At 38.6% G+C, this 144,179-nt stretch overlaps 1 protein-coding gene and 1 long non-coding RNA gene across 4 annotated transcripts; one reads left to right on the top strand and one right to left on the bottom strand.

Annotated features, from left to right (window-relative positions):
* Positions 1 to 30,758: 30,758 nt before the first annotated feature.
* pax3b (paired box 3b) lies at positions 30,759 to 133,024 on the bottom strand. 3 transcript variants are annotated; one of them, XM_072255490.1, is made up of 10 exons: positions 132,937 to 133,024; positions 131,895 to 132,127; positions 130,297 to 130,426; positions 129,613 to 129,747; positions 109,637 to 109,645; positions 88,011 to 88,210; positions 67,285 to 67,450; positions 63,048 to 63,262; positions 32,404 to 32,650; positions 30,759 to 30,793 (listed from the first exon to the last, which is right to left on the bottom strand). In XM_072255490.1, exons 1-10 carry the CDS (start codon positions 133,022 to 133,024, stop codon positions 30,759 to 30,761), a joined length of 1,458 nt encoding a protein of 485 aa, XP_072111591.1. The 3 variants fall into 3 exon arrangements, with proteins under 3 accessions (XP_072111591.1, XP_072111589.1, XP_072111590.1); XM_072255488.1 differs by lacking the exon at positions 109,637 to 109,645 and having other exon boundaries at positions 88,011 to 88,231; XM_072255489.1 differs by lacking the exon at positions 109,637 to 109,645.
* On the top strand, positions 85,710 to 102,913 carry LOC140196381 (uncharacterized). Its single transcript, XR_011885693.1, has 3 exons — positions 85,710 to 85,797; positions 89,072 to 89,202; positions 102,848 to 102,913. It is a non-coding gene; the product is annotated as an uncharacterized lncRNA (long non-coding RNA).
* Positions 133,025 to 144,179: the final 11,155 nt, after the last annotated feature.

Genomic DNA, 144,179 nt, shown 5'->3' with positions numbered 1-144,179 from the left:
TCCTTGTCTGCTTCCCTCTTTTCTTTCTCTCCAGGCTTCCTGTCCCATGATCCTCTCCCTTCTCCAGCCTGGTATCCATTTTGCCAATCAACTTTCCAGCTCTTAGATCCACCCCTCCCCTCCTATCTTCTCCTATCATTTTGGATCTCCCCCAGCCCCTCCCACTTTCAAATCTCTTACTATCTCTTCTTTCAGTTAGTCCTGACAAAGTGTCTTTGGCCCAAAACGTTGACTGTACTTCTTCTTATAGGTGCTACCTGGCCTGCTGCATTCACCAGCATTTTTTGTGTGTGTTGCCTGACCGATGTTGCAGGGTTTGTCAGCTATCTGAGCAACTTCTTGCCCTAAGTGAGATGTGTGTGTCACCCAGAAAGCCCAGCTAGAAATGGAATGGTATTGAGGAATACCAATGAACAAGTTATCACAAGAGAGGCAATCAAAGTCATGTTGTCATACAGTACTTCAGTGTTAAGAAGAAGGCTGGGATCCAAGAAAGGATGTTAAAACTATGACCTTGCTGGAGGCTTAACCATAGACAAGCAAAACTTTGATAGATGCAAAGATGAATGGGAGTGGAGATCATTATTGTTTATATTTTGCTCATGCCCAGAAGTCACACCCTTCCAATTAATAATATTATAACTATGTGAATTAGAAGTAAAACTTTGATTAAACAGTTCAGCGTGGCATCGTATTGACAATTGCCCTAAAGTCACATTTAAGCAAGGTTTTGGGCATACTTACCCTAACTAATCAGCATGGAAATTGAACCATTTGCAGAACTCCAAAATTCAGATCTTGCCACTACATGTATGACAAAATATTGGCCAGAATTTATCTTACCACAGCCGGCAATGTCGGTCATCACCACTCATCCTGAATATTGTACATACACAAAGGCACAATAAGACATTCCATAATAACTGAGCATCTTCATCAACAAAACATATTTAAAAATATATATTTATAAGCATATATTCAGGCATTACAACCATGCTCAATTTGATTAAAAATAGCTCTTGAAAACAAATGAAGTAAGGTGTTTTGTAAATACTGAAAAAATGCCAATCCAGTCCATCTAAGTTCAAAGCCAAAATATATGTAGAGTACATACTCCAATCATTGGATCCAAAACAGCTTGCTTGCTACAGGGGACTCAATTTCAGGGATGTTCACAAATAATCACCAGCTTCCACTTACACTATTCTGCATTAATACAACTTTATTCAGTAAGCTTTCATTGTTGACAGTGGATGTCTAGACACAACTGATATTCCAACCAAAATGAACCCTGAGGAAATGTATTGTTCCTTCCTGGTCCAAAATCAACCATGCTTATGCTATCTTGAATGGGAAATGTAGAATGTAATGCAGTGACCTCAGCGGTGCAATGCTAGAATATTTGAATCACGCACATACTGACTTTATAAAAGAAGTCGTCAAATAGGCTGGCCAAGTTGTCACTTAACTGACAGCTCATCTACTATCCTCCCCCACCCACGTTCTGGAATGACAGAGCCAAAAATAAAACAACCTTGCAGGCTCCGAGCTGATTCTGAGCGTCCACCAGGTTCAAAACTGACAAGGTAAGTGACTTATTCAGTATAAATAATTGTTTGTCCATTCACTCAGTAAACTCTTCCAGAATCAAATATCCCAGCAGTATTTACCTCCTCTCCCAATGTAGTAATTAAGTAAAGAACTCTCTAAAAAGAGAAAAAATGTAAGGGCAAAAGTCAGTATTAAAATCTTCAGGCCCTCTCCACTCAGGATTATTCTCTGCGGTAAATCTGTTATTTAAACCATATCTGAAGCTCCTCAAAGGCATTTTGTGCATGAATCTTTTTTTTTTACAATTGGTTGATGATTCCTAAGCCCTGAACCAAACAGAAAGCCTGTTTTCAATTAAATCATTATTTAATCTATGTATATACATAATATATTAAAAAGGCAACAAACTTAGCTAAGTCAAAACAGAAGCTAGATGAGTCGTGGGAAGGCATTGCTGAGTTCTTCACATGGGGTTGGTGAGACCTGTGAAGAAACAGCTGCAGTAGGTTATATGAAATCGAAGATGCACCATCATCTACTAATTTCTGAAGGATATTTTGTCCAAATATTAAATGTAGGAATAAATTGTTTGGTGATATTGTATGTGAGGCAATTTCCATATGTTTCCCCTAGATCTCTTGATCAAATAACACAAGCATCAGCAATGAAATAATTACAGATCCATGAATTCTCGGTTAATTATGGCACTTTACCTGATATCATCAGGATGTTCATGTTTAGGATAATTTACGTGTTCAATTTTAGCTCAGCTAGCTGGGTGATGTCGCACCAACAACATTGCACTCAATGTCAGTAAAACCAAAGAACTGATTGTGGACTTCTGAAAGGGTAAAATGAGGAAACACACACCAGTCCTCATAGAGGGATCAGAAGTGGAGGGAGTGAGCAATTTCAAGTTCCTGGATGTCAATATCTCTGAGGACCTAACCTGGGCCCACCAAATCGATACAGCTACAAAGAAGGCACGACAGTGCTATATTTCATTAGGAGTTTGAGGAGAATTGGTATGTCACCAAGGACACTCACAAATTTCTACAGAAGTACCATGGAGAGCATTCTAACTGGCTGCATCACCATCTGGTATGGAGGGGCCGCTGCACAGGATCAAAATAAGCTTCAGAGGTGTAAACTTAGTCAGCTCCATCATGGATACTAGCCTCCGTAGTTTCCAAGACATCTTCAAGAAACAATGCTTCAAAAAGGCGGAATCCATCATTAGAGATCCACGTCACTCAGGTCATGCCTTGTTCTCATTGCTAACATCAGGAAGGAGGTACAGAAGCCTAAAGGCACACACTCAACAATTCAGGAACAGCTTCTTCCCCTCTGCTGTCCGATTTCTGAATTTATATTGAAACCATGAATTCTACCTCATTATTTTTTTTAATCTTTGTACTACTTATCTTCTTAATATATATATACTTACTGTAATTTATGCATTGTTTTGTACTGCTGCCGCAAAAAACAAATTTCACAACATATGCTGGTGATATTGGACCTGATTCTGATTAAAGGGACATGCAGTAAGTATATTTCATTTGATATGCCATGATACATACAGAAATGTAACAGAACCAAATGACTCCTCTGCTTCTATTCCTTATGTTCATTCAGAAAGGAAGTGCAATAAATACTGGAAATCTCCATCTGTGGAGAGAGTGGCTCATAATGCCCTGTTGCATAACATGCTAAGAGTGTTATGGCCAATTTTTGGTTATCCTGGTATTACGTGTAAACTGCAAATTTATTGTTGGTACAGAGATTTTAATGACATGATGGTTATATTTGCTCAGTCTACGTAATCATGAAACATCTATTCTGATCAATGCAGATACAGATAATGAATACTATTTGTTTTGTCTTACATCAATCAGTTTGGTCCAGTACCCTTTGGAAACGACGTTTTGATTTGCAATCATCTGAATTTATCTCATAGTTCTTCTTTCTCAATTAGCTCGAATTTCTCAAGCCTCCCCTTGTAGAGTGGTTTCTGATACTATGGTTCAAACTCAAGCCTCTTGTTGTATTCATTCCTGGGTTTAATTATTTCCTTAATTTTTGGCAACGCTGAAAAGTTTAGTATTAACATCTGCATTTTTTCAATCCAGTGTATATGTATAACAACACAGAAGAAAAGATCAAGCTCTGATTTGATGCTTTCCACAGTTCTTGCTACATCCCCACCATCTATGATCACACATACTGTGCATACTTCAATAAGAGCTGAAGGCCGTTAGTTCCCAGGAAGCTAACCTGATCAAGAGTCGACATCTTCTAAGGAGGTGAAAAGGACATGAAAGGAGAAGGGTTTGTTACAAGCTGTCAGAAAACAGAAGAATTTATATTAATCCAGAATTAGGACTTTTGCATTGTGCAACCTTGTTAATTTATTAGCTAGTTCAGCATAAATCTGATAGAATATGACTACAATTTCACTTTTTTAATAAAATGATGATTAAACTTCTGGTAATTAATCGTTCATCATATTATGTAAAACATTTAGTAATTCTGTTAGGTGAACCTGTTATTGGGACAACCCTCTGTGCAACGATCAACAATATAGCATAATCAAAAAATAAACAACTTCAGAAGCTAGATATCTGAAATAAAAAAAGGAGGTGCAGGAACACTCAACAGATCAGGGAGTATATGTGAACAATTAATATTTACAGTCGATGACCTTTCCTCAATTTGTGTTTCTCTGCTCACAATTGCTGCCTGACTTCTTTGTTGAGCATTTTTGATTACTGAACTTCCTTGTCCTGAGACGCACAATATTTCTTGTGCACAAGAGCAGAATGAAAACATTTCTGAAACAGGAGTGTGGTGAGTTTTATTTTAACAGTATATAAGTAAGCAGTTACCAATAATTTTAATCATGCTTGTGAAGATACAAAAATGTGCAATAATAATGAGTTTTTGTTCAGGTTGCTACCAAACAATGCTAATAATATTTTCTAATGGAGGGAATCATGCTTGCTATTTTTCTGTGTTTGGTATCTTAATATGCCTGGTACGCTTTACAGTCCTTGTAGTCCTGGCAATGCAGTTACAGGCATAACTAGAGGCTTATCAGCTTACATCCTGTTGATAGTATTTATTTCTATAGCAAAACAATCCTATTGGTTCCAAGCTTACACAAGGGACAAGGGTGAACCAAGCTGGTCTATAAAGTGGGCAGCACAAAGCTCTCAGCTGACAACAGAGCAATTTCTTGGTGGTAGACAGTAAGATAGATGCTGATTGGCTGATAATTATATTTCATAAATCTTAGAAATTAAAATTTAGTTAAACTTAAATCTGAGAACAGAGACTTGGAAGTGAAATCCAATTGTCAGTAGCAGGAGAACTATGTAAGATGCATAGAAAAGCAAAGACAATCCAGAGCTCTGAGTAATGGCTGAGGTGACACAAATGTTCAAGATAAGCTCAATTAAGTTTTAGGAATCACAAACACAAGAAAATCTGCAGATGCTGAAAATCTAAGACAGTCCAGATGAAGGGTCTTGGCCCGAAACTTTGACTGTTTATTCACTTCCATAGGTGCTGCCCTACCTGCTGAGTTCCTCCACATTTTGTGTGTGTTGCCTTAGTTTTAAGAATGTCATGTATAAAAATAGATCAGAACTTTAAATCAACTGTGGTTGTATTTACAGGGCTTTTGCCTCTGAACTGGAAATTTATTGAAGCCCTACTTCAGAAACATGAATTCAGCAAGACGGAAACTGAAGTGGGTACAAATAAAATTTAAAAGTGAGGCCCAATATGTTCTCTCAAGTGATAATGGTGGATCTGTGGCTCTATTTAGAGTCTAGATTCTGGCATAATCAATTTTATCCAGACCAAAGTATATTTTGTAAATTATAATAGAAAATTTACAAACACTGTTGTTTGTGGGCACAAGTTGTTTGGTGTGTTTCTTACAGCGGCTCTATTACAGACAGATTTAATTGACTGGAAGGTGAAAAGCACAATATAAATGTAAGTCTTAATTTCTTTCAGAATAAAGTATTGTCATATATTGTCACACACTTAGCTGACATGGATGAAGTCACCTAATGACACCCAAAGCCAATATTTCTGAAGAGGCATTATCAACAAATATATTTTCTTCTTAATAAAATAATGTTTGCTGATGTCAGTAAGGAAAGTTATCTTTAAGCTTTAGGTAAACACTTTGATTGTAGACTCCTGCACTGCCCCACTCCCCCCGCAAACTTTATTTGCATACTTTTGAGATGAAAACTAGGCTGCCTGATAATCCATTCCTAGGCCAAATTTTGGGTGCCTGATAGCCATTGGTTCAATTGGACCTGTATCAGGTGGAGGATTGGAAAAGAATGGTCCATGAGTGGGGAGTGGGGAATAACTGCATAGTGATAGATGGCTGGAAGAATTAAAAAGGGGTGGGCATAATGGCTTTAAAACTGGGGAATTCATAGTGTCATGATAGCAAAAAACAAAGGTTAATGAAGAGATGATGTTCAAAGGAAGTACGATAATTAATAAACTGACCTACACTGCAGATGTCCCAGTTCTGTCCTGGGAACATTTGGTTGCCCTTGAAGCACCTGGTGATAGTTATTGGCTGGAACAAAGTGGCCGAAATTTCCTTACAGTGTTTCAAGAGTACCATTGGATGAGGAAAGTTACTTTCCAAAACATTCTTGATGTGGAAATCACATCACAATGTAGAGTGGACTATGTTCAGATGTGCCTGGTCAGATTTTCATAGGACTCCAAACAGCACAAATTATTATCGTGTTCAATCATGAGAAAAAATGATGATGCTGAAGGCAAGCTTTGTTCAATTATTTCCAGACAGCTGTTCCAACTTTGCACTGGCCTTAAGCTGGGGAGTATATTGAAATGAGGCCCAGAAATTAAAATGGCTCAGATCCCTCACACTTGCAATATTAACTCATTCTCAATGCTTGATTTGAGTAAAAATGTGATTTTCCTTTGGACAATGTATCAATTGGCTGCTTCTTTGAATAATATCTCATAGATGCAATATGTTTAGTTTTCCTATTCATCTGGAATATGTATCTCACTGGCAAGACCAATTTATATTGCCTATCATTAATTGCCATTCAGAAGGTGATGGAAAGTGGCCTTCTTAAAATGTTGCAACCCTTCTTGTAAGGATCATCCCACATTATTGTTGAAGAGAAAGTTCAAGGATTTAGACCCATCGATAGTTAAGAAATAATAACGTAATTCCCATTCCAGTCAGGACAGTGCTGAGCTGTGGTCCCAGTCAAAGTTGTGGCTCAGACTTGGTTGCTTTTTAGATTCACACAGATGGTTTTGGGCACAGAGAAGGGTGGTAGGGGTGTGGTTAGGATTTGGGGACAGGTATGACGGAGAGTTAAAGCCTAGGTTGGAATCTAGTCCTCTGCTCTGCATTCTGTATTTGAAGACCACAGCATGGATGTGCAACTAAAGACATCCATGGACACACGTTGGACCAGCAGGAGCTGTGAAAAAAAGGCCAGTGTGAATGAGAGCTGGTGGCCCACCCAGGTCAGTAGGTCCCTGGGTTGGAGATCCATGAGTTCACTGGAGGCTGAAGGCCTGGAGGCAGCCTGCTCTGGGGTTGGAGGACGGTCTGTGCACCTGAGTGAGAGGGTGAAAAGGAGCTGTTTTTGCTGTTGTTTTTGTTGTAGTTGTTGTTCTGTTATTGCTGTTCTTGCTTGTGTTGTTCTGCTGAACATTGTAGGCACGTAATGTTGCCACTGGAATAGGTGGCGATGCTTGCAGACTGTTCCCAGCGCATTCTTATGTTGTGTTCGTGTACTTGCAACACTGTGTGTCCGACAGAGTGATCAGCAGCACTGGGGCTCCACAGGGGACTGTCTTGTCTCCCTTTCTCTTCACCATTTACACCTCGGACTTCAACTGCTGTACAGAGTTTTGTCATCTTCAGAAGTTTTGGGCTGACTCTGCCATAGTTGGATGCATCAGCAAGGGAGATGAGGCTGAGTACAGGGCTACGGTAGGAAACGTTGACACATGGTGTGAGCAGAATTATCTGCAGCTTAATGTGAAAAAGACTAAGGAGCTGGTGGTAGACCTGAGGAGAGCTAAGGTACCAGTGACCCCTGTTTCTATCCAGGGGGTCAGTGTGGACATGGTGGAGGATTACAAATACCTGGGGATACGAATTGACAATAAACTGGACTGGTCAAAGAACACTGAGGCTGTCTACAAGAAGGGTCAGAGCCATCCCTATTTCCTGAGGAGACTGAGGTCCTCTAACATCTGCCAGACGATGCTGAGGATGTTCTACGAGTCTGTGATGGCCAGTGTGATCATGTTTGCTGTTATGTGCTGGGGCAGCAGGCTGAAGGTAGCAGACATCAATAGAATCAACAAACTTATTCGTAAAGCCAGTGATGTTGTGGGGATGGAACTGAACTCTCTGACAGTGGTGTCTGAAAAGAGGATGCTGTCCAAGTTGCATGACATCTTGGACAATGTCTCTCATCCACTACATAATGTACTGGTTGGGCACAGGAATACATTCAGCCAGAGACTCACTCCACTGAGATGCAACACAGAGCATCATAGGAAGTCATCCCTGCCTGTGGCCATCAAACTTTATAATTCCTCCCTTGGAGTGTCAGACATCCTGAGCCAATAGGCTGGTCCTGGACTTATTTCCTGGCATAATTTACATATTACTATTTAATTATTTATGGTTTTATTATTATAATTATTTATGGTGCAACAGTAACGAAAACCAATTTCCTCCGGGATCAATAAAGTATGACTATGACTATGACTAATACGAATAATGCACTTCACTGTATGCTTCAGTGTACATGTGATAAATAAATGAATCGAAATTCAGGGTAGTGTGACTAGGAGGGCAACCAACAGATAAATGTAAACATGTAGCTATTGTATACTGGTGGGGTAGCATTCAATGTTTATGATCGTGTTTAGCATGTGAGCAAAATGGTCAATCTTATCCTGAATGGTATTGAGCTGACTGAGTTTTGTTGACTTACTGGTAATGTTAGAGTGAAGAGCATCACATGCATGAGGTTACAGGTTGATGGTCAACAGTGTCCCATGATGCCCGCTTTTGGACATTGGTGTCTATTTTGGACTAAATCAAAATCATTCAGTACCTATCCCATTCCAGCATGATTGTACTACCATGCAGCACAATGGAGGATGTCCTTGGACTTTCTCTACAAAGTCACTCCTACTGATACTGTCAAGGACAGGGCCAAGTGGCAGAAGTGATGGAAATCAGGCTCATCATTTTCTTCACGAATCCATCTAATCTGCTCTCATCTGAATGAATTGACAAACAGTTAAGCATCTTGTCATCAGTCATTTCTTCTGTTGGCCTGGTTGTGTGAGGTTATAGCAAAGCAGGTTGATTGGGAGAGCAGTCTGTTGTATAAATCTAGACTCCTATCTTCCAATATGCTTGAAAGAAGTCCTCTGTTACTGTGGTGACCAAATGGGGTCAAATGAATCAAACTTTTCAAGTTCGAAAGATCGTCCGATCTGTTTTGCATTGCGAGTTTGAATATTTAATTAGAAAAAAATGAATATTAAAAAGTACTGACTCTCATTGGTAACAACGTTGCAACTCTCCAGAGAAATGTTTGTTTATATGATATGATGCCAGGTCTTTTTCATTTCTAAGTTATGACTTCAACTAGTGATTACAGTATTTAAATATTTCAAAGATTGTGAAATTTAGTTTGTCGCTTTAAAGGATTAATACAAAAGATCTCGGTTATTCCCATAGGAAGGGAATATGCTAGAGAATTGGCAAGTTTAAGATGAACGTGTGACAGCTCCAGTTAGACTGCCAAATGGAAAGGATGAAATATAATTTATTCAGAAAACAAAAAAATCTGTGCACAACTGTACAGTGCTTATAAACCCAGAACAAAATACAGAACTTTAATTCTTCTAGCTCAGCCATATATCCTATTACCCTCTTCTTGCAATTTGATTTGAATACATTTTTCTTTTTCCGTGACAGAATTCTACAAGACCGTCTCCTGGGGCATGCTTTTCAAGGCTGAAAGACCCATGTTTTTCTCATCTTTCCCCAAATCACCGATCACTTACATTGCCTTCAATTCGGGAGTGCCTCCCTTGCTTTACAGTGGCCAGAACTAGACATAACACAAGAGTAATTGTATGACCAGAGCCCCGTTGTTCATGAATTCATTAATTTCTAAAGCTTAAGTATTTTTTTGCCTATAGTTCAAATTACTTTATCAATTGCTTCTCTACATTAATTGGCACATTGAACACTAAAGACTAATTAAACTCTTGCCTTTCAAATTCATTTTAAGCCATTTCAGGATCATACTCGGGCTCCATGGCTTATCTACTTACTTAGCATTTGCCTGCATTAAATTTCTTCTGCAACCTTTCCTACCAGGTATATATGTAGTCCAATTTATTTTATAGTTTTTCAGCTATATCATTGATCATCCTGACAAATACAGCATCACTGTTTAGCTAAAATACCTTAGCTTTTGAATGAATATCACTGATAAAGAAAGGAATATTGAGTTCTGCTGGACCTACTGCTTACACCCAACCTACATCAACAGGACTACCCTTGTCCTTGTTATTCTGTAAATTTGGTCCAACTCATCCATCCTCAGGGGCCATCATGATCTTCTTAATATTTTGTGTTGAAACTAACTTTCATTTTGAGTTTTACTTATTGAAGATATAGATGTTAAGTTATTGGATTTTCCAAACCACTGAGTTGCCAATATTTTTCAGATGTCAAAGAGATTGATCACTTTGGAGCTTCCCCTTTGATACCCTGTGGAGTGATTTTTATTGTCATGTAAATATTCCCTCAAATTTATAGCTAACAATTAGTTCGAAATGATGAGACTGGGTCTATGCCATCTTTCATCTCCCTACCTGTCTATGAGGGCTGCCTTTGCCCAGACCATAAAATCACAGAACTAGATGGAAAAATGCCCCAACTTCATCAGATTATGGATAACGAGCAGTTCTTTGACTCTGTAGTCACTCAGGTGCCACGTTAGCTCCAATATCCTCAGGATTCTCATCTTTGGTGATTTCAATATTCATATTAATGATCTCTCCAATGTGAACACTATTGCAGCTGAATTCATGAACTTACTAGGCAGTCTAGATCTTACCCTGCATGTCGCCGACCTCACCGATCACTTATAAATACACTTCATTTAGTAATGACAAATGGGTTAAATATTATTAATGTCTCTTGGTCTGCGATCGCAAACTCTGATCATTTTTGTGTACTTTTTGGTGCACTCCTGCCTGGAACCAAGACCAGAAAAGAAATTACAGTTAAAAGGTTTCTCAATGCTGCAACACAACTTAAATTCTCTGAGCTGTCTAGTTTATCTGACCCATATGGCTTAGACTGCTCAGTAAATGAAATAGTTGATTCTTTCAACAATAACTTGGCAAAAATATTAAACACAGTGGCCCCACGTAGGATTAAAAAGAAACCACTGAGTAAAACATCACCATGGTTAAACAATGCTCTCCACGAACTGAAGAGATCATCCACACTAGCTGAATGAAAATGAAGGAGAACTAGACTAGAAGTCCACCGTAGCATAGCATTAAAAAAGAAGTATAACAGAGCTAAGGTGAGTGGGAAGACGGATGATTGGGAAATTTTTAAGGAGCAACAGAACTTAACTAAAAAGGCTATCCGGGGAGAAAAAATGAGGTATGAACGCAAGCTAGCTAGGAATATAAAGGAGGATAGCAAAAGTTTTTTTAGGTATGTGAAGAGAAGGAAGATAGTTAAGAACAATGTTGGACCCTTGAAGAATGAATTGGGAGAAATTGTTATGGGAAACAGAGAAATGGCAGACGAATTTAATAAGTACTTTGGATCTGTCTTCACTAGAGAATACACAAGCAATCTCCCAGATGTATGGATGGGCCAAGGACATAGGGTAACAGAGTATCTGAAACAGATTGACATTAGGAAGGAAACAGTGATGAGTAGACTGATGGGACTGAAGGCTAACAAATCCCCAGGTCCAGATGGTCTGCATCCTAGGGTACTAAAGGAGGTGGCTCTGGAAATTGCGGATGCATTGGTGATCATTTTCCAATGTTCCTTAGATTCAGGATCAGTTCCTGAGGATTGGCGAATGGCTAATGTTATCCCACTTTTAAAAAAAGGAGGGAGGGAGAAAACAGAGAACTATCGCCCTGTTAGCCTAACATCAGTAGTGGGGAAGATGCTAGAGTCCATTATTAAAGATGAAATAGCGGCATATTTTGATAGCAGTGATAGGATTCAGCCGAGCCAGCATGGATTTACCAAGGGCAAATCATGCTTGACTAATCTATTGGAGTTTTTCGAGGATGTAACCAGGAAGATAGACGCAGGAGATTCAGTGGATGTGGTGTACCTTGACTTTCAGAAGGCATTTGATAGGGTACCACATAGGAGATTGGTGAGTAAAATCAGAGCTCATGGCATTGGGGGGAGGATATTGACATGGATAGAAAACTGGTTGGCAGATAGAAAGCAAAGGGTAGCAGTGAATGGGTGTTTCTCAGAATGGCAGGTGGTGACTAGTGGGGTGCCACAGGGCTCGGTATTGGGACCACAGCTGTTTACGATTTACGTTAATGATTTAGAGGAAGGCATTGCGAATAACATCAGCAAGTTTGCTGATGATACTAAGCTGGGTGGCAGTGTGACATGTGATGAGGATGTTAGGAGAATTCAAGGTGACTTGGATAAGCTGGGTGAGTGGGCAGAAACGTGGCAGATGGCATTTAATGTGAATAAGTGTGAGGTTATTCACTTTGGGAGCAAGAACAGGGAGGCAGATTATTATCTGAAAGGTGTGGAGTTAGGTAAGGGAGAAATACAAAGAGATCTAGGAGTACTTGTTCATCGGTCTCTGAAGGTGAATGAGCAAGTGCAGCAGGCAGTGAAGAAGGCTAATGGAATGTTGGCCTTTATTACAAAGGGAATTGAGTACAAAAGCAAGGAAATACTTTTGCATTTGTACAGGGTCCTGGTGAGACCACACCTGGAGTATTGTGTGCAGTTTTGGTCTCCAGGGTTAAGGAAGGACATCCTAGCCATGGAGGAGGTGCAGCGTAGGTTCACTAGGTTAATTCCTGGGATGTCCGGACTGTCTTACGCAGAGAGGTTAGAGAGACTGGGCTTGTACACGCTGGAATTAAGGAGATTGAGGGGGGATCTGATTGAGACATATAAGATTATTAAGGAATTGGACAAGATAGAGGCAGGAAATATGTTCCAGATGCTGGGAGAGTCCAGTACCAGAGGGCATGGTTTAAGAATAAGGGGTAGGTCATTTAGGACAGAGTTGAGGAGGAACTTCTTCTCCCAGAGAGTTGTGGAGGTGTGGAACGCGCTGCCTCAGAAGGCAGTGGAGGCCAATTCTCTGGATGCTTTCAAGAAGGAGCTAGGTAGGTATCTTATGGATAGGGGAATCAAGGGTTATGGGGACAAGGCAGGAACCGGGTATTGATAGTAGATGATCAACCATGATCTCAGAATGGCGGTGCAGGCTCGATGGGCTGAATGGTCTACTTCTGCACCTATTGTCTATTGTCTATAATATTTTCAAGAAAAAACTAGCCCCCTTTAATGCTGCTATACACTTTGCAAGAACTATTTCCCAAGATTATTACAGAAAATAGTAGCAATTCAGGAATATTGTTCTCAACTATAAACCAACTGTTGAACCCTGGTGCAATCTATAATGTCCTCAGTCAAGCATCTGCCACAAAATGTGAGGAATTTGTAATATTTTTATCAATAAACTTGCTTCCATTAGGAAGAGCACAGCTACAGTTACAACCAACCTCTTAAACCATGTCCAAATTTACAAGTATTTCTGGTTCAAAACTCTATAAGATCGTATTAAAAAGTAAGCAGTCTACTTGTTGTTTAGACCCTGTCCCTACCACACTTTTTAAGGACTTTTCTAATAGTGTTTCTAATTCTGTTCAGAAAATTATTAACATATCCCTTGAAACTAGAGTTTTTCCAAACATCTTCAAAACAGCAGCTGTCAAACGCCTACTTAAGCCAAACCTTGATATTGATGTATCAGGTCACTTCAGGCCCATATCAAATCTTCTCTTCTTACGCATAATCCTTGAGAAAGTAATTTCCCACCAACTCAACAACTTTCTGAAGGAGAACAATATTCCAGAAAAGTTTCAGTCAGGTTTTAGAGCAAATCACAGCACAGAGATAGCTCTTACCAAAACTGTCTGCGACCTTAGGCTAAGCACTGATGCCAAAAAAGCCTCAGTTCTAATTGTGCTGCCTTCAACACTATTGACCAAAGCATTCTCCTAGATCGCCTTGACTCTCTGGTGGTGTCCTCAAATGGTTTCATTCATATGTAATGGTTTCTTTGTAATGTTTCACTGCTAAGGCTAATGTAATGGCTTCTGTGTAATGTTCACTGTTGAGGTAACAGTTTCTCTGTAGCAGCAATGTTTGGGTTATGGCTGGAGATAACAGGACTGTAGCATGCATGTTAGCCAATTGGAGATTGTTGCTTTGTCTTGTGTATCTGGAAGGATGTTGCTTTTGTGATCTTTTGTCGAGGAGAGAGGAAGAGGGAAGACCCGTGTGGTGGGAGCTGGTAGACCACTGGGCCGAGTGGACTGAGATCTGAGGGTCCAAAGGTCGGTGACACTCGGAGGAGATGATGGTGGAAGAATGACAACTGAGTGAGTTCCAACGTGACTTTGACTTGACTTGGACCCTTTTTTTTATTTTCATTACTAACCCTATATTCAGATTAACATTCCTAAAATTCAGTCATTTAATTGCATATGGTGTACTGTCTGATATTTTGCGTTGTGGGTTTGTAACTGGGGGTACATTACACAGTATCCACACAAACGCGATTACCCAGTTTGGTGGGGCTGAAGGCTGATTCCCCTAGATGAACGTGAGCTGGGTGAGCCTGAGGGTTACAATGGTGGGGGCTACATCCTGGATTGATTCCGTTGGATTCTATGTGATTACCCTGTTTAAATCAGTGCTGGTATGGATGCTGCTGGGGTACAGCAGTGGTGTGCCTCCTTGGGGTTACTGGTAATTAATGCATGCGTGTTGGGTGCGGTGGATATCCATACCCTGGATGAATTGTTAATTCAATTTTTGAGTATGGTTAAAGCTGTTGACAAAGTTGAAATCGTAGCGCGAAGGTTTGATAAAATGGCGGGCTCAGACTTTGTTTTAGTTCAGACTGGTGCTGACGTAACAGCGGTAGGACTGCCAGCGTCTGTCTGTGCCCCAGGTGAGGCGGGGCCATGGCCTGTCCATACTGTCAGGGAGGAGGAGAAGGGAGCCCAGCAGGCTGGGGCACAAGCTGAGTTGCCCGCAGTTGGGGACGGAGAGTTCAGAGACAGGGTTCTATCGTTTCTAAGGAGTGAGGGGAAAGAGTGGTCGGATTTGGAAAGTTTAAATAGTCCCCGACCCCAGTGAAGAATGAGGGTTCTGAGTTGGCATCTGCCCTTACCTCCCTGGCGGATGAGTGGCCCAGTACACAGGCAGAGGGTCCCCGCCGGAAGATAAGAATGTTCTCTGGAATAACGCACACCCCCGAGGAGGAAGAGGAGTATGAGACGTGGGTGGAGAAGATCTCTCAGTTGTTAGATGAGTGGCAGTGCTCGGATGACAAAAAGTGACAGAGATTGGTTGAAAGTTTGAAGGGGTTAGTGGCTGATGTAGAAAGAGGCGTGACAGTTAACCAACCCTCTGCTCCGCTTGCTGAGTATCTAGAAGCATTAGAGAGCACCTTTGCTGTGACAGGGAGCACACTGGAGCTCATGGGGGGGGGGGGGGGTTTCAAAACATGTGTCTGGAGAAGCGGGAGAAGCTTTCCATGTACATTTTTCAGCTAGAGAGACAATTAAATTGTTTGTGTCACCAGGGGTTCATTTAGGCGGCTGAGGTGGGTAAGTTAAGGATGGACCAGATAGCCAACGGTGCCCATTCCCAGTACATGATTGCTTTGGGTCTCTGACAATCCCGTAAAATGCGCCCCCCTCCCTCATTTGTTCAGCTGATCAGCGATGTGCGGGAGGAGCAGAACACGTTGGGGTCATGAGAGGACTCTGTCAGCAGGGTACAGTCCTCGGCAGTAGCCCCTTGTGGTGAGGTGACTGGGGCCAGCCCAACCCGAGAAATGGTACAGGAGATGGTGGCAGAGCTGAGAACTGAGATGTCCCAGGTGTTAACAGCGGGTGTGGACTCTCCTTATGATAGGACTGGTAGAGAGGGTCTCCCCTCAGGGGACGAACCGCGCAGAGGGCTGCGGGTGGCCAGGGTTCTGTGAGAAAAGGGTCAGCTGGTAGCGTGTGCTATAACTGTGGGGAAGAGGGACACTTCCGGTGGAAATGTGAGCAGCAGGAAGACCCTCGGAGAGCGAGCCCCCAGGTATCCGAGCAGGGAGAGGTGTCGAGAAACTTAGAGGAGACCCAGTGAGGGAACAGCCTGGTGTCTCTAGGGGAACACGTTCCCAGTGGTGTACCAAGGAACTCCCGAAATCAAAAGAACCTATTCCTGAAGGCTTAGTGGGACCATGCTCCAGTGTGTCGCTACAGATAGAGACCATAAGACCATAAGACCATAAGACAAAGGAACAGAAGTAGGCCATTCGGCCCATCGAGTCTGCTCCGCCATTTTATCATGAGCTGATCAATTTTCTCCGATTTAGTCCCACTCCCCCGCCTTCTCACCATAACCTTTGATGCCCTGGCTACTCAGATACCTATCAATCTCTGCCTTAAATACACCCAATGACTTGGCCTCCACTGCTGCCCGTGGCAACAAATTCCATAGATTCACCACACTCTGACTAAAAAAATTTCTTCCATTTCTGTTCTGAATGGGCGCCCTTCAATCCTTAAGTCATGCCCTCTCGTACTAGACTCCCCCATCATGGGAAACAACTTTGCCTCATCCACTCTGTCCATGCCTTTTAACATTCGAAGGGGATATACGCGAAAGCCATACTTGACACCGGGTCGCAGGTCATGTTGCTGTACCGTTCATTTTACAACCGGTATCTGAAGCATTTACCCTTGACACCATTCAGGGCACTGGAGATTTGGGGTACCAGTGCTGGTGATTATCCATACGACGCTTATTTGTCAGTGAAACTGGAGTTCTCGGAGGCCGATGTGGGAATGTCTGAGGTTCTTGATACAGTGGTGCTGGTTTGTCCGAACACTGTTGAGACGGGTGGTGTTTCAGTTCTGGTGGGGTCCAACACCCCTCTTGTGAGGAGGCTCATGAGAGTCATGGAGAAGACGGTGGAGGATATGAACTTGCTTGAGGTGTTCCCGATGCGGCCTTCTATATATTGGCGAGACCGGACACAGATTGGGAGACCGCTTTGCTGAACACCTACACTCTGTCCGCCAGAGAAAGCAGGATCTCCTAGTGGCCACACATTTTCGTTCCACATCCCATTCCCATTCTGATACGTCTATCCACGGCCTCCTCTACTGTAAAGACGAAGCCGCATTCAGTTTGAAGGAACAACACCTTATATTCCATCTGGGTAGCCTCCAACCTAATGGCATGAGCATTGACTTCGCCAACTTCCATTAATTCTCCACCTCCTCTTTGTACCCCATCCGTTATTTATTTATTTATTTGTTTGTTTGTTTGTTTATTTATTTATTATTATTAATTTTTTTCTCTCTCTCCTTTTTCTCCCTCTGCCCCTCTCACTATAACTCCTTGCCCGTCCTCTGGGCTTCCTCCTTCCCCTTTCTTTTTCCCTAGACCTCCTGTCCCATGATCCTTTCATATCCCTTTTGCCAATCAACTGTCCAGCTCTTGGCTCCATCCCTCCCCCCTCCTGTCTTCTCCTCCCCCTCCCACTTTCAAGTCTCTTACTATCTCATCTTTCAGTTAGTCCTGATGATGGGTCTCGGCCCGAAATGTCGACTGTACCTCTTCCTAAAGATGCTGCCTGGCCTGCTGTGTTTGCTAGCAATTTGTATGTGTGTTGCTTGAGGTGTTAGTGTATTTGGATGACCTCATAGTATTTGAATCCACCTTGGAAGAACATGAAACGAGGCTACTGAAGGTGCTCAGCCACCTGAAAGCTGAAGGGTTAAAACTTTCCCTGGACAAGTGCCAGTTCTGCAAAACGTCTGTTAGCTATGTCGGACACATAATCTCACGGAATGGAGTGACTATAGACCCAGCTAAGATAGAAGCGGTGACCATTTGACCAAAGCTCCAGACTGTGAGCGCTCTGTGCTCGTTCCTTGGGTTCTGTGATTATCGGAGATTCGTGAAGGGCTATGCCAAAGTGAGTCACCCCATGAATCAGCTTCTGTGTGGTTACCCTCCCTTGGGGAAGAAAGGGGGGGAAGAAAAAGGACAGGAGGGTCGAGGATATCTAAACCCAACAAAGGTGGGATGTAAAATGTGAGTAACACACATCAAAGTTGCTGGCGAACGCAGCAGGCCAGGCAGCATCTGTAGGAAGAGGTGCAGTCGACGTTTCAGGCCGAGACCCAGATGTGAGGAGGCTTTTCAGTCGCTGAAGGAGTTGCTGACCCAGGCACTGGTGCTGGCTTTTGCAGACCCCCGATTGCCGTATGTACTGCACACGGATGCCAGCTGAGAAGGTTTAGGGGGCGTCCTGTATCAGGATCAGGGCACCGGGTTGAGGCCTGTGGTGTTTGTCAGCCAGAGTTTGTCGCCCTCCGAGAAAAACTATCCCATGCACAAGTTGGAATTCCTGGCGTTGAAATGGGCGGTGGTGGATAAGCTGAGTGACTATCTCTATGGCGCCAAGTTTGAGGTGAGGATGGAAAACAACCCCTTAACTTATATCCTGACCTCGGCCAAACTGGATGCCATGGGCCATCGGTGTTGGCAGCGTTGTCTGCCTATGATTTCAGCCTGAAGTACCAGCCGGGGAGCTGGAATATTGATGCAGATGCTTTGTCCCGACAGGTGCATAAGGGACTGGACAGGGATGAGGAGTGGGAGAGCGTCCCTGTCCCTGGGTTGAAGGGCAAGTGTCAGTTTGCCATCACCGTGAAGGCAGAGGAAAAAGAGAGGCAGGATCGAGCAGTGGATTAATTGGGGGTTTCTGATAACGCTCTACCCCCAGCTTACTGTAACCTGACTGCTCTGAAGACAAATCAGCTGCCGGAATTGAGTTCTGGGGAAGTGGCAGCTGCTCAGCGAGATGATCTGGGCATTGGCACTATTTGGTCTGCGGCTGAAAAGAGAGACATGGCTCAGGCGGAGAAGACGAAACACGCTCTTGGTGCCTCCATTACTGAAAGAATGGCCTCGGTTGGAGTTGAAGAACCAGATCTTATACCAGGTCACGTCATCCCCGGACCGACCTCAGCGTTGCCAGCTGGTTCTGCCTGAGAAGTATCGGAAGATTGTGTTGAAGTCACTTCATGATGATTCTAGACATTTGGGGATGGAAAAGACCTATGGATTGCTCAGAGACCGGTTTTACTGGCCCCGAATAAAGTCAGAGGTTGAAGAATACTGCAAGTCGTGCATTCAATGCATACGGCGGAAGACACTGCCTACGAGGGCAGCTCCTTTGTCCCACTTGCAGAGTGCAGGGCCCCTGGACCTGGTGTGTATGGATTTCCTGTCCAGAGAACCCAAAGCCAGCAACATGGCGAATGTCTTAGTCATCACCGACCACTACACCTGATATGCTCAGGCTTTTCCTACCAAGGACCAGAGGGCGACTACAGTGGCAAAAGTATTATGGGAGAAGTATTTCATTTATTATGGTCTTCCCAGGTGGATACATAGTGACCAGGGACGGGACTTTGAGAGCAGACTCATCTATGAGTTACTGGGCATGCTAGGAATTGAGAAGTTGAGGACCACACCCTATCACCTGCAGGGAGATCTCCAGCCTGAGAGGTTTAATCAGACTTTGCTAGACATGCTTAGGACCCTGGAGATCAGCAAAAAGAGCATATGGAGTCAACATATTGGGCATCTGGTTCACTGTTACAACTGTACACGAAATGAAGCTACTGGGTACTCGCCATATTATCTGATGTTTGGACACGAGGTGAGGTTGCCCATTGACCTTTGTTTTGGACTAATGCGGGTGACTTACCACTGAAGCCTTATCTGAAGTATGTGTCTGATATGAGGAGAGAGCTGAAAAGGGCTTATGAATTGGCTGGGTTGCGGCCGCCAAGCAGAATTAAGGAAATAAGAGGAGGTATGATCAGAAAGTGAGGTTCTCCCAACTCCTGCCGGGAGACCAAGACCTCATAAGGAATTTGGGGCTACTTGGAAAGCAGCAGTTGGCTGACCGCTGGGCAGCCACACCCTATGTAGTGGACAGTCAGATGTCAAACCTCCTGATTTTCCAGGTGAAACCAGAGGAGGGGAAGGGGCCTGTCAAGATTCTCCATCAGAACCACCTGTTGCCCCTGGGACAAGAGGTGCAGGTAGACCTAGAGCCCAACTTGGAGCCTACACTGAGTAAGAGGACTCTGCGAAAATGCGGGGTGACTGCAGAGCCCACAGCGGGAGAGGCTGGGCTGGGCCCCGCCCATGAGAGGGATACTGATTCGGAGGATGATGATCTGGATATGTGGTACATGCTGCCTTTTGCTAACTCCCCATTGACTGAGGAAGAGACTCCTGGACTTTTCCCACCGAGTCAGGTGAAGTGGTGGGGGGGTGCTATCTGTGGGCAGCCTGGGTTACAGCAGGACGCTGAATGAGAGGAAGCGGGGCCTGGACACGGGACAGGGGGCTCCGAGTTGCAGGGGGGCATGAGCGGTAGATCGAGGGAGGACTTGGCAGGTAGACCCAAAGTATCCCCAGTAGTGTCTGAGCCTGAAGAGTTAGGTGAGGAGGTACAGAGGTCTCAGAGAAGTGCGAGACCACCGGATAGGTTGACCTATGTAGCGCCTGGGGAACGGAGCATGATATCTACTGTTTTGGGGAGCTATGTCACTGCCTTTTGCACCTGGATTGGGCTTTGTGTTTTGCAGGAAGGGGTGGCAAATTATCTAACGTCATGAGGACATGACTAAATTTGATGGGGGGAGAATGTAATGGCTTCTTTGTAATTTTTCACTGCTAAGGCTAATGTAATGACTTCTCTGTAATGTCCACTGCTGAGGTAACGGTTTCTCTGCAGCAGCAATGTTCAGGTTATGGCTGGAGATAACAGGACTGTAGTATGCATTGTTGCTTTGTCTTGTGTATCTGGAAGGATGTTGTTTTCATGGTCTTTTGTCGAGGAGAGTGGAAGAGGGAAGATGCATGTGGAGAGAGCTGGTAGACCACTGGACGGGGTGGACTAGGATCTGAAGGTCGGCGATATTCGGAGGAGACCGATGGTGGAAGAATGACTACTGAGTGAGCTCCAACGTGACTTTGATGACTTAGTCCCTTCTTTTTAAAAAATTTCATTACTAATCCTATACAGTATTCAGATTAAGATTCATAAAGGTCAATCATTTAATTGCATATGGTGTACTGTCTGATATTTTGTGTCGTGGGTTTGTAACTGGCGATACATGACACAACATCCACACAAACGTGATTACCCAGTTTGGCGGGGCCGAAGGTTGATTCCCTAGACAAACACAAGCTGGGCAAGCCTGAGGGTTACACATATATCTTATAGAGAAAATTTTTTGTCTGTCTTGGAGACCAGTTTTCTAAGAGACACAAAGTACTTTTTAGTGTTGCTCAGGAAAGCTGTCTTGGTCCCCTACTCTTCTTCTTATACATGCTTCCCTTAGGAGACATCATTAGAGAGCACAAACTTGATTTCTACAGTTATGTAGGTGCCACACAATTGTATATCTCACTTGAGCCAGATGATGATAATATCCTATCTTCTCTGACTTCTGGTATGGCTGCAATAAACAAATGGATGTGCAATAATTTCCTAAAACTAAATGGAGGTAAAACTGAAATACTTTTGGTTTGTCCCAAAACCAAAAGAGTTAACCTTACTGATAAACTTGGGAACTTGGCTCCCCTTGTAAAATCAGAAATAACTAGTCCGGGTATTATCCTTGATTCAGATTTGAATTTTAAATTCCTCATAAAGAAAGTGACTAGAGCAATTCTACACTTAAGAATCATAGCAAAGGTACGTTCATTTCTGTCACATAATGATGTTGAAAAACTAATTCACACTTTCATATCAATTAGACTACATTACTTCAATACACTTTTTACTGGCTTCCAAAGCAATCGATTAATAAACTTCAACTCATTCAGAACGCCCTTACTAAACTTTAACCAAAAGCAGGATGAGGGAACATATCACTCCCATACTAGCTATTCTGCATTGGCTTCCTGTATCCTTTAAAATCGAAGTTAAAATTCTCTTACTTGTTTTTAAAGCTCTTGGTCTCTGACCAGAGTGCTTCACAAAATCATTTTTGTTTTATAATCCTGCTCGAGCTCGCAGATCTTCTTCCTTTGGTCTCTCAAGTATAAACAGGTCAATTTCTTTTTAAATTTACCACTAAACTGTGGAATACCTAAAACTATAAGGCATGCAGACTCAGTTCATCCTTTTAAACGCCAGCTCAAAACCTATTTCTTTAACCCTGCTTTTAAAAGACATATTTTGTCTTTTATTTTTATGTTCATTCTTTACATTTTTAAGTTTTATTTTCATGTTTGCACTTTATCCCATTGTAAAGCATTTCGAACTACATCATTTGTATGAAATCTTCTCTATAAATAAAATCGTTATTATCAACTATTCCACATGAAGTTGAAGGAAAATTTATAGACTGTAATGGTTTTTGCTACTTTGTCACTCTAGTTTCTTGACAGAAAGGCTACAGTCAGTCTGTGATGACAGAATCATCTCGAGCTCCATCACGCTGAGCAGCAGTGACCCCTGGAGCTTTGTGCTCAGTCTATTGTTGATCACGCTGCTGATACATGACTGTATTGCTAGACTCAGTTCGAAAAGAAGCATCAGATTTGCTGATGACACAACAATGGCTGAGCTCATCATCAATGACAACAAGATGGCATACAGAGAGCAGGTAGAGCAGCGGTGAGAATGCTGCAAGGATAACAACTTGACTCCCAGCGTGGACAAGACGAAAGGGATGTGGACTTTAGGAAGGTGTAGGCTGACTGCTCCTCATTGCACGTACATGGCTCCTCCATGGAGAAAGTTAGGAGCACTAAGTTTCTGGGAGTGAACCTGGACCCTCAAAACTACCACTTAGTCAAGAAATCACAGCAAATCTCCACTTCCTGAGGATATTGAGGCAGGAGGCTCCACCCCCTCCCCATTCTAACCACTTTTTACAAGAGCACCATTGAGATTGTCCTTACTAGCTGCATTGCTGTCTTGTACAGGAATTACAAGGCATCTGACTGCAAGGCCCTACAAAGGGCTGTGAGAACTGCTGAGAGGATCACCAGAGTCTCTCTTCCACCCATAAAGAAACAATGGAGGAGAAAGAGAATTGTTTGGGGATGAGAGAAAATTAGCTGGTAGAGATGAATGCAGAAGGGGCAGATGGTCTGGTGATTAATTGGGTGGGGTTTGGTCAAAGCAATGATTAGTGGTAAGCCTAGCTGTAAAGAAAATCAGGAGAAGGGATCAATAAGAAAGGATATGCTAATTGCAGTTTTCACTCTTGGGAGGGAGAAACAGAGCAGTTAAATTGGTCAGGAAGAGAATGGGATGGTAAAAGCCCAAGGATATGAAGACCAAGAGTTAGCCAGGGAAAAGATTGGCTAGGGAAAAGGGAGCCCAAGGTCATCAGTAGTAGAAGCAGGAATTGGGGCCATTATCAGCTACAGTACATGAAGGAAAATCTGAGCAGCAGATGATATAGGCAAAGGGGTGTTGGTCTGATGGATGTTTGTGACCAGAGGTGTACCATGGCAATTAGTGCTGGGATCCTCCCCCTTTTCTTTCTTCCATGGCCTTCTGTCCTCCCCTATTAGATTCCCCCTATCTCTTACACTAATCAAATTTCCAGCTCTTTACTTCACCCCTCCCTCCTCCTGGTGTCACCCATCACCTTGGGGTTCTTCCTCTCCTCCCCCCACCTCTCTTACTCTGACTCCTCATCTTTGTTTCCAGTCCTGATGAAGGGAATCGGCCTGAAACATCGACTGAATTCCTTTCCACAGATGCTGCCTGGCCTGCTGAGTTCCTCCAGCATTCTATATGTGTTGCTTGGATTTCCAGCATCTGCAGATTTTCTCTTGTTTGTCACCAAAGTGTTGCCTGGATTGGAGTGTCTATCCATAAGGATAAATTGGACGGACTTAGGTTGTTTTCTCTGGAGTATCAGATGCTTGGGGGTGGTGGGGGCGGGGTGACCTGATGGAATTTTATAAAATGATGGAAGTATTTAAAGGGTAGATATCCATATTTTTTCCTTCGGGGAGAGATGTCACATTCTAGAGGTTTAAGGTGAGAGGAGGGAAGTTTAAGGAAAGGAAATTAGGGAGGCAAAAATGGGATTCGTATAGACAAGCATCTTGACTGTCATTGACTAATGGGACCAAAGGACCTGTTTCCTTGCTATAAAACTCTACGAATCCATGAGGTCCAAAAAGCAAGCTTTTTTTTTCTCAGAGAAGAGTAGAAGTCTAGAGTGCACTACCAGTGGAGGTGGTAGAAGTGGATACAATAGCAAAGTTAAGAGGCATTTAGACAGACCCATGAACAAGCAGAAATAGAGGGATACAGACTATTTCCTGGCAGATAGAATGAATGAATGAAGGAAATTTATTTCGGTCAGTACAAACATAACAAAAGCATCATTTTCAACGATGATTTCAGAGGACAAAATTATAACAAAAAAACATAGATATTCTTTGAAACAGACCGAAAGGGTGTAGGCTAAAGCTACAGCTTATTACACCTACTCCTCTGACTTATACAACAACATATCTGGTGTCAATCATCATATCAACACAAAAAATTTCACAATCTTTTAATACAAAATCCAGTTTCAAGTATCATTTATTTACATTACTCCCATTCATTTTAAATCATGAATTTTATATTTGTTCATTAAATTATTTTTAAATAATTTTTTAAACTTGTTAAGTGTGGTGCATTTTTTTAAATTCTCACTAAACTGTTCCATAGATTCACCACTCTGACTGAAATACAATGATTTATTTAAATTTTTTCTTATCCATTGTTTTGTACATGTTCCTCTCAAGTCATTATGACTTTCTCTCATTTTAAACAACCTTTGGATACTTTGTGGTAGCTGTCCATTTTTTACTTTATACATAATTTGTATTATTTTAAACTCTACGAAATCTCTGAATTTTGAAGTGTTTAGTTGAATAAATGGTGGATTGGTTGGCTCATAATAACTTGTCTTATTTACATTTGTATGACTTTCTTTCGGAGCAGAAAAAGAGTAGGATTAGTTAAGAGTAGCATCACGGTTGGTGCAAACGTGGGGAGCTGAAAAGCCTGTTCCTGTCCTGAGTGCTCCATGTTATAAAGCCTCAATTCTCCAACCACAGAAGAGAAAGGATTGCATTGATAAGATTGAAGCCTCAACACTCGTGTTCCACTTTCTGAGCCTGGAGGTCGTGTTCCACTTTCTGAGCCTGGAGGCCGTGTTCCTCAGAGGCCTGCATTGTGCCATAACAAAAGAAAACGTGCACTTGTCACTGAACAGGTCTGGCAGTCTCTCTGCTCTCACTGTCAGAGCCATGCAGAACCCAGAACAAAACAAAACTCTGGAATTGTGCTAGTACCCAGCACTGAATGATGTGGAGTTTAAGATTTATATCATTGTGATAGAATTTATAGGCCATTAGCTTTGCTTACCCTTCTGTTTTGAGCAACTTTAAAAAAAAACACTGTTTTCAGCTCCTCACTGAATGCCCACTTCCTATTGTACTATTGAAAGACAACTGCTGGAACACTGTTTGCCATCACAACGTTTCCTGGCTAGCTAAGCTTTGGTTTCTTTGATCATGCATTCAATGAGGCAGAGGAAATAGAATGCAGAAGGGTAAGGCTCGAGCCATCCTGGACATCAATTCCTGCAGCTATGTTCCAAAGAGATGGGTTGATGGAAGCTTCTCCCTTGAGTAGGGCAGGAGATCACCAGGATTTTGTACCAGCTGTCACCACTATGGAGAGCTGGATCTGTGGAAGAGTGAGAGGATGAGGTGCAGGACTGGCAGGGAGAGAAAAATAATCTTGTTGGATTAAGAGAGCTTGTGCCCCTTCTGTTCTTAATAAACTTAAGAAGAAATTTTGATGTAGCTGATAGTGATCTCTTTAAGGCCTGATGGTCAAGCCATTGTATACTGGGACTGATGGACAAGTCATGCATGGTGAAACTCATATCCTAAATCATTCCAAATTTCAGAGGGTAATGACAACCATTGAAGTTTGCTGTAATTATTCTGTGTATCTGACAGCAATATTGGATTTTTGTGCATGTTATGTGCATGTGAAATCTAGAAACTGATGCCAAATCAATTCACAATTAGGATTTTTCCAAAGTCAAATCTTCATGGAGTTTAGTGTGAAAGAGGAAACTTCTTTGGAAATTTTTGTTCCAGATCCGAAGAGGAAAAGGGGACATCTCATGTTGATGTGAATGGAATGGATTGGCTTCAAACATGCCGATTAATTTAAATAATAAGCTCTTAAATTTGGGCAGCATGGTAGCGTAGTGGTTAGCACAACACTTAACAGTACCAGTGACCCGGGTTCAATTCCCACCACTGTCTGTAAGGAGTTTTGTACATTCTCCTATTGATTGTGTGGGTTTCCTCCAGGTGCTCCAGTTTCCTCCCACAGTCCAAAGAAGTACCACTTGGTAGGTTAATTGGTCATTGTAAATTGTCCCATGATTAGGCTACGATTATATCAAGGGTCGCTGGGCGGCATGGCTTGAAGGGCCTATTCCACGCTGTATCTCAATAAATAAATCTTTAAGTCTCTAATAATGTGTTATTTTACATACCTTAGTATTTGAGAGTGTTAAGAAATGTTTGAAAGTATTTAAACTGATGAAAATAGTTGAAAGCATTTTACATATCTTTAGTTTTTTTTTCCCCTTCAGCATTTTATATTTGCTAGGTATTTTAATGGTTTTGAAAGATTTTAATGTACCCTGCAACATTCAAAGAGTTTTTAAAAATTTTAATAGTGTAAGATTCATGATCTTTGATCTTTGAGGTGGGTCCCCCTCACTAAATATGAGCAACCTGTACAGAAGTAGCCTGTTACACTGCCTATAAAGCTTGCATCCACAAAACTGGGACCTACCTGTGTGAGATGACTTTAGAGACACCAGTGAAATTTAGGATATTAATCTATAAAGGGAGCAAATCAATATTTTATTCAAAAGGAGAACACTAGAATGCCTTTGGAAAAAGGACAGATCTAACGATAGGTAACAGGTAAATCATGCAACACTTGCAAGTTATGACATAGCAACCTTGCTTGCATATAAACAAATAATGACCAACACCCTACCGGAAAGCATGTTTGTTTATGCAGGTAGGGCGGTATTTCTGGGCTTACATTTCCATAGGTGTACGTTTTCGCTCATGCGGCATATTCTTTCATATTGCCCCTACTTTCCCCAATTAACTAGTCTCTTTGATGTGGTAGGAACAGAGGCTAGATTGGGGAGATCCAAGCAAAGTATGGCTGAAAAAAATTTGGCATGTCTGTAAGGAGTTTTGTACATTCTCCTATTGATTGTGTGGGTTTCTATGACAAATTCCAGAACTTCAGAGGACAATGGGAACTGGAAATGGTGTTGCAATTATCAAGAATGGAGAAATTAAGAGTAGGAAGTACTCAGCAGGTCATGCAGCATCTTCAGGGTGAGAAACAGAGTTAAATCCCCTGTTAGTGTCATTGATCCTTATTTTTCTAGTTACTGGTCTCTAGCAAAAAATAGTTCAATTTCCTTTCCTTTTGAATAAAGAATAGAACGATAAAAGGCTAAATTTGAGATATTGTAAAGAATTCCAGATTCAGTCTGCAAGAGGCTGCAGTCAACTAAATTTATTTCCACTGTTATTTTGATCACTCATCTGTATGTGGACTTTTGCCCCCCTCCCCCCAATAGTTCCAGCCACCACAGATAGTAGATTACTATGTTCCAATATTTCTGGCAACCCAGTATTTTCTGTTTTTGTTTTAGATTTTGAGCATCTGCAGGGTTTTTTGGTTTTCGTATTTCTGTGTGCATTCTTTATGAAATACAGGTGTCTCACATTTTATTGTTCAATGTGGTCAGTAAGAGATTGCTTCCAAACATATCCTGGGTGTGGCTGCGTATCTACTGAGAGTTATTCTTCCATTCCCCTGCATCCTCCTCTTCCAATTGCCCCTCCTCATTCTCCCACCTCCTCATTCACATCCTCTGCCTCCTCCACTAAGGCACACCTATTTTAGATCTTCCGCAGAAGATTGAAGTCGGTAGCCAATTCAGCATGTTGGTCAATTATAGAAACCAATAAACACTTGCATAGTCACAATATCAAGAAAAAAAAATCCAGCAGGAATTAATATGTGAGGAATTAATGATCCCTTTTAAATAAGACTGTTGAGATCTAAGGTGGGTGGAAGGACAGAGAAGATCATCCTTCCTGCTGAATATGTTCAGTTGTGCATATTTAAAAGATGCTGTAAGCTGGAGAGATGGGCTTTAAACTAAATGTGCTGTTGAGTAATCAGTATTACATAAACTGATTTATGCTATAATTTGCTTTATCTACATATTTTCAGCTTGTACTTGCTGCCCGTGCACTATTGCCCTTATTAATGTGGCATTTTATGCAGCCTGCACTACAAGTTTGTGTGCACACTGCAAAAATTCTTTTGGACTAATCCCAATTTAACTTTTAGTGGTTAACTTTTAGTGAATGATTTCCTTATTCACATGGGGTCCAAATCCCTAGCAGAGGGAGTTATAAAGTTTAGGTTCTATATCATTGCTGCAATTAAAAGTGTTAAGTATAGTTTGAATATAGAGCCCCGTTACACATTCACGTTTGCTAATAAATAGTGACCAAACACTGACAACAGTGATCCTTATGTAATAGTGAAGGCACACTCTGAGATATTACAGAAATCTTCAGCTCTGGGCTATAGGAGTCAAGATTACCACCACAGACAACAACAATGTTTTAAGCTTGCAGCTTCTGCTCCAACAGAGGTCAGATTTTATTGCTGATTTCATACATCGCTGCTTTCTGAGGTTCAGGTAGGAAATTGTTAATTGGAAACCATATGTCATAAATGGAACTCGTATTCAGATAGTTGTTTTCCTTAAGTGTTTTATTTTTTATTATAAATAGTAAATATTCACTGTGTTTGTACAGGAAAGAGAATCTTTACATCAAGGCTGTATTTTTGCAGTCAAATGACAAACAGAAGGATGGATGGCAGACACTACAAAACATTCAGTTCCATTCAGTTTCATCACCTTTTAAAACCAGTATGTGACAGAAGAGGTCACATTATCTAATCTTTGTACTTAATGGCAGTAATTATCTAATTTTTTCTACATTCTAAGCAAAAATGTACACATCATGAGATACATGCTAATTTCTAAAATAGCTGAATATATAGGAATAAATAATGATCTCTCTAGGAAAGTCTATGTTGCAATGCAACAACTTAACAGGTTGATATAATGATCATAATTAAGTTTATGGACAAAGTCATGGGAAACGATTCTGCGAACTCCTACGGATATATATAAACATCCAGCTATCAAACTTGCTGTGTGATTCTGAAATCATACTTGTGAAAATATGACAATATCCCAATTGCAACTATGTTTTAGGCATTTAGTGGAAAGACAGTAACAATCCATTATAAACAATTTCTGAAATTCCAGCTACCTATCCATAGCTTTCCTGTAGACTTATTGAAACAAGAAATAGTTTTCAGTCTGTGATATAAACTTACACACATTTTCTGCATATCAGATTCTTTTGTGAAGAATTTTATGTACAATATCAATGGAATGTATATTGTTTAGATCTTGTATATTGTTAACAATGCCCAAAACACCTGTCAGTAAATATATAGCCAACCAATTATATTACAAGAATATCAAGAAAATATAGAATACAGTACAATACCTTCAAGAAATACCATGGTAGATATAGAAGTACATAATATTGCACATTGCAGTTTCATTACTAAAGCTGGAGTTGGTTTGTTGCTTTTGTGTTTTTTTTGCATTGAATGCATTTTGATAGTATACCTAATTATAGAACTTTAAACAGCTCCATTTACTTCTGACTAAAAGACATCATTCCACCCTATTACTTAGTCCTTTACTTGGGTAATTTTGACGCATTCATTAGCAGAATCAGAAACCAGAGTTCTTGTGATAAACATTTACATTTTTAAAATTGAAAATACAGTTTAAATAATTGATTCTACTTCTGATATCACAGCTGTAATTCTTAAATCTATTGACATAAGGAAACAACCCTCCAGTGATCATTGAAGCCTATTAATTTTGAGACCAAGCCATCAGGATGTCAAAATTTGTTGGGAACCAATGAGATTTCATTGACTACATGGATATCATTTGATGCTTTGGTAACTTGTAAATGAGGAGTAAAGCAACAAGTAGCTATCATGCAGAGTTATGGTACTATCAGCCAAGATCTGAAAGCCAAGTAAAACTTCAGAGAATACTCCACAGATCAATGGACAAGAAATTTTGAGATGATATTGTTTCTGTTTGTGAAGTCAGGCCATTTGAAGAGTAATTTAAGTTGTCAATACTCAGAGTGTTTCCAAATCAGTTTTTCATTGTATTCCTTCTGAAACTATATGTTGATAATTAATGCATGAGGAATTCCACAATTTGGGACATTTACTGAATGCTTGCTGCATATCTTTAATACGGATGACTATTTGGGATGAATTTTCTTTATCTTCTCTCAACAGAAGAGCCAAAACTAAGGTATCACTACTATTTAAATCAAAACATAGAATATGGGTCTCAACCAATGATCACAAGTGAAAACCATTATCGGAAAAAGACAAATGTTGGTTTGTTTCTGGGGAACAGATCCAACCGTTGTGGGCACCATGGTCCCATTATGTTTGTGTGTCCAGAACAAGGGTTGTTTCAACTTTTATGGACTTTTTCACTCATGCTATATCTGGCTTCAGATAATGAAAGGCACCTGTAATGGAAGTAAAAGAAACTTAGGAATGCTTCTTGTGACAACATCGTTGCAAGGGGCCACGTCAAATGCAGGTACAATGTTGTCAGGGCTAATCATGACCTGCCAAAACTACAAGGGTTACTTTGTTTATATTAGGACAAGTTTGACAGTACCACATGGATCCAAGAACATTGTCCAAGATGATGCCTGATTTGGCCTTTCTCAGAACATGTGTTTTTAATAGTGACATTCCAGTGGTGCTTTATTTTTTGACAGACCTTGGCCTTAGGTTCTACATAAATGGCAAGCATATATTAGGTCCTGGCAATTAATCACATCAAGATGCTGCTGACAGCACTGAAGATAATTATATAGAGTGCTTTAACTCAGCCCTTCAACTAACTTAGTCTGTTAGAAATAGGCAGAAGTTCTTAAGTGCATGGCAATGCCTTTTCAGGATATTTTGTACTGGTTATCTAATGATCTAACTCAATTTATTGACTTTCCAGTGATCTCTTAAGACAAAATCTCATCTTGTCAAAATTAAGTTTTGTTTCATTTGCGCTATCTCTCCGTTTATTCAATAGTAACACTAACTGCAGCCACGGATTGTTTAACTTTATACTTATAGACAAAGGGAGCCTGAAGTGGAAAGATTTACTAATTAACGTTAATATTTCAATTGCAGCACCTTTACGACTTTTAGAAGTACAAAAATAATAGTGTGTACTAAAAAGTTTGGCATTTCACTGAGTACATAGAATAATATGTTCACATCAAATTCTTCATGCATTCTCTTGATAGATTTGTAGATCTGTCTATTTTAAATCATTTAGCAATTGTTCAAATATCATAGAATTTGATCTAATGCTTTTAATCAGTGTAATAAAAGTGTAGGCATTTTAGAGAGATTTTAATTCCATGTTAGGAGAAACTTGTATCAAAGTTCTAATAGGGCAGCCTATAGACAACTAAACAGTTAGTGTTCTTTATTCATTAATTAAAACTACATCCCAGCTAATATAAGAAATAAAGTACCATCTGTCTGCTTGCTCGTAAAACAGATGATTACAGCCATGAGATTAAGTATTTTCATAATAATAGGTTTTTGGCAGTCTAACAGAACTTGAAGGGAAAAAATGCTGATTGTAGCCTCGCCAGACTGTGGTAACATCCAACATGGAGACTGCTATCCAAATAATAGGGCAAGACATTGCATTTTCAGATATCAGAAATGCACAGTACAGAAAAACGTCACTTCTTCTTTTGTTCCTCAAATGAAATATAACATTAATCCTGTAATATATTTACATTAGTAATAGGCCCTCTTCTGATTGTAGTTCTTCGGAAGCAAATGTTGACCAAATGTACATTTTCTTTTTATTACATTTTGCATGCCCTGCTTGTGCATTTGGCTGGAATGTTGCACTAAGTGCCAAACCAAACTAAAGGAGCAATATATTTTGTCATTATTTATTTTAAACAAGACTAATAAAGTTGTGATGAATTTCACATTCATAATCAGAGTTTGTATACTGAGTCACACATTTTGATACAGATTGATGAAGGATGGGGCGGATATGCATTTTTATAGCTAAACGTATTGCTGAGGTTGACATGGCACTTACTTTGCCCATATTGTCCATACTGGTATCCTGCCACTGGATCCATGCTGTAACCTGAGGAACTGTAAGTTGATGGACAGTATGACTGGGAGGTGGGCAAGGTGTCAAGAGGTTTCATTGGGTCTAGCCGCTGACTACAGCTGGCAGAAACAGAAGTAGATGGTTCCAGACCTCCAGTTAGTGGTGATAGGGCGTAGTCAGTTTGTGGCTGATGTGGAACACCACCGGGATTTGCCAAGAGTCCCATGACCTGCAGAGATGCAAAGTCACACCATTACTAATATACTAAGACCATTTTTTAATTTTGAATGCATTTTTAAGATATTGTTTGAATAGTGTTTTCAGAGGTCTTTGCATTGATCATAAGCATTGGGGTTGTGATCCCAAAAGAATGTGGTCTCACTAAGCACTCCTTGTGAATTGAACAAATAGAGCATAAATTTTAATTACCGAGCAAACTACAGTAACAAAAAGATATGTTTCTCCAATCTATGTTAAATTTTTGGTCAATGGGAGTGAAATGAATAGGAGGAAATAATTTCTAAAATGGACAAACTGAGAAGTAAACATCTCTGTGGTAACATGTATTTACATTAAGACTGCATACCTCTGAAATAAACCCCTAAGGAATGGAACAAATTCAGTTAATTTAAAACATAATGTTAATGAAATCTTGGTTAAGCAAGAAGTGAAAGAACAACTATTTTGGGACCAGGACAAAGTCAATACGCTGGTCCTGATTTACCCCCATTCTCCAACTTCAAATTAGCCTCTTAAACTTTATACTGTCTCTGTGTTACAAGCATGACTTCCCTTCCTTGCCGACCACAATCAAGGCCTCCACAGGAAGCCAATTCTCTGTGCATTTGACATTGGAACCAATGAAATCAAGTCCCAAGTTCTAGATGTAATTTCATCCTAGTTAGCTGCTTCCCACCATCATTGGGTGTCTACTCTCAGGTACCGGTGTTGAGTACAAAGATTTCCTGACAGAGGGAGCAGGTCCAGATGTAACTTGTTATCCTGCCATTTCAGCCCAGTCCTCTTCCTACCTGCTGAAGCTAACCTAGAGGGTTATTGCAGTCTTCAGAGCCTCTGATGCCTTTCAAGTGGCTTCCATGTTCTGGTGATGATGCAGTGATACTATATCAACATTGCCTGAGATCCTCCTGGTCACGTTTGGACCCCCATTTCCTTACATTGGTGCTGTCAGGAGTCCATCACTGGTAGACAATTACTCTGACCCATAAAAATGGGCCATGACTATGGGCTCAGAGCAGCAGGTGAAATTCGACCTCAATTCTACAGAGGGAGATTCAGGAAAATTAGCCCTGGAAGTGTTGCACACCTGCTGGGATGCCATGGCAGTCCTATGGCCAGTTAACTGAATGACAGGAGGTTAAAGTTCCTAAGATAAATACCTTTGGATCAAGAGGAGGGAGATGTTGGCCAGAAAGAACTACAGTCTACAAGTTATTGGATTTGAATAAATCAAGAACAGGGGGAGCAGACAAATCAATTGTCTTTGTTTCCACCCATTTTGTGAACCTTGAATAATCTAATCAGAGCAATTGAATGTGGACACAAGGAGCTTCAGGCAATGACCTGCTAAACCTGAGACCATTCTCAGATGTGTAGCTATTTATTATGCAAATTGCCAGACGTATCGAAGAAGCAATCTGTAATTTTGTTAAACTCAGTGTCTGGATCACCTAATTTGACCGGTTTGGACAGTCAGAATTGAAAGATGCAAATGCACAAGGCTGGGTGGAAGAAATATAGAACAATGTTAGTTGTAGCCCTGGACTACAGCCAGTAAGGAGGTGATTCAGGTAAGTCAGGACCTTGAGCCAATGGGATGCAGATTCATCAGCTCAGCGGATGAGGAACATTCTAAGAGCCAGGAGCTGCAAATATGTAATGGCGATAACTCTCCAGGGACCAACCATCACAGAAGTAGAGGACCCCACGGACACATGGCAATCGGAGCCACGAGGAACGCCTGGCCAGTGTAGACTGCTTTCCCGGGTAATCCCTTTTCTCTTCATTGACTCTTCATGGAAGGTCAGGGAATTCTAGTGGGTGTGCACACAAGTAGCTTGTGAACCCACATGCTTTTTAGTTGAAACAATAAAGGTTAGTTGTCAGTAAATACAGATTCTCTCTGTGCCTCTCTTATTATTATTACAAGGGGTGATTCTTGTAATAGCCCAGACTAAGATATGCATCAATATAAAAAGAATGAGTCTTGTTCATACATGAAATTCCTCATATCCTCATGTGGAACATGCATTAATATGGAAACAGTCACATTTGAGTGAGACAGGTATCCAAGTCACTGTGCCAGAAGCGGGCACAAACACAAGGAAAGAACAAGAACAAGCAAACTGCTCCACCAATCTTGTCCATTTGACTTCTCCACATCAGAACCCTTAAACTCATCCCCTAACCCATCCACCATCCTCAGGTGACTAAAGCTAAGACAGAGTCTCTACTTTAGCCAGATTAATGTTTCAATACAGAATATCTCAGATATAATTTAATAAAGGTTACCCAAAGATATTTTTGAATTGCAGTTAAGAACAATTTCTGTCATTTAATTTACTGTCTTTGGAATGTTCATATTTTGCTTGAATATTTTGAAGTTTTAATTTATTAACACCACTCTTTGTTTCAGATATACAACACCAAAAGGAAAATAGTGGCGCCTGTTATTGCAAATTTCACTCAGTTGGTTCTTGTAAGGTTATAATGCATTATTTTTACACAAATATGTGCAATATCATCTTCCTCAAGTACAAAAATCAGCAATCCAAAATAAATTTTGTCTCAAATTATAACCAGATATTGAATATAATAGTGAAGAGCAATTTCTTGTCAAAGGCAATTTACGTCTCTGGTCTAATTTTGAGATCAAGTAACAGTGAAAAGGTGAAATTCTCACAAAAATAGTTTTAAATGGTAATTCTTTTTTTGTTATTGAAGGGACAATGCGACTTTTTCTCAAGAGGAATTTGATACATACTCAACTTAATATTTCTATAACTTAAGGCGTCATGGTATTCTATCAATTGTATAAACCTGCCCAGAGGCAAACTCTTAATATGTTTGGAGGAATGCCAGAGAAAAGATTGAATATTTTAAAGTTTCCTGTTTCTCAGAAGATATCAATGTTTGATCCTAAATGTCCATCACTGTAATTTATTAAGAGATAATTATTTTCTGGCAGTTATAGTAAAGGAAAAACCTGCCAGGAAAATAGGTAAGGAAAATAGATTCTGATGAAATTTTGCAACACAGTCTCCATTTGTAAGTCTGTTATTTCGATTCCTATACTGTAAATAAACAACTTTGCCTCTTGAGCATTCAGATGGCATATTGTAAATCAACATATTCAATATTTTAATCATATGTCTGGTTTCTAATTTGAAGTAAGGCAAAAAAAATAATTTGCCCTTCTACCAACTACAGATCCAGTTACTCTAAATGACGCTCAGTCATCACGACAGACTCGGATCATTCTGTAAACCAAATGTGAAAAGGAATGCTGAAGAAAATTATATATTTACACAGTATTGATTAAACTTCAAAATTTTACAGTTCCTTCCAGGCACAGTTTTGATATAGGATTAACACTTAGTTTGTGGAGGATTAAACAGATAGCTTTGATGCTCAGAGTGAGATTGTGTATTTTAAGTGTCACACTTGAATTTCAGATTCCCAAATACATAGCAGTTAATAAGCAGTGATTTTATACGTAGAAATTTCATACCGGAATCAGAATTTTGTTCCTGAAGAGGGATCAAATTCCTTGAAATGATTTGTACTCTTAAATTGTAATGGTCCAGTCTTCACAGTAAAACACTGGGCTTCTCGGCATCAGAATTATATTCAGGAGTAGGCCACTCAGCCCTTAGACTTGCTTTGTCATTTAATACCATGGTAGGGTTCATGGTAGATTAAATTCCATATTCCTGTCCACTCATTGTAATCATTCATATCCTTCTTTACCAAATATTCATCTACATTTGCTTTAAAATATTCATCAACATTACATCCAATGCCCTTGGAGGAAGAAAATTTCAAAGGCTCGTGAGCTCCAAGGGAAGAACAAAAATGTGTTTTATTACTGTCTTAAATGAGAGACCACATAATTTTAAATAGTGACCACAGTTCTGAAGTCTGCCAGAAGAGGAAATATTCATTCCGCATCCACATTATCAAAACACCTTGAGATCTTGTAAGTTCCCTTTCATCCTCCTATGTTCCAGTGCATGCAGACTTATCCTGTTCAACCTTTTCTCATAAGTCAAGCAGCCCATTCCAGGTATTAGTCTAGTAAAGCAATTCTGAAATGCTTTCAACACATTAACATTTTTGCTTTGTGAACGAATTCAATTCTGCACACAGTTCTTCAGATCTAATCTTACCATTGCCCTATATAATAGGAAAAACCTCTGTACGTTTGTATTTAATTCCCCTAGAAATAAGCAATAACATTCTGTTAGCTTTCCTAATTACCAAGTGTACCTGCATATTAGTCTTTTGTGAATCAGGACAGTTTGATTCCTCAGCTGAACAGTGACAAACAACTCTAATGGCCTTGCTACAATGACCAAAAATGAAGCATGGACTACCCTCATTTCTGACGTCAGTGACAGTTGGGCATCAGTTCAGATCCCTGTCATCCAGCAAATGTGATCTCACTGAGCCACATGAACTGGCAGTCACATTTTAAAACTTTTACAAGTCATAAAAAAGCATGGTTTTTAATTAAACTTTTAAAGTTTTTACTGTGTACTAAGTAAAGTTAATTTGCATATGTTTATGGTATTGTATCATAGCAGTAGAGAAAATGTATGTCACATATGGAAGACATTCACACAATTATATCTGCATTGAAGAAGAGCTATCCAAGCTAATTTTATTTCCAATACTTGCAGGTCAGAACTTAAGTATACATTCAAGATTTGTTTAAATTTGATGTGTGCATCTGCCTGCTCAGGCACGAGTTGCAGACCCCTAACACTTCCTTCATGTAACTGTTTTCATTATCTCCCCTCCAAGCTTAAAACCACATATTTAAATCTATATCCGTTAGTCTGTCTAAATTAAAGTTAAGAGAAATAGGTCCTTTTAATTATTTTATCTGGGCCCTGCATAATGTTACATATCTTAATTAATTTTCCTCTCATCCTCCTCACTTCCAAAGAAAACAACCTAGCTTATTCAATTTTTCCACACAGCCAAAATTTTCCAGCCCTAACAAGACTTCCTCCACACCCCTATCAGTGCAATGGGATTCTCCCCATCTGTTAACCAAAATAATATGCAATATAGATTCAGTAGTCTAATTTGCATTGTATGTATTTAAACAATAATCTTCATGCTCTTATAAACAAATAATATTTATTTAGCTTATTAGTTTAAACTCAATTAGTTTTTGAAGCATTTCTGTGAAGATATGACAATCTACAGTCATAAAATCAATTTGTAAGGTATTGAGGTTTGCTAAGGAATAATTATGACTTAATACAGTCAATATGCAACAATCAACAGTATTTTAAAGCAAGTCTTATTTGTAAGTTTACGTCAATTAAACTGATTTCCTTTGACTCTGTTGAAAGCTGTAAACAACACAGGCTGTAGGGGAAGACTGAATCAATGGCTATCCTCATTGGATGTCTCTGCATCTATAATTTAATGCAGATATTGGTATTAATTTCACAAGATAATGAGAGCATTATTGCAGGAAAGTCTCAGTTGTTTTTCTTGATGCTTTATTGCCGAAACAAGTTCAGTGGATCAATGAGCCATTCTCAGACTTGAAGTATGGTCAGTAATATCTCATGTTTAATCATTGATTGCCCAGCGGCGTGACCCCAGCAGGGCAGTAGTGCAACATATTTTTTCTCTGTGTCACCAAACTAGTCAAAAAAGTGGGACAGTGCATGTTATGTGTCAGGTACCTGGAAGCCAACCAATCATTGATTATTAATGGAAAATTGATATATTTGGCTGTATCAGTAAGTATAGAATACAACACAGCAAATACATACAAACACATACAACAAAGAATAATTATTAAGGTTCACAGTCTAGGCTCATGTGCACAGAACATTAGATAAGGTACTTCAGAGTGACAACTACGCAATTCTAGTAAGATTTCAAAAAGAGAACAGAAAAAGTTAGAGTTGATGGAAAAATGCACTGAGAATTACTTTTGAACTGATTTTTTTATTTAATGTGTTGAACAATTTTAGAATCTTAGATTTTCAATTATGTACAAGATTCTAGTTTGAGGGAAATGAATTAAAGATTTATTTTGTATATTTATTCCCAGGTTTTCAAGCAGAACATTACCCAATCTGGTCTTCAAAATCATTAGGATTAAATCTGTTCTCAATACATGGTCCTGTCAGTGCAGTTTTATCACATTGCCCATCTACCAATGATAGCCATTACTGATAATAGTGATACAGAATTAATTAACAGCGTGCATTGATTTCCAATAGAAATTTTAGCATAAAAATTCAGAAAATCAATTTTTTAGAAAATTTGTGATAAATCCTTAAATGTCTATTGAGTAATGTTTTCTGCCCCAAGTGGTTTAATGCCGATAAGAATGCTCCAGGAATCAACCTGCAGTTGATTAACAGCAAAATAATTAGATTTTAGTAATTTCTGCATGGTTCTTTGAGAACAAGAAAAAGAAAGTATCCTGGGGCTATGGGGTGTCAGTTAAGGTATTTCAATGTGACCTTCTCACTTTAAAGCATGGAGTTACAGGAAGGGCAGAACTAGTCTGCACCAAATCATACTGCAAGAACTGAATGAAAGGAGGACTAGTCTAGAGTAACCAGCCCCAGCTTGCTGGTACCAGGATGTTCCCATCAGTAAAGAGATGATTCAATGAATGCCCATGTGTAAAAAATGAATTTAGTAGAGAATTGATTGTTTTCAGCTTTGATTCTTCCAGAGATCATAGTTTAGGCCATAAGCATTCAATTGACAGTGCAGTCTTTACTGCTTCTATCCAAGAAGGAAACTTCCCAACACTTTTGACCCCTGACCCTTCTTAGATGAAATTACTAAAAAAACACAATTTTATTTCATCGACTAATGTTCACTGGAAGGAAAAGTTAAAACAACAAAAACTCATTTATCTTGGTATTAACTAGCCAGACTAATTCATAAATTCATATTGAAATTTATGAGTGTGAACAAAATTAAAATCTACTGAATAGTCTAAACACGTGAATTGATTTTCAATTTAATAGCAATTAAACTGCATTTTTTAGTAAAACCAGATAATTTTTATGATATAATTCTGTCACATGCTGACTGAAATCACAGAAATCTACAATGCACATTGTGCCGTTATACTAAAGAGAAAAGAATGATCATTAATTTATAGATATTGTAACTTAAAGTGAATTGCAAAGATCTCTGACATAGAAAATAGGAACATGGCAATCTTCAAATGCAAGGAAAGTTCATAATTTGGGGGAAGGGATTTGATATAGAACTTCCATCCCCTCCACATAAATAAGATTTGGAATGCGATTGGACCATTGAACCATGCTTGTTTACAGTAATACTGATAGGAGAACACTTTTGCGTTCTCTGCTCTTTTAATGACTACTGTGTGCTGCCTGTACTGACTGCAATGTTCATTCACTTCACGCCACTAAAGAGAGCCCAATACCAATAGTTACTGGCACAAGTTCAACTCAGCGTGTATGATGTAAATCTAACCTTTACTTTTAATGGAGAGTTGCACTATAACTGAAGTAGATAATAGCAGACATGTAGGAAGCAAATTTGGCCCGAAAAATGGTAAAGAAGCTTACAGCAGGGGGAAAAACAGATCTTGTTTTGCAATTAGGGTCCTTGGTGGAGAAAGTAGAAAGTAGGACAGTTGTTCTGGATCTGCAAGGAATACTTTCAAATAGCTGCAGGCAGTGAAGGAAGTCGAAAGAAGAGACTAGTCAGCAACCGCCCTCCGGAGCTGTTGATGACTGGTGAAGTGGAGGTGGAGTGGGAGTCTTTCCTGAAGCTTAATGCATATCAGCCATGCAATATTAAGAAAAATTGTCGGCTGGAACTCTGAAAACCAAAGTGGCAATAGAAGGGTCAAATTACATTGCATACTGAATAGTATCATCTGTCTGCTCTGCACATGTCTGACAGACATTAGTTTTGTGAATGCCAGTGCCATCATCAATATGGTGTGCAAGGTGACTAGCACCAGTAACAGAGGTGTACATGAGCTCAGTGAATCCCAATCTATTCACTAAATGGAATGGATAACATTCTGAGTTTTATAAATTGTAATTTATGCCTTGCACATAGGCATGTTTATTATTTTGCAGCATTATTTCTAATCGATAATTGAGCAGAATAACATCACATCATGCAATAGCTCCCCCATTGCTATTTGAGATGAACCAATTTTTAAATCATTTAGTACAATATACAGTATGTGTATCATATAAGAATCAGCACCAGTGGAACTTGCATTGGATACAGGCACGAATGCTCCGCAAGCATATCAGTCAACAGATGGGCTTAACTCTGCCTATTTGGTTCCAATGGTGAAGTGGAGGTTAGACTACTGGACCATGAGATCATAAGCCACAGGAGCAGATAAAACCCAATTGGGCCATCAAGACTGCTTCATTACTTGATCATGGCTGATTTATTTTCCCTCTCAACCCCATTCTCATGCCTTCTTCCTATGACATTTGATGCCCATACTAATCAAGAAACTATCAACCTCCACTTTATATGTACTCAATAACTTGGCCTCCACTGCCATCTGTGGCAATGAATTCCACTGAATCACCCCTTTCTGTTTAAAGAAATACCTCCTCACCTCTGCTGTAAGCGGCCATCCTTCTATTCTGAAGCTGTGCCCTCCGGTTATAGAATATCCCACCACTGGAAAATCTTCCCTACATCCACTCTATCTCGGCCTTTCAACATTTGGTAGGATCCAATGAGACCTCCCTTCATTCTTCTAAACTCCAGCAAGTACAGGCCCAGAACCATCAAACACTTCTCACACATTAACCATTTCATTTCTGAGATAATTCTCATAAACCTCTGGACCCTCTCCAATCCCAACATATCCTTGCTTAGATATGGGGCCCAAAACTGTTCAGCTGTGGTTTGACCAATGCCTTATAAAGTCTTAACATTAATTTCTTGCTCTTATAACCTAGTCCTCTCAAAATGAATGCTCTCCAACACGAAGGCTTAAATTAATGTGAATTATGCATGAGATGCTCCAACTATAAATTAATTGGGAAAACTTGCATTTTAATATGTGTGATTTAACAAAGTCAACAAGCTTATAACTAAATAAAGCATTCTTTAACATAGAAACATCCAAGGTAATTCACCATTGCAACATCAGCTACAAATATTGATCATGAATTATAGATGTAGACATTCAGACATATGAACAAAACCTTACTTAAGATTTTTAAGAGACAAAAAGAATTAGGAATTCCAGAACTTTGGGTCTTGAGAATAGAAAGCAAGACCACCAGTGACAGAATGATTAAATTCAAAGATGATCAAGAGGCCGGAAGGAGTATAGATATCTAAGCAGCTGAAACAATTCAATGAGACTACAGAGAAAGGGAGCATTGGGAGCATGCAAAGATTTTAAAACAAGGATGAAAATATTAATTTTAAGATCATTTTTAAGCAGCAGCTAATTTAGATTATCAATCAGGTGTTTGATGAGTGAACAGGACACCTTCTAAGTTAGCACACTAGCGATAGAGTTTTTAGGTGTCCACAGACATGTGGAGCGAAGAAAATGGGAGGTCAGGCAGTGAGATAATATTTTTTAACTGCACATAATAGAAATCAGCCAGAAGACCACTTGACTGGTCAAAACTAGAGATAACAAAGGTATGGAATTAGATTTTAGTAATGGATGAAGTGAGGCACAGATTCAACAAATGCTCGGCTAACTTAGTAACAATGCTGATGTGAGCTCCATAGAGGATCAAGTAGTGGCATAGAATCATCGAGGAATGCAACATGGTGGTGCTCCTGCCCACTGTGTTCACACTTACTTACAGGCAACAATTGCTGGACTAATCCATTCCCCACCTTCCCAGCAATCCTCCTGTAGATTTCATCACTCATCCAACATTAGGGATGATGTTACAATGGTTAATAAAGCTACCAACCCACATCTTTTTGGGATGATGGAGGGAATTCGAGCATGCAGAGGAAACCTGTGCTGTCATAGAGAGATCTTGTAAACACAATACAGACGTCACCTGAAGTCAGGGTTGAAACAGGTTGCTGGAGATGTATGGAAGCAGCTCTATTACTTGTACCACTGTAATACCCTGTGAGCAAGCACTCTGATTCACAGTCACTGAGCTGCCAGGGACTAGTGAAGTCCATTAATGGGAAACAGGAACAGGAAAAGTCTTCCCTCTATTTACAAACAGTTGACGCAAATTTATACACATCCAGGAGTATACATGGACATTCTAGAAATTAGTTTAGTGAACCCTTGAGCATGTTCTACCATTCATTGATGACTGAATTTAGCATCCTCAGTTTTCCTCATATGTCTGGATCTCTTTAGCTATTAGAATTATCAGCAGTTCTTTCAAAACTATAGTTAATGGTTTAGCATTAAACTTCTGTGGCAGGGAATTGTACAGGTTCACCACTATTTGGATGAAGAAATTTCTTGTCATTTCAGACCTAACTGGCAAATCCGGAATCCTTACTCATGATCATTAGAAACACCTTCCTGAATTTCTTCTGTCCAGTTCCAACAGGATTTTACATTCCAATGAGATCCCTTTTCATTCTTCCAAGTTCTAGTGATATAAGGCTCTTAGGCCCTGAAGATTTATCTGTCTTGATGGATTTCATCAATTTCCATAGCACCATTTTTTTTACTAATATTTCAATTTCACTCAGTTCCTCCTTCATCAGACTGTTGGCTTACTGACATTTCTGCGAGGTTATTTGTGGAGCCAAGGACCAAAGTCCTTGTCCAATTCATTTGCCATTTCTTCACTCCTCATTATTAATTTATTTCTGAGGGTAAGATCTTCACTAATTTCCTTCTGTTCACATATCGGAAGAAGCTATTACCATTAGTTTTATATTATCTACATGCTTTTACTGGAAATCTATATCTCTCTTGTTAATTAACCCATTGGTTCTCCTTTTCTTAACCCCAGACTGTTCCCAGTCCTCATGTTTACTGCCTTTTCATTCCAATTATTTGTTGGATCTGATGCTGTTCATGAACTCCCTCATGAGCTATGGCTGAATGACCCTTGCTGTTTTATTTTTCTGCCAGTCAGGATTGTACAATTGGGGTGTTCATCCATGAACTCCGTGCCTTGCCCCATAAGTAACCTTTTACAACATATCTTTGCTAATTTTGTCCATTTCTATTAAATTTTCTTTTATTCACATTCAGGACATGACTCTCAAAGTCATTTACATCACTCTCCATCTGAAGGAAGAATTGCATCATACAATTGCTCCTCCTCAAGGGGCTTCAGGCAACAAGGCTGCAAACTAATCCTTTCTCATCGCACAATATCCACTCTAAGATGACCTGCTCACTAGCTGGCTCCTTGAAACATTGGTCCAGAGAGCTACTCCATGTAGATTCCTGTAATTCCACCTCCACAGTATTATTACTGATTTGGTTAGCCTGAAATATATGCAAAGTAACCTATCATTACAGCATTACCCTTGTCAAATGCCCCTTAAATTTCCTGTTTAATGCCACCTCCAATATCACCACTGCTATTTATATATAAGTATTCAACTCCCACCAGTGCTTTCTGTTCTTCTCTACTTCTTAGTTTTCTTCCATAGAGATCCCACATCATCTGGACCAATATACTTCCTCATCATTGTACTAATCTTCCAAATTTGAAATGCTGTCTCATCACCTCACCCTTTTTCATGTCCTTCCTAACTTTAAGATACCTTTGTATGTTTTGTTTACATTCTTGGTTTCCCTGTAGTCATGTCTTAGTATATCACAAACATGCACGTTGCTTTGCACAATTAATTCATCTATCCTTTGTCTTAATGCTCCATGCATAAGCTTTTAGACTTGTTTTTCACATTGTTTGCCTTTCTCCCTTGTTTTCTATGCCTTATACTTCTGTTTTTGTCCTTTCTGACTTTTTGTCACTTTTCTAGTTTTCTCTTTCTCTTTCTGCCCACAAAAGTTCCCATTCTCTTTTAATTTTAATTTTAATTTAAAATCTCCTTTATTACACCATTGGTGCCAGTCCTGCCCTGATACAGCCCTTTCAACTTATATTAACTTTTGGAGTCAATTTCAATATCCCTAGAATTTAAATTCCTCCCCTTTACACCAGGATTGGCCATTTAGTATTAAAATGACAAGAAATTTCTTCACCCAAAGAATCATGAACTTGTGCAATTCCCTACCATATAAAACTATTGAGGCCAAATCAGTAAGTATATTTTTGAAAGAACTAGTGATAGTTCTAATAGCTAAGGAGATCTAAAGATATGGGGTAAACTAAGGAACAGAGTACTGAATTCAGGAGTCATCAAGATGAATGGTAGAACTTGTTCAAAGGTTAGTTAAATTAGTTGCTGGAATAGATACTTCAAAGATAGGAATGTGGCCATATCTGATTTATCCTTCCAATTTTGCTGGTGTTAATCCTGAGATTCCTATTTTTGAGGTCATTTTTGTAATTCACTTCCTAAACCCCAATTTGTTAAACAAATCATTTGACCATTTAGAGATAATGAAAGATCTCAAAAGGTGGTGGTAAATTAGAATGTCATCAGAATTGTTTTGGAATTAATGCTGTTTTTTAGGTGAATGTTGCCGGAGTTAATGTTAACCTGAAAATTAGAAGGCGGGGAAAGAACCAAGGTTAAATCTTTCAGAACACAGAGGGTAATGATGCAGTTGCAGGAAGCAGAGGCATTGCTGGGAAACCTCTGACTGAATAATCCATAAAAATGGAGTGCAGCCCCACCCAGCTGGTCAATGATGATGGGGCCATGAATGCAATCGATCTTGTCAAAAGCCTTAGTCCGATCAAGGAGGACAAAGTGGAATGGGTTACCTGTGCTGGCGTGCCACCAAATGTCATTAATGACTTTAATCAACCTTGTTGCAGTACCTATTATAATTTTAAATGACAATAGATAGCATGATTTCTGCTAAGCATGTTTTCTGATGCACTTATATTGCCTCACATAACATGTATTTTACTTATGAAAATTTAGCTTTTGTTTTACTCATGTGAAAGTTTTCATTTGCTGCTTAATCATTCATCCCAATACTAGCAATAAATCTATAATAAAGCATACTACACTGTCTCCCAAAAATATTGAAGCGGATTTCCGAAGCAGGGTGGAAAATTGTCATTAGTTTATAGTATGCTTCGTGTTACCAACCTGGATGAATTTTTAAGCAAGTGTTTTTTTTCCCAATTTATTGATTAGAATTCTTTAATGAGATTGGCACTCATTTAGCTGAATAACATCACATCTGCTGCCTGTTAGAATCTTTTTCAGCTCACAACTGAAAGCAATAGACATTGAACAAAATAAAGTTCTGGCAAAGTCATTGATAAATTGTTGTGGGGAATTTTCTACAAAATCAGTAATTAGTATTAAAACTAAGCCATTGACTACCATTGACAACAGAGAACCAATTATGGAGAGGTGAAGGCAACTAACAACCAGCTATGTTGCATTTCATGTTGATCCTAATCAAATTTTTCCCTGCATCAACTTAAGAATGGAGACAACAATTTCCATCCAGCTCTCTGATGATCCACTGCTCTTTAAGGAGCTATAATTGAAGATTAGCTCTACTATAGCAGATAGACATTTCATTATAATAGTAGTCGCATTTTCAAATTCATTTTAATGTTAGCTTAATTGGGAGAGTGGAATTATTTCACCCTGAATGGAAATTCACTACACTGTACTTGCATTAACTAAATTCAGTGGTATAAGCATTCATTCGACAACTATTCTGGAAGTTAAAGCATGAAAGTTTAAAATGATGAACATTAAATCTAATCACTTAACTAATCACATGATATTCAAAGTGTCATAACAGCAATGGAAAATCCTGAGCTTTGGAACTATTTGAAGGACAGATATGCATTTTTTCTGTGTTATAATTGACCTAAAATTCTATGTTGACTGATAGCACAAATATGTTTACAGTTTTGAAAATATCTGCAGATGCTGGAAGTCTGCAATTAAAGCAGAAAATGCTGAAAAAATATTTATAAGTGAGGCAGAATCTGTGGAAAGAGGAAGAATTAATCTTTCAAGCAGAAGACATATGACATTAGTTTTGATAAAGGATCATTGACATAAAAGGTTAACTGTTTCTCTTTCCACATATGCTGACTGGCCTACAGAGCTTTTTCAGCATTTTCTGTATTTAGATAAGTTTACAAATTTCTTTGCTTGGCCATACAGCTGACATAAGGTTACGAAGTATGAGTATATAAACTTAACATAATCATAAATTTCTCCATGTGCATGAATTGGTGCATTGTTGTGAAGGTTTATAAAACTAATTATCGAAGTTACTTCTAGGAGAATGACTACAAAAAGTACTTTACATAGATCACAATAATTTTACGTAGATCACCATAGTAAAATTAAATCTGTGTCTATAAACTAAATCACAATCCTAAAGTGAAGTCAATAATATGTATCAATTATTCCTGAATCTCAATTTCAAATATCACTCTGATCACCCTGGTAGAGCAACTGGTAACACTACTTTGCCGGTAACACTACTTTGGGTTTTTTTTATAATAAAACTCACATGACATACATTTATTGAAAAGAGGGCAACCATCAATTTAATATGAATTTGGTGCACCAGCGCATCCAAATGAGTTACTGGCAAAGTGAAGTTTTCTGGTTTCCTTATCAGAGGCATTTCAATTTTTTATTCTCTTAAGCTCATATGGTCTCAATCATTAACTTTCATAATATTTTCTTATGTAAAAACATTACAATGAACTATGCCTGCACAATGCAGGAAAAGGATTTTCTGCCATTGTATCATTTTACATTTTTAATATATCCATTATGGCTGTTATATAACTTAAATGTGTATCTGTTTGGAATAAGTCAAAATATGTCTATGTAAAGAAATAAGCACGTATGTTAACCCTGTGTTAAAGAAAAATAAAGAGGAAAATTGTTAGCATGAAATTTACATTAATGTAGACACTTAATCCATTTCAAAACTAGATGGAATTGCTTAAAATAAAACTACAGAAGTTTCAAGAATATCTTTGAAAAAATAATGATTAAATATTAATCTCATCAAAGAAGTATGCTTCATTTCTCATGTTATAAGCATAAAATATATTTTACTTTAAATGGCTTTCTTAAATTTAATTTTATGTTCACTATTATCATCTTTCAGTTTAGTAATTTGTTGGTAAGAAAGTAAAACAATGGTGAAAATGGTGAAATGACAAACAGATTTCTGTATTTAATGTCAGAGCATTGAATGTTAAACTAAGGAATTGATTTTTTGTGAACATTAGTTGAACAAGACCTGGTGAATTCCTGTAAGCCAGAAATATCCTATTATAGGGAATCTGTTAGAACATACAGAGGAGCAGGAGTAGGCTTCCTGTCCTCCCAAGTCTGCTCTGACGTTCAATGAGATCATGGGTGATCTGAGTCTAACCTCAATTCCATATACCCACTTAACCCTAGAACTCTTACACTGCACGCTTATCAGATATTTAACCATACTTGCCTTTACGGAAAAAAGTTCCAAATACTCATAAACTTCTTAGAGAGAAAAAAAAAATCTCTTCCCTACATGGGTAACTACTTACCTTTAAATAGTGAACCCTATTTCAAGATTCTTCCACAAGAGAAAACATTCTTTCCATATCCACCCTATGAAGGTCCCTCAGCGTCTTATAGGTTTTAGTAAAGTCTTCTCCTGGTCTTCAATATCTCAGACATGTTTCATAAGGAAATTCGTCCATTCAAGCTATTCGTTAAGCAGATCTCCTCTGAATCACTTTCAGTGTATTAACATCCATCCTTAACTCGGAAAAGCAATCCTGTACATGTAATCTAAAAGTAGCCTCAGTGATGCCCTAGATTAATGAAGTATAATGTCCCTACTTTTGTATTCAGTTCCCTACCAATAAACAATAACATTTTATTGACTTTCTTCTTTACTTACTATATCTGCAAAATTGCCTTCTGCAAATCATGCTGTAGGACACCAAGATACTTCTGTATCTCAAAGAATTGCAAACTCTCACTATTTGGATCATATGCTTTGTTATTACTTCTTCTCTGACCAAAAATTAACAATTGCAAATTTTCCCAGATTGTACTCCATTACCTGTTCATTACCCATTACGTAACCCTTAGTCCATCCTTCTGACTTGTATTTAAATTTGTCCAGTTATTTTAGGTTTGATACTGTGTTTATCTTGAACCTTTGTAGTTAATCACATGCTGACAGTCCTTCCCTTGGAAATATTCATTTCATTAGAATGTACTGGATTTATTCTGCATATTCTGGAAGATCTTGATTGACAGATTCCTTAACATAATGAACTATTTCATTAACTGTGCTTCCACACCCTCATAAATGCCCTTATTTAAGTTAAAAGTTCTGGTCTGCACCCAGTCTTTCCTCAAACTGAAAGCACAATTTGTTCATGTTACGATCATTTCCAACTTGGGGTGCCTTCACAATGAGTTAACTAATAAATTAATTCTATTTTATTGCACAATAATGGGCCAAATGTAACACTAGAGAAATAATACAATGAAGATATACCAAGGAAGAAGAGCTGTAGTTGTCAGGAAATGCTCAGGTATTCCATTGAGATCTTACAGAGTTTTGCAAAAGAGTCAAAAGTTTAGAAAGGGTAAAATGTGAATGCCTGACTCAAAATCTGTCGCTGTGAGCATTAACTCAGGATATCCTACACATCAACCCACCCCAGGGAGATAAAAGATTCCCTTCAAAATTCTTGTAATATTTCTAAAGGTAATTTGCATTTTTCTGATGCCTAACAGTGTTGGATGTTAATCCAAGGAGATCCCTGACATCCCGTAGCTCTGATTCAGTCATGACTGAAATGCCAATCATTTCATCACACAGGAAGCATTGGTAAACTTTACATAGAATATTAAATAAGCATTACACTATATTATATCAATAAAATTACTTGTTAAAGTCAGGCAGTTTGTTAACCAGCAAATTATAACTTAGCAAGCCAACATAATGTCCCTTAGTTCTCCAGATATTTATATAATCACGCAATTTCTTTGAAAAGGCCTTCATATCAGTTCAAGTGATTTCAGCTTTCTGCTAAAAAAGTAAACAGCGCAGCATATGAAGATAGAATCACTGACAGCAATAATTAGATTTGCACTTATACAATATTCTTGCATGACAATCCAAAGTTTTTATCAGTTGCATGAGTGGAGAGCACTGTAAGATTTGCTGGTTTTAACCACTCTAAAATCCAAGCCATTACTCTAATGGCTGGTGGAATAGTTACAAGTGGTTACATAGACTGGAATACAGTTTGAAGAACAGGAGAAGAATTAGAATAAGTTTCTTGTAAATAAAAATACTATTAAAACACGATTAGGTGGAGGTTATTGCATCATTTAAAAATAAATCATGTATGTATTTTGAAATTAAGTAAAAATGTAAGCTACAGTATTGAAAAATTCCAGTTCAAGATGTCATGTTGACAGAACAGAATGGCACTGATGACCTTTCTCTGCTGCAAGCTCTACGAAAGATCAAATTCTTTAAATCACAACAAACTGCAATAATTGTTCTTATACATGCTCTGAAATTTAGCATCAATATTAAGGCCCATCAAATACAATCTGAAATGACATTTTCCCATGAAATTCCGAGAAAAATTATTTTCCAAGAAGTTATTTGCTTATAATTTCACAAGTTGCAGAAAGTTGCTGAGGCTACTCCTAAATTTGATCTTTATTAACAAAGATGTTGGGGGGGGGGGGGGTCACATGATGACGTGGGATTGAGACGTGTAAATCCAGCTCTTCCGTAAAAAATCAGCAAAGTACCGTTTAAACAAAGTAAAGTTAATAAATACTTTCCGAAAACTACTTATAAACTTCGTAAGACTACTCTACAATATGCCTCGTAAACCGCAACAGAAGAAGTCTGTTGTTGTGAAGTCGCCGCGAGATGGGAAGAAAAAAGGGCCTACTGCAGCGATGGAGCCTCGGATTCATGTTGGAGCTCCTTCGGAGGAGACGTATTTTCTCTCTGGTGTACAAGAACAGGGAGCAATGGTGGCAGTAGCGGTCTCTCGGAAGAAGATGTGGAACTGTGCATGTGCAAATCGACACAACTTAAACTACAAGAACCGACGGCCACTGCAACTGAAAGTGACTCAGAGTTAGAATTGGATACCGCAGAGAATACAGGTGAAGAAGAGGAGGAAGAACTGGAAGAGACTGGAAGTAAAGGAGACAATGGAGACATAAGAGAGGCTTTATTGCAATTAACGGCTGAACTAAGAAAATTAAGAACAGAGCTTAGAGACGTGAAGATGTGTTATGATAAAGCTATGAAAAGACAGGATAAAATGGATAAGAAACTTCAGAAGATGGAAAGAACAATGGAGCATATTAATGATAGAGTGGAAAAAACAGAAAATGATGTGTTTGGAACATGGAAAGAAATCGACTCTTGTAGAAAGTGGACGTGTTGGAAAATTTTAGTAGACGTAATAATATTAAAATTGTTCGTCTTAAAGAAGGTATAGAGGGAGATAATTCAATAGAATGTTTTCAAAGATGGATCCCGAAAACCTTGCAAATGAAAGAGTAAGACCGATCAATTGAAATTGAGCGGGTACATAGAGCTCTAAGACCAAAACCACAAGATGACCAATATCCAAGATCAAATTTAATAAAATTCTTAAGATTTCAAGACAAAGAAAGGATTCTACAGGCGGCTGCCCAAGCTGCCAAGAAGAGAAAAGGGCCACTGATGATAGAAGGGAAGAAAATTTTTTTCTACCCTGACATAAGTTATGAACTTTTGAAGAGAAGGAAGAAATTTAATCCAGTGAAAAAAGCCCTGTGGGATCACGGTTATCAATTTATATTGTGTTATCCTGCAACCTTGAAGATTTTTTTGCCTGGTGGAGAAAAAAGATTTTTTGATGATTACCGGAAAGCGGAGGAGTTTGTGCGAGATTCTTTGAATATTCACCAGATACAAGAACAAACCCGGGGAGCGAGATGGATTGAAGATGAAGACTGGATCAAGCATTAGGCCTGTTGGATTTTTAGGTGGATGAATATATAAATATATTATTAATTCTATGAGGGAGGGGAAGAAAGGTTAAAATTTGAGGAATATTAGCTGGGAATAATGACATTATTTTTTTATATATATATATACACACAATTTTTGTTACGGGGGAGCTGGAAGAAACACTGAGCAATCGCTACGTTATTCATGTGTGCAAGCGTAGCAACAGCCACGACCCGCACAATGGAGGGGGGTAGTGTTGTGTATCTTTTCATTCACAACATTAGTGGGGGGGTATTTTGTTTTTTCTTTTTTTGTATCTTATCTATCTTTTTTTTCTTTTTGCCCGGATGGTTGGGAGGGAAGCACATAGCAACATGGTGAAGTTCAAAGAGATTCCCCAGGGAACTATGAGAGTTGAGAAGCTAAGTAATGTTTTAGATTTTAAGAGATAAATATGAAACATTTTTGAATATTTGGAGCCCTTATTTACAGCTCCGATGATAAAGATCTTGGTTCCTCGGGGAAAGTAACAAATATATATTAAATTTATTTTTAATCCCATGGAGCATGTGCCAACCTTCCAATATTCAGGCGGTTCTTTTTTTTTTCTTTTTTTTTCTTTTCTCCCTTAGGTAGGAGTATATATCGGGGGGGGAGGGTTAAGGGGAGGGGGAAGGGTAGATATTATTTTCTCATGTATTCACTTTGAAAATTCAATAAAAATTATATTTAAAAAAATAAAGATGCTGTGAGGCATGGGGCAAATGGAGTTAGGTTACAGTATAGTTATTGAATCCTAGAACAGTATCCCATCACATCTCAAGGACGTGTAGGCTGGTAGGTCAATTGGCATGGATGGGAGAATAGGTGACAAGGACAAGTAATGGAGACATGAGATCTGTCTTTGAGTCAGAATTGATTTCATGAGCTTCCATTGCTTTCTTCAACATTGTAAAGAGATATGATATAATAGCTTAAGCAAATAAAGTTCTCTGTCGCTGTGCAGATACATATTGTCTGAGTCCCTATCAGGCCAAAGTTATTGAATAATTCTGAGAAATTCTAAAAAAATCTTCCAATGATTGAAATTGTAACTTTAAGTGAGAACTACGATGATCAATAATCATATTTTCTCTCTAGGGCATTATAGCAATGCTATACACTGGCACTAGGTACAAAATAATTTAACTCAATGGTTGTTAAATTCTATATTGATTTTTACGGCTTATACAGTAGGAAAGAATCTGACGTTGAAGTTTGTCACCTATAGGATTCTGATACATAGTTGCTTTATAAAGTTTTCTGAAATTCTTGAGTTAATTGGTAGTGGTAGTAGACAAGCTAAAATAAATGGATTGAAATGTGCCATCAGGAGGCAAAGAGAAAACAAAATCAGATAATACGTGGTAGAAAACTGAATTTGACAATGTATCCAAAAAGTATAAACGCTGCTGGTTATGTCAACCTTATAACAATCAGTTCCCTTGAAAAATAGTAGTTACACACCATATCATTGGGCACAGGTACTCGACAGAGCTAGCTTTCATTAGCCAAGATCAATCCAAAATGGGCCCACCTTTTTTTCATGGATTACCCAGGATGAGATTGAATCAGCTACAGCTTGTCCAATTCCATGGAAGTCAATGAATATCCAACCAGAGTGTAACATTAGAGCAAAGTAAACAGTTAATTTGTTGCTAAAGCTATTTTGAAATAAAGTATTATTACTATCTATCAGCTGAATTCAAAGTAAGAGCTATTATGTGGTGACTTCAGCATTCAGGATTAAAATTTTATTATTTCTCAAAAAAACACGAATCATAGGATTCTTCAGATAAAAAGGGGAATTAATGAAAAGATTTACTGAGGTAGTCATAATGGAAAATTTGTACTCTAACATAGAAGACCATTCAGTCTAAAGCATCCATAAAAGCTCCAGGGGACAATTCCATTAATCCCATTCCTTCTCATATCTCTGTACTATTTCCAAATTATTCCATTTCACACATGTCCAGATTTTTGATATAAACCTGCACTGAGATATTTTACAATAAACAACTTCCCAGACTCACAAGAGACTGCAAATGCTAAAATCTAGAGCAACACACAAAGTGTAGGAGGAACTCGGTGAGTCAGGCACCATCTATGGAGGGAAATGGGCAGTCGAGCCCCTTCATCTGGACTTCCCTTCCAGTATGTCTATGAGATGTGGGAGGAAATGGGAGCACTCAGAGCACATACATGTCATGAATAGAAGCTGCAAACTCTGCACAGATAACACCCAGGATCACACATGAATCCAGCTCCCTGGAATTGTGAGACATCAGCTCTGTGACACTACCATCTTGCACTGGTGATCAAAAAGATTGGGAATTCATTTTATATCCTGCCTGATTTTCTTTTCAGTTAGCATCAATTTTACTTGTAGTTTTCTTTATATTTGTAATTATTACTCAGCATTTATATTCAGCTTTAGATAAGCAAATTAAAAACAACTGACAATAGGAAAAATGAAGGGATCATTTGGAAATAAGTATGTGTATAAAATAACCTACATATTGCTCAATTATAAGCAAATACTTCTTTGTTTTTTATTGCTAGTATTTCAGTTGTTTGTGATGGTAGGAAAATATTTTGCATATTATTTAGCTGGTTCTATATTTAGATTAAATGTACTGGAATATATCAGACTAAAGATATACATAGATGTACTTATCTTACTATACTGTCATTATTAACCATCTTGTGATTCACTGCTGGTAGTCTCCGTTTAACCATGCTAAGGGTTAAAACAGAGCAGCATTTTAATATTGATCTCAGAAACAAAGACCCTTAGCATTAAATTTGTGAAATCAAGTTCTAATTTGAAGTAAATGAAACAGTATTGCAATGCCCACAGAGATTTTGTGAGGAAGTATTGAATTAAATTGCTCCTGACATCATTAAAATATCAGCCATTCAGTGTAATTTGAAGTGAATAAACAGTAAAATATTTCACAGCTAGCTATCATACAAAAATCCCATGGAACTGCTCGAGTCAGTGAAGGAATGCTGCTTTTAATACTAAAGCCCATCTGTAAAACCATGGACCATGTTAAGTGAATCAAATTTTCTGATGGTCGATTATATTTCATTTCTCTTTCCTCTGAACCAGAAAACTGCACTGCATTAAAAAATACATTTTATTCACAGATTAATAATCCATCTTTTGCCTCTGTGGTGCATCTTCTAGAGAATCAAATTGATAGCAAAGCTATATCATATTTCATTATTTTCAGCCTAAATAAGGTCTTCCTCATACATAATATATTTTCTTGCAGTGAATTAACATTCTTGTTTCAAACTCCACTGACAGTTTTTCGATTCAGAAATGTATTATACAGGAGCTGATGACATTCTCCTTTCTGACCCTTACACATTTGCTTTCTGTCATTTACAGAACATGCTGTCAGTGGAATCCTGATAAATGCTCTTGAAGATGTCACAGCAAAGCTTGGTCTTAATGTGAAACACATGCGGGTCAGTAACCTTTCATTCATCATCAAGAGGAGGGTCAAGCTACTGCTGGATCATTGATGGTCAAAAGCAATTAACCCTTTCATTTACTATTTCTGACAAGCACATTCAACAGTGAGTTTCTACACTTCACTGTGTTAATCGCCAATCTGCAGATTTTTTTTTGTATTTACTTTTACTAGCTGTTAATGTCAGGACAAACTTTGGAAGGTCAAAATAATAAAAAAATAATTATCTTTTCACACTGGTGTAGTTTTTCTGTACTTGAGATTAGGCTCTCTTGTAGAAACTGCAACATGTTAAATATTCTGTAAAGCATCTTCCCGCACTTTTTAAAATCTCAACATAAAGTAAAATTAGGTGGGTGTAAGACAGATGACCAATACAATCTCATTAGTTTTTCTCTGAGTGTTAAACTGAAATACAGTATTAACCAACACAGAAAAAATGCCTGAAGAACTCAGCAGGTACGGCAGCATCTGTAATGAGCTCCTCCAGAATTTCAGCACCTGCAGTCTTCCTTGGTTTCCCAAAACAGAGTTTTTTTAAATTTTCTGTTAATCTCCTTCTAGATCAATTTCCTATAACTCATTAAATCATAGCCACAATGTTCTCTTACCCAATGGATCTGCTGGCTTCTCAAAACCTTTGGATTTGTTGGTCATAATTTCCCACTAACAATAGTAAGGGAGCCCCTCCTACTCTATAATGCAGCTCTGGAGTCTTCAGAATGCCCTCAAGTACTCCCTTCATCATTCTCATCTCTGCTATCTTTAATTGATTTTGTGATTGCATCAAAATATTTCATATGAGCTTCATATTTTACAGTGTTTTGAACTTATATACCTCTAGCTGTGGCGCCTAATCCAAAGACGCAGCCAGGTTCCCTTTTCTACACACTCTTCAGTTCCAAAACACTGAACATAATTGGAAGCTGTTTTCTATTCATAAAGGGACTGTGCTTTGAAGAAGTTCATTGCTGCTTGCTGACATGTAAACTCCATGTCTCCAGCGTAGCAGTAAAATAAAAACAAAACAAACAATGTATATAGTTCCACATGGTTATCCATAAGCACTCCATAACATTGTCTGATATTGTATGTTAATCCTACCTACTTTGCAGCACCAGTTTATTGAACAGCAATATGTAATAATAATTCAGTGACCAGTTTTACCTTCAGAGTCACTATCGAATGTAATGGACTAGCTAAGTTATTTCTATTATTCAATCTGATCATTTTCATTAATCAACATTATCAAATGGCATTAGTGACTTGTTAGTGAGTCATTTACTGCCCATTATACCACTGGGGTTTAGAGCAGCAATGAAGTTCCTTCATCTCTGGCAGTGCTCAGGGCTTTGTTCATCATGTCAGCAGCTTCCTCTCGGTTTTCACTACTGTCAGTCATGCAAGTCCCAGGTGGAGACTCAGAAATAGAAAGATTCCTCATTGCCATTACTGTAACTATTTTGTTTTACCAGTCAGGGTTGTTAGCCCTGAGCTGAACCATCGAACCTGAAGGACCCATGACTTGCTAGGCCAGATGCCGTACACTGAACAGTACTGACAATATATTTCAGCAGCATTCTGATATTCTAAGATGCATAACTGACATTTTTGTGATAAAAAGTATTTTCAACTTTTAAAGTTATCTGCCTTAGTGTTTTTATTTACAATTTGAGCATAGTATCATACTAATGCTTCCGGCAATTAAGAAAAGTCAGAATCTGAACACAGAAATGGGCAGATGCAGTAATAAGTTTCTTAATGTTTGCAGTTTGCTAGCTGCTTTTGCAAATTCAGTTGGTGTGGCATTTTGTGCAAACTTTATTTTCAGACCTCTGTAATTTCCTTCCTTGCTGATGAAAACGTGGCTAAATTAGATATTAGTTAGAACCAAATTGCATGAAATAGTTGTTTGAATCTCAATTATATCATTACCCAATTAGAAGTGAAAAATTAGATTTGTCCAATGCTTGAAACAAGCTATTTGCTCAAAAGAAATCGGAACTTGAAATTAAATCTGCAATTGAAAAAATACAGGATGGTTACAAAAGAATATGTAAGAAAATATTCAATAGCACTGCATCATGGAATAAAACTATTTCTCTAACTAAGTGAACAAAAATTGCATTTGAAATCAAAATGTAAAATTCAAAGACTGAATTTTACAGTAACATTCCAAATCCCGGTTCTTCCACTGAAATTTGTTACTACTGCTTCTTTTTTAAATAAATATTTCTTGCATGTACATAAATGAATGGCAGCTACAAAAGGAGGGAAAGGTATAACCTGCCCTTTTTTTTTAATTATTTACTGGGTTGAGATTTTGGTCAAAGTGCAAATCAGGTAACAAAGAGAACATTTAATGACTTAATACTTCAAAGCAATATGGCACCATAAGCAAGATTGTTTTGGATCTTGGTTCTGTCTTCAGAAAACCATGTTGCTACCATGTTTTTGAAAAAGAAAAAAGTTTGTGAAAGTTATCACAGGATGGTTTGATTAATCTGCTGTCAATCATAAGGAACTTTTTCATTACAATAAGAAGGGGTCAGATTAATTTTAATATCCCAGCTGAAATCGTCTTATGTTTTCCAAGGTTAATCTTGACTGTCTTTGATACTTAGTTGATAAGATTTAGTTATATTTGAAGTAATCTATCCTTTCTTGGCTATTGTCTGTGCTGTAATCTCAATAAATACAACTTCTGATCAATTAAAGGATGATCGGTGAATATCAGCAGCAAGAATATTTCCAGCTCCCGACATTGGAAAGGAGCTAACTTATCAAATCAGAAAGAACTGGTAGAAAATGTCTAGCTTCCTTTCTCTGACTTATGCTCCTGATGGAAAGAATTTGTTCTTCCATAATGAACTAAAATTTGTAGAATGAACTGGAAAATTAATTATGTATTGGGGATCACTAAGACAAGAACAATATATAAAATTCTTTCAACAAGAATTGTAATTTGGTATTGTATGTTATAGTTTTACTGCAATAGCTTGAGATATGCATTCTTTCATTTCACAGATCATAAGGCATACATCAGCAGAAGCAAACTCAAGGACTCTAAGACTGGAAAGCCATTGAGAGTCTTAACCTTTCACACATAAAAACTGCATTCACATGACACTCTCAATAAGGCTGTCTTTGGAAGCTGCACAAAAGTATGTTAGTTAGGGAAGGAATACAAAGAAGTTATTTTACATTTTTTTATATATTAAAAGTCATAAAGAATGTCGTTTAATGGAGACAATAATGCATCAAAGGTACAGTAAGCAGAAAGTAAAGTATCTTAAGAAATCCATTTTTTAAATATTTTAAAGAAGGCTAGAACAAAAATTATAGACATTAGCATAACTTTGAATTACAGATGATCCACATGTATTGTTCCAGCTTCAGCCTTGAGGTTTATGACATGATCTGAATGCCCTGATACTGTGCAAGCTTTGTAACTCGCTCTTGTGTACCCATGATTTGCTACGTATCACATGGAGTTGAGCTAGATCTTGTTACCTATAATATCGCTGCTTAGAAGTTAAAGGGCACTTGGTTCCCACACCAATGCAGACATAAATTTTAGATTCCTTCATGGTTTCAAAACAGTAAAAGATATTTAATCCATACAGTAATAAAACTAAACTTGATGGATTACATACCAGAAGAGGATTCTGATCAAAGAGTTATATGATATTGCAGCAAAATATATGCTTTAACAACTGCTATATTGCTATCAATGAAGAAGTCTTTTGTGGAATAATACTCAGATGTAAAACTCACTTTGAAACACAGGATCATTAGAGCATTTTTATAAAATTCTGAAAGCACAGACACTTTTTAGAAGTATCCAGAGTTTAGAGTCAAAAAGTATTTTGAAAAAGAACATGAACTTAAAATCATTTATGAAGGAAATTTTATATTTGTTTGATAATTTGTCGAGTTATCTATTTCTTGGGGGAGGGAACTACACTTTAAAAAATAAATCACTGGCACATGTAAATGGAATGTTTAAAATGAAGAATGAGGCCTAGTACGATTATAAAATTTATGTACCATATTTGTCCCATTAGTCAGTGATGATAAAAACAACTTTGGTTCAACTCATCCTTCCTGTCAGGGTCATAAAAATAAAGGTCCTCCCTCAGAAGCCGTAAGATGAAAACAGATCGGAGACTTTCAACCTGGCACCTTGGAACAGACATTGGTTGATAACATGTACAGATGTTGAACTGCAATTTAATTCTTTATTTATTCTTCAGTTCAAAACGCACTGGGATTTATTGGCTTTAGGACAGATGCTGTGACCGAAATTTTGAATAAAGAATTATTTTCAGATGCTTGAGTTTTAAATGCAGACAGAACATGATTTTCCTCAATTATCCTGTCCTATATTCTTATGATATTAGTAGATTTGAAGGAGCAGCTAGTTTGCAGATTATTTTTAAATTCAGCTCAGCAATGATGTTGTGACAAGATTTCTTATGAAATAAAATGGCATGAGTTCAGGACAGATGCTAAAATAGTGGCCTCGATAGCCTTCAAAGTCTAAACTAGTAACAAGTGGTTGTTCGATGTGTTCCAACTTGTTGATTCAATGGGAAAGCATGAGTTCGGCATGTAATTATAATTCATGTTTTATTTCCTAGCATTGGTCATATGTTTGCCTTCTTGCAATTTTATCTGGATAGACATGCGCAAGTCCTAAATGTGTTGAAGGATGCTTTTCAAAAACAAAACAACAAACTAGGCCAAAAAAAGATGTGACTGGAGCTGGAAAAAATTTATTAAATCAAAAAGTAACTCAACTGACTTAAAACCTGAAAGGAGGAAAGACTCAACAATTCATGCAGTTTGCATAGAAAGAGAAAAAGAGTTAATGAACTGTTGAGTAACTGTAGGACTTCTCAAGTTCTTCTCCCCCATTGCTGGGTTATATGATGTAATGGGAGTTATGCATCAGCTCCAGACAAAGTAGATCAAACCTCATCTGGAAAAATACATTCTTTTGTAACCAATTCATATTAGGGAAAGGTGTGTTGGCCTTCCAGGAAATGCTGTGCAGATTCTATAGAATTATATCATAGTTAGGTTTAATACTATAGTTGTATTTTCTTGAGTATAGAAGATTTAAAAGTAACTGGTGAGTGATTAATAAAAGGATTTGATAGGATAGATAAAAATAACTTGATTCTTCTGGTGTAGAATTCCAGTCAAAGAAGGTATAAATCTAATCATAGGCAACTAACATCTAATTTTATCAGGAAGTACTTAAAATGGCACAGAGAAGAGGCAAGATGTAGATTTAATTTAAAGGTAGAAGGTGCGGGTGAATTCTTTTCCAGAGTCTTTGAATTCATATACCTTTATGATTATATTGACTAAGATTTCCCATACCAAATATATATTTTCAGATATTTTGTTAAGGATCAGACATATTTCATTAAGGATTCTTTTCCAACTAGTCCATCTGTATCCACATCATAGATACAATATGCAACACAAGACAGGGCACTGCTGTCATCATCTCACCAGAAAGATTATCTTCGTATCATAACTCAAATTACAGTAGCAAAGCATCTCCATTGCAATGACATATTAATCAGACAGAAGTTAAGGCATTCAAGAGGGCAAAACAAATAAATGAGCTGATGATATGCAGAGCCACTTAACTGTTTTGAACACAAGGCACTAAGAATTTCTAATTCCACTGCGACAGCAATGTGTTTGATGCTGCTACACTCTCACTTCCCAAAAGAAATTGATTAAGATGTCAATTAATTGCATGCTCTAAGCAAAAGAAACCAGGAAAGGTCCTATTTGCCCAAAGGGGGGAGTTGTTTATTCTCACTTTATAGTTCCTACCATAGTCTGAACTGTTGGATCTGGGAGTTATCAGCGTACTGCAGAAAGCGGTAAAAACATTGAGCAATTCAACTGCACATTAAGTGAAGAATAAAAAGCCACAGATGCAAGCAATCATTTTGGCCCCCCTTTGTGCCATTAGAATCTCATTTTCTGCCTATTAAAATGTTCCTTACTGTTCAAGCAGTCGCGGTAACCAATGATTGGTGTGTAATTGACTATAATTGTCTTTTCACTTTTCATTTATGTCATTTCGTGCTTCCTTCTGTTCTTCAATTTATAGAATGCTTTTCAAGAAAATCATACCTTTAGCATTCTATCTCCTCACTCTGAAATGACTCCGTTTTAATTATATGTTCCAGTCCCTTGTGACCTATATTAAAAATTAACTGGTGTACATATCAAATGACACCTGTGTCCAACTTATGCTAATAAATGGAGACAGTATATTTTAATAAAATGATAATGTCTACTTTCACCAGCTGGTAATACATTTTAAAAGTTTAATGGTGCAAAATCAAGTGTGGGTGATACTAGCCTAAGGTGCTATATTAGCTTGAGATGCTCTATTAAGTGAGCCTTGAGCCTGTGTGTTTCAATGAAGGGATCATTCATGACAATGGTGTCACACAAACCAACTTTATTCCCCGCCCCCCCCCACTTTCTTATAACACTATATAAAATTAATTTCTTCTAGGATAATTTACTGACCACATAATCATATAATATGGATGTTTTCCCATAGTAATTACATTGTGATATTAGAGCTTTAAATTTATAAACAAAAGTAGAACTTACAATAGTTGTTTAAAAGCACGTTTTAATTTTGTCTTTGCCATTTTCCCTGATTTAACACTAATATATGGACTCATTTTTAAACAAAATATAAGTTGATCTTAGAACATAGATCATAACAGCACAGTATAGGCCCTTCGGCCCACAATGTTGTGCCAACACTTTAACCTACTCTGAGATCAATCTCACTTTTCCCTCCTACATAGCCCTCCAGCTTTCTATCATCTAAGTGTTTCTTAAATGCCCCTAATCTACCTGTTTCTACCAGCACCCTTGGCAGAGTACTCCATGTGCTCACTACTCTCTGTGTAAAAAGCTTACCTCTGTCATCCCCATATATTTATGTCCAATGATCTTAAAATTATGCCCCCTCATATTAACCATTTCTAGATCAAAAAAAGCTGAATTTGTATGGTGAATTCCCATTTAAGATTTATTATATGTATTTTAAGAGGAGAGGTTTTGCAAAATAATTATAATGTTATACATGTCTTACTCTGTTAAATGGCTCTAAAAGTAATGCCCCACCTAGAGTTCCAATTCTGAACTCTAGTTTATTTTAGATGGGGAATACTAAGTTTATGGGATTGTTAATTCACTTTTATAAACGTTGTCAAGAGAATATATTAGTAACTGCCAAGATTGAAATGATAGAAATACGGTCTAGAAAAAATGTTTTTAAAAATTAACCCATGTACTTAAACAACGGGGGGAAGCACGTTAGTGACTTGAATGGTAATGCACTTTAATCTATTACACAGTAACCTAAAACACACATGGAATTTCATCTTGGAAAACTGTTTGATTTTTACTTTCATTTCAACTTTATGAATTCTGCAATTAAGTCTTTGTAGCTATTCTTTATAGTGTTCTCAATATTTATCCACTTGCATGACATTTGAGTATTCCAAAAGATGACAGTGAAATAATTGTCTTATAAAGTGCCAAGGATACCAAGTACTTGGAAAAATTACTGAGCATAAACCAGCACAGTCACATGAACTGCATAAACAGATTTGGGTGATGATCTTAAATTTAGAAATCTTTCTTTAGTTTTGCCTTGGGTAGTAAACTATTTGCTTCACATATACAGTAGACAGCCTGTTCTGAATCACAAAACTGACCTGAGGTGAGAGGCCGTTGCTAACCGTTGGGTTCATAGGATTGGTAGACCCTGCTGGAGACACAAAGCTGTCTGTGTACCCTGAAAATCCATGCCTGCTGGTGGATAAGCAGTAAGCTGAACTGCTGTCTGGAGTAGAAGGGAGGCTGCTCTGGTGAACTGATGTCGGAGGCAGAGGCTGTGGCCTGTGAACTGTGTTGCTTGGATCGGAGATTGCTGAAAGCACAATAACATTTATTGTATTAGTGCTCCATCACTTTTCTATCTTAAGGAACTGCTATTCTAAGACTAAAATCTAATAAGCTCATGTATCTAGTAGCCTTTAAGACACTTTTTAGCAATTGCTACTTATTTGTTTCAGAAGTCAAAATATAGATACTTAAAAAAGCAGAATCTTCAACGAAAAGAACATGTTTTGATTTGTTCATAAATATACCTCAGTAATATAAATTCCAGCAAAACATAGCATGTATAATATTTGGAAGGGAAAAATAATGAGAAAGCAATTTCATAGAATCTGATTAAGAACAGTTATCTACTCTACACCCTCCCCACCTTATATGTGATCGATGCTATCATTTGATCATATGATTGATATTGGTCACTAGAAATCAAAAATGATATTGAATTAAAGATGTCTTTTACTGAACCTAAAGCTTCCTTCAGTGTTCCCTTTGATGAAGCTTCATACAAAAATTATTGGTTTTATTTTTGGTAATACTTCTTGATAAAAAGATTTGTCTCCAGTAGACTTTTTGTTATGAAGGCAGTGACTTTTTAAATAGAATGCTATCCTTCTTTTGAGATATCAAATACAAGTCATTGAAACAACCAAAACATTATCTAAAAGCTAACCACAAAGTTACTGATTTTAACATTGAAAGAAATGATACTTTCTTCTACATTTCATTGAAAAAAGAACACAAACACAAACTGCATAAACAGCACAGTAATTATCAAATCTTTTATATATTCTCTTAAAACAGAGGAAATTTTTCACAAAGTGACTAGAATATTGTTATGTATTTACAAAGAAGTATGAAGTTTCTTTTTTCCCCTCAGAATCAGAATCAGGTTTATTATCACTGGCATGTGTTGTGAAATTTGTTAACCCTTACTATCACTTTAAGTTTTAATGAAACATGTCTGAGGATTTTTATTCTATTGCTTTCCAACCTTCTGCCAATGCTTCCTGTTATTTCAGAAATGCTTCAGCCAAAGAATGTTAGTATTCTTTGCTTTTAAATCTGGAATTGGTTTAAAATCCTGTCCCAAATGATGGGACAAAAGTCTCAATTGTCTTCTGGCTGCAAAAAACATGGTTCTTTCTTTGGACTGAGTGGCTCGTGCAAGACTTTGGCGACAGCACAAAATAAGCGGCTTTCGCAAAATGACGAATGCTGCAATGAAAAATTCTGCTGATTTACCATTACTCACAAGGTTCTACCTTGTGAACAATTTCACTCCCCACAGCCACCATGGCTCATCCTATTTGCGATGGACAGGTAGAGCAAACGTTGCACTTGTACTGAAGAAAGGTGAAATTAAGTACACTGACAGGGAATAATTCCACCTGTGAACCAGACTTAGTGAAACTGTTGAAATTCTTTAAGAAGCATGGTTATGATTTTACTGCACAGAGTTCAGAGGAAACTTTCCATCATTGGAGCAATGTAAAGGATAAGTTTTCCTCCCTCTAACATCATTTAAACTCTAAGTAATTGAAAGTGACACTGGGTCTCATAATGCGAAGTGTTCCATAGTCTAGTGCCAACACATTTACTGAAGAATGCTTGCATGTACACACTAAAGTGGCTTGATAGCTATTTATCATAACTAAAGGATCTTTCAATTCCATGAAACATCTGGAAGAAATGATTGTAGCAGAAACATCAAACTGCTTTAAAGAATCATGCAGAGAAACCTTGTAGGCAAAAAGATCAAGACAAATGGAAAAGTTTGTGTTATATGGGCATCAAAACCAAATTAAGAACAATAATTCAGCCTGTTATAGTTATTTAACAATTAAAAGAAAATATTGTGTATTACTGTTTTTCCAGTAATTTTCCAGAACAACCACATTCCAACAAGAGTTAAGGATGCACATTGGATGAAGCTTTATGTTAGATTGGGGGGGGGGGGGGGGGCTTTCCGGTTTGGGTAAAAGTGTCTAAAGGAGTTGTTGTGCTAGACACTTATGATACATCTCCTTTGATATTTAGTTCTATTTAAAACAGTGGAAAAAAGGTGACTTAGTTGCTACAGGAAAATGGATGCATGACTCAAATATATCAGATGAAAAGGTGAGCAGGGCACTCGCAGACAGAAGTTAATTAACAAATTAACATGAGCGGGGTGCTGCGCTATGTGACAGCAAATAGGAGTAGAATGTATAGACAGTAGTAAATAGTAGGGTGTTAAGGAATGTTCAGGAACATTTTTTCCATGAAAGCAGCAACACATTTGGCTGATGGAAACAACATATGGTGTGCTTGCCTCAAACATCAGGGCTTAGAATATAAAATTTGGTGCAGAACCAAGATGTTGCCTGGATTGGGAAACGTTAGTTATGGGATAGACTAGGCTTCTCCCTTGAGCGAAGGAGACTAAGAGGTGACCTGATCGATGTAATAACATTATATGAGGTACAGATAGGTTAGATGGTCTGAATCCTTTTCCCATGCAACAAGCAAATGTATGGATGTAGTAACTCCCCCAGGTATGAAACCTACGTGATCACCCTGAGCCAGAGTCAACCATTGATTTTTATGGTAGTGTTGAGGAAACAGGGAACCATCTATTAGAAAATAGATGTCAGCTATTTTCTAAACAGGGAGCAAATTCAGAAATCAGAAGTGCAAAGGAACCCAAGAGTCCTCATGCAAGATTCTGTAAAGGTTAAGGGTTAACTAGCAGGTTGAGTTGGTGGTAAGGAAAGCAAATAGCATTCATTAACATTCATTTTAAGACTAGAATATAAAATCAACGATGTAATGTTGACGCTTTGGTCAGACCGCTCTTGAAGAATTGTGAGCAGTTTTGGGCCCCTTATCTAAGAAAAGATTAGATTAGAGTATTATTAGATTATGTGTTGATATTTGAGAGAGTCTAGAGGGGGATCATGAGAATGATCCTGAGAATGAAAAGGTTAACGTATGAGGAGCATTCGAAGGCTCTGAGTTTGTGCTCATTGGAATTTAAAAGAATGAGGGGAGGATCTCACTGAACCATAGATAGAGTGGACACGAAGAAGATGTTTCCTATAGTGGGGAAGTCTAGGACCAGAGGGCACAGCCTCAGATACAAGGATGTCCCTTTACAACAGAGATGAAGAGGAAATTCTTTAGCCCGAAGGTGGTGAAACTTCAGACTTTATTGCCGCAGATGACTATGAAGGCCAAGTCATTGTGTATATTCAAGGCAAAAGGTGTTAAGCTCATGATTATTAACAGCATCGAAGGTAATGGGGTGAAGGCAGAAGTATGGGGTTGAGAAGGACAATAAATTAGCCGTGATGCAGAATTGCATCAGAGCAGAGTTGATGGGCCAAATAGCCTAGTGGTTGCTCCTTTGTCTTATGGAAGGGACTGGCTGCAGAGGAATGAGGAAAGTATTCAATAATTTAAGATGTTTAAGTTGTTTGAGTATACTTAAATGTTTTAATCATTTCATGACTTATTTTTTTAAATGTCAAAACATTAGACAGTTAGCTGGACCAGAATGAGCCAGAAGTTTAATTTTTGCTTTGTCCATTACATTAGAGAAGAATTTGCCACCACACAGACCTGGCACCTAGGGATCAAGCCTTGCCTTTAAATATATATTCTGAATGGAGAAACCACAAGAGGGAAGTTCTTACTTTTCTCAATGAGCAAAGGTGATTCGGAAACATACCAGTGATTGGATATTCTAGCTAAGACAACTGGGAGCAAGAGTGCTGGCTGCTTATTAATCATTCCTTTTGGGATACTGCTAAAGTTAAATTTATACCTTATTCTCTTTGATCTCTCAAGCTATTGTAACAGAGGCCATCAGAAAAAAAAATCATCTAAAATGGCAAATCATTCACTTCTTCCTTGATAATTTCACTTTTTTTGTAGTACTTATGGATAATAATTCTAAACAACTTTTTTTTATTTATTTCAAAGCTCCTTGGTTTACTCTGAAGCACAAAAGCTTTCAATAATTATGATGATATTATTCCTTGTTAGAATATGGGTATTAAAGATTTACTTTACCCTGTGGTATTGATGTAGGTGGATAACTGGCATCGGACAGTTGGTATGGCGACAGTGCTGGCATTGCTGTGGGCGGGAATCCACCTGGAATCAAGTGATTAAATGCCAGTAGTTGATTGGCTCCTGCTTGTTTCCTCCAACGAGCTCGGCGATTGCTGAACCAAACCTAATAAATTAAATAGGATCACTGCCAGGACAATTTTAATTGAATTGGAGTACTTCTGCTATAATTATTATCATAATTAAGCTATGTTATAAACTCAAACTAATTAATAATGAACAGTATTATGCAAAATTCAGGTACAAAAATAATAATCTTAAGATCCAATTGTTGTGAAGCGAAACATTACAATAAGCCATTTATGCTTGGAATTACATTCACTTAAAGCCATTGAAAACTAACAGATGATCCACTGACAAATCAAGCATGTCACTTTGTATACAAATTTCAAAACCACATCTTTTAAAGATTAACTTTCTTATAAGATTTTTACTGTTATCCTGTCAGTAGACTATTCAACTAAAGCTTTTATGTTAATATGTAAACATTTTATACTTTAGTATTCGTCAAGCAGTTCTGCAAAGTTGGCATCCTTTGGCATTCCATCTGAGCTTTGTCATTTTCAGTCTGAGCTACCATTAAAATGAATTAGTGTTTTTATCAAATAGCAAGTTTGGACAAAACTCCAAGTTCACTAGGATCTGGAATGTCAAATCTGAGTAAATCTTCCGTAATCAGACACTGACGCAATTTCAGTTTGTGTGCAAGTGTTAATCCAAACACTCTGAATCGGTCCAAATATACTCTTTTATGAGTAATGTGTTTTCCACAATAATATAATGGTTTGATTTGTTATTTGGCTATAAGATAGTTATGCAGAATTAAACCTGTTGAAGTCCATCAGCAGTTAACTGTCACTGGTGTTTTATTGACATACAGATGTTGTGTATGGGTTTAAAAGGAGCAAAGAATGGCAGTATAAATGTCATTTAAAAATGTTAAAATTTATTGCTAGGAATAACTCAATAAAAGTTAGCAGATTCCGTGTCCCTACTGTCTGAGAAACGTTAAATTTGCAACACTGAACTGTCGTGAAGAAGTCAATGATTGACTTAAATCTGTCATTCATGCTGGGTTTAGTAAAAGATCCATATGTTAGTTGTTCTGGGGAATTTAGCAGGGAAGTAGATCACAGCAAGCCACATAAGAGATGATAGGCCTCATGAGACCAGATGAAGCTGTGAGGAATGCAAAGAAGTCATAGGGTTAAGGCTACACTGTGCCAGCTGCTGCATTAATGTGGCTTCTGCATGCTCTGAGGGGCAAGTACTTAGAAAGTGTTAGTTCTTGTACTTCACTTAGATCATTCCTTGAGTTCTGAAAGTGATATGCAGGCATAGAATGTGCTTATATTGAAGACAAATAACAAATAAACACACAGCTGCTTTGCTATTTTCCAGCAATGTTCTGTAATGTTAGATAAATAACCCCAGTATAAGATATTGCAGCATAGTGTATTGCATTGTAGAGAGATAACTAGACTTGTTAAATTATTTACATCGGCTTCCTTTTCCTTCCTCTACATTTAGAAATGTTTAAACACAATGTTATGATGACACTGTTGTCTGCATTTCTCCAATAATTCGGCAAGTTGCCAATTTGTTATGTGGGCATATTGGACTGGAGTAAACTAATCAGCTTGGGAGCATCACAACTTGTGTTCCTAGTAAAATGCATTTTAAACTGACATACACTCTTAACCAGGCTAGATAGTCAAAATCTTTATCCTAGGACACAAATGTCAAATAATAGAGGACATGCTTTTAAGGTGAGAGGAAGAAAGTTTACAGGGGGTGTGGAAGGCAATTTTTTTCTACAAGAGAGTGTAGGTGACTGAAATGGGGCTGCTAGGGGTAGTAATGGAAGCAGATACAATAGGAGCATTTAAGAGACTTTTTGAAAGGTACATGTATATACAGGGAATTGAGGGATATGGATCATATGCAGGTAGAAGAGTTTTTGTTTAATTTTGTATTATGTTTATACAGACATTATACGCTGAACAATCTGTTCTTGTGTTGTACTACTTAAAGACTGCTTTCCAAGCTATCTGATCCGAAAATATGTTACATATGCGCAATGAAGCTTTCTGTGATGAATATAAGTGATTTTAAAATAGGATTATTAATAACATTTCTGCGTGTCTTATGCACAATATATTTTCCTTTCTTTATTTAGTAGACTTTATAGTGCTTAAAATTATGTATTTTCCTTCCTCCTTTACTGACCAAGAAATCTTTCATGCATCTGGCTGAACAAACATCTTCATGGTATCACAGTCTCTGGGTAACAACGATCAGATTGAATTGATGTCTGACACAAAGCAGTATCGGTAAAGGGAAAATTCTTGCCACAGAAATTGCCAGGTCCCTGTAGGGAATTGCTTGGAGATCAATGGAAAGCATTATTACTTCCAGGGCAATTGCAAATTCTGTACCAGGGTATTCAGTATTTGCCACAGACTTGCCTACAAATCAATTCTGCCCCTCTTTTAGCAACACATTCGTAACTGAAACAGACATTTGTAGCATTGGTGTCATATTTAACAACACATCATTAAGACTGCCTACTTTCTACTCCTCGATAAAATCAATTTCCAGCCTTGCCTCAGTTGTGCATAAGAACAAGGTTGTCAGCTCACCACGTCACTGAGCACCACCGTGCCTACCTATACATGGAATCATAGAGTTGTACCGCAGAAAGACCACTGTGTTCAACTATTACTGGAGCCACCATGTGTCTTTTGTTACCTTTAGACTTGATCATTCCATGCCCTCTTGCTCAGCCTCTCTTAATCTAGCATGTACAGGTTTCCCCCGCTATCCGAAGGTACAGCGTTCCTATGAAACCTTTCGTAAGCCGAAATGGCGTAAAGCGAAGAAACAATTACCATTAATTTATATGGGAAAAATTTTTGAGCGTTCCCAGACCCAAAAAATAACCTACCAGATCATACCAAGTAACACATAAAACCTAAAATAACACTAACTTATAGTAAAAGCAAGAATGATATGATAAATACATAGACAATATAAAGTAGAAATAACGTATGTACAGTGCAGTTTCACTTACCAGAATCGGGAAGACAGCGAGCACACTGGAAATTTGAGAGGTTGAAGGTTGAGAACCTGCCCTAAACCTACGTTTCAAAATTAAAATTATACTTTTCTGCAATTATTGCAACACTGTCAATCGTAGCAAAAATCTCACACAAGTGCTTCACATACAGTTCCTGGACGACTTCACTTTTGGGCCGTTCGCTATTGCGTTTGGTTTCGATTCGAATCCTTTCCTCTTTCAATTGCATCAGTATTGATAAAATTGATGCAATCAGTAACTGCATCAATTTCAACAAAAGGACTAACGTATCCACTCATGTACTCAGAAAAAATCACTTGGGTATTCCAACCACTTGGATGCGAACGAAACAACAGGAAGTGAAAGAATCACAACAAGAAGTGTTCACCACAATCCAAACACTTAATTACATGCAGTTTTACGCTAAGGGTAACACCCTTATGAGCTCTCTTAGGCTTTTCTGATACCTCAGGACACATCTTGCTAACGGATGCTCAAAATAAATCGAGATAAAGCACAGATGCTCACAGACACAGTTCAAAGCTATGGCGGCTTGATGCCGAGATGTTGAGTGTAGTTCCCAGGGAAGGGGCTTGGCGGCGCCACTCTCGCTGCTCGGGGTGCACGCTGCCTCTATAACGGCTCGTTGCAAAACAAACGCTGAACGCTATTTTCGCTTTTCACCTTTTCTCGTAAAAGCGAAAATCCTCTTCAGGTTTCTTTTGGTTAGCAAAAACAGGTACTAATGTAGGTCTTTCGTAAAAGCGAAGTGACGTAAAGCAAACTTTCGAAAAGCAGGGGATACCTATACAAACTTTAGGCCATACAAAACTCTGCTGCCCACATTCCATTTTCTACTCTTGTTTATCAGTCATCCCAACTTTGCAATAATATGACTGTAAAATTCTTGCTCTTCATTTCATATCCTGCTATGGCCTTAACTTTTCCCTGTCCGACGGTTCTCTGAGAATCCCTATGCTCTATCATTTCTGGCCTGTTCAGTGTCCCCAGGAATCATGACTCCGCCACATTCAAACTTCTTTCAGTTGCCAAAGACCAATACTTGCCTTTATGTCCCCACCTCTCATTCCACTTTGACCAAGTTTTCCTCACCTACCTTAACAGCAGGTTATGTTTCTCAGTGTTAACATTTAATGAATAATATTCCCATTTTACTACAAGGGCATTATATAGATTGTGGATTTTAATTCTGAAGATCAACCATTGATGACAGAATATAGAATATAGATGAAAGGCCAAGGAACATAGAACACTGAACAGTAGAGGACAGTATAAGCCCTTTGGTCCATGGTGTTGTGCCAAACTAATTAAAACAATGACTCTGAATTAATCTAATCCCTATTTTCACACATTGATGAAACCCCTCCCTTCCTTATATATTCATGTGCCTTTCTATGAGTGTCTTAAATGCTCCTATAATATCTGCTTCTATCACCACCCCAGGGATTACATTGCAAATTCCCACCACTCTCCATGTATAACATTTGCTTTGCTCACCTCCTTCCTACTTTGCCCCTCCCAGTTTAAGTACATGCACTCTAGTACCAGACTCTTCAATCTGGGGAAAGAGATTAAGGCGGTCTTATATTTTGCGTAATTTTATAAATTTCTGCCAAATCTCCCTCAACCTCTGCTGCTCTGCAGAAATCAGTCCTAGCTTGTCCAATCTTTCCTCAAAGCACGTGTCCTCCATCCAGGCAGCATCCTCTGCACCCTCTCCAAAGCCTCACATTCGTCCGATAATGGGGCGACCAGATTTGAATGTAATACTCTAAATACGGCATAACCAGAGGTTTATAAAGCTATAACTTCTGGTTTTTAACTCAATATGTTGACTAATGAAGGCTAGCATGCCATATGCCTTCTTTACCACCCCATCATCCTGTGCAGCCACTTTTAGACAGCCATGTAAGTGGGCCCCAAAATCCTTCATTCATCAACATTGTCAATGATCCTGCCATTAACTGTGTACTCTCCCTTTTGATTGGATCTTTCAAAGGGCACCACCTTACACTCTTCCAAACTAAACTCCATCTGCCACTTCTCTGTCCATATTTACTACAGATCTACTGTATATTCCACTGTATCCCTTGGAAATCTTCTATGCAATTTGCAAAACCAATTGTTGTATCATCTGCAAACTTACTGACCCACCCTAACATATTTTCAACCAAGTTATATCTGTAACTGCAACTATTGCACTATATTCTCTATTTCACCACTAATTTTCTCTTGAAATAATCTGTATTGATGGCACACAAAATTATCACAGCATGTGACAATAATAAGCCAATTCTGAAATGCTCCCAAAAAGAGCTCAGCAGCCACTGGCCTCCAGAAATCGTTTTCTGGGTAACTAGTTTAGCTATATGCTGCTACTATTTCATTGGAATGAATTGCACAGTGCAAGTGAACCTTGAAAACTGCAGCATGGGTTCATGAACATTGTGATTCTGATCAAAAGAAACAAATCAGTAAAAAGACCAAAGTCCTTCCCTTCTAGAGAACAGCAATGAAATTACCCCAAGGGCTAAATTCTTATAGTGGATAGGAAAATGTAATTGCCTGCCTTCCTGGTCCATAAGACCATAAGATGCAGGAGCATAATTAGGCCACTCAACCCATCGAGTCTGTTTTGCTATTCAATTGTACTGATTTATTATGCCTCTTGACCCCATTCTCTTGTCTTCTCCCAAGAACCTTTGATGCCCTTACTAATCAGGAACCTATCAAACTCTGCTTTAACTATACCCAATGACTTGGCCTCCATCGCCATCTTTGGCAATGAATTCCACAAATTCATCATGCTCCAGCTAAGGAAATTCCTCTTAATCTCTGTTCTAAAGGAACGCCCTTCTATCCTAAGGCTGTGCCTTCTGGTCCGAGTCTCTCCCACTGTAGGAAACTTCCTCTCCACATCTACTCTATCAAGGCCTTTCAATATTTGATAGGTTTCAATGAGATATTCCACAATTCTTCTTGTTGTTCCTTTAAAATGCTCCCAGCCCCATACAAGCACAATACTATCCATGCAATTATAATTCTATACAGAGAGTTGCAGAACAAGTCTTGAAAAAAAAATGTCTCCCTACAATGGAATGACTAGCGTTCACTCATTCCACAGTTTTACACAGAAGAAAGTAAAACAAATGGTCAAAGGCATCCGACCACCCTTGGTTGCAAGCACACATTGTGACACTGCATAACACACTTTGATAAGTTATGCTAGATTTCGGAAACAGTTAAAATCTTTGAGAAGCATAAAAGTAAAAGAATCAAAAGGCTGCTATCTCTATCCACATTTTTTACTTTCCAAATGAACAACTTACTTCAATTCCATTTAGTTTAAAGAAAAAATCAAAAAAGCTGTAGATGCTACAAATCTGAAACAAACATAGAGAATACCGGATTTCAGTTCTGTTGAATGGTTGCAGACCTAATATATTAACTGTTTTTTTTCTTTCCACCAATGCTGCTTGATGCTGAGTTCTTCTAACATTTTCTGTTTTGGTTCCAATTTAAGGCTGATTTATACTTGTGCGTACAGGCTGCGCCGTAGCTTACACTGTAGCCGACGCAAGTGGCCTACACCGTGTGAGCATTTACACTTGTGCGTTGGTGTGTCTACGTTGCTCTGCAATTCACCATCAAAACGCTAGTTGGCGGTGGGGTTTCTATGCCACTGTGTTGAGTTTCTTCCTGTACTTCAAACAAAGGCAATTGAAACTGAGCACATCATGTTGGAGTTGGAGCTAATAAATGTTCAACAAGAGTTTCTTCTCTCTCAGTTCTGAAATGGCGGAGAAGAAGAAGCAACCGGAAATGCAGTTGAACATCTCTGCATTTAGGAGGAAATGCAATGCTACCAAGCGGACCAATCACAGTTGTTGTGGTCTGCGTCGCCGCAGCGCGGTTACATTTTGGGAGAGGTACGCGTTAGGCTACGGCCTAGGGTTCAGCGTAGAGTACAGCATAGGGTACGTGGCTATGCCGTCCCCATGGCATACATTTGATGCAGAAGTGTAAATTGGGCTTAAGTGTGCTGCTTTTGCTGCTCCTCTCTACAATGGTGAGGCCAAAAGCAGATTGAGTGACGGTTCTGCAGAATGCCTTTATTTGGTCTCCAAGGATAGTCCTCAGCTTCCAGTTGTCTGTCACTGATCCTTAGGCCTGTGGTTCTCCCTCCCAGGGGGACATGCCGGGTTTCATAGGGGACACAAGTAAAAACTGGAGAGGCGCAGGAGTTTCTGAATGGGCCATGGTAAGTTTACTACTGTAATTATTTTAATTGGGACCCTGAATGAAACAAATGGGGAAAATGAAGCAGCAGAACAGCTTTGCTTGTGTGTGGGGTGTGGTGTGGCATGTCAGTCGTTATCTCTGCTCCTGCTCGACCACACACAAGTCATCATTCACACCCTGCAGGGCTGCCCGCTGAGCCCTGCTCCACATCCAACCCCCAAATGACAAACTGCTGATCAGGTGGGGCTGGCTGCAGCAAGGCCAATGAGCCAGTATGCAGCAGGAGCCTGGTTCCATTTGCCTTCTACTTATCCATGTGTGTGTTATAATACTTATAAAACATGACATGAAGGCTGCAGTTGCTGCAGTGGGCTCAGCTGCCAGAAATGGCTAAACTGCCAAGAGGCAAGAGCACTTCTTCTACCACTGCATCACTATCTACCACCACAACTTACATTAAATCCTTGATGTTTATCATATTTTGAAAGAAAGTTCAATTCTCTTTTCTATGTGAGTACACACTCTTTATTGCCATATAGAAGTTACATATATAATAGCATTTTTTTAAAATTTGCTGAAAAAATTATTTTTAAAAAACACTGCCTAAAAGGCTAGTTGTATGTTTACATGTATATTCAATACTGATACATTTTCACTCGAGATTATACATATTATAATTCAAAGTTCAAAGTAAATTTATTATTGAAGTATAGATATGTGTCACCAAATACCAGTGATCCCCAACCACCGGGCCACAGACCGGTACCGGGCCGCGAGGAAAACGGTATGAGTCATCTGCACCTTTCTTCATTCCCTGTCACGCACTGTTGAACTTGAACATAGGGTTGCCAACTGTCCCGTATTTGCCCGGACATCCTGTATATTGGGCTAAATTGGTTTCTTCCATACGGAACGGCCCTTGCCCCGTATTTCCTCCGCTAAGGTAGAGCGTTTCTATGAAACCTTTCGTGCCAAAATGGCGTAAAGCGCAGAAGCAATTACCATTAATTTACGTGGGAAAAAATTTTGAACGTTCCCAGACCCAAAAAATAACAAATCATACCAAATAACACATAAAACCAAAAATCACACTAACATATAGTAAAAGCAGGAATGATATGATAAATACACAGCCTATGTAAAGTAGAAATAATGTATGTACAGTATAGTCGGGATGATTAAGCCAAAACCGATTTGTGGGGAAAAAATTGGCATGTACGCGCATGCGCACACAGGTGCCCGCGCAAGGCTTCATGGTCATGGTAGTCTTTCCTACGGTAAACACAAGTGTCCCGGGATTTGACTGCTACTGCGTCCCTTATTTGGGAGTGAGAAAGTTGGCAACCCTAACTGTAAAAGACATGTTGAGGTGAGTTTAACCCTACTTGAACAACCACCCCCGCCCCCCCACCAGTCGGCCGGTTCACAAAATATTGTCAATATTAAAGCGGTCCACGGTGTCATAGTCTGGTCGTTGAAGTCCATATTCCGGATCATGGTCCGGTCCATCGACCCTTGCTCCAGGTTTTCCTATCTACCCTGTTTCTGTCTTGTTGAGCTCTAATTGAGTCAGCTGATGCTTGTTGGGGCTGGCTGCATAAATACCTTCAGTGACCAGGGCGTGGCCTCTGGATTGTTCTTGTCCTTACTCCTTGTATCGCGTCTCCTGCCTTCTGTTTCCTCGCCTGAAGCCCTGCCTTGTCTTGCCGGTAACTCTCGCCTCACCTAAAGTTCTCGTTTTGCCTTGCTTTGCCATTAACCTTGCCTTGTCTTGCTGTCTGGTCCTGGAGCCACCCTTTTCCCTACTCCTTTCCTGTCCCTTGCCTCTGCCCAGGTAAGCCAGGCCATCTTGCCGTTACCTGGGGTTGGTTCTGTCCCTTCCTGTCCCTTGCCTCTGTCAGGTGGTGATCTGTGCCCTGCCCAGGAGGAGCCAAGCCTTGCCTCAAGTCTCCACCTCATCTCCAGCCTCCAGCATCCAGCCTCCAGCCTCGCCTCAAGTCTCCAGTCTCCAGCCTCGCCTCACCTCGTCTCCTGCCTCCACCCTCCAGCCTCGCCTCAAGTCTCCTGCCTCCACCCTCCAGCCTCGCCTCGCCTCAAGTCTCCTGCCTCCAGCCTCGCCTCGTCTCCAGCCTCCAGCCTCATCTCAAGTCTCCATCCTCCAGCCTCCAGCCTTGCCTCAAGTCTCCAGTCTCCTGCCAAGCCAAGACAAGTCTCTAGTCTCGAGCCTCTAGCCTCTTGCCAAGCCAAGTCTCTAGCCTCTAGCTTTTAGCCTGAAGACTCCAGCCTCGTCCTTGCCTAGTTCTGGGGTCCGAGCCAGAGGCAAGACCCACGTACTGGGTCCTTGTCCAGTCTCTGGCTCGGAGTCCAAGCCCGGGCTCCTAGCTCTCTTGTTCAGTCCTGTTCCATGTTCCTGGTTTTCCTGTCCATGTCCTTGACCTCACCCTGTATCCTAGTCCTATCCCTAGTACTTCAGTGTCTGTGTCTTGCACTTGGGTCCATTCCTAGCCACCACCTTATGACAGAACGATCCAGCCAACCATGGACCCAGCAACAGAGATACTGTCGTTTTCCTCTTGCCACCCAGGGTTCCTTTCTGTTACATACCCTCCCACCCGCCTGGGTCGTCCATAGTCTGGATACCCTGTTTGGTCGCCCAGAGGCTCCCTTGCGGGGGGGTGGGGGGGTACTGTAATAGTCCGGTCCGTGAAGTCTATTTTCCGGTTCACGGTCCGGTCCATCAACCCTTGCTCCAGGTTTTCCTATCTACCCTGTTTCTGTCTTGTTGAGCTCTAATTGAGTCAGCTGATGCTCACAGGGGTTGGCTGCATAAATACCTCCAGAGACCAGGGCGTGGCCTCTGGATTGTTCTTGTCCTTACTCCTTGTATCCCTTCCCCTGCCTTCTGTTTCCTCGCCTGAAGCCCTGCCTTGTCTTGCCAGTAACATTCGCTTTGCCTGAAGCTCTGTCTCGCCTTGCTTTGCCAGAAGCCCTGCCTTGTCTTGCCGGTAACTGTCGCCTCACCTGAAGTTCTCATCTTGCCTCACTTTGCCAGTAGCCTTGCCTTGTCTTGCTGTCTGGTCCTGGAGCTACCTTGTACCTAGCTCCTTTCCTATCCCTTGCCTCCGCCCAGGTAAGCCAGGCCATCTTGCCGTTACCTGGGGTTGGTTCTGTCCCTTCCTGTCCCTTGCCTCTGTTGGGTGGTGTTCTGTGCCCTGCCCAGGAGGAGCCGAACCAAGCCTCGCCTCAAGTCTCAAGCCTCCAGCATCCTGCCTTGCCTCACCTCAAGTCTCGTGTCTCTAGCATCCAGCCTCGCCTCAAGTCTCCAGCCTCCAACCTCCAGCCTCGCCTCCAGCCACCAGCCTCACCTCCAGCCACCAGCCTCGCCTCCCCTCCAGCCTCACCTCCCCTCCAGCCTCCAGCTTCCAGCCTCGAGCCTCTAGCCTCTTGCCAAGCCAAGTCTCTAGCCTTGAGCCCCTAGCCTCTTGCCAAGCCAAGCCAAGTCTCTAGCCTCTTGCCAAGCCAAGCCAAGTCTCTAGCCTTGAGCCTCTAGCCTCTTGCCAAGCCAAGTCTCTAGCCTCCAGCTTCTAGCCTGAAGACTCCAGCCTCATCCTGCCTGCCTGCCAAGCCTCGTCCTTGCCTAGTTCTGGGGTCCAAGCCAGAGGCAAGCCCCAGGTTCTGGGTCCTTGTCCAGTCTCTGGGTCGGAGTCCAAGCCCGGGCTCCTAGCTCTCTTATTCAGTCCTGTTCCAGGTTCCTGGTTTTCCTGTCCATGTCCTTGACCTCACCCTGTATCCTAGTCCTGTCCCTAGTACTTCAGTGTCTGTGTCTTGCACTTGGGTCCATTCCTAGCCACCACCTTATGACACACAGTGCAAAAAAGGTTGGGGACTCCTGCCATATACAACCCTGAGATTCATTCTTTTGTAGGCATACTCAATAAATCCACAATAAAATAATAGCCATAATAGAATAAATGAAAAACCACACCAAGTCGGGCATTCAACCAACACACACAAAATGCTGGAAGAGCTCAGCAGGCCAGGCAGCATCTAGGAAAAGAGTACAGTCCTGCTGAAGAGTTTTGGCCCGAAACGTCAACTGTATTCTTTTCCTAGATGCTGCCTGGCCTACTGAGTTCCTCCAGCATTTTGTGAGTGTTCCTTGGATTTCCAGCATCTGCAGATTTTCTCTCGTTTGTGATTGGGTGTTGAACCATTGTGTGAAAGACAACACACTGTGCAAAAAAAAGAAAAGAAATAATAATTAAATAAATAATCTATAAATATTGAGAACATGAGTGAATCCATTGGTTGTGGAAACATTTCAATTATGGGGCAAGTGAAGTTAAATGAAGTTATCCCCTTTGGTTCAAGAGCCTGATGGTTGAGGGGTAATAACTGTTCCTGAACCTGGTGGTGAGAGTCCTGAAGCGCCTGTACCTTCTTTCTAATGGCAGCAATGAGAAGAGAGCATGCCCTGGCTGATTGAGGTCCATAAGACCATACGACAAAGGAGCAGAAGTTGGCCATTCGGCCCATCGAGTCTGCTCCGCCATTTTATCATGAGCTGATCCATTCTCGCATTTAGTCCCACTCCCCCGTCTTCTCACCATAACCTTTGATGCCCTGGCTACTCAGTTAACTATCAATCTCTGCCTTAAATACACCCAATGACTTGGCCTCCACTGCTGCCCGTGGCAACAAATTCCATAGATTCACCACCCTCTGGCTAAAAAATTTTCTTCGCATTTCTGTTCTGAATGGGTGCCCTTCAATCCTTAAGTCATGCCCTCTCGTACTAGACTCCCCCATAATGGGAAACAACTTTGCCACATCCACTCTGTCCATGCCTTTCAACATTCGAAATGTTTCTTTGAGGTCTCCCCTCATTCTTCTAAACTCCAAGGCATACAGTCCAAGAGCGGACAAACGTTCCTCATATGTTAACCCTCCCATTCCCGGAATCATTCTAGTGAATCTTCTCTGTACCCTCTCCAACGTCAGCACATCCTTTCTTAAATAAGGAGACCAAAACTGCCCACAGTACTCCAAGTGAGGTCTCACCAGCGCCTTATAGAGCCTCAACATCACATCCCTGCTCCTATACTCTATTCCTGTAGAAATAAATGCCAACATTGCATTCGCCTTCTTCACCACTGACTCAACCTGGGGTTAACCTTAAGGGTATCCTGTACGAGGACTCCCAAGTCCCATTGCATCTCAGAACTTTGAATTCTTTCCCCATTTAAATAATAGTCTGCCCGTTTATTTCTTCCGCCAAAGTGCATAACCATACACTTTCCAACATTGTATTTCATTTGCCACTTCTTTGCCCATTCTTCCAATCTATCCAGGTCTCTCTGCAGACTCTCTGTTTCCTCAGCACTACCGGCCCCTCCACCTATCCTTGTATCGTCAGCAAACTTAGCTATCTATTCCATAATCCAAATCGTTGATGTACAATGTAAAAAGAAGCGGCCCCAACACAGACCCCTATGGAACATCACTGGTAACCAGCAGACAACCAAAATAGGATCCCTTTCTTCCTACTCTCTGTTTCCTGCCAATCAGCCAACGCTCTATCCACGTATGTAACTTTCCCTTAATTCCATGGGCTCTTATCTTGTTAAGTAGCCTCATGTGTGGCATCTTGTCAATGGCCTTCTGAAAATCCTAATATACAACATCCACTGCATCTCCCTTGTCTAGCCTACTTGTAATTTCCTCAAAAAATTGTAATAGGTTTGTCAGGCAGGATTTTCCTTTAAGGAATCCATGCTGAGTTCTGCCTATCTTGTCATATGCCCCCAGGTACTCTGTAACCTCATCCTTGACAATCGACTCCAACAACTTCCCAACCACTGACGTCAAGCTAACAGGTCTATAATTTCCTTTTTGCTTCCTTGCCCCTTTCTTAAATAGCGGTGTGACATTTGCAATCTTCCACTCCTCCGGAACCATGCCAGAATCTATCGACTTTTCAAAGATCATTGCTGATGCCTCCACAATCTCCACAGCTACTGCCTTCAGAACACGAGGTGCATTCCATCTGGTCCGGGAGATTTATCTACCCTTGGACTATTCAGCTTCCTGAGTACTTTCTCTGTCGTAATTGTGACTGCGCACACTTCTCTTCCCTGCCTCACTTGAGTATCCGGTATACTGCTCATGTCTTCCTCAGTGAAGACTGATGCAAATACTGATTCAGTTCCTCCGCCATCTTCTCATCTCCCATTACAATTTCTCCAGCATCATTTTCTATTGGTCCTATATCTATTCTCACCTGTCTTTTACTCTTTATATACGTGAAAAAGCTTTTAGTATCCTCTTTGATATTATTTGCTAGCTTCCTTTCATAGTTAATCTTTTCCCTCTTAATGACCTTCTTAGTTTCCTTTTGTAAGCTTTTGAAAACTTCTCAATCCTCTGTCTTCCCACTAATTTTTGCTTCCTTGTATGCCCTCTCCTTTGATTTAACGTTGGCTTTGACTTCTCTTGTCAACCACAGTTGCATCCTTTTTCCATTCAAAAATTTCTTCTTTTTTGGAATATATCTGTCTTACACCTTCCTCACTTCTCACATAAACTCCAGCCACTGCTGCTCTGCTGTCCTTCCCGCCAGTGTCCCTTTCCAGTCAACTTTGGCCAATTCCTCTCTCATGCCACTATAATTTCCTTTACTCCACTGAAATAACAACACATCAGATTTCAGCTTCTCTTTTTCAAATTTCACAGTGAACTCAATCATGTTATGATCACTGCCTCCTAAGGGTTCCTTCACCTCAATCTCTCTAATCACATCCAGTTCATTACACAATACCCAATCCAGTACAGCCGATCCCCTAGTGGGCTCAACAACAAGCTGTTCTAAAAAGCCATCTTGCAGACATTCTACAAATTCTCTCTGTTGAGATCCAGTGCCGACCTGATTTTCCCAATCCACTCGCATGTTAAAGTCCCCCACAATTATCATAACACTTCCTTTCTGACAAGCCTTTTCTATTTCCTGTTGTAATTTGTAGTCCACATCCCTGCAGCTGTTTGGACGCCTATAAATAACTGCCATCAGGGTCCTTTTACCCCTGCAATTTCTTAGCTCAACCCATAAAGACTCTGCACCTTCTGATCCTATAAGGTCCTTCGTGATGGGTGCTGCTTTCCTGCAACAATGCCTCTTGAGGATGTGCTCAACTGTGGGGTGGAATAGGCCATATCCACTGATCTTTGTAGGATTTTCCATTCAAGTGTATAGGTGTTTCCATACCAGCCAGTTACACGTACACCTACAGAAATTTGTCAAAGTTTTTGATGTTAAACCAACCTCTGCAAACTCCTAAGGAAGTCATGGTACTGCTGTGCCTTCTTATTAACTGCACTTAAGTGCTGGGCCCAGGACAGGCCCCCAAAATAATAACACCGAGGCATTTAAAGTTGCTGACCCTCTCCACCTCTGATCTTCCGATAAGATCTGGCTCATGAACCTCTGGTTTCCTTCTCCTACAGTCAATAATCAGTTCTTTGGTCTTGTTGACACTGAGTAAGGGATTGTTGTTATGGGACCTCTCAGCCAAATTTTTTATCTCCCTCCTAGATGCTGATTCATCACCATCTTTGATTTCACCCATGACAGTGATACCATCAGCAAACTTGGATATGACATTGGGCCTGTGCTTAGCCACAGTCATTAGTGTAAAGCAAGTAGAGCAGAGGCCTAAGTTCACAGCCTGCGCTGATGGAGATTGTGGAGGAGATGTTGCAATTCCCAAACTGACTGGAGTCTGCAAGTGAGGAAATTGAGGATCCAATGGCACAAGGAGTTATTAGGCCAAGGTCTTGAAGCTTTTTAATTATTTTTGAGGGGATGATGGTACTTAATGCTGAGCTGTAGCCACGAAAGAACACACTGATGTATGCATCTTTGCTGTCCAGATGTTCCAGTTTTGAGTGAAGAGTCAACAAGATGGCATCTGCTGTGGACCTGTTGCTCCGGTAGGCAAATTAGAGTGGATCCAAGTCACTTCTCAGGCAGGACTTGACATGCTTCATCACCAACATCTCAAAGCACTTGATCACTTTTGATGCAAGTGCTACTGGGTGATTCTTCGATGATTATTAATACTCTATGCAGCCTTCTCACACAATTGTATTGTTGTTATTGTTTATTATATAAATAGTGTATGTGTGCGTTAGACACACACACACACACACACACACACTCATATATATATATTTAGTTTTTCCCTTTTTATATCTTATTATCCGTGGCTACTGCGGCAAAGAAAAAGATGTCAGTAATATTCCATTGATGACCTTGTCCATGGTTTCATTCCATCCCCACAGGACAAAAGAATGCCACTGTGTATAATTTGTATGATAACACTTTCAAATGAAAGCACCTCTTATCTGGTTGAATATGGTTTTAGTCAAGTTCTTCACCTGCTATCAAAAGCTCGTAACTGTCTTGATGTTGTGAAAAGAGGAGGTCTTCAATTATCTTTAACTAAGTTGCAATCAGATCATGAATAACTTGCTAGTTTGCATCCGTTGCAAGTATCTCACTAAATACCCAAAATAACAATATTAAGTGTTTTTTCATTGCTGGTTGGAGTATTATATATATTAGAAATAAAATATTCTATTCAGAGCTTTGAAATATTTTTATTTTTCATATAGACCTGTAACATTATATTTAAAATATAATAACAGCTTTAACTTGTTAAAACATAAATATGACTGGAAGACAAAGGTGCCAGCAAATAACGCAGCCAAAGGCAACATCCTACAGACAATTCACGCAACTAACTACATCCTTCACTTCTTCTTTCAAATATGATTCTGCTACTATTGGAACCTATGATCTACATTAGTGGTCACCAACCAGTCGATCACGATTGACCAGTCAATCTTTGAGACTTTCCCAGTAGATCCCAAAACATATGAAAAAAATACACAAATACTGTTGTAATGTGAGCATTATAAAAATAAGTAATACTAATTAGGATAATGGTAATATAGCAATACTTCTGCTACTGAAAGCTGTTTGTAAAGAGAGATTGCTTCCGGGTTGCGGGGTTTTGGTTCTGTTCTTTCTGCCCAGTGCGCATGTGTGTAGCTCCCCCACCATGCACCACGGTAGAAAAGACCAGAAGTAAAACCCCGCAACCCAGAAATACTATCATAATTAGTATTTGGTGAACGCAGCAGGCCAGGCAGCATCTCTAGGAAGAGGTACAGTCGACGTTTCGGGCCGAGACCCTTCGTCAGGACTAACTGAAGGAAGAGTTAGTAAGAGATTTGAAAGTGGGAGGGGGAGGGGGAGATCCAAAATGATAGGAGAAGACAGGAGGGGGAGGGATGGAGCCAAGAGCTGGACAGGTGATTGGCAAAAGGGATACGAGAGGATCATGGGACAGGAGGCCCAGGGAGAAAGAAAAGGGGGGGGGGGGAGTCCAGAGGATGGCCAAGAGGTATAGTGAGAGGGACAGAGGGAGAAAAAGGAGAGAGAGAGAAAAAGAATGTGTGTATATAAATAAATAACAGATGGGGCACGAGGGGGTGACAAGTGCTACACATGCCCTTATACATCCTCCTTTACCACCATTCAGGGCCCCAGACAGTCCTTCCAGGTGAGGCGACACTTCACCTGTGAGTCGGCAGGGGTGATATACTGCGTCTGATGCTCCCGATGTGGCCTTCTATGTGCCTTCGGCGAGACCCGACGTAGACAGGGAGATTGTGTCTGTCCACCAGAGAAAGCAGGATCTCCCAGTGGCCATACATTCTAATTCCATGTCCCATTCCCATTCTGATATGTCTATCTACGGCCTCCTCTACTGTAAACATGAAGCCACACTCAGGTTGGAGGAACAACACCTTATATTCCGTCTGGGTAGCCTCCAACCTGATGGCATGAACACTGACTTCTCAAACTTCCGCTGATGCCCCATGTCCCCCTCGTACCCCATCCGTTATTTATTTATATACACACATTCTTTTTCTCTCTCTCCTTTTTCTCCCTCTGTCCCTCTCACTATACCCTTTGCCCATCTTCTGGGTTTCTCCCCCCCTCCCCCTTTTCTTTCTCCCTGGGCCTCCTGTCCCATGATCCTCTCATATCCCTTTTGCCAATCACCTGTCCAGCTCTTGGCTCCATCCCTCCCCCTCCTGTCTTCTCCTATCATTTTGGATCTCCCCCTCCCCCTCCCACTTTCAAATCTCTTACTTACTCTTCTTTCAGTTAGTCCTGACGAAGGGGCTCGACCCAAAACGTCGACTGTACCTCTTCCTAGAGATGCTGCCTGGCCTGCTGCGTTCACCAGCAACTTTGATGTGTGTTGCTTGAATTTCCGGCATCTGCAGAATTCCTTGTGTTTGCGTTCATAATTAGTATTACTTATTTTTATAATGCTCACATTACAACACCTTTAATTCCATGTTTCATTATTTCATTTTATTTCAACACGAAAAATAAATGAATAAAAATTGACTGTTGCACTCAGTGTGATGACTGGAGCTGAATACTTTCTGCTATTTCCCTGAAATTTGGCTCATAACTACAGACAGCCAGTTTGAGACAGTCTGTGAGGTGTCTGTCAGTGAGACAGCTCCTGTACTTAAATTTCATAATTTTTATCTGATGCAGCACAGCGCCCTCGCAAACCTCCTGACAGACTGAATATTTGAATAGACAGTTTCCTTTGTTAGACTGAATGTTGATTCTGCCACGTTTTTCAGGTGTTTTGTATTGGTAAACTGTTACTGAGACACTACTATAAGTTTCAGAGGTACGCAAGATAATGACACCACTGTTTTTAGTTTCCCAGTTCTTTTACATTTGGGGAATGTTGGAATTTAAAGGGGGAGAAGTGTTGTAATGTGAGCATTATAAAGATAATACCAATTAGGATAATGGTAATATAGCAGTAGTCCTGCTACGGAAAGCTGTTTGTAAACAGAGGTTGTTTCCGGGGTTGTGGCATTTTACTTCCTGTCTTTTCTACGCATGTGTGTATAAACCCCTCCGCCGCATTGGTTTTGCTGTCCCAGATAAAGTTGTTCCTTTGGACGTGAAGTTGTTGAGTAGTCCTTTTTCAAAGTAGAAGTTACTACAAAAGGTATGAAGTATTGTAATATTCTTAAAGAAAGACACCTATGGCCTGTTTGATATGCTAGTTACAGTGTTTTTTGGTTGAATTAATTTGAAAGTTTGACAAAAGCATTTTATGTAATTCAAATACGATTAGCCCAAATAAAAGGCCTCAAATTGGAAGTACAATCTGAGTTGTTTTTTCTCTAAACGATTTAGTGGGTAGATCTTCCCTTTCACTAAGGCCGAGGTAGGGGATCTTGGGCTTAAAAAGTTTGGCGACCTCTAATCTACATTTTGATGTTGCATTTTCGGACCAATTGAGCAACCTGGCGCTTTGCTGTCTCCAAGGATCTTCTGTGATGTTTCGAGTGAAGTGTGCAGCCTGGAGACTGTGCGTGAATCAATGACTGATTCCATTTCTCGCCCATCTCGCTGATTAATGTGTTGAGGAAGATTGAAATCAATGAGGATGAGACTGGAAGGGAAGTGGGTGCTCAACGCCATCTGTCTATGTCTGACTGGTCCATCTCTCCCTCCCGCTCACTGCTGTTGGAGGAAGGTGCTCATGTGTGACCAGTCAACCTCTTTCACTCTCACTCACTGCTCCGAAAGAAAGGTGACTACATTTGACGGGTCCCTCTCCCTCCCTCTTGCTTGATGCTGCCGGAGGATGGTGCCAGAGCCTTGGGTCTTGGGCAAGGTTTAAACAAAGCACTTTGTGGATTGGACTCTGTAGTTCATGTTATGATATGTTTCTGGTTTCTGGTTGCTCCTTTTTTGTTGCTATTTTGTGTGGTTTTGATTGAGGTGGGCTGGCTCTGTGGCCTTCAGTCAATGAATGACACAGCACTAGACTGAACTGAGCACTCATGGGCTGTTTCGATGACTTTGTGGTTTGATGTTTTTCTTTGAATGTTTTTCTTGGTTTCATGGCTGTCTGTGGGAAGATGAATCTCAGGGCTGTACATTGCATGTATACTTCGATAGTACATGTACCTTTAATATTGACTGTTTTATAGAATAAGTAGTGCAGTTGACCAAAACATTTTTACCAGCAGAGACTATGGAGTGATGGAGCCACAGGAGTAAATGAAAGTCACAAGTGGGCCACAAGCAGAAAAGGGTTGAGAACCACTGCTCCAGGTCACTCTCTCTCTCTCTCTCTCTCTCTCTCTCCCTCTCTCCCTCACTTTCTTTCACTCTAAAACAGTTGTTGTCCTCCTAACAGTGTTCCAAACAACCTTATTATTATAAGTAGAAGAAGAAAGCCCTTAACTCCGAATAGAGTCATCGGGACACCGTCATGACGGCGTTTATTTTAGCAGGCTTTCCTATTTTTATGAGGCTGAGTTGCTAGCTCGACGCTCAACCCAGCACAGATGGAAAGCATGCAAGGGAGCCTGCTGGATTCGCAAAGTCCAGCGTTGATGCCACTGCGCCACCAGCCAGCCAAACCTCACTATAAACTTAGGGACTAACTACTCAGCTTCTGACTTGGCACACTACATATCAGGTTCAAAATTGAATTTAACAAATAATTCAAATAAAAACAAATAAGCTATTCCAATATTCAAGTGCTTTGTTTTTCTGCACTTCTAATATTTCAGATATTGCTCTTCTTCTACAAGTATATCTCCCAGATATACCACCTGCATCATCTTCCAGCCAGCACCATCTCCACTTGTATCAATCAACCACATTGCAGATTTTCCCCCTCATTCTCTCTGACTCTAACCTCCATTTCCTCCTACCTACTTTTTTCCACTGCAACTTACACTAAAAACACATTCAAGTTCTAATTCTTTTCCCAGCTCTGATGAAAGCTCATTGACCTGAAACATTAATGTTGTTTCTCTCCAGATTTGTTCTCTGGTGCCCAAACAAAAAACAGAAAATGCTTCAAATGATCAGCAGCTCATGTTGTATCAGCAGAAATACAATGAGATAACTTTTTGACAAAGGGCCACCAACTGGAAACATTAACATTTCTCTTTTCACAGATGTGGTCTGACCTGGTGCTTCCTCTTTTCATTTCAAATTTCCAGTATCTGCAACTTTGTTTTTTGCTTTTGGGTGTAGTTATCAAAACTCCAACTGACCACTCAATATGAAATTTACCGATTTAGTTAACAAGAACAATCGTTTATAATAAACATATTTTTGGAATGTTGCAAATAATAGAGATTTTTGTATTAATAACATACAATATCAATGTCAAGAAGCAAGTTATGCTGTTACCTGTACTCGTGCCTCTGTAAGCTTTGCTCTCTGTGCAAGTTCCTCGCGAGTGTAGATGTCTGGATAGTGAGTTCTCTCAAATGCTCTCTCCAATTCCTCCAACTGTTCTGCTGTAAATGTTGTACGGCTACGCCGCTGTTTCCTTTTTAGAGGCAGGTCTGGTTCCGAGTCAATATCCGACGCTTCGTCTGAATTATTTGCTGTAGGAAGAGTTTTAAGTTCTTTATTTGCATCACAGGAATGTGCAACTGCATCGTCACAGTGGTAAGCATAGTAACAACCTTGTTAAAGCTGGTTTTGCTTGTATGCATACAGCTCTTATAAATGAATTTGTATGCAGTGCAGTGAAAAATTCAGATGTGTTTACATCATGTTTTTTATTGACCTTGGAACATCCCAAAGCACATTCCAAACTTTAAATATGTTTTAACTAGAGACACTATCAATGTTGATAACCAGGAGTTAAATTTGCAAGGTCCCATGTGGTGAAGTAATCAGTCCATTTATTTTCAGTAATATTGATAAATGCATAAATATTGATCAAGACATAATGGGAAAATTCACCTACTTTTCTCAAATTAATGGCAAGGAATTGTATGTCATTCACCTGAAGGAGCAAACAGAGCCTAGATCAGTTTCTATCTAAAAGACAACATCGCTGACAATGCAACTGCCCCAAACTCAGCGAACAATAATACACAGCCTACATTATTTGATCAAGTTTTTGCAGATGGACCAGATTCTTCAATTTTCCAATTTGAAAACAAAAACAAATGTTGAATTTCTACATATTCTAGGAATATAGGGAAATACTGTACTGGTTCTACACTTGACTGAAGCCTTGTCAACTGAAAAACATGTTTTATGTAGGGGTTAAAAGGTTTAGGTGTTAACAATTTTATGCAAAGTAAGTCGAAAATTTATTACTTAGAATAGAAATTGGATTACTTCGATCCTCTGCAATCCATGCCCTAGTTTAAATAAAAATCCTCTGCATGTCTGAAGAGAAGCTGAGAATTCCAGTCTGAATATACTTGCCATGATGACATTTGTATCAACAGAGATCAATGCCAGGATCGCACAATCTGTGAATTTCATCACTCAATGAAAAGGAAGGAAAAGAAAGTCTTGCTGGAATTTATTTTCACTGTCAAAATTGAATAAAATAACGGAATATACAACACAGAAACAGGTAATTCAGCCCATCCAATTTATGATATCACTCATGTTCCACTCCTGCATATTTGCATTCATCTTGTTCAAATTCTGTCAAAGTAATGCTCTGCCTCCTTCTCCTTCATGCACATCCAGTGTCTGCTTCAACTTTGAGTAATAAGTTCCATATTCATATGATGCTCCAAGTGAGGAAGCATCTGCTGATTTCCTTGAATTGATTTCTTACTGACGATCCATTCCTGATCAAATCCTGCCCTGCTTTGTTCTCATTCAAAAGTAGAGAATTCTCTTGTCTACTCCTTGCATGATTTTAAAATGCTTTATTAATTTAATGATCAGTCTTCGCTTTTCAAGAAAAAAATAATAGTTTCTTCATCTCTTCCTGACACACACAATCTCTCATTTCTGGTGTCAACCTGTATTTTTACTACTACTGTATACATATTTTAAATATTATGTCAACTTCAATTATACAGATTAGTCCAATCATGGCCTAACCAAGATTCTGTATTTGTTCTCCATCTCATTAGAAAGTAACCATATTGTATGTTTTTTGTAACATTAATTTCCAATGCTAATGCTAATAATGTGTACTCCCTCTTTACTCCATTTAATTTCTTATTTTCCGTGTAATAGGTGATCTTATTTGCCGTACGAATGTAATTGCTCACACTTATCTGCTGAAATTCAATTGTCAAATATATTCCCATACTATTTCATTAATGTCGTTTCACAGTTTGTTGAGTTCTACTCATTACTGAGTACTCCACACCGTCTATTTGCTATCATCTGCAAATTTAGATTTTGTTTTTGCTGCTAAATTCTAACCCAATAATGTAATTTGTGAAACAGCAGCGTTGCTGCCTGACCTGCTGCATTCCTCCAGCACTTTGTGCATGTCGCTTTGGGCAGACTTATTTGCTGCTCCATTGCGAAGTCTCTTCAAGCAATGCCTACCCTGAAGAAGTTTAAATCTTCTGTTCGACAGGAGTACAGTGGAACCCTCCCTCACTGCTCCCCCTCTGTGATCTCTGCTTCCCTCCGACTCTTCGACCACGTACTCACCCAGATCCACTACCTCAGCCATATGTCCTTCCTGGGAGCTTGTCCTCACCACCGATCTTGTTCCACATAGCTTGTTCTCCTGTCATTTACCATTCCCACCCACCTGGCTTCATCTTCCAGCTAGCCTTCTTCCCCGCCCCCACCCCCCAACTTTTCATTCTGGCATCTCTCCTTTTCCTTTCCAGTCCTGAAGAAGGGGCTTGGTCTGAAATGTCAACTGTTTATTTGTTGCCATAGATGCTGCCTGATTTGCTGAGTTCCTCCAGCATTTTGTGAATGTTGGTTCCTTGTCAAACTATCAGTCTCTACCTTCTGTCAATCCACTAGCCTCATGATATTAGGAACACGGTTTTTTTAATAGCTCAGCACTTCATTTTACCTCCTGCTAAAGACTTTGTGCAAAATTTCAGCTTTATGTACAGACCATGAAGAAAGGTATTTGGGATTTTATTCAGGTGATCTTAGATGCAGATATATTTATTGAATGAATTTGAAATTATCTTCTACCTTTCATCATCCAAATAGAATATCATTCAATAAAGCCTTATAAGTGGCTTTAACAATGGCTCCAACATAACAGCTGTATCTTAAGTGAAACTGAAAGGACATTTCTTGATTTACATCTACCCCACCAATTCAATTTCATTTCTGCAGAGTGCAGTCATAATTTCTAAATGCTTGTTAATCCACATTTATAACTTCGGAGAAAACAATATTGACTTTGGAGAAAATTCAGCATAAGAGCCCATAAATTGGAATCCACAAGCCTTTCATACTGTTTCACTTCTGCAGCAGAAATACTTCAGATCAAGGAACTTGGCTAGACTTAAGTTGCTCTTTTGGCATATTACTTTGCATATAAATATACACCTACCAACATGTCTGATGGTGTAACATCTGGCACCTTAAACTGGGATATATGTATGCGAGATCCATGCCTAAGAAACTAAAATACGCTAATATCACCACCCTTAAGCTGACCATATCTACTCATTCCTGTCCTGATTCCAGCACATAAGTGCCATTACAAATAAAGCACTGCAGCACTTCAACTTTCTTAGAAGTTTGTGAAGATTCAGAATGTCATCCAAAACTTTGACAAACTTCTATAGATGCATGGTGGAGAGTATACTGACTGGTTGAATCATGGCCTGGAATGGAAACACCAATGCCATTGAACAGAAGAACCTACAAAAAGTAGTGGATACAGCAGGGTCTATTACAGGTAATGCCCTCCCCATCATTGAGCACATCCACATGGAGTGCTGTCACAAGAAAGCAACATCCGTCATCAAGAACCCCCATGTTCTCTTCTCACTGTCACCATCAATGAGGATACAGAAGGTTCAGGTTCATGAATAGTTATTACCCCTCAAGCATCAGGCTCCTGAACCAGAATGGCTAACTTCACTTACAGTACCCCAAAACTGAACTGACTCCACAACCTATTATTTCACTTTCAAGAACTCTACAATTGATGTTTTCAATATTTATTACTTACTTGTTTTTTATTACTTTGGGTGTTTTTGGAATTTGCAATTTGTTGTTTTTTTGCACATTGGTTGTTTGAGAATCCTTCTTGTGTGCAATTTTTCATTGATTCTATTACGTTTCTTTGTACTTACTATGATCCCCACAAGAAAATTTATCTCAAGGTACTATATGGAAACATGTACTAGCTTGAGATTGCCTTCCACTGCCCTCCACTTTCTCCGCACCAATCCCAAGTTCACCATCAAACCTGCAAACAAAGGGGGTGCCCGTGCAGTGTCACATAAAAATTGCTGGAGGAACTCAGCAGGTCAGGTCAGGCAAGATTTATGGAAAAGAGTAAACTGTTGACATTTCGGGCTGAGACCCTTCACCAGGACTGGGAAAAAAGATGAGAAGTCAGAGCAAGAAGTTGAGGGAGGGGAGGAAGAAGTACAAGGTGGCAGGTGATAGGTGAAACAGGGAGGGGTGGGGTGAAGTAAAGAGCTAGGAAGTTGATTGGTGGAAAAGATAAAGGGCTGGAGAAGAGGAATCTGATAGGAGAGGATAGAAGACATGGAAGAAAGGGAAGGGGGAGGAGCACCAGAGGGAGGTGATGGGCAAGTAAGGAGATAAGGTGAGAGAGAGAAACAGGAAAGGGAAATACTAAAGGGGAATGTAATTACCAGAAGTTTGAGGAATCGATGTTCACGCCATCAGGTTGGAGGCTACGCAGCCAGAATATAAAGTGTTGCTCCTCCAAACTGAGTGTGGCCTCATCATGATAGTAGATATGTCGAATGAGAATGGGAAGTAGAATTGAAATGGGTGGCCACCAGGAGATCCTGCTTTTACTGGTGGATGGAGCATTAGTACTCGGCCAAGTGGTCTCCCAGTTTATGTCGGATCTCACCAATATGCAGGAGGCCACACCGGGAGCACCAGTACAGTAGATGATCCCAACAGGCTCACAGGTGAAGTGTTGTTTCACCTGGAAGGTCTGTTTGGGGCCCTAAAAGGTAATGAGGGAGGAGGTGTATGAGCAGGTATGGGACTTGTTCCACTTGCAAGGATAAGGACCAGGAAGGAGATCAGTGGGGAGGGATGAGCGGACAAGGGAGTCGCATAGGGAGCGATCCCTGTGGAAAGTGGAAAGCGGGGAGTCTCACGTTTGTGCTATTGTAGAGTGGTGGACAGACCCCTACCTTGCTGAGGCCAGGTGGCAAATCTCAGACACCATCTCCTAATTACTCCTTGGAAAGGATTCCAGTCCAGAACATCAGGCCACTGTCTCCAATACTATCACTGACCTCATCAAATCTGGAGATCTCTCATCCATTGCCACCAAACTTATAGATCCCTTGCACTGCACTGCTCATTTCTACCTCCTACTCAAGAACCAGAAGCCTGACTGTCCAGGTAGGCCAATTGTCTCTACCTACCCCTGCCCCACTGAACTTGTGTTTGCATACCTTGACTCCATTCTCTCCAGCTACATCTGCCTCTTTGTTGGCCACATGGAACAGCTCACAATCCAAGCCTTCCCTGTTAATGCTCCCTAGCTCTTTCTGAGCTACAATGATGACTGTATTGGTGCTGCTTCATGTACCAATGCCGAACTCATCAATTTGTTAACCAATTCCCAAGGCTATCTTGACAAGATCTTTTCCCACCCTGTAAAACTGCCACTCCCTTTCCTCAGTTCCTTCGTCTCCACGGCATCTGTTCCCAGAATGACGCTTTCCTTCCCAGGACATGAAAGGTGTCTTCCTTCTTCGAAGAACGGGATTTCCCTTCCGCCACCATTGGTGCTGCCCTCACCCGCATCTCCTCCATCTCTCAGACATCCGTGTTCTCCCCAACTTTGTGCTGTCTTAAGAGAGATAGAGTCCTACCACCCTTTGAGCCTTTGCATCCTACACATCATTCTCCACAACTTCTTCCATGTTCAATGGATCCCACAACTAAACACTTCTCTGCTTTCTGCAGGGATTGCTCCCTCCATGGTACCCTTCTCTATTCATCCTCCCCACTATCCCTCTTCTGGCATCTATCTATGCAAGCGACAGAAATGCTACTCCTGCCCACTCACCTCCATTCAGAGAACCAAACTGTATCCTGTGCTCCTGATGCAGCCTCCTCTACATTGGTGAGACCTGATGTAAATTGGGGGTCCACTTTGTCGAGCAGCTCCACTTCAACTTTGAAACTCCCCAGGGGCCAGTCATTTTAATTCCTAGCACCATTCCCATTCCAACATGTCAGTCTGTGGCCTCCTCTTCTGCCACAAAACAGCCACACTCAGGGTAAAGGAACAACACCTTGTATTCCATCTAGGTAGCCTCCAACCTAATGATATGAGCATCAATTTCTCTTTTCAGTAATTTTCTTTACAACCATAGAGCTGTGATGCATAGAGATTGCGAGGCAGAAGCTGGTGGGACAGAGTTATCTCTCTATTAAGCTGAAGGAAGCAACCACCATGTGCATCTCAGAAGCTGGTAACTGGCCACCAGAATGTTGACCAAAATATGCTAATTTTAAAGCGTACTGAGGAGAAAAGCTTGCTGCTTAGCATATCACATTGAAGTACCATCACTTCACTGGGCACTGCTGTGTCCCCAATGATTAGCGGGCCGCTTAGCCCAAAAGCATACAGTTGATCTTGAATGCTTTGCGAGATGGAAACCATTGGATCTGTAAGCCACAGAGCAGATTACTGCCTAATCTCTCTCCTGCACTGCCCTCAGAAGCAGTCTACGTTCTGGATGTAACAGAGATAGACTTCCAGTTATCAACTCGTTCACAGTCTTGTTCACTGAACACATTGTTTACTGTAGGTGGGATTGTCCAGTATTAGTTCCAGAGTACACAACTCCAAAGCCATAGAGGGTCTTTTTGTCAACCCCTGTCTAGAAATGGCACAGTGTCATACTATCCTAGACTTTCTTTGTCTAAACAGTTTAACACCTTTACTGATGCCATCACTTTTGTTTTTTCATATCCCTACAGCCAGAATAAAAGTTATTGAGTTGCTGCACAGGTATGTGACGTAGCCATAACTTAAGGGTTTACTGGGGCAGAGTGGCATTAGTACCTGACTAAGTCTCCTGTGTGGCTTTATTCTCCATGTCTTTCCGCTTACAAGTGTCCCCTCTTTTCCAAACGTTCGCCTTACGACACCTCGCTGTTACGAAAGACCTACATTAGTTACCTGTTTTCGCTAACAGAAGGTGTTTTCACTGTTATGAAAAAAGGCAGCGTGCACCCGAACAGCCAAGCTCCTCCCCCAGAACTGCATCCTAGCCGGATGATGAGTTTGAGGGTATCGGAAAAGCCTAAAAGAGCTCGTAAGGGTGTTACACTTACAGTAAAACTCGATATCATTAAGCGTTTCAATCATGGTGAATGAAGTAAGGAGATTGTCCACACGTTGAACTTGCCTGTGTCCACCACTCGCACTATTTATATGCAGAGAGAAAGAATTTTGAAAGCTGCCGATGTTACTATTGATTCTGCTCATAGCAAAGTGGTCTCTCTTAGTCGGCATCCAATAATGGAAAAAATTGAAAGTCTATTGCTTGAGTGGATTGATGGGTGTACAAAGCGTGGTGTTCCGTTAAGTTCTCTTATATTTAAGGAGAAATCAGTCAGTCTTTTTAATAAGTTGAAACAGAAAGCACTGGACGATGGTGATGAAAGTGTTGCGAAAGTGGAATTTAAAGGTAGTCATGGTTGGTTTGATCGGTTTCTGAGGCGAGGGCAGCTTCAAAGTTTAAGCAGTGGTCCCCAACCTCCGGGCCGCGGACCGATACATTGCTGTGCAGAATGCAGTGGTGCAGCGATTGTCGGGACGCACCCAGCACATCTTTAAGAAAAGAGCCGAAATAAACAAGCTAGTTAATTAGGTGCCGCCTGGCATGTAAATATCGGCCCAGATCAGAGGCGATTGCCGATTGCGTCAGGTGGTTATTCGTATAAGCAACTGTTTAACTGTGATGAAACTGCAATTTATTGGCGTCTTCCCAATTCCGGTAAGTCGGTAAGTGAAACTACACTGTACATATATTATTTCTACTTTATATAGGCTGTGTATTTTTATGTGTTATTTGGTATGATTTGGCAGCTTCATAGCTTAAAGGTTACTGGAGAGAGTATTTCTGCCAAGAGCGCTTGCACCGTGTTTCTGCTGAGAGCGCTTCAGCGAGATTTTCGCTGCACTAGGCAGTGCTGCAGAAAAGTATTTCTACTTTATATAGGCTGCATATTTATCATATCATTCCTGCTTTTAGATTATAAAGACACGTAGTCCCCTTTTATTGTCATTTAGTAATGCAGGCATTAAGAAATGATACAATATTTCCTCTGGTGTGATATCACAAAACACAGGACAGACCAAGACTGAAAAAACTGACAAAACCACATAATTATAACATATAGTTACAACAGTGCAATAATACCATAACTTGATGAAGAAGTCCATGATCACAGTAAAAGTTCAAAGTCTCTCAAATGTCCCACATCTCACGCAGACGGGAGAAGGAAGAAAAACTCTCCCTGCCATGCCGACCACGGTCTGACTCTGAGTCATCTGAAAACTTCGAGTTCTGATCAGCTCTCCGACACCAAGTACTGAGCGCCATCTCTGTCCGAACGATTCGACCTCAACCTTGGTCGCCAACAGCAGGCAAAGCCGGGGATTTTGAGGCCTACCCTCCGAAAGATTCCCGACCACGCAGTAACGACAGCAGCGAACGAGCGTTTCAGAAATTTCTCCAGATGTTCCTCTGTGCTTTCACGTCCTTTCTCCACCAAATCAGAATTGTCCACGGCCCCTATTTAATAGGAACGATATCATTTTTCACCAGAGGCCCGCGCACGCGCAGGCGTGCTGCTCCCTCTCCTCCCGCCAACTATATGTTACTGTTATTTTAGGATTTATGCCTTATTTGACATGATTTTGTAGGTTATTTTTTGGGTCTGGGAACGCTCAAAATTTTTTCCCATATTAATAAATGGTAATTGCTTCTTCACTTTACAACATTCTGGCTTACGAACCATTTCATAGGGACACTCTACCTTCAGATACCGGGGGTAACCTGTATTGTCTTCCCATTGCACTCTTCATCACTATTAGTATTGCTTTCTTTTCTGCTAAATCTTTTATGCATTTGCACACAAAGAGATCACCCACTAAAAAAAAGTATCACAGAGCCTTAGAAAAAGAAGACAGATGAAAATGTAGAAGCTTCTTCCAGTCCTGTCCAGATGTAACAATATTTCTGTAACATTTCCCTTCAATTTCACAAGTAGCTTCATACAAATATCACCATTGCTGAGCATAGGATATTGCCAGGAAGAACTGGCTTTTGAATGATGCCATCTAGAGCCTTATAAAATCACAAAGCACTCAAAACACGCTTTTTAAATTTGGATGTTTAAATATTAGGGATCAAGACAGCCATTTAGTACAAATTTTCAAAAATAAACAAACTTTAAATTATAAGCTTATTTTTGATAGACGTTGAAGTTAAATATGTGAGGTATCAGTACTAAATAGATCAGCACAATTATGAGCCCATTAAGCAATCGAACTTACAACATTTTGACATGGGCTGTGGGATCATGAATGGTGCTACATAAATGCAAGTCTGTTTTCTCTCATTTTATCATGAAATAACCAGGCCCTGGTTGACTTCATACCTACTCCTACTTTATAATGACTTCCATTGTGTGGTTCCACTTGGAGATGTAACCTAAAAAAGGTTTAGAATTGCATATGAACAATCCATCATGGTAGCAGGTAAGGCCAAAAATTGTCCTGCTTACCTGCAGCTATACAATCAGTCACTAAAATCTTTATTGTTTTTTGTCCTTTTTTATATAGGCAGCCATCAACACAGTGCACCCACTCAGAATTACTAACTCCAACTGGAAATACAAATATTCTGACCCTATGCCGCAAGGCAGGAATTGTTTTGGAGAGGATCAAAGGATAAACTTCTCGCTGCTAGTCACAGCAGCCTTGTGGTATTGAAAATCTGTAAATTTACTCAGGGAATGGTATTTTAATATGGACAGAAGATTTTAAACATTCACCATAATGAAACAAATTGGATAAAGGCATTCACCATCAGTGAACTGTGAATAAGGGGGAAATTCATTGGATGTAGGCAATGAATACAACACTAGGATTATCTTTGAATGGATGGTGTAACATCAATATAGAATGGACTTTCACTGTAAGTAATAACTTTACTCAAAGGAAGATTCACCATAACCCTGAACTCATTTACAGTTTCTCTCTAGGCATACACTTACAGTATAACAAATTTCTACTGCATAAAATGTTCATTTACAGTGAAGTGCATTCACCAACTACTCCTAATATATTTAGTATTAGCTTTCAGAGCGTCTTCTGACACAGGCAGTTTGTACAGTAGACAGACTTGTTATAAATGGGCAAGTTGCACAGGGAATTTACTGTAAATTGGCAATTCCTGCAGGGGGTTCACTGTAAATAGACACTCATTACAAAGTGAATTCATTGTGAATGGGCACACTATATAGCCCAGAGATTCACTAATTCAATATCATACATAGGATACACTATGAAAGACTATTTTATTTTAGGGTGATTCACAGTAAATGGATACTTCTTACATGGAAACATCCAGCAAATTCTTGAGTTATGCAGGGAGACCATCATAAGCATACCATTTATACACACTTATATACTGTAAATGGACCACTTATATAGGGAGAAGATCCCTTTTGATAGAATGCTTCATGGAGTGGAGGTTTACTGCAAATGAACAGTCACCGCAAAGCAAACTCACTGCTAAGTAGACATTCAATACAGCAGGGTAGTTCACTGACTCTACAAGGTGTCTGTAGGGGATTCATGGTCAGTGATCACTCTAAATTCAAAGTAAACTGATGCTTTACACAGAGATTCACTGTAAACAGACACTTTTATGCAGGAAAGGTCATTGGATAGAGATACTTAATACAGCAGGGAGTCTCCCTATAAATGGGCACTTATGTAAATTAACACTTATGGGAAGAGATTCAATCTGAATCACAATTAATGCAGGGTGATTCTGTATAATTAGGCACTGCAGGTTAATTAATTGTAGATGGCCACTTTTTTGAACATGATCATCTCAAAATCTTTTCTTTCCTAATTTTAAATGCTTCAATTCTGCATGTTTTTCAAATTAATCTATGTTCAACTTTTCCATTTATATCATCCACATTAATAACCATAATTTTAGTTATTTCATTTTAATATGTGTGTACCTTGAAATTCCCCTTAATTCAATTCAATTGTCAAAATCCTCTCAGTAACTGTATCCAATGCCTGAGTTACTTGAATAATCAAGAAATTCACAGATAACACAGAGTGATTTCTTTTTAAAAAAGGAGATTCAGAGGCCATCCTCTGCTTTTACCATTGAAGACCCCACAGGTAAACATTTTAAAAATGTTGGATCTTTAATTGCTCTACCAATTGTACCAATGGCTTCAGACAGCCAGCAGAAGACAATTCGTTAATGAGATAAAGATGCTGAGTTCAATCACAGTGAACACTCAGATTAATTTGAATTATTGAATTCATACCTGAAGAATATATTCTATTCATTAGATTACGGCTCTACCCTTTCAGTAACTGTGTATTTCACAATGAGAGAAATTCCTTTGGGGGCCCAAGAACAGCCATATATCTTGGTCTTTAGTGTTCAACATCTATTCTGGCTCTTTGACGATATAAATTATTAGCAATGTGATTAAAACATTTTAATCACAGGATACCCAAGTAAGTGGTTTCCTCCAATAAATTATCTCAAGGACCATGGAGACTCATTAACAACCAATATGTTTGAGGAAAGTCTCAATGGAGACAATACCTAGGAATTTAGACCTTGATTCTGTTTCAAGTTGTTTAATCTGCACAATTAATTTCTCTTTTGTAGGACTGGATGGGGGTTATTTACCACAAGCATGTGCATCTTTTATTCATTTGAATCATGCAAATGAGAATATACAAAATGTGGAAAATACAATTGTATATTAGAGTACTGAAAAAAAGTGTTCATTTTAGACTGCACACCAACTGAAAAAAATTGGTAAATCTTAACTTCTTCCTGCAATAACAAACCCAAAGCAGTTCAGAAATGGAATTAGTAGTCATACTAAATATATTCTATTGAGTATATGTTTCTAAACTATGATTGCACAGAACACAGGAAGAGGCCATTGGATTCATCATGCATATGCTGGACTTTAAGTGGTCTATCCAATTAAATACCACTATCTTGATACTTTGAACACATCACAACTTTACCATTTTGATATTTATCCAAACAGCTATGAAAAGATCTGCTTCCTTTCAGGTGGTACGTTCTAGATTGCAGCACCTTTCTGTGTAAAAAGAACCCTTGCTAATGTCACAAACTGACATGACAAGTCAAAATCTTTCTGTGTTATTTACTGACCCTTCTGTTACAAGGAATGGCTGATCCTCATATACCCTATCACAACCACTCTTTTTTTTTGAGCCTGTCAAAAGCTCTCTTAACAATTTTAGCACCAAAAAAAAAACAACCTCAATTTCTCCAGTCCCTCCAAATAATTGAGGTTTCCCATTCCTGGTATGATTCCATTAAAAGGAAAAGGAAAACAATTTGAAACTGAAATTAATATTAACTCATTCTTTTGCCACAGATGGTGAGTGACTTGTTGAGTCTTTCCAGCATTTTGTTTTTCGTCAGATTTTCAGTATCTGTGGTATTTTGCTTTTGGGTTTCCATTCCATTAACTCTTAATAATAGAGTGATACAGCGCAGAAACAGGCCTTGAATTCATTCAGTCCTCACAACCATCAACCAGCCATTTACATTCATCCCATTTTACTCGGCCCACATTCTCAGCATCTCCCTCCAAATTCTTCACTCACCTACATACTGGGAGCACTTTACACTTTAGACATAACCTACCAATCGGCCCATCCTTGAGACGTGAGAGGAAACCAGAGCACCTGAGGGAAACTCACAGACTAAGAAGGAGGATATGAAAACTCCGCACAGTATTGAAACTAGGTTTAGTGGCTTTATTTGGCCGTACTACAGTGCCACCCTTGCTCTTCTTCAAACTTCCCGTGGTCTTGATGTCCTTCCTAAAGTATGGTGTCCAAAATTAAGCACTCAACTCATTTTCCCAAGTCGTTATAATTGTTATGAAATTGTTCAAATTAATTATATAAGCAGGATCATAAAAAATTTGACAGAATTTCAATGAACCCAACCAGATCAGATTCTTTAAACTGAACCAAGAGCTGTTAGGTGGAACTTGATTAGCCCTGCTGTCGGGGACATTGTCAGGAGCTGCAACAGAGAATGGAGGCATCCGAGGATGTAGAGACATCATCCATAGAAGGATATACTTTCAAATGGTGGGACTGATGGATCAGACGTGTGATCAGACCATGGCCCAGTGAACTGGTCAGACATACATCTGCATTGGAGCCTATTGATCAGGAGCCCAGAAGTAAATATTAGTCAGGCGGGGGGGCGGGGGTGAGTAAGTGATCAAAGTGGGCGAGAGAATAAAACAAACTAAATTTGTTAATGCCTCATAAGCAAGCTCCCTGGCAGAGAAAGATTACCATGCATTCCTCCCCCCACCCTGCAACCACCACTGATCCCTTTAAGTAATGCTAAAGAAGTTCTCAGCTGTTAGCTTAGGGCTTGATTTAATGTGAACAGAAATTAACTTTGCAAAATTGGGTATGCCATTTGTAACCGTGTTTTTCCTGACATCTTCTCTACGGATATGTGTTGGATTTGTAGAGCGAACGTTGCTTGAATTTCCAGTAAGATGCAAACTACTTAACCTGCTCACAATAAAGTTTAAGATAGATTTCATTTAGGTGGTCACAGCTACACCTTGAGTATAGTGAGCCTGTCTATTCCCTTCAGCAGATATGGCCAACCATTTCAAGGCAAATATAACAAATAGATATATATATATATATATATATAAGGATCTGAACTATAAGGACTGCTTATAATGGCTAAAGATGACCTATGGAGACAATCTTTTGAGATTTAGAATTAGTATAAGCTTCAACTTTTGAGGGGATAAATGCTGTTGGAAAAATACTGCCCAACCAATTGTTTGCTTTTACTTTTTATTAAAGTCAATGGAAAATAATATTGTACTTTGCAGTTAATTCCTAAATGTTTACAATGTTGTTATCTCACTGAAACTGAAAATAACCCCGAAATGTGTTTGAAATTGCCTCAAACCCTGAAACGGGAGACAGACTTGAGGACATTAGAGAACTAGAAGGATTAGAAGGTAATAAGTTTAGATAACATCACATGAAGAGTGAAATATTCAAAGGAGCCGTGGAGATGATAATAATGAATTATTTAGCAAGGTATTTGAAGGAAAGAGTAAGTAAGATTGTGCATTTTCAAAACCAGTCAGATGAACTTCACACTCTTTTCCTATTCTATACCTCTCCATATTCTATTATTATTATTGCAGTTTTTATTTACTTAGCATCAATGATCTGCTTTGATTTCATCTCTCAGATTTAGGAGGTGCTTAGTATTGACTTTAAACCAAACTCCAATTTAAAGAATCGTCCTTCAAATTTGCAACATTTTTGAAAGCAAATTCAAATGTGAACTATTTAACTAGAACTTGCAGCAGTTCTCACAATGATTTTTTTTGGTTCTAATGGACTCTATAAGAGCTTTGATGTTGCATCATTACAGTGGAAATTTCTTTCTTATGATTGGCAAATTCCTGATTTTTGCAATCACCTGTAATGTGAGAAGCTGTAGCTTTATCACCTTTGGTACTTAAGTAACAAAAAATGCACAATTTTAAAATATGAATAAAATACTAATCTATTTCACTGGAATACAATTACAAAAGCTCCTTTTAGTACCCTGTTCTCTTTATTGAATTTTGCTGATTGTATAATTTGGCAAATTACTTGAGAATATGTTCATTTATTAAAGTGGCACCTGTGGTTATTATATAACTCTTTTATAATCCTGCTAGAGCTACAGTACATATTTTATAATTTTGTTTTTCATAATCCTGCTCAGGCTCTCAGATCTTCTGCTGGCCTCTTAAATTTAAACTATCTCCCTCAAAGGATAATTGACAGGTAAGCTTTTTTTGAACTACACTCCTAAACTGTGGAATTCAAAACCTAAAACTATAAGGGATGCAGACTCAGTTGACACTTTTAAACACCAGCTCAAAGCCTATTTATTTAACCTTGCTTTTAACTAACTAACAACCTTTTGTCTTTTATTTTCATGTTTGCATTTTTCCCATTGTAAAGCACTTTGAACTACATCATCTGTATGAAGAATGCTCTATAAATAAGTTGTTATTATTATCATCACAGGAAATAAAGATTGCATTGATAAATATTAATAATTTCCTCATTCTCAAATTCATTTCCTCTAAATCAGCTCTCCTTATGTCATAAAAAAATCATAACAATGAAAATGCAGGTATAAAATTTCTACATTTAATAACTGGATAATGAAAATCCAACTTGTGTTGTATGTCCCTTATTAGCAAAGTCCCCAGTGTGCTAGGTTTGTTTGTGGATCACAGCAATATGCCCCTGAAATGAATCCAAACTGATTCCATTTTCTTTTAATGATTACAGGATCAGTGATGTACGCAAAGTGCAGTCACTACCCTACTGACAATTTCTGGTAACTTATGCCCTCCAGAATGTGACATCTAACTGGCCAGTAAGAAATTCAACATACTTGGATGATAAATTCCCCAGCTAAAAGAATTATTATTTCTTTACTTGGAGTCAATCTATCTGAGACTATGAATTAATGAACATAATACTAGTGACACTGGCAATCTTTTAAAGAGCTGCAAAGAAAATATGTACATCATATCAGCAAACTATGAAAACCTTAATGAGCCATGTATATTATGTATTTTCAGACATGTATTCTCTAGAAAACAAACAGTTATGCAACACTGGGCAAGAGCAGGAGGCAATTAACATCCTATGGTCCTGTAAGCATTCATTTTAGTATCTTTTCTTATATTGTAACTGATCTCAAGTTGCTGCTGGCACTTTGTATTTATCATGTTTATGTTTATAATGAGAGCCAGCAGCAACTAAGGATAGGCATCAATGAACATCCTATGCCCATTTCATGAGTGCAAAACGAAGACTGCTCAAAAATAAATAATTGTCATTATAAATTTAGAAGCAAATTTTGACAAATTTTATTGGTGCTCTGATTTCACATCAAGTATAACCATTATCTAACTGACAATAGTTTAACATCTGCATTTTACCACATAAATCTGCAAATTAAAGTGAACACATTGTTCCTAATCAGAATTTTATTGAATGGTCTAGCTGTAGTCAAATGTTAGGTTTAAATAAGGCTGTAATTTCTACTCAGTGTCTGAAAATAAACACATTAAACATCGGGAAATTGCAAATGAATTTTTTTTCACTCCATAAGCTAAAACTGAATATAATTAACAATGAGCATTATAGATGAGAAATTCCAGCAGCAGCTTGGGATCAGTTCAAATGTAAGAAAAGATACAATCAAAAGAACGCTAAGAAGCCATTTATGTATCCATGACATTCTTCCTCGGTGTGGTTTGATGTGGCCTCTGCTGCTTTTGTCTGGAAAGAGCTCTGGCAAGGAGTAATGAAACTGGGAGAAAGTAGGAAAGACAGCAATTAGCAAAGGGATCAGGAACAGGAAAGCAATAACACTCTATGGGATTACAAATTCTTCACTATAGGAACAAATGAAAAAGGGAGGGAAGCCATAAGTACCACAACTGGATATGCCATGAAGTTTAATTAAACAAGGAATTAGGAATTAAAAGCAGCTCTTTCTACTCTGACCTTTACTGTGACTTCAGGAAATATTTGGCTTTGTTAAGGCAGTGATATATGAACACTTCAACCAATTTCATAAGGAACTGAACACAGCATGACATTTTGCTTCATGGCATTTTAGTGAGATTTCTTTCTCTTTACACCAATTGTGCAATTATGGAAGTGTAGTTATTGATAGAGAGTTGAAAAATACATAAGCAGTCGTGCTTGAAATATAAATTTATAGGTTCGCTCCTATTTTGTATGGTTGGGGATAAATTTCCTGCAGCAGAGTATTTTAGCTGATGACCAAAATAAATGTTTTTCTGACATAAAGTATTGCTTCTGCAAATATTAATAGGGCTGAAAGCATTTTAATTATTTTAACTATTACTTCATAGCACTTGATAATAGAAAATAAAAAATCTTCAGATCTCTTTGATAAACCTTACCAATTGTTGAAGGAGTAAATAAAATAAGCATTGCATTGACTAATTGTACTAAATTATCATTTTGTTACATCTCAAAATATATTATTCTGCTAGTGTGAAATAGTACTGGTGATGGACAATTACTCAGCTTACATTTTTGCCAGTTCATTCTATTACATTAATCAAAAAAATCTGCAGATGCTGCAAATCTAAAACGCAAGCAGGCTGCATAAAGTTTAGAAAAGAGGGAGTTAAGGTTTAAGACCATAACAATTGGGAGCAGAATTAGGTCATTTGGGCCATCAAATCTGCTCTGCCATTTGATTGTGGCTGATTTATTTTCCCTCTCAATCCCATTTTCTTGCCATCTCCCGACCCTTTACCAATAAAGAACATATCAACACCACCTTTAAATGTACCCAGTAAGATTGAAGGTTAAAAATCTTTCATCAGAACTTAGAAAAAAATAAAAAAAAAACGAGAAAACAAGTTAATTTTGGAGAGTCAAAAATAAAAATTAAACCGCAGATGCCGAAACTCTAAAATAAAACAGAAAATGTTCTTAATACTCAATAGGTCAGTCCAAATCTAAAAGTGGGAAGAGAAACAAAGTTTAACTGGCTTCTGATGCAGAGTGCTCACCTCAAACATTGAATCTGCCACACAGATGCAGCATGACCAGCTGAGTATTTCAGCCATTTTCTGACTTTACATTCGTTTTGGGAGATCATCTCATTCTGCATTTCACATTTGAAAGAATACAAAGTTGTTTTCTTTCTTTCCCATTCTGACAAAGGGCCCTGGACCTGGTAGCTTTACTTCTCCTTCTGCAGATATTGCATGAGCTGCTGAGTGTTTCTAGCATTTTTTGCTATTCTTTTGAATTTCCATCAACTGCTGTTATTTTGACTTTCGCCTTTTTTTAAACTTTCACACCTACAAAGTCATCTTTTAACTACTTCTACTTCCAAAATTCAGAGACATTTAAAGGCTAGTCAAAGATATGTGAATATAAAAATAAAATGTATTTACAATAAATTATTTGAAAATATTAAAATATTAACAAATAATTTTTAAATGGATATAAATCACTATTTTCATATTGAGTTTCTGACACCCCTCTCCATTAAAATGAATAGGTCACCACTGCCACATCCACTCTCCTTAGCATGAAGCTGAGGATAAGATGTGATGCCCATCTTCCTTCAGTGGTTCAATGTTCCGTGCCTGGGCTCAATGGTGAGCCAGCAGCAAAGCAGAGACCCAAGTGCACAGGCAATTGACTTCAGTTCATTCAGGCTTCTGCCCTTTCACTGCTTAGAGAAAACAAGGAGTTGACCTCAGAGCCCTAGTTACCTGCCCAGATACCGACCCTCTCCAGCTCCTAACCTTTAATTGCCCATCCAATCACTGATCGACTGTCTGGCCATCCACCATCTTTAATCTATGACTCCACCCCCATTTGCATGTCAGAAATAGCAAAGAATATATTCACCTGGAGAAAAGCTCATGGTTTAATGACATGGACTATCTATCATAGACATCTCAGGACACCACCAACACTGCTTCTTTGCAGTTCTCCACATCTGTTGGTAAACATTGACCTTCATTGGGAGCATACAGAACTCCAGAGCAAAGGACAGAAGAAATGCAACATCTACTTGTCCACCTGCTCCCTCATGCACCTCTTGCTCCCATTTTGATCTTATCATTGACTTCAGAATCCAGACAATGTAGTGGAAATAAATTAATCTCAACCACACGAGACTGCCCAGAAAAATAATACAACAAAGAAGACAAGGATTTGTACTTGACATATTTTGTCTGTGGAGTGGCCTCAGGTGAATCTTTATATTGGGCTATTCTTAAAGTTAGGCCACAACACTGAGCACAGCTATACCCCAGCCAATTTCCAGCAGGCAATCAAGTTTAGAGCAGTGAAAAAAGTTGAATTGCAGAGCTCTGAAGTTGTGCCAATATTGATCAACTGAATTTAGTTCATTCCACAGATGACATGTCATTCCCCAAACTCTTTCTTTGCCCCTAATTCATTGTATAATGTGTTCTATGGTCAATTCACATTACTTTTCTAGGAAGTTTCAACAGAACTTTACAGAAAGAAGATAAATAACAAAATGTGCAGCTGTTGCACATTTCAAATGTTTTGACTGCACCCCCAGGTATTAGAGCAACAGAGACAATTTCCATATGAAGCAACATTTGGTTTACTGGTTACATTCTTTCCTCTCAATCAGAAGGTGTGGGTTTGGAAAGTTGCTGCAGTTACAGCAAATGGCTCTGAATTCTGTGTTGACATCCAGAAGGATATTCATATCTAATTGGTCTGATTGCCTCTTCTCCAGCTCTCTGGCCCAACCACCCTACATTCTAGACTAGGATGGTTATAGCCTTGACAGCCAAGGTCTGTCAAGACTATTAATCACCCTGTGAATCTTTCCACTACTCCCCATTATTGCCCAAGGGTGATAGATTAAAAAAGCAACATTGTCTGTACTTCCACAGCTGCTATGGCTTTCAGCACAAATGTTAATAAAAAATAATCCTTGAAAGGCGCAGTGGGCTTGTGGAAGAAGATGCTCACTGAAAGAAGATGTATAATTTAAAAGCATAAGAAAATCTCACTCATAGACCAGATTTTTTATATTTTGAATTAAGTACTCTATTAATCCAGAGGGCCACACCATGGGGCAAAAAGTTGTTTCCGAGGAGATCCATCAATCATATTCATTGTGCTTTGTACATCTATTTCCCTTTGTCCTATTCCATTTGTGAATCTTTATCAAAAAAAGCTAAAAATTAAAAGATTTTATTAGCCCATAATAAAGCTAATTCAGATAAATCCTTAAACAAAATTCCGACATGTTAAAGGTAGTATAATCTTTCCAGCTGTATGTACTGAAAAAAAGAATTGCAGTCTGCCAAAAGCCACCTGTTCCCTAAACTAAACCAAACTTCTCATTCTAAAGAACTAGAACTATCATTTTTACTTGCCTGAAAACTAGGCATGCTTTAGTAATTCTGATACCCTATCACTGGATCAGAGTTAATGACAAATGACACTTTCTTCTTTGTGGTTCTCAGGATTTTTGTTGACATATTTGGCTCCTTTTGTTGGGGCCTAAGAAGTGGCCTATGGCAGAAGCCTATTCTGCCAATTTCCACGCTCCATCTGTGGTATACATCAACAGGCCCTTCCTCACAGTAAGCATTCTGACACCTGCCTGGCACAAAGAGACACTTAAGAGGAATGGAGTAGAACAGTTGAGGACTGGAGTAGGAAACTCAGCAGGGGTTAATCCAGTTCCCTCTGTTTTAGCATCCCATGGCACCTGGAGGTACTCATGTTGTACAACGGTTCCATGTATTTGTTTTAACACAAAAAGTTGTTTTATCAGCAGTAAAATTTGATTTAGTGTGCTGTTGCAAACAATATTATATATATCATGCAGAAAGTATTGTTTTGAGAATTTAGATAATCCATAACTTGTAATAAAGCAATAGCTTACATTTTCTGTCACTGAGAGTTTAACTATTTTGATATTATAGAGGGAAGTGTGGCAGTTTGATAAAAATCAATTAATGTGGCTTTGAGCTTTTTAAACTAGCTTGTCTTCACTGAAGATGCATTTAATTTCTGCCATCCCCCAACCAACTTCCCCTTCTTCCATTTTCCTGACTTTCAGCTCCACAGCAAGGGGTCATTAATAACAAAATAAGCTCTTGACAGTTCCGTGCTAACCAAAATGGTACAAATAAACTCTGACATCCAACAAGTCCCACAGTGGTTTTGCTGTGGGTGGAGAATCAGATTAAATATGAATATAGTAAACAGCAGGAGACAAGTTCAGAAGGTCTGAAGTCAACTAGGAGCTCCCCTCAAGCTTTTTGCATTATTACCACATCTAGGTTGATGTTTAACTCTGAACAAACATTGTTTAAATCAATTTCAATTATTAAATCCAATTCCAAAAGAATATCCCTAATTTAAACTAGATTTATGGAACACCGCTTTTGTGCTGTCTGATTCAATTGGAATGCTGGCTGTAGGTTTTTATAATCTAAAACAACCAATATTTTACTCAATGTTAGTTCAAATAGAAAAACTTCAATGGCTTTATGTATTGTGGCTTCCCTCTCTTAAAAGCATGGCAGCATTTTCTGTGATATTCTTGCTGCCGTATTTTGATAGCAGTTGATTTTTTTAAGTCCATGCAGTTAATAATATACAAGAATATAACAGCCCAATGACTTGGCTTTTCACAATTTAGTACCCATTCTATTCAAATCTTGATATCTCCCAGTGACATTGAATTAAGATATATAGAAATTTCTCAAGGTAAACTTAGGGGGAATATAAAATTACTTTGTCAAGATCTGAGGTGCACTCAGTAAGCTCCCTGTTAGATTGTTTTGTGAAAAACATTGCAAGCCAAGCTCTTAAGAAGTATTTTACCAGATATAGTAACATTGGCAGGAACATATTCGAGTTAAACAAAGTGCTAAGAATACTTAGGAGTATCTTTGTGGAGGAAATCTCAATCAGTTCATACAATTACAAACAGTTGCTTGCATTGTGAGGAATAGTCTTGGTAAATGAAATACTGAAGATAAAGGCAGTAGTCATCTTCGTTTATATAACTATCAAGCACGAGGCCTTTACAGACCATATGTGCTCCAAGCACAGTTGCTATCATAGACCAGCCACAGAGTCTTTTGGGAGCTGTTAATGAACTGGGTAATTGAGCTGTCGACATGTGTTACCAAAACAAAACAAAAGGGAAAAAAGACAAATGAACAATTTATTTGCAGATCAGACCAGTTTAGCTTCTCAGCAAATAGAACAAAGTGATTGACTGAGTACATATAACAGTACATTGAAGTAAAACAGATGTACTCATAGCAATGATGTGGCAACAGCTTCTGGCCCATCTGTGCCTATAATTTACTAAAAATATTAATTTTACACCTGCCTAAGTTGTCTTAAAAATCGATAAGTCCTACTTAAAATTATTTCATAAATATTGTGGCATAAAGCAAAACTATTTATTAAAAATTTAATGTCTTCACCTCCTGCTGTATGTAAGCTAAGAAGAACATAATGAAATCATTTCAATTTTTTAATGCTATCTGCTCACTATTTAATAATATGTTTAGTTTAGAGTTAAACTCATTTAGATTAATTAAAATGTAAATAAACATCTGGAGCAAAACAACAGGAGCATATTGGCCAAGGATGAACTTTGTCACTTATTAACCCCTTCATTGCTAAAAGAAACGTTATCTGAATTTCCCCAATTTAATTAGTATAATATAATTTGTTAATAACTGAAGAAATACTACTACCACTCTCCAATTTTTAGTTATTAAATATCTTGCTTTTCAATAAATCTACTCCAACTGCTACAATTACACACATTATAATATTTAAAACTAAATTGCTTCTGAAGGTTAAAAAATTACGTTGGGTTTCAGAATAATAAAACATTGAAATTTAGATCAGTTAATGGCTGCAGTGTGTTAAAAGAAGTTGACTATTAGCCTATAAGGCCTATGGCTTTAGTAAGTTATTGCTCTCCATTAAGAACAGATTAACTTTTAAAGTCATTTAGTCATTGTTGCCATAATATTACAAGACCATGGAACAATGTTGTAAGTTATGAAGTTTATTGAATAGTATCTAATGGTTAAATTCTACAATTACTGCTTACAGTTGAAAAAAAATAAGCATTTAGAAAGCATGATTCCTAATGGATATGATCACAGCAACAATCACCGTCACATGTGGAGATGGGACACATGTTTCACTGGTGTGAAACCAGGAACAAATTTCCAATTGGCACCACCCCAGGAAAGTTTGTTTATGTCATGCCAGAGAGCAGGACAATTAGAAAAAGCCATGTTGAAAAGCATAAAATGGACATTTTTATGGCCACTAGGGGCCATATGAAAGTTGAATTTTAATTACATAACTCATGCAAAATTGATACTTGTAATGATACATAGAATATTGTTTTACCCTGATACCAATTCTTTCCTTTTTGCCCTTGTTATTTGATTTTGTGTTCTGATGTGAATTAATGAACCGTGAAAACATTTACTTTTTAAATGTAGGAGCAGTGAATATTTCTCTTGCTGTGGAAACTGCAAATCCACCATGAAAGTTCTCTATGCTGGCCTGGGGTGCTAACATCAAATCAGCCTCCCCACAGTTTGTTCGCCATAACTATGGAAATAATTGTATTGTGATTCACACTCTTTTTCTCACATAAATCTGGATATTGAATGTTATAACCATTGATTGTAATTACAAACACCTCACTGCATATATTTCGGGGATTACACTTCTCACTGCCAGTCAAAAGTAAATGATCAGTTAATTGAAACTCAAACTGAGAAAGATTGGTAGAAATTGACCTTATGATAAACTTTGACCTGGCAATATGTTACAAGCATGCCTTCAAAAGTTGTGCTGTTAGATTCCCTGCCACCAATTTATATGAGTAACTTGTTTTTACTTAAATTTAAACCCAAGATCATTTGACTATCAGTTTGACATCTTAACATTATTTTATCTCTTTAGTAGGGTTCTGTGAGATAATATTAAAAGCACAGTTCTTAGTGCACATAAGACTTTGAAGCTAATAGCTTTTGTTTTTAATATTTTAATTATATATTGTTAATAGTCTTAATGGACATTTTAAATGGATCTCTACAGACTTAATATGAATGAATGCTTACAGTATGTAGCTCTCTCTTTTACCTCCTATCATTTTTTTCTGCTTTTGGTCACTTGAGAGGAAAATTTAAGCAGGAGCACAGTGAATCCCTCAATCCAATTTCTTCACCTTTGCCTTCAGAGTGATTAACTCATCCAAACTCCCATTCCCAGACAGACATTTTATTTGAGGAGATTTTCAAAATCCATTGTACAGTTATTGGCTAATATTATTTGTTGGATGACCTGCTTCCAAGTTATTTGCAAAGGTGTTCAGGCTAAAATAACTTATGTCACATGACCACAAGAGGGCAATGGTCAAGAATCTCTTTTCAGTGACTCAGTCAGTGCTTCTTTTCTTTTATATTTGAACAGGTCAGCAATTGCCAACTATAAACAAAGAGTTCATTCAGGCATTTGGATTCAAAGTTTATGGTAAAGCACTCCTACAACTCTACGTAGTTAATCCAATATCCATATTTCAGTAATGGGGGGAAAGGAATTGGCACAATCATTGGGATTCTTTGTATAAGTTGATATGGGAATCAACATATACATCAATCACCAGGGATCAGGATCTGATCAATACTGTTCTGTTGTAATACCGCACATTCGACTAAATGATCACCCATTACAATCTAAACAAAATTTTAAAATGTGATCTGATCAAAATAAGAACTTCGGTGCTCAAGGCATACTATTTTTCTCGGATGTTGAACCAACACGACATCTTTTGGGATCTTTTGAAACATATCTAAGCAAACAGTGAAGATGTACATGAAATGCTGGAGATAAATTGATGCTTTACATTATTAACTATGATTAATTGCAAAGACCTAGCAACTTTGAAGTATTTACAGACACACTGGCAACAGTAAGACCTGCATTTTAAAGAAGTCACTGGTTCTATTTCTAAGTAACTGAGAGAAATGCCATAAATATCTTGTTTTATTTAGTATGCTAGTGAGGTCAACACACTCTGTATATTGTACTTAAAACAGGCCAATTCTCAGCAGTGATAAACCTCTTCCATTCATCCAACCAATCTTAATTGGGGTATGTTGGTTATGTTTATCTTAAGCTAACCCAGATCAGAACAATCCATATCCTTCAATATTGAAATAGTTAAAAAGTTCCAAACGTCATTAATACCTCTATAATGAAGTATAATATCAAGGCACATCCCAAGCCACCATAAAATCCAAACATTGTTTTCCCAGTTAAATATGCTAGCTCATGATGTGAACATACAAATTATTATTCTTGAACTATTTGTGCTGTACATTTGCTCTGAGGATAACATTTTGACATACTGATCATTTCAGTATTACAAATGTTTTTCTTATCTTTCCTTGAGCGTGATAATAAGATTATGTCCAGTAATTAAACATTTATTTGTTTAAAGCTGAAGAAGATCCAAGTTACCAAACCAAACTAATATGGTTAATAGGCTACCTGGTTACATGACTATTCAAAACCAGTTTTGGTGGAAGTACCAGCACAACTATTAACTAAGCATACATAAAAATGTCTGTATATGCATTTCTATGCAAATAGATGTAATTTTATTGTGTAGTTACCAAGGAAATTGCAATGGCTGGCTGGATCCAAGGCAGTCCTTTATGGAGTATTTTACTCCCAGCAGATAATGCTACTGAGCAGGTGCTATAAAGCCACTAACCTGACAGTGCTAGCCCAGTTACATTAATAATACATAAATTATCAGTGACACAAAATGGACCCATGCCTCTTTCATATTTTTAAATAAATTAGATTAGAATTTATAAAACATCAGTTATTTTGTTGGGCATAAAACTTCTATTCTTTTCAAAGTTGATTGAGCACTTCCTTTGCTCATATGCTTAAATGTGAAAACTCAGTGATGGGGGGGGGATATATTTCTATGTTGTACTAAGTCATAGAAAGCCTAGCTGCATATTATCTCTATAATTAATTAACAAACTCAGCAATCTGGAATGAACACATTATCATCACAGGTGCTGAGTTTACCAAGCTAATTGGATAAAACAGTGGGCTACAGTCTATTGCTTTCCAAGATTAGTGATTGACATGCCTCTGTCTGGCTTGTCTATTAACTGTGGTCATATTGTTGCTATCTGGAGTTTTGCTTGGCTAATACTTCTAACAAATAGAGTGCTTCTTTAGCCCTTTCTCCTTGACCTTCTCTTGTCCATTTTCTTTTAGTCAATTCAAACTGCCTTATGAAGGATTTGGTCACAGTAGAGTGAATCCCAATTCAGTGCATATAGTTAAGAGAGTGCAGCCAAATTAGCTCTTCGTCAACTCTGTGCAGCACCAATTCAGCAACTCCCAACACTTAATGCAATTGGGTACAATCGATTAATTTGGTGCAATAAATTACAAAACAATAATAAGCCACATCAGAACTCTCAGCCAAAGTGAGTGGAAACATTAAAATAAACTTTAGGCGCAATGGGCTATGAGTGGCTCTGCTAGTACTCGATGCTATATAATGCAATTAACAAACACAGAATCAGCTGCGCTACATTAACCACAAGCTGAAACAAAACTCTCTGAACTGGATGTACCCCTTCTGAAGGGCTACTGAATGAATATAGTCCATTGGAGCCTCAGGTTCATCCTATTGCCTGCCCTGAATACCTCACTTCAAAGACAACCCGCATTCATTAATTGGCCTTTGAATTAATATCAAAAGGGTCACAATGTGAGTGCCAAAAGAGAAAGAAGCTTTAATGAAGCATAGAACTGCCATTCATTTGCAGATAAGCATGTTTTTATGCTTGGATGGTCACCATGCTGAAGGCCTCATGAAGGGGGAAGCAGAAAGAGTTGAAGAAGCTTTGCTCTAATGGTAATTTGTACTGTAAACAAACAAGAGAAAACCAACAAATATACTACAAAATAGTGGTAGTCAGTTCAAGCCACAATAGGACAACAACTTTCTACTACTATGACATACAGCAAAACAAAGGAATAGCTTAAATTAGCTGTTCCTCAGTTCAGTATCTTATTTTAATTAATATGTTATTTTAACAAACATAATCACTCTATCCAACTTTGAGTCTTTGTATTCAAATGTAATCATAATTCTTGATATAACCAGAATTCACTCAATGTTACTGTTGTATCAATAAAATTGTAATGTTGCACTTTAAATTGCAAACTTCAAAGACATTTGAGTTAAAGTTTTCCCAACTCCTTTCAATTTTATCAATTCATTGTCACTAGGTATTTTGGAAATTTATTTCTCTTAATATTAAATCATAATTCTCAGAAAGCAAATTTATTTCTTATGATAAAAATTACTTTTCATTTCCGATCTCTATCACAGATATTTTGACTTGGAAACATTAACAGTATGTTACCTCAGTCAAGCACCCAGCGCTTCAATGCAGTCAATGTTACAGAATCACTGAAATACAGCCTTACATCCTATGATCTGATAAGTTAAAGTCTCTTCATTGTTTGCACTGATGTGCTTATTGATCCCTTTTTTTAAAAAAATCTTGAAAAGTATTGCAAAAAACTTTCAACTACCACCTTTTTTTATCTGTCAACAGCAGACATTGAGAAAAGCAATTGCTGAAATATTGATGGCAAGTTATTCACTTTATTTACACAAAGTTCTTCTCAGTTTCTTTGATAAAAGCAGTTAAATCTTTTTACTCTTTCATGTTTTGTCAGAACTTGATTCCTTTTGTCCTCTGGCTATTTGCCTAGCTGCGAACAATGATGCAGGAAGAATAGAAGCAGATTGTTGGAATGGTCTTCAGTGAAACTAATTATGACATGTTGACTGCACTCACCATGACATATTTCAGAGATCCAAGCTTATTCAATTACCCTTTCCAGATTTCCCTTTGAGAAATATTTTATCCTTTTCAGTGTTTGTATTTCTGAAGTGCATTTATGTTCAATCTGTAAGCACAATCCCCGATCTATGAGGGATGGTATTGTTACCGTTATGATACCCATTTCCAAATTAAGTAAACACCAATGGGATATTGAAGACATAATATTGTATGAAAGGCTTAGTGGTAAAGAAAAAGATTTTTTTCTCCGTGTATTTTTACAGCAACTGTGATATTTCGTAGTGCCCTCCTTTCGATGTGGTTCTAAACAAGGGCCATGAGGCTATGGCTGTTTTTTGTTTGAGAGTTTTCTTCTTGTTGGAATAAAACACATTTCATTCCATTTTGCTAATCACAACAGGCATTGACAGTTTGGTGAACACTGGACTTGTAATGCCTGATGATCATGGTGTGGGTTTTGCAGATGCCAACTAACGGCAGCTGCTCAGCGAGAGTATATTAGAATAGAGCCAATGAAAGAAAGGAGAAACATCTTAGTTACATACATCCTGAAAATATGAGTGTTTAATAACTTGGAAAACAAATTGAGACACTCATATGATTTGGATTCAGAATGTGAATGTTGCTGAAAAAATTATATATGATTTTATAATTTTAAATTCATAATTCACTGACTACTAATTATTTTATTTCCCTTCTTTTAAATCATGTAGTGCTACTCTACTTAAGAGGATGGAGCTCTGTTTTTTAGGTCTTTGCTAATTCAAGCAAGTTAGTAAGAAATTCAAAAAACTTCACTTGGATTGAATCATCTTCTACTAATCTCCACTGCACTGTGAGACACTGTATCCCATCCACTCACTGTCCCATGCTCTCCAGCAACTGCACAACCATCCCCACCATCTCCACACCACCTACCCCAGGGACTAAATATAATGGAAAGCTTTCTGCACACAAAAGCATGCTCTAAAATTCTTCCTTCCACTTAGAGTACTATCTCGTTCATTCATGGAATTTCTAGGGTTGTGCCAGCATTTATTAAGTCCTAAGGCTTTTTTGCACATTTATGTGCAAGATGACTCATAAAGAAAATGCAGTATAGGATATTTCTGAGCTGGGGAAATCTGCCACTTTAAACAGTTCAACGTCATTCTGGTTCTTGAAATAAAATATTCCAGAAGATAGGGGATACTTCCCCAAAACAAAAAAAAATGCACCATCAAAATATATGCTTCTTTACCACAATTCTTGGGTCACTTAAATTTGTTTTTATTTTCAATAAACAGAAACAATTCTGGGGCTTAATATTATAAACAAAAACAAATAAACTAAAGGCCATGGGGATTGGTATCAGTATTAAAAGATGTACTCTGATAGAAGTCTGGTCTTTCGTCCATCACACCCACTCCTATTAATATATCCTTGACTTCAACTTGAATAATCGGAAGAGATGCTTTTCTGAGAAGGCAGACAGCCTGAAGGCCACTGTAGCGTGCATCCTTGAAATGATTAAATAGAGGCACCACCCTAACTAAAGTGTGCCTTCTGAACATTGTGTCACATTTACGTGAGGGACTTGGATAAGAATTTAAAGAGAAAATTTCAATTAGCTCATTAATAATGGAGAAAAAAATGTGGCAGCAACAACATAAACAACATCAAACTTGTAGAATTGCAAAATAGAGAAATTCAAAATGATTGTATTAAATTCCCTTAGGTTCACCCATCTTAACATAACAGTTAATTCCAAATAGATAAAAACCTTCAGTAAAGTAACAGGTGAACCTATTAAGAGTACATGGATATTCCTGAAATTTAATTTAGTCTTAAATGTTCTGCTGTACCCAATTCAAACCACTTATGTATGTTTTAACACTTCAGTGTTGATTGCTTGTACATTCTCCACTTCAAAAATGCTCGTAATACCCTGCCCCCAGTAACAAATTGGGCAAAAGTGTTGTTTCTCCTCTTCCATTGGGAACAGTTAATCCCATTTACTAATCTGAATTTTGCCAGGAATAGCCAGGATTCCAGTTGAGGCTTCACATTAGTGTCTCCGTCAAGCAAAAGCACCATCCACTTGGTATTTACTTGAAGCACTACTTCCATCCAGTTCATTCTTCAATAGCACCTACTGTTACACTCGCAAGTGCCTCTGTCTTCTGCAGTTACTTAATCAGCACCTGCAAACCATTCCCCAGTGCATCCATCTCCAAATTAAATTGATTTGAACCAGGGTATTATCACTCAATTATCATATAAATCACTGAAAATCAAAGGTACCTCTCTTTCAAAGTTTAAAATCTTGCTCCAAGTATGATTATCCTACAAACAATTTGGCCTGACATATCACTCCAAACACACTATATGATTGTACATTTTATATTTTCTATGGTTAAGCCCTACAGTATTCTGCTCAGTTGTAATTAATTATATAAATTATAGAAATAAAGGCTACAGACCAATTGCTCACAAATCAGATTATTATGCTGGTTGACGTTGACATGAACATGAAAAACATATTTTATATCAAGTGTCACAAACAACATAAAATGGCAGCCAGCGATAATGTTGCATCATCCAACTCACGGTAATGGAAGCTATCTCCCTGCTCTGGAAAGAAGTGTACCATTTGCCAGATGATACAGTCCATAAAACATATCCTATAGCATATACATAGTATTCTCATTGTAACCATCTTAGTTAACCTCAGCACTCCTGAACATCTGCTAATACTTGTTCAACTGTCTTTATGAAATAATATTTGCAAGTTATTTTGGTTTAAAATATTTTTATTTCTGAGCTTTGTAGTATATATCTCCCCAGAATAATTTGATAAAAGACAAAAGGAAACATTTATGGAAAAAAAATAGAGCAGGATGCATGCAATTCATCATGGCTGCCTAAGTCCACATGAATGTCAAATCTCAGCAAACACCATTCTACATGACATGATGATACAAAAAAATATCATTTGACTGCAGAACTCAAGGCCATGCAGGTTTTCTTTACAAGAAAAACATCAAATCTGAACAGTTTGTAAATACTCAGCTTTTGGATAATTAAATATACATACATTGAGGGCATTTACCAAGAACGCTGCATATGCAGGGCACTTTGTAATATCAAGGATCCCACCCATCCATCCAACACCTTCTGACTTTGTACCATCAGGTGGGAGACTCCGATGCATAAAAACAAGGACACTCATGACGGGAAACAGTTTCTTCCCTCAGGCCATTAGAATTCTGAACTCCCTGCCACGTCACAATTGAAGTGTCACCAGTTAATCTGTTCTGTACCTTACGGTATTTAATTTACACACTTTACATTGTTTATTTATGTGTAATTCATCCGTAGATTTATCCTTACTTTCATAAATTATTTTGTGCTGTATGTGTGTTATGTGTGTTACTCTGCTTTACATCCTGGCTCAGAGAAACGTTATATTGTTTGATGGTATGCATGTTTATAGTTAAATGACAATGAACTTGGCTTGACTCTTATTTTCCTCTAACTTTAAATCAACAAAAGCTATTGCAGATCTTTTCCCTCAAGTATGGTTGACCAACATAGTTTTGAAAATCAACCAAAGGTGTTGAAGTTTTACAGCATATATATTGCAGAAATCCTCTGCATAATGCAATGGTAACACTCACAGTTATCATGGAGTTTCAAAAACTAACATGTACAACTTTTGTTTATGCAGTTTTATAATATCAGGCCACAGAGAGCATTGTGGAGGCATCGGCACTTGGAAACTAAATTGGCAACCCAATACTGTACAAAAAAGTTGAGCAATTGTAGCAGCAGTATTACTTGTCACAAATGAAATCAGATAAATTAAATTCCATGAGAAAATAACAAAGGTATGCAGTAACTTGTAGCAAAATTGAAGTATAATATTGTTTACTTTGATCTAAATTGATTGCCTTTTGTATCTGCTTAATTGGGAGATTGTTGCACAATCTTGATGTGAATTTACAGAATGATTGGTAGTGACTTCACCAAATAAAGTAAAATATAATCAAACAGATTAGCTTTGAAAAGTCTTAATGAACTCATCAGCTATAGTGTGAAATTATTCAAACTAGAACACAGAAATCCACCTTTAGGTTAAATTGATGATTTATCCCAAAAATACACCTAACTTGTTATTAGTGTACAGTGTTGTTAAGAGCATTGATCTTTAGTTCCCTATACTCTCTTACCATATCATTTTACAAGGGGGATGATGAGAATAATTGAAGCTGAAAAGGCTCCTTACTCCATTATAATTATTTTCTGATTTTTTTCCCCCCCTTGGTTCAAAGATAGTTCAGGAATGGTTTAAGTGCATGGCCGTGAAAGGCTTCTTAGCAATTTTCCAAATCTGGTGTTGATTTTAGGTAGAAGGTTTTAAAAAAATGAAAGCAAGAGTGAGTATCCCACAGATGGGATTTATACAAACAATTTGGACCACAATTACTTCGGTGAAAATTAGTTCTGATGAAAAGTTTACTTTAAATGACTATTTTTTTCTTTAAAATTAATCGCGATTATATAAAATTTTACATAAGCTTCTGAATTAATCTACAACTACAGCTTAATGGCACTGTAACCAAATATTTAGGATAAAATATTCATTATAAATGAAACAATTAGATTAGCAAAATGTATAATTAGTTTTCACATTTGTATACAACTATATCATTAATGTGCACAGAGATCTCTAATTGTTAATGATTAAGCTAAAAGACCTATGTTAATGAAGTTTACCATTTAAATATCCTACATTAGATACAATAAAGATACCCTCCCTTTAACTGCTGTAAGCAAAAAGCATAGAGCTTTGATCCCTGTTGTTAAAAGGCAATGACAATAAAGTTCAGCAACAAGGGGCAGAGCTACTGGCCCCTCTTCACACAACAATAGCATCAGCACCAACAAACAAGCACTTGATCAATATTTGGCCAAGGCAACTGAAAAGTTTCTTTACAGATTTTAATTCCAGGTTGTAAAACAGCTGTAGGGCAAAAAGGGACATAAAACTCCAATGAATTCATTTGTGAGGAACCTTTCCTGCCTGTTTAGCATGTAGTAACGGCATGGCCACAGCCATCATCAGCAAATTCTGCTTCACAAAATATCTCAGGGGATATGAGCAGTGGCCAAACATAACATTTTAATTCAACTTGCTGCAATTCATACAGATTTCAAAAAAAATGTACTGTTTGACAAAGAAGTCAATGTTATTCTATGAACTCAGTTGATCAAAATGATACCATGTGTTCTAGGTACACTGAACACAAGATACAAGACTTTCATGCCATAATTGGTTGCTCGGTTTATTTATATCCTAAGTAGTTGTCTCAGGTGACACCTTAGCTTGTATTATAATTTGCTACTTCATCTAACATGAACTTTTGTTTGGGGATAACTTCTGGTATTAATTGGATGCCCACATTGCCAGCCAAAACATATCATAAAAATAGAAATTTATCTATTAGAAGCATGTTTTGTTCGTAATCAAAGCTAGTTGATTTATTTTAATTCATCACATTAAAACTGGCACAATTGTTTTTAAGTGATTTGAACCACTCCGCAGAGTGGAATTATCGTATTTATTCAAATAGAAATTCTCTTAGACATGTGTGCATTGATGGAGCAGCTATGTTTTCTTTAGAATAATTGCCAGTGAACTTATTTGTTTTTGATATGATGTGCGAGAAATTAGTGATTTGATTATGATCAAAGGTTTATCAGACAGTAACGCAAAATTAAATTGCAAAAGTATCTCCTCTGGTCCTTAAAATAAGTTATAACACTGAGTTATAACCTATAAAATCATTTCTATGAAATTGTGTTCCCTGATTTGAATGTCATTTTGTATACTTTAGATCTATTTTGTAGATTTATTTAGATTAAAAGTTTATTTTTATTGTACTGTTATTTTTACTGTAGGTCAGCACTTGTTGATATGCTTACTACAGGTGAAGTAGACCAATTCTTTTGGACCTGAGGCAGAATTTTCCAGTAATTTCTGTGTTGTTATCTATTTTGTTGTGCTTAATATTTATGAAATTAAAATAATACCTCACATTTTTGTTGCAGGAAAAAGCAATATTCATTTTGTAATCCTTATTTTCTACTAATTTAGCAAGAAGTAAATATCTAGAGAAAAATGTAAAAGGAAAGAGATGGTCTATATTGTAACAGATTATACGATTAAACCTCATACTTTTTTTTACAAAAGAAACAACGGAACATAAGCTGCGTCAGTTATAACTTTTACATTCAAATTACAAGACCTACAAACTAATTAATCTGACTATTGATTCTATCATACAAAGCTTCACTAATACAGCCTAGCAATCAAATGCCTACTGGCATACAGAGGCTGATGCCATCACCATGTGGCATTGCATTGCAGTGTCTTGTGAGTGATGGGAGCATGAAATCTACCTCTGGAGGGGTGAAATTTCACGCTGGTAATTAGACAGGCCTATCTGACCAATTTCACTTCACTGCAGAATCAACACCAGGTTCCATCTTATTTAATGTGAACAATAAAACAATTACCACAGGTTTCCTTTGGCACCAGAATTTCAGAATTTTTCATATCCTCCTCTCAGAAGATATGAAAATATCAGCACCAACAAATATGAAAATGTTCATCTCAGAATATTGGCAAAATATAATTGACTCTATTTCTAAAGCCCAGAGGAGAAATATCTCAATGTGCTTAATCTAGTATGCCTAAGAACAGTGCATTTACAAATATTCATTCAATCTTTCCTCATCTTGAACCAGTTAACTTTCTGAGTTCAAATTCCGAATTACACCTCATCTATATTGACAATTGTCTTGCCCGAACCTAAACAGTTGGTCATAGCAAACCATTCAATAGCAGACATTGGAGGCTGTCCATGCTGAAATCTAGAACAAACTGCTGGAGGAACTCAGGATGTCAGGCAGTCTCTGTGAAGGAAAAGGTACAGCCAACATTTTGTGTGCAGACCCATCCAGTTCAGATGAACAACTGGCTAAATCTTGGCACAAAATCCCCGAATTAAGCCAGGAACTATTTGGTCTGTATGGTTTAGTAATAAGTTGGTTATATCAAATGAATTGTCAGTAATTATTAAACTGGGTACATTAGTTGGATTGTGTCCCGTCTTGTGTTTATTTTCCATAGCTCTAGAGTTACAATGTGCATTGCTACCTTCCTTTCCCAAAACTTTCCAAAAGTTCCATAAAAGCTCTTGCCTGCACGTCAATTGGTTAAAATTCTTTCACTCCTGGTCAGAAAAGAAGCATGCCTTAATGTTACGCCTATTACATTTGTTGCTATCTAGGCAAAGCACAGCAGCTACCTTGCCGGGGACAAAGAGAAATGACCAGCTTATCTGGTGTGAGGCTGTCGATCAATTTCCTCGGGGATTCCACGAACCAAATAGACCAAGTACCAAGGAAACAGCACAAGTGAACGTCATGCTCCAGGAAGGATTCCTATCATCTTAATGGAGAACAGCACATGGAACCGTGCAGCACGCTGTTAGTCCTGCAAGTGAACTGAAACAACTCTCGGAAAGACTTTGGCCTCCTAATGCAATTGAACTGCTTGGACAGTACATTTTAAAAATATTACGGGCATAAGACCGTAAGATCGTGATAGCCATAACGGGCTTTTCATTTCTGAGAGGAAAAAAAGATCTATGGTTTCATGCTTACAAATTGAATTTCAGCCTGAGACGCCAATATAGCCTGTACAATTGCAGACAGCGGGGTACATCTGGTGGTACACAACTGCGTGAAACCTACTGCGGCCACTGTTTTTGTTTATAATTGTTATCTTACCGATACAGATATAATTCGTTTATTTTATTTGTGTAAGAAAATGTTAAGTGTGATTGGCCAGAGGGAAAACTGCCCGAGGAATCGTAAAAAGCTTTTCAGATCTGCTTTCACGAAATATATGCTAATTTGAAGTATTTTTTTAGTAAATTGCATATACAAGGTAGACTTATGTACGGCTAAGAGATGAATCAATGAGATAATTAATTTTACTGCAATCTCTTCTATATTATCTTCTCAAAGCAGTTGTAGACCGAAATATAAAGTTGGCTCGTGTTGTACTAAAGGAGTCATCATGAGGGGTCATTATATATATTGGGATGATCATCACGATGCTCCCGTTCTCGTCCATCTGCTCGCTCAACACAAGAAAGCTCGTCGTCAGTTTTCAGTCTTCTAATTCCTAACACTTGGTTTGCCCGTCATTCCGTATATATTTTGCAAGAGGTGAAAGGAGTCTTATCTAATAGCATCGTGCTTGCTGTCTGTTGACTTTCTCTCATTCATCCTTACTGTTGCCACTTTGTCACCGCGTGCACACCCAAGTGAATGAACACAACTGTTTCTTGTAATCTTACATCTAAATATTAAGATGGTCTCCGGCAGTCGCGTGTCTCCAGTACAGTTATTAGCTGTCAGGAATTCTATTACTACATGAACCAAAAATGCATTGGCTAATTCAAAACTTTATTCCGCAAAACTATTTCATCTCGTTCCCCTCTCGCAGCTTTACTTGTTCGTTGCTTCGAACAGCGGTCCCTGCGAGAAAAAAAAGGGACAGAAATTTCACGAATTTGCGCCCCGGGCGAATTGGGGGCGGGTCAGGGAGAGATGAAAGTGAGAAGAAATAAAGGGCTCGATTTAATCAGCTTTAAGAGGCTTCGGTCCGGGTTCTGATTGAATTTTGGACCTGCGCGTGATTGCAGATAAATCGAGCTTGACCACGCCTGAAGCTGCGCGAAAACAGTGTCCCATTCAGCGAAGATCGGGCAACCTCAGTCACTTAAATACACTACCAAATCATTAAATATAGCCCCGGCAGAAACACTTATAGTGACCCGTTTATATGTAAGAGAAAATGGCTAACAGGGAGAATTAACCACGAGGCGAATTTAGCAAGAATGTTGTGCTCTAATGATTCTTAAGTAGCCGACAGTTCACCATAAAAACTTCAATGATGCATTATTTTATGTGGCTTATTTTTCAAAATGGCAAGACTATCACGTTCGAGATTAGAAAGTTCACTGAAGGTTAGTTAATACGAAAAGTTCCCTGACTGTAAGCAAGCTTTGTAAACTTTTAAGGTCCTTTTAGTAAATTACAATTTTCTTTTCTTCTGATCCCGAGTTTGTCAGCTGTGCTTGCAAAGAATTTGCTATTAAGTGCAAACAGAGGCCTCTTCAAACTACTTGGAAGTTACAAGTTGCACACTCCACGGTCGAGTGCCTTGTATCACCGTGTTATAACTAGTTCTGTAATGTTACCAGGCCTTTGCGAGAGGGGGAAAAATCTCCAGTGACTTGAATTGATTGTTTACCTGTGAACCTAAGTTAATTACAACATAAATTGTTTGTTGAAAAGATTAGAACGTAAAGGACATTTTCCTCTCTAATAACTGATTTCCCCTTAGACTAATGATGCCAAAATAACGAGGAGATCCTAGAATGAAAACACTAAACTCTTACAAGTCTTGAGTCACAATCTTTTGGAAAATTAATTTGCAAAGGCTAAATTTTAATCTATTAACTGCTAGGACATTCTTAGCCGTTTTCTCTCCGCTTCTTCCAATCTAATGCGAGACCCTAAATCAAAGACTTTGCTCAATCGGACTCTGCCAATTGTATTTTGCTTTTGAATGACAGTCGGCATCTTACGTCTAAAAAGATGGCAAAAGAAACATTTTGTTGGTGAAAATGGCTAGTTTTCCACGGTGGAAGCAGAGTCCATAAAACTCCAAGGACTGGCTGCTACCGGCGATCACTGAATAATTCATCCCTCATTGCAAGCCCAAATGTCTTTTCTCAGCCTTTTGTTTGGATGGTTTCTGTTCTTTTTTCTCCCTGAATTACAAAAAGGTTGCCTTCTTTTGTTGCTACCAAGCTGTCACTGGCATAGGCTTTGTCCTTCCAAGCCTAAAGTGTAACTTTCAATGGACTCACGCTTCTTTGTTTTCCAAGTTCATCTCCAAGTGTGGATTGTGTATTCAGGGACCTCTTTGTATAGCTGGAAAAGTTGTACAAATGTTTGACCAGCTCATTTGGTCGTTTTTGTCTACTCAAGATCCTATTTGCAGCGAATTCCGTGCAGGTCTATGGACTCCTTCAACAAGCGACACTTTGTGTCAAAGCTTGTGCGCAAGGCTAATGCTAAAAAGGACTTAAATTTATCCACTCACACCGAGAGTTTCCAGTCTTTTTTTTATATAGATTCGATGTTTTGATTAACAAATCATGTCTTTGCGAAAAGGTACTTTGTTAGCGGGAAAAAAAAGGAAATGAAATCTCAACAATGCCAACAAGTTAAAAGGAGGCACGGCCATACCTTTTCATTGTTATTATGATCCATAGAGAAGCTCGTAAAATACACATCCAGGGTAATTCAAACGTTGAATATGGCATATCAATCAGATCAATAAATAGTTCCGACTAAAAACGAACTATCGCACTTCATGAATCAGGTCACAGCTTCACGGTCGCCTATAGCTCCTTACTTGTCCCATGGACATTGGGCCAATCTTTCACAGCCACGATTCTAACGCGATTTCGCACAAACAAAATCAAGAAATAAACATTTCTAAATTGCACATGTACAGTATGTGGCCAAAAACTGCGTGGATAGGGGGAAATGTGTTTTCTGGATAAATCTTAGCACTATGTAACTGACGACGCTTTGTTTCTTATCAAAGTATGGTCGGAAATATAACTGGTGATATTTTTGGGGTTAGTCAGGATTCTATTTAAATTCTTGCAACTGTATATAAAACTTTACTTCTGCGGCACTTGGGAGTATCCGTACAGTTCTAGTCTCCACGCTACAGGAACGGCGCTTTGGAGAGGGTGCGGATATGGTTTACCAGGATCTTGCATGTGTCGGGTCTATTAGATCTAAGGAGAGGGTGAAAAAGACTTGGATTGTTTTCGTTGGAGCATCGGGGGCTAAAAAGGGTGACCGAGCGGAGATATGCAAGATAATGAGAGAATTAGATAGGGCAAATCGTCGACGACTCCCCTTCAACAACCACCCTCCCCCTCCCCCCGTTGAAAAGTCAGATTGCTAAAGGTATATTTATGGTGAGAGAGGGAAGGTTTAAAGATGCACTAAGCCACTTTGTTTTTACACAGCGTAGGTGGTAGAGCCAGGTACAAATCAATGTTAAAGAGGCAAATGGACACGTGAAAAGGAAGGGAACAGAGAGATACAGACCATGTGCAGCCAGATGGGATTAGATCAGTTTGGCATCGTGGTGAGCGCCGCCAAGGCGGGCCGAAGTTCTCTTCTTGTGCTGCACTGGTCTACCTTCAATGTCTATAAAACTGGCTCCAACAGTCAGGCCATGTCCGCATCCGCCCCCCTCCCCCCCCCCCACTACGACCAGACTCCCCACCAGACGCCACAGCCACAGATCCAAGGATGTTCTCAAGGGCTTCCATTTACTGGGAATTCAGAGTGGATAAGCGTTCCCAATGGCACCCAGACCTACCAGTCCATGTAACCTAGGTAGAAGCCTAGGATAAATGGCGGAGGAAGCGAGGCGATCTTTCAAAATACCCACAATAAAGAAAGATTGTGGAAACACTCAACAAGCAGGCATCATTTGAGAAAAGAAAACAGAGACACCGTTCATTTGGAAGATCCGGTGCCTGGAACGTTAACTCTGTGTCTACTGCCAAAGATGCCGCCTGATTTCTAATTCTGTGCATCTGAGGCAGTTTTGTTTTCCCTAAATATCCAACGCCCGCTGCACTTCGCGTTTCCTTCCACGCCTCCCGCACCATCAACTCTAGAACCTACGGAATTGGAGTTTATGCAAGTCTTCGATCCTAGGGAGTGCCTATGAACGTGCTGGTTCCAGACCCCCTCCCCCAGTTAGCCATGAGATATGTCATTTATCTTCGCAGGTTCAGTACAGCTTGACCAGGCTCAGTTTATTTACTGCATTTCCTTAACAGGAATGGTTGTGAATTTCCACCGAAGCAGTCATGTTTTAAAGAAATAATTTGTTCCTGTGTAAACGTGCCCGAAATACTTGAGCGAACCTTAAAAGAACGGAACATTTCATAGTTTCTAAGAACCAGACATAAAAGAAAATTGATTTCGTGTGTTTGGGGGGTGGGGGAGAGAATATCCAGAAACGCAGATAGGTGCAATTATACAAAAATGATAAGAGTACTTAAATCTCAAAGGGTTAAATAGACTCACCTTCTAACTCCCAAAAATAAAAGCAGTCTGTCGAATTTTAAACATAATGCCTACTCCTTATTTCCAATATGCTCCGTTTTACTTTTCAATTAGTCAGTAAAATTCTGTGAAATGCTAAGGGTACATGTGGGGAAAGTATTAAGTGATATTTCACTGAAATTCCTTGAAATTCAAACTTCAATTGACAAGTTGAGAGCCCTATTAACTATATATGCAGTATCTAGTATATATGCAAAATTCACCACGCTGAACTTCCCCTGATTACAATTTGAAATGCTTAGAAAGTGGCATCAGAAGTTTAGTTTTCGTTTCGTTACATACCAGAGACATATTGAGTGGAAGTTGCAGTAAATATCCTTAGAAAGTTTAATTTTCTTTAAGTATCTCCTTTCTCGTTATTAGTATCCCATTAATGCACTCCAAATATTATATAATTAGAGACAATTCAAATCACATCTGCACCGAATCACTTCCAATTTTCAGATCTCGTTGAAACATAATTAGCCAATGTTGGCTCAGTTTTAATGTAACACCAATTTGAAATTAGCCTGGTATGCTCTTATCTACAAAGCTTTATATTTGTCCCCTCACTCTGAATTATATTTCACATTGTTCAGTAAATTCTACCAGCATAGATGTTTGTTCAAAATAATACCATCTAAACTAATAGCGTATAATTTTTAAAGTCTACAATGTGTTAAACGTTACGACCATGATCTTATTTGTTTATCTGAAACATTATTTTTCATCTTCGGAAACTGACAGTAAGATTGCGAATGAAGACAAATTTGCAAAGTGAACACCTGTTTTAAAATGTTGCAAGCTCAAGCGTCGATTAGAGTTTAAAGCACTAATGTATGGCCTTTGAAATCGACACTAAATTCGAAATTACAGGAAGTTATTGATAGCATAATTGTATTGAATGACATACAGTTACATGTTTGTATATATTATCTGCGATCTCTACTTGATTGCGGCATCATTTCATTTATTAGGAATTTAGCGATAACTAAGTGAAGTCCTCCAACAGGCGTAATCTGTTGCTGTTCCTGATGGAGTTGACACACTTAAGTGGTGTTATTTGGCACTATTGCTCTGTAATCAATAAAAAAAAGGTCTACACTAATAATCCGTACAACAATATTAAGCCTACTCCTCCGCCGGCGTTATCTGAAAATCAATGAAATTGCAGTCAGATGTTAAACGGTGAAAATAAAATCAGTTTATCTTCGCGCACAACGAAGCGGCAAACTATCAACAGGTTGTGGTGCTGATAAGTCTCGCTCTGATTGCATCTCGAACTTTGATATCGCCGCCCTTTGCTAGGTTTGTTCAATTGTTTTGACACTTTGGCGTAAACTTTACCACCTGAGCAAGCTCAATAAAACTCACAGGGTGAGACAAAAGCAATACTTCCGTCCACTTTCCCTCACTCCGGGAAATACCAGAACCGCAAAACAAAGCTAAGAACACCTAGGCATGTGCATCTGGCGGCAAATATGTTCGTGGCCATTCCTGTTGAAACTTCCGAGGAACATCGTGATTCTTTCTACCCCAGTGTTGAATAAATGAACTTCCATTCGCAGTTACAGTAGACTTTGGTTCAAAACGCTTATTTTTGTCCAAATGATGTAAATAATACAATCTTACTGATTCCTTAATTCGCATAAATTAAATAAAGTACCGACAGAAATATTAACATATTTCAATCACAGAAAACGTACAACTTAATGTATTCCATCCTTACCCTTATCAGCCAGAATGCCGTCAATACTGTGCTTGGTTTTTTTATCGCCATCTTCATAGTCTTTTCTTCCGCAATCTTCCTCTTCGTCTTCTTTTTTCCCGAATTTACTCCTCAGGATACGGCTTATGGAACTCACTTGTTTGGAGGAAATGTTTAAAAAGATGAACAAAATGTTTCAAGTTCCTGTGCAATATTCCATTCATGAAACAGAGGTTTAGAATATTAAGTTTAATAATTTATTTTTAATTTGGGATAAAGCGATTATACCTGTACTTTACTTTTATCCGTCAAAAATAATCAAATGGACATTTCTCTCAAGGGAAACATTTACATTCATGATCAACGACACACCAAAAGCCCGAATTCTGGCAAATACCACCCTTCCATAAAAGCTACATAAGACATTGACTGTGCTCAATTTTAGCACGGTGAATTGTTTCCTGACATTTTAAAGAATAATAATAAATTAAAGGACCATATAAATGGAACTTTTTGGAATGCTGAATTAATCTATTAACATCATGAGGTACGGTTTCCTTTATTATTTGTTGTGCAGCTGGACGTCATTTACATTTGCAGAAATATTCATGTTTATGGGAAATAAGAGTAGTTAAGTTTGCATGTTAATCACTATATTGTTATTTACTTCAAATCGCACAGATCTCAAATGTTGTACCAACCAACCTGAGGGAATGGTATTCCGATCACACATGCCGTCTTTCAATAGCTTATCCCGGATTTCCCAGCTAAACATTCCAGGATTCTCCTTCTTGTATTCTTCGATCTTTTTTTCTACATCTGGTATTGCCATTTGCTTCATTGGAAATGTTATGACAAGAAAGAGGACAAAATATTATTTGCTTCATTGTGACAGGTAAACTAAACCACTTCGGAGACATTCCGACTTGAAAATTAAATACAGCAGTAATTTGTACTCAATTTCTAATTACCACAAACGCAGCAGTAGTTGAGTAACAGTTCTATATCGGAATCTTGGAAAAAATCCATGCAAATCAAAATTCAATGTTTAATAAACTTTGCACGTGAAATATGTAGCACTTCATTTGGACATAATCGTCGGGCACGCAGATATAGTTCACGATCGAAACTTCACGAGGAATTTGAACGAAAGTCAAATTGGACCAAAAAACCGTTTTATTGATTGGTAACTTCACTGCAAATCGCTACTTGAACTTTGCGGTCACGTTTTTTGAAAATGCGGGGTAACCAAAGTACAATTCCTGTGTTTAATGACCTATATTACGATAATTGCGGGCCATTACAACCTGCGTGCTTAATTGTCTGTGTCAAAACCACCGACATTAAAGATTGAATTACGAATCAAGGAATAGTGTTTTCTCCATTATAAACATGGCATTGGCCATCCCGAATAAGTGCGATACAGTAAGCTGCTGTTTCATCTAAAACCCAAAAACCTCGATGGAGAAGTTTTGTTAAAATCCATTTACATTGTTCAAGATATCCTTTCACCTTATATTTTTTAAATATGTAATACTGTACAGCAAAAAAAACATAAGTAAATATATGTTTCTGGCCGTTTACAAAGCAAATAATATCAATGAGATAACAGTATGAGAGGAATATGGAAAATGAATCGTTTATTACGATTTAATGAACTCTATTTAATCATGTTCCCAAACTGAAAATATTTTGTAATTTTAAAATTATGAATCCAATATAAAAACGTTACTCCATGCGTTATCTTACTAAGAAAATCCATTTGTTACAGGTACCTTCATTACTGTGAGAAGCTTTATTTTTGACGTTTGGAAGTCTTACTAAAGTACTAACTTAAGTTGATCAAATTTGTGCAACTTCTAAATGAACTGTGAATACATGGAACCAAACAAACACTGCCATAAAACGCCGTGTTTTCAAAGTATCATATTTAAAATGTTAGGAAAAGTTCAGCCAATTTTAAAAGTGACCGATTAGATCAAATTATTTGCAGTGCCTCGATTATGACAGGCGTAACTGAGTACCGTACGTGAATGCGTAACTACAGATGTAAATGGCACAAATTCAGCAAAAGAGGATGTTGATTCACAGTTTTAAAAATTGTAAAGTACTACAATCCTCAGGTAGTTTTGGTCGATTTAACTGTCCGCATTCGAAGAGCCTTCGTAAAACGCGCACGGATAATCGTAGTGCCATCCTTTCACTTTGGAGAGGAGCCGAAACAATGCTTTTCACGACGTTGTAGATGCATCATCCAAGTTGTAAGAGAGAAATCAATTTATTTAAGAAGTGGTCCCACTTACCCTCGGTTTGCTCCCGGTTGCCCCTGGTCTGATGGACCCCGTCTCTTGGTATCTGCAGAGAATTTTAGAGACACACCCGTGGGAGACCCTCAGCTGCCGGGAAATGACACATGGTCTAATGCCGTGATGGGCCATTTCCACTATCTTGTGCCTGATATGATTTGGCAGAGGCCGACCGTTTATAAAAACTCCTCCGAGCTGGTTCACTCTTCCTTGACCTAAAGGCGTTGACACTATTTACAGTAAAAAAAAACGTAGTGTTAATAGACATCTTGCAATTTAGAGAAGTGGAAATATTTCATTAACGCTTATAATAGATTGGTGAAAGGGAATGCTTATATATCGTGCGGAGTCCATTTGTAGAAATGAAACTGTTCGGTGTTTCAGAACTGGAAGTTTAAAATCTATTCCCTGATGTCCCTTTACAATATTATTTCAAATTGTAAAATGAAAGTTCGAAGCGATAGGTCAGATATGTTGCGATGAACACAAATAAAACCATGATACCAAACAATTTTAATCTATGTTTTGTATAAACAGACTATTCCGCCCCGTTACGTAAAAAATGATTTTAGCGTATTTACAGCATGCCATAAAATCACAAGTTAGGGAAGTATTGATCACACTGATTTTTTTATATACTCAAGGAGTAACACTGTTAAAACCAGCCAAACTTCGGATATCTGAAACCAATGAAGCAGACATATTCCTGTTGGTTTTCACAGTTTGTCTCCTTTTAACGCTAACGTGGTCAGTCCATGTCAAACACCAACGAACTCCTCAATTATATTAGAATTACTTACTGGATATACTGAACATGACACTTGGAGAAGTGCGTTTATGAGATAATAGAAACTTTTAAAATGAGTTCACTAAATAGGCCTGTACAGCTGTAGTCACATAACAAACTATTATTTGGCAAGTTTCGTGATGTATTGCCGTTATCTCACACAGAAGATTCCCCGTGGACGCGCTTAAACGGCTTTTCTCTCGTAGTACGAAGCTAAAGGGCACTCGATCAGCTAAAACGTGTGGAGCTCACCTTCCAGTGGGAAACCGCTGCTGCGAGAGTAATTCTGTCCCGGGGCTGGCCGCATCATTCTTGGGACGGGTCCAGCCAACGTGCTCATTTTTTGGACACGTTCAGTCCCAGATATTCAGTGGGTTGCCGAAGGAGGAGGAGAGATATATATTTTAAACAATAAGAATAATGGTCACTTTTAAGGTAAATCCACTCAGACCAGTCGGACAGCTAAGCTGCAGTTTCAGTTGCTCTCAGCAGACGTGACACCCCCAAATACTTCACCGGCGATCTCAAGAAAGTTGACTGAGTTTCTGTTGAAGTTTCTAAAGGTAGTGCTGATGGTGGTTCGTGCGATGCCCTGTTACGTGTGACAGGTACAACTATGATTCAGGGGCTAAGAGTTGTGGTCACAGCCAGGAGTCGATGGGACGGTGACCTGGAGAATTTATCAGTTCTTCCACCCCTGGCTCCATCGAGACCCCTGTCTTCTGATTGGCGAATAAGCGAGATTCTTCTCTATGGAAACGTGTGCTTTGATTGGCCAATCCCTGCAATCTTCTTTTCCCATCACTGGAAATATGATTTTTTTTAAATAAAAAGCGAATGTGCAGCTGCGGCAGGAATAGAAACTCGTCCTGAAGCCTCTCTAACACAAGACAACTTTCACTGGCTTATCTATCATATATCTAAACATACGCACCATCTTGTTTCACAGAAGATTGCCTGCAGGTCAAAAGCCTGAAGTCAAAAGAAGGCGATCTCTGAAAACAGTGCTACATTCTTTAACACTCTGAATTATATAAGCAATACAATTCGCCAACAATTAGCGGTTGTCCCTCTAAAACTAATCCCAAGTAAAATAGTGTTTGGAGTTATTAATATAAGGGATAGTCCATCCAGAGTTTTGAAAAACAAATGCCTCTCAGGTGAAGTCAAAGCACTGTGATGATACAGTCGAGTCAGGCCTCCGCATTCTCTGGGGTTTATATATGTGGTATTAAGAATTAAGGAAGAACCCAAAAAAAGAGAAAGAAATGGTCTGGCTGGGAGCTGAAGCGCCACAGCAGGATATGACGCCAGGACTGTTGTAAAGCCCGTCTGTCCTCAGAGAAGGTACCATTGTCTGAGTTCTCTATTTATAACTTGCTAACTGCCGGTAAACTCATCCTTTACACTCTGATCTTCAAGCACAGCCATCCGAGTGGGCTTTATTTGGAAGTGGCTATTCAAAAAACCCTGTCAGTCTGGCGCGGAACTTCATTCAAAGCCTTAATCAATCAAACGATGAGATAGTTAAGACTGGGCTTTGTTTGAAAGGCGGTTCCAAAAGAGAAACAACCTCCTTTTGGCAAAAAGTCATCGCTTTCACTTACTGATTCTTAATCTCAACAATTGTTCTCTTATACCAGAACAGAATGATTATCCAGTGACGTAACAAAAAGAAAGATTAAACGGACTCAGTCGCTATTATATTAATTCCCCCTTTTAAGTTGTTTAAAATAGCACTTAAACAGCATCATGCCGTTTCTAGTGATCATCCTGCCCTGTGCCAGAATTAACCCACGTTTCTGAAAAAGAATGATCCCTACATTTTCGGGATCGAATCAAAAACCGATTACTGTAACCAAAATCCATCAACAAAATCTGAGTATTTTTAAACGTGGTATTTGATAGTCATTTGTGAGGGGACGGGGTGGGAATAGATTTTCTTCTTACTAATACAACTACTAGTTATTGTAATAGGTTTATATATTTAGACTCAGAGCGTAGCTTTACCTTTTTTGAATAATTTTAAAAGGCTATATATTTTGCACAGATCTTTAAGGCATCATTTTATGCAAAGGTCTCAGGGAGGAACCTGTCTTCGTCAGGGATGGGAAATTATTACAGGTAATGAAAGTGTTAATTTTAACAGATTAAGTAAAATGGGTCAAATGATTAAGGGTAGCAGGATATATTGGTACTAGTACTGAAGTTGCCGAGAGAACTGCGAATTACATATATAAAAAGCAAACCTGAATGTGGCCAGTAATTAAAGCGATCTCCCAGGCCAGGTGCACATTAATTGGATCAGGATTTCGAGTGAATACGGCCAGTGCCAGCGAGTAACCACCAATCAAGCATACACGGGTAAAGGTAGATTTTACTTCATCTTACTTCAGCAGGAGCACTCTTGCGTATTTGTATCGACTGATTTTTTTTCAAACCAAAATATTTTCACAGAATCTTTTAAGAGACATTCTTAAACGCAAATGATAAGAACTTTAAAAATTGTATGACTATACATTCATTCAATAACTTTCCTTTCACTTATTTATACCTTATGTGGTATAGGTCGTGCTTTGGAGAGGGCAAATTCGAATTAAGATGTTTTATTCGTAAAAATATGTTTGCATATTTCTGAAAATAATAACGGCGATATAATCAAATCATTACAGGTGTAGTATCTATTTCTTTTCAACTAGGACGATGATGTCCATAAAGGTAATATTAATGTTAACCCTTGTACAGTGTCTTATATTTCAACATTTTATCCTTCATGGAAAATAATAATAAATAAATATTGTAGATAGACTCTGCATATTATGTATTTTAACTCCCAGGAATAACATTTTCACCTAACGAATTTATTAATTATAATTTGAATCTTGACACTGAGGTTGTACTTTTTTGTGAAGTATTTACAAATCTGAATGTGTTATGCCCAGTTAATCCGGTATTTGTCGCAGTTTCTCCATTAACAATTGATTGCGAACATAATTATAATTACTCGCTGTTTATCGCGTTAAGAGGCAAACTACAGTAATGCAAAACTCTTAGTCACCTCTTTTTGTTCAGTTGTTTTCTTGCAATCTCATCTAAAATAGATAAGAACATTAAGTAAGCAAATAATGAAAATAATGTTACTAAACGTGAACCGGTGCTGCTGCATCATTATGTATTATGAATACAAGTTAATAGAATATTGGCATTTACATAATCATCAACTTTCAGAACTATCAATTAACATATTAACAAATAACATTTAAAGTCCGAAAATATACTTCAGTTAAAAGAATAAATAATAATAATATTGTAGATAGTCTAGGCATATCATACCGTTTAAGATACATACACAACTCATCCAGTTTGAGAATTATTTGATTTATTATTAAAGAAAGATAAGTATCACCGCTTATAATTAAGAAATGTTGTTACAACAGCAACACTTAATATGTTCAATAAAGTTATCACATGGTTTGTGGTTCTTTCACCGTATTTTATATTAATTCTTTCCGCACACCAGCAGACATGCAACTGTTTCTCTCCCCTGATTAGATTTCAAACTCTCTATGCGATTATTTTGAACGGTCTCGTTCTACTAGGAAAGATTTGGAATGAGAACTGTTTTACCTGGTGATGAAACATCCCGACTGTTCTATCTTCCCTTTTCCTTCTAAGCTGTGAAAAGGTATCTTTTCAATCATACGGAATTCCAGCATGTTGCACTTGATTAGACGCCCAGGACTTCGAGGTTATATTCAAAATAAATTACAGTACTATTTTTGGCACTCAATAAAGTGAGGAATTTTTGGGCTGGTAGAGGGAAATCTATCCATTCGAGAAATCCATTTGCCAGCAACAATCATATAGCACGCACGGTTGATTGCAGAATTTTCTCTAATGCTTCTTTAAGAACATATTTCAACATATTCTTTTGTAGAGCACCAGGATAATTTTGTTTGCCTTTCGCTCTCTTTGAGATCACTAAGAAATGTTAACAGATAGGTAGTGTTGCGTCAAATTTCATTGCCTATGCTCTTTCCGAACGGGATTACAATCTCTTACAATAAAAAAGACAGCGATTTGAAGATGGATCCCATTAAGTTATGGTCAATATCAATACCAGTGCTCCATAAAGTCCACCATGAAGAGTTTTTCGAACAATAAGTGCCAGGGTCAATAACAGTTTTTGAAGTTTTTCATTGCTCCAAATTTTAAAACTGAATGGAATAAAGAGTTTGCAGTGAGATAACCAGAGAAAATAAAGCATAACGTGCCATTTAGTTAATTATGCCTTTAATTTCTATTCACAACTTCAAACAATTTTCTCTATCAGAAAATCTATCCACCTCAAATAATCTTTTCAAGGAAGTAATCTGTAAATATGATGACCACTCCACTCAAAGGGTAAAGTTGGTTAATTTTTAAGGTTTAATAGCCAGGGAACAGTGCAGGTACAAAATTAAGAATAATGGCTAAAAGATAACAAAAATAGTCTCCTAGCAGCCTCCGCTCCCCAAATGATCACTTGTTAACTTTTCCAACCAATAAGTAACAACTTTAAATTTTAAAACTACATCATCATCACTTACTTACCATTTGGTGAATTTATTTAAGCTACTTGCATTGTTACTTAATTCATAATCTCCCAAGGATTTTCAGATAAGCAATTGAATTGACATAATTCAGACAAGACATAGGATTATAGCTTGGCAAAATGTCATTTGAAATATAAACAGATAAACTGTGAATAACCGTTAATTTAAAATTAAGCAATTGTTAATAAAGGCAAGTATGTGTTAGTGAAAACAAAGCTACTTGTTTGCAACTATTTCACTTTTAGTACTTAAATAATAGTTACATGGCTTCAGCTGCATAAATGCTAGTCTCTGGAATTACCTAAAGCTCATCACCTCTACCTTCTCATCTAAGATTTTTCTTAAATCCTACCTCTTTCACCAAGATTTCTTCAATCTATCGTAATATGTCTTATTATGGCTTGATATTAAATTTAGTTTTGTGGTTCTCATGTAAAGCAGCTTAACATGATTTTTTTAAAAACATTTTGTTCAGATGTTACATGTCATTATCACTATCATTCAATGTCCCATTGTTCTAACAGATCTTATTAATCTGTTCCTGTTAAATGCCTTAATGTAGTGGTCAAAGTAATTTAATATAAAATCTAATAAACTGTACTGCACAGAAAAATATTAAAACATGCATAACTGTATGGATATTGCTCACACATTAGAATGGTAAGAAACAAATGAATATGTCATAAAATATGTTTTAGAGCTTTAATTTAACATAAGATACAAAAATCAATGCTTAGTTTCATTGTAAGTACAATATTAAAGAAATGTACATATAATAAATTAAACCATACCTAATTACTAAAGTGGAGTGAGGGATTTTGAAGACAGATACTGTACAGTATAACAGAGTCAGAAAGATATTTGGTCCATGATTCCAACTCCTGAGTCTGTTTCATCATAAACTTATTGGAAACATCTTATTGGCACACATATACAATCAAAGAAACCAGCTTGAAACACATCAAATGTCTTTCAACATTAGGAACAATTCTGGAAGCATTAGCAGGAATGGTATTTACTATTGCTTCAAGGAGAAAATATTTGTCTCCTAACTTTCATAATCAAATTCTGCTTTCGTGTAGAGCAAGAAATTAGATATTTTCACCATAGGAATCTTGCTATCATGGAATTTCAACACTATGAACAACATGACCAACTGAAGTGCTAGCTTTAACATTTCATGTTTGAAAGTGCAGTTATTTTCCACATCAATTCTGTTTTTCTCCTGTGAAAAATGTACTGCCATTGTGGCCTAAAGACCTACAAAAATTAAATATCTTAGCATTCGCAATCAGTAACTGTGAACCAGTGAACTTACATTTCACCGCCTTCCGGACTGGAATGACACCGGGGTTATACTGATGAAAGTTCAAAGTTTGCTCAAAAGTTCTATATATAAAAAAAAGATGCCTGCAATCCCAATTATCGCCAGAAGATGGCAGATGTGTAGTGGGAAACTTCTGTCTTGTATTCTTGTCTTCGTTTAGCTGGAGGAATTCAAGTCAATGTTCTTTACAGGCATGAGTAACATTCTTTTACTAACGACACAATTTAGGCTGATACAATTTTGAAGAAACAAATTCATTTATTGATTTTGCCTCCACCCCCTCTCCCACAAGCCCAATCTCAATTCACCAAAAAAAAATGAAGAAAAATACATTGCTGTGAATTATTTTGGGCTTAAGATAGGTATAAGTTTAAAGCAAGCTATTGTAAATCAGGTTGTGCCCAATAAAAATAAGAATTACTCCCACAGCCAAAATTGTGGAGAAAATTTTATATCTTTTTCCAGGCAGACAGGAAATGAATTAATAGTAGTCTTCCTCAATAGGCCACACACACACACACACACACACACACACACACACACACACACACACACACACACACACACACACACACACACACACACACACACACACACACACACACACACACACACACACCTTATCTCAGTATCAGTATTTACTGGGGAAAAAAACTGATGAAGTAATTAGTCTAGTATTGACATTTATCCTCTGAGTTGCTGTTAGTATTCTACGAAAATCATATTACAACACGTTTATCGATGAAAATCAAAGCCAAGTGTGGCCCTAGTTATGTATAGTACAGAAATACAATCAGTGGCCACTTTATTCGGTATATCTGTACACTTTCTTGTTAATGCAAATATCTGATCAACCAATCATGGCAGCAACTCAATGCATAGTCAAGAGGTTCAGTTGTTGTTCAGACCAAACATCAGAATGGGGAAGAAATTTGATCTAAGTGACTTTGACCACAAAATGATTTTGGTACCAGACAGGGTGGTTTGAGTATTTTAGAAACTGCTGATCTCCTGAGGTTTTCATGCACAATAATCTCTGGAGTTTGCTGAGAATGCTGCAAAAAAAAAAAACAAAAAAAAAATCCAGGAAGCCGCAGTTCTGTGGGCAAAAATGTCTTATTAATGAGTGAGGTCAGAGGGGAATGGCCAGACTGGTTCAAGCTGACAAGAAGGTGCCTCAGATAACCATGTACTACAACAGTGGTGTGCAGAAGAGCATCCCTGAATGCACAACAGGTCGAACCTTAAATAAGCAGAAAATATTTCTAGAAGGATATGGATTGGCAGAGAGCAGAGCTTAAGGCAGAAAATGGTAGGAAATAATAAATTCTTAGTGAAATAATGAAATAATGAGTTCACACACTTTTTAAGTACTTTTTCAAAATCTATTGATTTGACTCCTCCTTAGCAGTCCGACTCACAATAACAATTGTCCTTTATGATTCTCATCTGTGAAGCACATTGGAGGGGATTTATATCATAACCAGACCCATACTGTGTATGCTAAGTACATATGATATCATGCATTGATATCCCCTTCTGTAGGTCAGAACTTAACTTCTTATAAGTCCTCAGATAGATTTTACCACATAATTAAAATATTTTCAGCTCTTAGATCATGCTTTAAGTTACAGTTTACTGTAACTATTTAAATGATAAGTTGTGTCACATAATGATTGTAATTATAAGCAGAAGATTATCTGGGAAGTCAGGAAAAAAATAAAGTTGGTATATTAAACAAAGTAAGTAAGTGTAACCAAATTTATGAATTAAATTAATTAGCTTGTTTCCTGTATGTGAGTAAATTAATCTTTACCATGAAAGTCTTTTTGATACAATCTTCCAAAATACCTAAGATTCTAAAAAGGCCCAGCAGATTAGAAAACAACAAATAAAAAATGCTGGAATCTACTATTAAAGAAGTAGTAGAGGACTTTTAAGATATAATAAAATTAAGTAGAGTCAGTCTATTTCCCTTATTATCCTCCAACAAAAAGGAAGGATATTCTGTCCATCCAGTCTATGACAGCTTTATGTACAACCTGGTCAATACTATCCTCCCTCATATTTTCCTGAAACCTCTTCCCTCTGAATGCCCATCACCTCCCCTTGAGTTTCCTACCATCCACCGACACTGGGGTTAATTTCTGCCACTGTGTTTTATGAAAGGTGAATTGTGTGACAAATTTATTAGATACATATTTGAGTATGTAGCAAACAGGGTGCATGAAAGGGAACCTGCTGATGGAGTTAACTGGATTTCCAATAAACTAAATTAAAAGGTTATTACACAGGATAAGAACTCATGGCAGCAGATGTTACATATAATCATGGATAGAGGTACGTAACCAACATACTTAATAAGCATAAGGTATAAACAGACATAAGGATAAAAGGATAAGGAATAATTGGTGATTTTCAGGTTGTAACTTGCAGAATGCCAAGAGTTCAACACTGGGCCATCACTTTTTACAGTTAGGAGGAAAGACTTAGATGAGGAAATAAAAGATTGTACTCAGATTTTCTGATAATTTAAAAGATAGGAACAAAAGCAAGTTGCAAAGAGAATATAAAGGAGATCTGAACAGACGTAGGAGGATTAAGTGAATGGGAAACTCTTTGGTAGGTGGTGTGATTATGAAGTTATTGAGCATTAGGCAATCATCAGAAATGAAACACAGCGAACAGGAACAGTAGATATTCAGGGAGACAAATGAAATGTTGCCTTTTATTGAATGAGGAGCAGAGTGTAAAATTGGAAGTCTTGTGAATTTACAGAGCTTTGAAGAAACCATGTCTTGGCGTCTGTGTACAGTTACGTATTTCCACTGGAGGCAGTTCAGAAAATGTCCATCACATTGATTCCTGAGATTAAGGGATTGTCTGACAAGGAAATGTAAGCAGGCAGGATGGGTGAATACTCAAAACACTCTGCAGATGCTGGGATCAAAGCAACACTCACAACACGCTGGAGGAACTCAGCGGGTCAGGTAGCATCCGTGGAAACGTCGACTCATCATTTCCACGGAGGTTACCCGACCTGCTGAGTTCCTCCAGCGTGTTGTGAGTGTTGGGTGAATACCAATTGGAGCTAGAAGAACAAAAGAGTGGTCTTATAGAAATCTTATAGACACCATCTGGTACCGGATGCCTCATACACCAGGATGCTGTTTATTAATTTCAGCTTGGTGTTTAAAACAAATATCCCATAGAATCTGGGGGCTAAGCTGCCCTCATTGGCTCTCAACATTTCTCTTCATAACTGGATCTTGGACTTCTTTACAGAATGTCCACAGTCAGTCCATGTTGGCAGCAACATCTCTAGCTTTATTATGCTGAGCACTGGTGCCGCCCACTGCTGAAGCATGACTGCACTGCTAAATCCAGCTCAAACCAAATCACGTTCATTGATGACACAACAGCGGCTAGCCTCATCAACAATTACAATGAGGTGGCCTACAGAGAAGAGGTAGAGCCAGCTGGAAGAACGATGCAAGCACTGCAACTTGTGTCTCAACATGGACAAGACCAAAGAGATGATTGTGGACCTTAGGAAGGTGCAGGCTGACCACTCCCCACTGCACAGAAGCGGCTCCACCACGGACAGATCTAGGAGCACCAAGCTTCTGGGAGTGCACATAATGGACAATCTCACCTGGTCCCTCAACAACATCTCTTTAGGCCAAGAAAACACCACAGCATCTCCACTTCTTGAGGAGATTGAGGTGAGTCAGTCTACCCTTACCTCCTGTTTTTACCTGAGCACCACTGAGAGTGTCCTGACCAGCTGTACCTCCGTCTGGTACAGGAATTGAAAGGCATCTGACTGCAAGACCCTACAAAGGATTGCAAGGACCATTGAGAGGACTATCAGGGTGTCCCTTTGACCCATCTATGATATTTATAAGGAGCACTGTGTACACAGGGTCCTTAGCGTTGTCAATGATGCCTTCCATTCACCCTACAATCTCTTTGACCCCCTACCATCAGGCACCAGGTACAGTAGCATTAAGGACAAGAACTGTTAGGATGGGAAACAGCTTCTTCCCCCAGACCGTGAGACTGCTGAACACCTGGCCACCACACAGATCTTTTATACTTTATACTTTATACTTTATTGTTGCCAAACAATTGATACTAGAGCGTACAATCATCACAGCGATATTTGATTCTGCACTTGGCACTCCCTGGAGTACAAACCGATAGTAAATATTAAAAATTTAAATTATAAATCATAAATAGAAAATAGAAAAGGGAAAGTAAGGTAGTGCAAAAAAAAAACGAGAGACAGGTTTGGATATTTGGAGGGTACGGCCCAGATCCGGGTCAGGATCCGTTCAGCAGTCTTATCACAGTTACAAAGAAGCTGTTCCCAAATCTGGCCGTAGGAGTCTTCAAGCTCCTGAACCTTCTCCCGGAGGGAAGAGGGACGAAAAGTGTGTTGGCTGGGTGGGTCGGGTCCTTGATTATTATGGCAGCACTGCTCCGACAGCGTGCGCTGTAAAGTGATCTCATTATGTATGAAGCTCTAGTGTCAGAAATGCACTTATGTTAAATGTCAATCTTTGGAAATATATTTTATTATTTGTTAATTTATTTGTGGTAATATTACTTCATGTGTTCTGTGTGGGTTACTTGTACTACGTTGTGCACGTTAGTCCAGAAGGACGTTGTTTAATTAATCTTATTTATTTATCTATCTATCTCGCTATCTATTTATTGAGATACAGCACAAAATAGGCTCTTCCAGCCCTTCCAGAGGTGCTGCCCAGCAACCCCCAATTTAACCCGAGCCTCATCACGGGACAATTTACAATCACCAATTGACCTACCAACTGTGGAAGGAATCCGGGGCACCTGAAACCACACAGTCACAAGGAGAAGAGACAGATTTCTTACAGCAGTCCTGAGAATTGAACCTGCGTCACTGTACTGTAAAGCATTGTGTTAACCACTGTGCTAAGATAAAATACGAAGGTAAGCTAGACCGTAATATAAAAGAGGATAATTTTGTTTTAGTTTACTAAAGAGTTAAAGACAGGAGAGACTGGATATTGGACTGCTGGAAAATTAACCTGGAGAAGTTGTTTTGGGGGATAATGAAATGGCAGACGAAATTAATAAGTACTTTGCATCAGTCTTCACCGTGAAAGGCCATTAGCAGTACGCCAGAAATTTGAGAGTGTCAGGGGGCAGAAGTAAGAGTAGTTGCTATTACTAAGGAGACAATTGATAGATAGATACTTTATTAATAGCAAAGGAAATTACAGTGTCACAGTAGCTTTGCAAGTGAACGAATATACAAATATACAAATATTAGAAGAGAAGTACAAAAGAATAAAATATTATTTACTTCAAACAGTCTAACCGGAAAGGGTCATCACTTCCCCAGTGATGGATTGACTCATTATAGAGTCTAATGGCCAAGGGATATAATGACCTCATATCGCGCTCTTTGGAGCAGCGCTGTTGTCTTAGTCTATTACTAAAAGTGCTCCTCTGTTCAGCAAAGGTGGCATGCAGAGGGTGAGAAACATTGCCCAGAATTGACACAATTTTCCGTAGGGTCAATT

This window comes from Mobula birostris, chromosome 4 (assembly GCF_030028105.1).
Source record: "Mobula birostris isolate sMobBir1 chromosome 4, sMobBir1.hap1, whole genome shotgun sequence".
Classification (NCBI taxonomy): Eukaryota; Metazoa; Chordata; class Chondrichthyes; order Myliobatiformes; family Myliobatidae; genus Mobula; species Mobula birostris.
Note: the sequence above shows the minus strand (reverse complement) of the source record. Positions and strands in the feature narration are given on the sequence as shown.

Coding starts and splice junctions, on each gene's coding strand:
- pax3b (XM_072255488.1), bottom strand. CDS start 133,024: ATGAGCACGTTGGCTGGACCCGTCCCAAGAATGATGCGGCCAGCCCCG. Junction 88,232..129,612: donor CGGCATTCTGGCTGATAAGG/GTAAGGATGGAA, acceptor ATGCAAATAAAG/AACTTAAAACTCTTCCTACA. Junction 30,794..32,403: donor GTATGGACAATATGGGCAAA/GTAAGTGCCATG, acceptor CTTCCATTACAG/GTGCCTTTCATTATCTGAAG.